This window comes from Vitis riparia, chromosome 10, assembly GCF_004353265.1.
Source record: "Vitis riparia cultivar Riparia Gloire de Montpellier isolate 1030 chromosome 10, EGFV_Vit.rip_1.0, whole genome shotgun sequence".
Lineage (NCBI taxonomy): Eukaryota > Viridiplantae > Streptophyta > Magnoliopsida > Vitales > Vitaceae > Vitis > Vitis riparia.
Window position 1 is genome coordinate 22,424,067 of NC_048440.1, and position 136,255 is coordinate 22,560,321.

The window sequence follows — 136,255 nt, forward strand, 5'->3', positions numbered from 1 at the left end:
AGTTAAGATTGATAATTTATCTTGCATTACTTCATCCTATCAATGTGTTTTATATATTGATAATTCTGTTTTTTCGTCTTTGGGAACATATTTTTTGGAGGATGATTTCAATACAGGGCTAAAAGTTAAGAACGAACCTGGAAAACCCCATAACCTTCCATTTTTCCCCAAATAACACGAGCTGAGTGAGGAAGAACTTGAAAATATGGTAGACGAACGTTACAAGGATGGTTCTAAATTTATTACCTACGCTGAAGATGATTATGAGACGAAAAGATCAGTTCAAAGAAACTCGCTTATCCCTTCTATTAAGGATCCAACGATCTGGAAAGTCAAGTGCATGGTACAATGTATAATAATTTGAGATCAGAATTTGGAATGCCTTCAGCAATCCCTCCTCTTTTGCGTTCCTTTCATTTGTTTGATGTAATGATGTATTTTTTTAGGGGAAATAAAGACAGGATGGATGACTAGATGGTGGAGCTGAAACTGGATGGTGATGTGAATAGAACAGGTATGATCACTGGAGAAGCAAGGCCAATTGCTAAGAAACCTGATGATAAGGTACACCTTTGTTGTTTTTCATATTTCTGATGTTCAAAGACAAACCATTCTTTTTTGTGATTTATAGGTTATTGGTGGGACTGTCAATGAGAATGGATGCATACTGGTTAAGGCTACTCATGTTGGATCAGAGACTGCGCTCTCCCAAATTGTTCAACTAGTGGAAGCGGCTCAGCTTGCCAGAGCACCTGTTCAGAAATTAGCTGACCAGATTTCAAGGTTTTTGTACCTACTGTGAGTTCATTAGTCTCCTTCATCCCAGATTCTGTTTGCTTGCTGTTTGAATCGTTTGCTCTTGCTTTAAGTTGGTAGTTTTTGCTTTTCTTTCATTTAATTTATTATAATAAGCTCAAAATTGGATTTTTTGCTGTCAATTTGGAGATGTAACTGTCATCTGCATGAGGATATCAACTTTAGATACTTCGGTCCCTGTTCTAGTCTTTCCAGAAGCTTGTTCCTGGGTTGAAGTATTATCAGAAGAGCTGATGCTTTCTATGATATATATATGTTTGTGTGTTCATATGCACCATATGTTTATATATGCATATTTCTCTACTCTTCTTTTTTCTTGTTCGTCAGGGTCTATTCATTTCAGTGCTCATGATGTATTAACGAGTGCATGCTTCTCTCGTGGATTGATGATAAACATACAATATAGCCATGACTGCATACCTAGCCGAATAAAACAAGGAAAAGCTGGCTCTGAATTACACTGCTTCATTCTGGAATAACAATACACTATACACACTCACATGTACACACATAAATGTGTATTTATATTCTAGTTTGTGAAGCTGATATAAATTGGAACAGTTAAGACAGATTTTGAAAACATGTACACTACTTCTCCAGAGCTTTGCCTTGTGAGAAATACCCCACAAAAAAGCCTAATGCTTTTTTCTTGTGCAAATTGCTGTCATTGTTATAGGCACTCTGAAAAGGGAAGTTATGCACATCTGCTTGTTGCAGAGTGTTTAACAAACCATAATATAGAAGGAAAAAGGGAAAATATAATCTGGGATTCAGAAAATTACAAGGATGAAATTACTTGATATTATACATGAAACTACTGCCAACTACGTGACAAATGTATAAAAATCATTCTGTGTTTTAATTATTCAAATGAATGCTGGAAAATATTTTCCGTTGGTTTTCAGAAATCTGCCATGGTATAAGTTGGAGGGTTGGTTTTCTTTCAATCTTGGCCCAATCTCGTTTAGTTAAAAATATTATTCATGAACTCAGTTGCTAATATTTGCATTTGATTTTATTTCCTATTGTTATACCTGTGTATCCTATCATTTTTCCATCGATTTAAGGAGCATAAAATTTGTGCATTATTATAGTTTAGTACAATTCTATTTTCCAGGATGGTTGCTTGTGTGGGAAATTGATTTTGTTCATTCACCATGTGCCAGGTTGTTATAGTAGCATTTATAACGTGGGTGACTTGGTTCACCTTAGGAGAACTTGGCAGCTACCCGAAACATTGGATGCCAAAAGGCATGGATGGATTTGAGCTTGCACTGCAGTTTGCAATTTCAGTGCTGGTGGTGGCTTGTCCATGTGCTCTGGGACTAGCAACCCCTACAGCGGTTATGGTGGCCACAGGGAAGGGTGCTTCGCTAGGTGTGCTCATCAAGGGTGGAAATGCACTTGAGAAGGCGCACAAGCTAACACCACTATTTTCTGCTAACTACTAGGGATGAACAATAGGGATTTGGATTTGATATTAATGTTCGGTGTTTAGTACTTTGTTGAACAAAAAAAAATTTGGAAAAAACCCACCAATAAGTCTGGTTTGGGGCTCAGGAAAATAGGAAAATGGGCATGTTTTCTCTTGGTATCAAGGAAACATAGATATGAGAAATGGACCTTGACTGCACAGAGTACTGGATGTTTGCAGCACAGAGATTGCTAATTTAATTTATTTATGCCATACTCCTTTTTTTAGGGACTGCTTTCCTGGATCTCAGCTGGTTGTCAATGGCCCATGTAACTCATATTAGTAAATGACTAAACAACATAGCATATAGGCACTGTGGTATTAAGAAGTACATGCTTCATCTAACCATGGCTCCTCCATTTTCATGATTTGTTGTTCCCTATTAAACAAATAGTCTTTGTTGAGAACATAATCTACATTTCTCTGAAATGAATTGAGTATGTTTTAAAATTCTCTGTGGGTTGCTTCTAAGATTATATTCCAATGGGAGAAAATGATCCTTTCTTGAAAAGGCTATTACCTTTGTCCAAAATAAAACAATTTGATTTATTTTTTTCTTTTCTAGTGGGATGCCTAGGCCAGTTTAAAATACTTTTTACTGGCTTTAACTTAAAGCTAAAGTCATGATTTCAAAGGAGCAATCATAGTATTACAAAGGTTCCATTAAAAATGAAACTTCTTTCTGCATAAGCTAAAAAAAATGCTTTCACAAGAAGTAACATTGTCATTGCTTCCATTTTATGCTCGTCTTTAAGCCAGAAGCTCTTTTAATTAAATTACCCAAAAACACACTCAGAAGCTTTTATTGTAGAAAAAAAGGGGGAAGAACAGGTGAGAACTGTAGGCGATGATGCAATTTGCGATAGAAGTTGTCCAATACTTTGGGCCATTGGGAGAAGAACAGGTGAGAATTGTGGAATAGCTAGGCTTGCCTCATGCAAAATTAGAAATATAAGATAAAACCGTGTTAATCTCAAAACACTTCCAATTGGAACAAAAGGTAAGAAAGATATAAACCAAATAACTGTTATTAGCTTAGGGCATACATTGCTTTCAAAACTGAAAAGGATGGATGTGTAGCCTTGAACCGGTCGACCGGTTATCCTCTACCGGTTGGCTACTTATCTCAACCGGTAGCCACTGGCCATTTGACAATGCAGCAACTAAAAGGGTCAGTGGCTACCGGTTGAGATAATTAGCCAACCGGTAGATGATAAACAGTCGACCGGTTGACATACTTCATTTTGTTTTCATTTAGGTATGTCATATGGCTACTGAATGCAAGGATTTTGAAGATTCAATTGTTCTTTGGGTTCAATTACCACATTTTAATGATGCAAAACACAACATTTTTTCTAATATATCTTGATTGGTTTTGTTGATAACGCCATCAAACTCAGCACTCTTCATGTTCATTATTTTAAAGAATATATGTGGATTGAATTTTAATCTTCTTAGCATCTTTCCTCGTTTAGTTTACTTGTAAATATCTTTCTTCTTACCAAATGAATTTCTCAGAATTCATAATCTGCCATCTCATAAATAAAAGAAGTCATGCCTGTCGATAAAATGTGATGACAGAATGAAATCCATCATAACAATCAAATAATTGTTTCCTTAAGGTTTTAATAACAGAAATAATGAGATAAATTTCCATATTAAGAACAGTTGCTAGTAAAGAAAGTAGGGAAAACCAGTCACAAGAACTCTTAAAATTAATAGAAAATATTTCTTACATTCATTACATAATTCTAACAGTCACAATAACTCTTTCGGACATTTTCTTCTAACTTAACCATGCCAATCAAATTTAAAAGAGTGACATCATTCTGGATTAGGCTTAGCACCAAATAGTTTGACACATGAGGCATATTAATAACATGATAGGTCCGCGAGATACAATGCATGCATCAACGATATTTAACTTAAAAGTGAATCAAAAAATATTAGAGAATCAAAAAATTTGGTAATTTATATTTATTGAATATACTACACTATTTATCAATGATATTTAACTTAAAAGTGGTTTAGTTCTTAACTTAAAAGTAGTTTTATATAGATACTTTAGAGGTTTAATGTAGACTCCTTGACGTATACAACCTCCTTTGCATGTAACATGGAAGAGCAAAGAAATACCAAGGCAACTAGTAAGGACTATTACAGGTTCATATTATCTTTAAGATTACAAGCAATGTAGACTTATTTGAATGTTAGGAGCCTCATATTTACAAGGAAACATCATCAGGAATATGTTCAATGCCGTACATTTTACATGGCTTTTCAATTAAAAGGAGGTGTCCCAATTTTATAAAGCAGGGTTCAATGGTTCAAAATGTTCACATTAGCCATAAAAAATTCTAAAGATTATGGTTTTTCTTTCATATAGTCCGTAGAAAAGTTTTTATGAATAAAGAGAAAATCATTTGATGATACAAGTAGGCTAAATAAAACAAATTACATATTGCATAACTATTGGAAAAATCGATATTAGACTGTTACTCACATTCATATTTTGTTTCAGTTTCTATTAGTTAAGTATTATAGTTTTAGAGTTATTTTATAGAAGATGAAATTGTCTTAAGGTTTTTATTATAAGAAGATAAGTCTTTATATTGATAGGATTTCTAATTGGATGAGACACTAAGTTTAGGATTTCTAGATATATTCTAGGTTTTGAAGAGAAAACTCATGACATGACAAATATGTAAGAAGGAAAACAAAGATAGAGCATGAAAACATGAGCTTCATTCATGCCTAATTAGGCATGGCTCATAGGAGTGAGGAAATATGTATATAAATCTTATTTAGCCTTCACCAGAAACACATGTTGCTTCTCACTACATCATATTGCAACTTACAAAACTGATGGTGAACCGGTCGACCGGTAATGTGCTACCGGTATAGCAATTATCTCTACCGGTAGACACTGCCAATGTGATTATGCAGCACACAAATGCTGTGCCAATCAAGACTAACTATGCATCATCACCAACAAAGCCCTTAACTTCCAATCAAACAAAACCAATATGATTCCCGGAAGATAGATTATCCTTATCAAGCCAAGTAACCAAAGCTAAAGTCACCAAAGTCATCCACACTCCTTTATATAAGGCAATGCAACTCATTAAATATTTTTTAGGTGTATAAAGCTAAAGTTTGTAAATTATTTATTCTATTCATAACACAAAACCAATAACTCATTCTTCACCAAATCATAACTCAATTGCCAAAAATTAAAAGAGAAACCATCCCTTCCAACAGCCTTCTTCCCATTAAACTCTAACAGTGAACTATACACCTCTAAAGCGGTTCCAGTTATATCCTTCCCTCAATCCTTAATTCAAGGATCCAGCTTCTACTCAATGATTTTGATAAATTCAATGTTCATAGTCCCCAAATCCAAATTACAATTTTCTACTCAATTGCCTTCCATCTTGACAAATTTAAGCAAGTATATATATTAAAAACATCAAAAGGAGGCAAACCCAATAAAACACGGGTTGGGGATTGGTGTGGGTATCGTAGGAAGCACAAAGGAACAAGAGAACCAAAGGAGAAGACAAAGAGCAATAAAAATCCCGAAGCACTAAGTCAATCTAATAACAGCCTATTCAAAACATTTTAAGAAACATAATACACCTCCTAAAAATCTATGAACAATTAAACCAAAGACCTGAGGAATATACTTTCAATAAGATCAACTAATAATTAATATAATGTCAATGCCAAATGGCTAAACCTATGTGGGGAAAGGAAGTGCTTGCACTTAGGAGGGTAAGGCTTAGAGTGTGTCTCCAATAGTATAACATAAGAATGGTTTTAATAAGGAAATTTTGTAGACAAATGTTCTTGAGGATTTAAGACTTCTACTAAGGATTTATTTTTCATTGTCAACCCAATATGACCCTCCTCATTTCTCCTACGCTGAGATCAGCTTTTAAAAAATTGACGTTCGAGACATGACACTTGTGGGAATGGAAGTGATGGGAAACGCTTAACTACTATACCTAGTGTTGGACATAACAATAGGCAAGTATGTAGTATATAATGCACATGACAAACAATAAGTTTCCATTGCTAGTAAAATTCCATCTGACCATTGACATGTGTTGAGCATGAAATTGTTAGTCAGAAGTAAACACTACAGCTGCAGTTGGATGTGTAATGGAAATTTAAAGGCTCACAACAATAGAAATTAATGGCTCACAAGTGAGGATTAAAAATTAAAAGTTAAAACAGTGGCCCTCTTGGGGAAGTGAAAATTGCTCCCATACCATCGGGCTGTTACCAGGAATCTCATTTTCATTGATAGGACCAATGTAGAATTGAGATTGGAACTTCAAATCTACGCAAAACACAATGGAGATATTTGTTTTCATAAGACATCCAAATGCACCTTAAATAAAATCTATTTAAAATAGTAAATCAAAAATGGTTTTAATAAGGACAAAAGAGGGCCAAAACTTAGTACGATAATGTATGCAAGCAGGCAAGCATATCGCAACCCATTATAGTAATGATGAACCGGTCGACCGGTTATATGCAGCCGGTTGACATGTTCACTCGACCGGTAGACACTGGTCATTTCTTGATGCACGTCCCAAAATGGCCAGTGGCTACCGGTTGCAAACCAAAGTTCGACCGGTTGAGGCTGTTTCTCGACCGGTTGACACTGCCATTTTTTTTTTTTTTTGCAAAACCAAAATGGCCACTTGCTACCGATTGATGCAGTGCCTCAACCGGTTGAAAGTGCCCAAGTTTTATTAAAAAAAAATATAGTAGATTAGACATTATAGTAGATTAGACCAAGGGAGGAGAATACATACGTTTTACGAGTAACCAATACTCAATATAACCTTCCTAACGCATGATTCTTCTATGCTTTTGATGGTAATAGTCATAATCTTCCTTTTGCCATCCGAAACCAGGGATTACATAATCAATATTTAAAACACAAAAATATCCATGCCACCCAAATGGGAACCTAAATTATGTGATGTCCACCAAGAATTTTAAATCTACAGAAGAAGGTTTAAAGAGATGAAAAGAACCTATATATCAAGAGCTATAAACAAAATAAGCTAGATAGAATATATACATGTAGACGAAAATACATCATCCATATACCATCATCAGAATTGAGCGAATACATTTACGCCATTTATGTGAATGGCCGATCACTACATCCATAAGTAATAGGAGAAGTCATAATTACAAAAGGTCATTTATATTAGCCAAATGTCCAAAAACATAATGAAACTTTAATAACTATAAAACTAGTACAAAATGTAGAAGGGGTCATATATGGTCTGGTCCATGAAGCGGGAAGTGGGATCGCAAGAAGACCATCATCTCATCATGCTGGCCTCGTATAACTTGCATACCCTCCTTGAATTCCTCGTGTAAACCATCAATGCGATTCTCCAGAGATGTCAAACGTCGGTCATTGGTTAATACAATCTCGTCCAAGCGGGTACCAAGGGAGCTAATCTGGGCATTGAGGTTATCTGATGCCTCTGAGTCGTCCAGTCCAATTTGTGAACGATGATTTGCATCCGCCCTAGCTCTTACACCACCTGTTGATGGTATTCGTGTGACATTTGCTTTTTCAGAAGTTATTCCCTCTACATCCTGATCTTCATATTCTTCATCCTCGGAGGACCCATTGTCTGAAGACACATCAACCTCTGAGGGGGGAACGGAAGACTTCCTTGCCCATGAACCATCTTTCTTCCGAACAAAATGCATGCGCCGAAGTGAAGCCCGATCATATGTATCAAATGATTTGAGTTTTTTCCCGTCTGTCTCATTGCGCAAATTGACATTGAAGTATTTGACAATCTTTGTGATAAACATGCCATAGGGGAGAACTGAATCTTCGCTTATTGAACATGCTTTCATATGTTGGAAAATTATGTGACCAATATTAACCTTTCTTTCTGTGAGAATGCTATCAACCAAAAAAGCCTCCAAGAAAGATACATCATCTCGGTGCCCTCCTTTAGGGATGAAAATGTACGAGATCATGTGATGTAGGATACGACTCAACACAGTCAACAAATGGGAAGTTGGTCTACTAGATCTCGGGTAACCACATAGCCTCTGTATAGCTTCTGCAGGTTTGAAACCTTCCACCCTTGGCCACTTCTTAGCTTCATACAAACAAACCCCTTCATTTGGAATCTCTAAAATCTTACATAGTTCAGCAACATCAAAAACGATCCGTACACCGTTAATCGTGGTAGTAATGGGTCCTTCATCTTCGAATGTCATATTGGAGTAGAAACATTTGACAACCTTGGGATAAAGGAACTCTTTGACGGAGACAATAGGAAGCCAACCCATTTTCGCGAAAAGCACATCGAAATGGAAATAACTGAGCTTTGCAAAATCAATGTTCCTACCCGGGATTACGGTCCGATTCGCAAAACGAAGATGAAATCGTTGGGCTAGGTCAGGGGTTGCGAACGTAGATCGATCAAAGGTGGCCTTCTTACGAACCTCCGGACTTGCTTCGACGCCCGGCCGTTTTCCTTTGTTGGTGGTGCGTTTTGCTCCATCGGAGGTGTGGTGGTTGCTGGCGCTGCCTTGTTGTCGGTCGGAGGTGTTTTTCTTGGTCCTGCGCATCCTTGACACCGCCGTTTTCTTCCCTTTGCAACCGGTGGAGGATGCTTCGACCGGTGCTCGTTTTGGAGCCATGAAGATTCCGAGTGGCCTTCAGGTATTGCGTGAGGATGAAGAAGACTGGAGTGGAAGACAGACGGGTTCAGATCTTGCGCGAGGATGAAGAAGAATGGAGTAGAAGACAAAGAGGCTGAGGGTTACAAGTGGTTTGAACGTCGGTCGACCTTCTTAGTATATGGAAAGACATCCAGTTTATGAACTTATAATTTCTATTTAATTAGCTTAATGTCTTACATTATATTTGCAACACTTTTAATATAATAGTTTCCATATGAGCTCATTTAACCTATAATGGATTAAAAGAATAAATATTTTGATGTACCTTAAATAAATTAATTGAAGTTAATTTCACAAAATTTATATTGAGGAAAATAAAATATGACAACCTTTCTGATATGTACAATATAGCAAAATGAACTCACTAAGATATAGTTACACCTGTTACATTAAAATTGTAATTAACTAACATATAGTACCATAGGGCCATTAAAATTAATTATGGTTGTATGACAAAGTGTTCGAATAGGTACGATATACCATGGTGAGTGAAATAAATTAATGAATCTGAATTTATTTAAAATCTACATAAGTAGAATATCATAACATATCTCATTTTACGTAATTAAGTCTAATTAACTAACATTTCTCATATCTAGGATATATTATGAAGCATTAATTAAAAATAAATTACGTTAATTCATGAAAAAATATAGTATAATGAACTCACTAAGATATAGTCACACCTATTAGATTAAAATTGTAATTAACTAACATATAGTACCATAGGACCATTAAAATTAATTATGGTTGTATGACAAATTGTTCGAATAAGTACGATATACCATGGTGAGTGAAATAAATTAATGAATCTGAATTTATTTAAAATTTCCATAAGTAGAATATCAAGCCATATCTCATTTTACGTAATTAAGTCTAATTAACTAACATTTCTCATATCTATGATATATTATGAAGCATTAATTAAAAATAAATTACGTTAATGCACGAAAAAATATAGTATAATGAACTCACTAAGATATAGTCACACCTATTAGATTAAAATTGTAATTAACTAACATATAGTACCATAGGGCCATTAAAATTAATCATGGTTGTATGACAAATTGTTCGAATAAGTACGATATACCATGGTGAGTTAAATAAATTAATGAATCTGAATTTATTTAAAATTTCCATTAGTAGAATATCATAACATATTTCATTTTACGTAAATAAGTCTAATTAACTAACCTTTCTCATATCTAGGATATATTAGGAAGCATTAATTAAAAATAAATCACGTTAATTGATGAAAAAATATAGTAAGTAGGAAACGGTATGAAAACATAGTTACAATAAATGTGCTAAACAACAGTAAGAAATGTCAATATTATCAATTAAGTCCATATCTCCCCTTTATATTTTGTTAAGTTATACATATATCCATTTCAAATGGGTCCAAAAAATATCAACATTAGGCTGACTTTCCCACCTGATATAAATGATATATTTAATGGCACATAAAAAACTGGTGCAACTATCCAAACTATCAACCACTAAGTGTACCATTGTGGTGGTTGGTTTCCAACATGTGGCAGCCTATTAAAATATGTAATAACTCCATCAACCAACCACATACATATGTTAGTATATATTTGGAAGGGAACATATTGTAAGGAGCTTGGAGACTGAACGAGGTCTGATATATGTTGGAGAACAGGTTACAAAAAGCATCCAGAAGACAAATCTTCAGGTGAAGCTGCATCACACTTGGACTTTCCATTTTAACGGTATGATCTTTAACTCAATAAAGAATAGGTAAACAAATCCATAATACATTTTTTAAGCTGAATGCCCTCATCTTTCAAATGTATGGGGAAATTTTCCCAAAACCTAGTACTGATTTTTAAATGGTATGTACTGATGTTAAAGAGTTTGGATTTTGATTGTCTATAGCACATTGTTAGTAATATGCATCACTGATCTGTTGAACAGTTGACATTAATTTATTTAATATAAGTGACTCATGTTGGCTGTAAAAATCACACAATCATCAAGATTATAGGGTAATACATATTCAACTGACTTAAAAGGAGAGAATCAATCTTAAGAAATGTGTATTATTGACTCCCAATATGGGTAAGTTTGGAATTAGTTTGGCAGTGTACCCAAAAGCTTCCATGCTTTTACATAGAATTTTTAAAAGTGATTTTCCATGTTTTTAAATAATGTGCATGAGAGGTAGTAATTATTGTGACTGACAAACTCCTTGAAGATGGCAACTAAGATTAATGATGGAATTTTTGTTAACATAGTATGCCTAAATAGGGCAACATTCTAACGTTCTGATAAGGAATGAAGGCCTTAATGAAATGAACAACGAAAAGAAACAATTAGCTACGCGGTTAACATGGTATAACAGTTAAAGATGTACCGGTCGACCGGTTATATAAGACCGGTTGAGAGATTTTCTCAACCGGTAGACACTGCCGAATTTTGTAAGCAGCATCAAAATGCATCCGGTGAAGTTGTAGGTCAACCACTTTCTTCCACATTATAATAGCTTAGAGCAAGGGAAGAGAATAGATTTGGTTTACGAGGAACCAAACAATTGTACCGATTGTTATTTTTTATGCTCATCAAGACCAACAACACCATCCCCTACCACAAAAAAGTTGGACAATCTGAAATATTGGTCTTGAACAAGGACCTCCAAAAGCACTACAACCTTAGCCTCAACAGCAGAACCATGTCTAGGAAGTTGAATTTAACTATTACTTCACTTGGTTGTCTAAGGTCAATATAAATTATGGTGCGTTTCTGTATAGATGTCAGACGTCGATCATTGTCTAACGCCATCTTTTTAGGGTATTGGTGTCGCATTTGCATTTTCACAAGTTATTTCCTCAACATAATGATTTTTAAGTGGTATTTAATGATTTTAAAAAGTATTGCTTATGACCTTTTAAATTGAAAATCATGGGGAAATTATCACGTGTGCAGTCTAAACCGGTTCTATAATTTCTCAAATTCTCAATTTGTATCAAAAAATGAGAATAGATGACGTTGTCGAATTCGGTTTATCTTCAAGTATGCAATCAATTGATACAAAAGTGATATGATAATTTGTTAAAGTATTATTGGGGCACTTTTTTACGTTATTTATGTAATGTAGATGATGCAATCGGTGAAGGAGAAAACAATCAAGCGGGAGTTTGAAGTGAAAGAGGAGGACGTCGTCAATGACGATGCATTTATCGGTGGCACTTACCACCTGGGTGGAAACGGTTTGAAAGAGAAGGTGTTGAAGGGTATTTCAGATGAAGAAGTCTACAAATTGCAATTCGATTGCATAGATGAGGCTGGAACATTTTACAACATGTTAGCAAAAGTAGCCGGATTTAGTATTCGAAAAGATGATTTGAAGCGAGACAAGAATGGAGATATAATATCTCGAAAGTGGGTGTGTTCTAGAGAAGGACAGCGAGCGACAAAGTTTATTGAAAATGACAAGCGACAGCGTGAGCCACGATCATTGAGTAGAGTTGGATGTGAAGCTGCATTTCGTGTAGGCTTGAATAGGAAAGATGGAAAGTGGATTGTAAAGGAATTTATAGGAGATCATAATCATAATTTGGTCGATGCTATCAACACACAATTCCTTCGGTCTCATCGAACAATAAGTAATCCAGATAAGGCACAAGTTGATGTTTTGCGTAAAGTAGGTGTTAAAACAACACAAATTATGGACTATATGGTCAAACAATCAGGGGGACATGAGCACGTCGGTTTCACACAAAAAGATATATACAATCACGTTGATGCAATGCGTAGAAGTGAAATTAAAGACGGTGATGCAGAAGCGGCATTGGCTTATTTGTGTGGAAAGGCAGAAATGGATTCTTCATTTTTTTATAAATTCAACATTGATGAAGAAAGTCGACTAGCAAATTTGTTTTGGGCTGATTCAACTGCTCGAATGGATTATGCGTGTTTTGGAGATGTCCTAGCATTTGACACAACCTATAGGACAAATGCCTATAAAAAGCCTCTAGTAGTGTTGGTCGGTGTTAATCATCACCACCAAACTGTTGTATTTGGTTGTGCATTATTGATAGATGAAAGTGTTGGGACATATGAATGGGTGTTGGAGACATTTCTTGAGGCAATGATGAATAAGAAACCCATATCTGTTGTAACCGATGGGGATAAAGCTATGCGTAAGGCAATCAAAAAACTATTACCCGATACGTGTCATCGATTGTGTTCATGGCATTTGCAACGAAATGCATTCACGAATGTGCATATTAAGGATTTCTCAAGCATATTTGCAAGGTGCATGTTCATGCGTGGGAATGAAGCAGAATTTGAAAAGGTTTGGCATGAAATGGTTGCAAATTTGGGACTTAATGAGAATCGTTGGGTGACCGAGATATATGGGAAACGTAAAAGATGGGCAGAGGCGTATTTACGTGGAAATTTCTTTGGAGGGATGAGAACCACACAAAGGTGTGAGAGTATGAATGCATATCTAAATAGATTCTTAAAAATTCGTTTGCGACTGTATGAGTTTGTACAACAATTTGATAGAGCCATAATGAGAATACGGCAAAACGAGGCAAAGGCAGAGTTCGAGTCGAACAATTCTTCACCAGTGCTTTCGACCAAACTATCCATAATTGAAAATCATGCTGCGACGGTATACACGAAAGAATCTTTCCTTAAATTTCGTGAGGAGATGAAGAATGCAGAGTTATTCTTTGTGGTAGGTCTTGTAAGTGATCATTCAATGCGGGCATACACATTATCTAAGTTCAGACACCCGAACTTAAATTGGGAAGTTCAATTTTGCCCGGATATTGTAACATTAAAATGCTCATGCATGATGTTTGAGTCAATTGGCATCCCATGTTGCCACATGGTGGTGGTTATGAAGGTGGAGCATTTGGAAGAGATTCCTCAGTCATGTATTATGAAGAGGTGGACAAAGTTAGCAAAGGTGTATACAAGATCAGTACAAGTGAATGAGACGGATAACGACATGGATCGGTTTGTACGATATGGTTCATTGAGTTCGATGTGCAACAAGCTCTCCTACTTTGCGTCAGATACGTCATCTTCATTTATAGAGGCCAAAAATGAAATACAAAATTTGACGGCGAGAATGGAGGAACTCTATAACTATAATTTGAAAGGGAAGAAAATAGCAGCAGATGGAGCGACAAGCAATAACCAAGTTCGTGATCCAAATATTGTGAAGACTAAAGGGAATCCAGGCAAATGGCAATGAATGTTCAAAAGGGAAGACGATGTAGTCGTTGTAAAAGAGTGGGTCACACAATTCGAAAGTGTCCAGAAGCTACAATCCCTCAAAATGCTCAGCCGGGTTATATGGTATGGCATATTCAATTAAAAATTGCCCCTAAGATTAATTTTGGTAGGTGTACTTAAATAAATGACTAACATAATTGTTTTGATGGCATTATGAGTACGTAGGAGGAAACTAATTTGTCTTCCCAATGTGACATTCAAATGGAAATGATGCCTTCAACAAATTCATCAGTTGACATTTTTGCAAGCATACATGTATGTACAATAGGCTTGTTATATAATTTCCAAACATTGATAACATCTAATTTAATAATAATTGACAACACTTAATTTTTGAAAAATGCAGGGAATGTTAGGGGAGCATTTGTCGAATGACCGATCTGACATGTACATAGATTGTGGTGAACTTAATAATGTAAGATCGGGAATAAAGAAACACTTTTGACATAAATTTGAGCTATGCATTATTTAATGATTAGGTTTAATTAATTGGAATGGAATTGGACAGCTGAAAATAACAATGGAATGTGCATGTGCAGATAGCAGGATTTCAGCAACATGAACAAAATATGACAACACCATGTCAAGGTGGGGATCCAAACAAATATCCAAATATGGTGGAAATGCAACCTTTTTTTTATTCCTTAACGGAGTAAGGGATGGTAGGTATTAAATCAGTATTTTTATTAGTTGACGTTATCGCTTCCAGTAATGTGTACTTTTAACTTGACTATTTAATGAAAAGTTTGAATTTTGATCAAGAGTCAAGTTGATTGATAGACTGCAATATCCTCTACATTTATAATTTAATTGATTACAAGTGATAAAATGATTGGTAAATGGAGAAAACGATTCATTTATATCATGTCGAATAAAACGGTTAATTATGCAGATTTAATTAAATTCAATTGTGGTTAAAGTTTGACAAATTAGGTGGTTATGAGTTAACTATAGGAAAGTAATCAATATGATGTGTAATTCATATGAAACAAAGGTGTCGGTTGAGGGAATTCCTCATCCGGTTGAGGAATTCACGTTGAGTTCTCCGGTTGAGGAATTCCTCAACCGGTTGAGGAAATTCATCAACCGGTTGAGGGATTTTTCCACCAGTGGCTACCGGTTGAGGAATTTTTCTCGACCTGTTGAGACAATTTCTCAACCGGTAGCCACTGGTGGGAAAAATCCTCAACCGGTCGAGAAAAATTCCTCAACCGTGAGACCTATCTCGGTTGAGGATTTTTTCCACCAGTGGCTACCGGTTGAGGAATTTTCTCAACCGGTTGAGACAATTTCTCAACCGGTAGCCACTGGTGGAAAAAACCCTCAACCGGTCGAGAAAAATTCCTCAACCGGTTGAGGAAATCCCTCAACCGGTCGAGAAAAATTCCTCAACCGGTTGAAGTTTGACAATTAGGTGGTTATCAGTTAACTATAGGAAAGTAATCAATATGATGTAATTCATATGAAATAGGTAAATTAAGTGATTTTACTCAAAATGGGTAAATCGTGGTTAGGTAATTTGTAATGCTAGTGTCCATCAATTTCAACCCTTTTAATTGAACTTAATGGTAATTTTCCGAATGTTTACGTAGTGAAATATTATTGGTACAACTCATACCTTTTTTGTGGACGGTAGTCGTACTCCTAAATTGCACAATAGCATTGCAAGTCTCGACCGGTCGATGAAACCGGTCGACCTACTCCATCAACCGGTCGAGACACTTTTAACCAGTGTCTACCGGTTGAGGAATTTTTATCAACCGGTTGAGGAATTTTCTCAGCCGGTAGCCACTGGTTAAAAAAATCGTCAACCGGTTGAGAAAATTCCTCAACCGGTTGAGAAAAATTCCTCAACCGGTAGCCACTGGTTAAAAGTGTCTCGACCGGTTGATGGAGTCGGTCGACCGGTTTCGTCGACCGGTTGTCGTTAGTAAAAAATATCCTCAATCGGTTGAGCAAATTCCTCAACCGGTTGATACCCATCTTCAACCGGTTGCCACTGGTTAAAAAACCATCAACCGATTGAGAAATTTCCTCAACCAATTTGCTATATTTGTGAACCGGTTCCCACTGGTCAAAGCATTCGTCAACCGGTTGAGACAATTTCTTCATTGATCAACCGCTTTGCACAACTTTAAAAATTGCTCACTCCCTTTAGAAAAATCTTCAATCACTCAATTGAACGCCGACACGGGGTCATTATGCATCCAAAATTGTTTGAGGTGGTTGGGACAAATCCTCAACGAGTTCACACTGCATTCATAGGGTCATTATCCATATGAGGAATGTTCTCAACCGGTAGGCATAATGCGTATGCCTATGAGAAGTGGACTTAGCTAAATCGTTGGACTGGTTCTTACGAGCTGAACGTCATTCGTCAACCGGTCTATTAATGTACTAACTATATATTGTTAGCATAGATAAATGAATATTTACAAATCTGATTAGGTTAAAGAGCGTACAAAAGCACACATGTCGAACATGAATGATACCAATATATTACAATTTCATTTTGCCTACCATATTGAAAGAAGAGTATTTGAATATTCAAATAAAAGGGCCTTAATCATTAATAATGTATGATCATCGAATCTCACAACTTCCCAATAAACATGACCATATGTGGAGATGGAAATGATAAATATTAGAAAAATAACAAATATCATAATAATAATTTTTTCATTGCTCGTGTCGACGTCTTTGTACAAACAATAGCCACAATGGTTTGTTTTTCTCTATTTCCCTCGTGTAAAACTAAATCACATGCTATTTCTCGACGTATTTTAGCAGAATTACAAAAATCGGATATCGTCATCGAATCACCATTTTTGAATCTCTGCATATGTCTAATGACATGCACTCCACAGTCCCACCTAAGAAAGAGAAAAGAAAAGCAAAACAACTTATTGAATGGTTGTCTAATTATACATCAGAAAAAAGAATATTAATGTGAGTTATGTATTCATACTAACCCATTATCTTGGGTCGGAATGGAAGGAGCCCAATCAATGGAGAATTGGAAGACATCTTTCCCTATGTCATACAGTTTGAAGAACGTCTGACAAAATTCAACCTAATTTATTTTGAAAGTGGTTAATAAATATAGAAGAGAAAAAAAAAACCAAATAAAAAGGAAAACAAAAAGGAGAAAGCATACCACTTTTTTCACACTCTTAAACCGGAACTCGTCCCGACTCTTCGATCGTAATGAATCCAAAATTTGGATATCAAAGTCTTTGAAGTCAATAATGCACAGATACCAATGACCAGGGCAATCGTCATGCATTGGAATAAATAGCTGTAAAGGTAGGAAAACAATATATATGAGTTGGGCCACAAAAAATATAGTATATTATAGGTGAAAATGATATCTACTCTAAATTTCATATATGCAATTAAACATTACAAATAATTACTAACCTTCTCGCAATCATCCAATTCGCTAATGTACTTACTCACGATGGATGTTTTTCTATCGAAAAAAGGTTGAGGACTCCCGTACAAAATCATTTGCTAATAAGAAAACATAATACGAACATTAGTATATTGTACTTAATATGTAAGTAAACAACAAGAGAAATATGAGCTTACTGAAAATGTCGTGGGAAGATAGCATCTTATACTTCGTATGCCTATGAATTGTCTTTCAAAATAATTTAGCTTTGAGGCTTCTAGATTTATTACCTGTTGTTGAACAATAACTTCAATAAATTTATTTAACTAATATAGCACGCATTTGATATAAATGGAGTAGGTACTTACAACATCCATCAAATTTTGTCTAGGACGTAAGCACTCAAAATCTCCACGAACTCCATGTTCATGACCAAAGTCAACAAGAAGCTCACTAAAATAATAATATGTTCAAACAAACTTGAATAAATTGGAAGCATATGAAGGCTAAAATTGTAACAACACATGTTGTGAATGTTCTAGACACGACAAACCTTTTTGACAATGCTCTATTGAAAACATAATCAGCGACAAGAGATTGAAGTACATTGAATGATTGAGTATCCACCACGTCTTCACGAATGGACATGGGGATTGACTAAATCGAAAACAAGACATAATTATTAACTATATATGTTAAGTATCAAAAATAAGAACAATGATATTAAACTATTTCTATTATACCTCTGATGCTTCACGTTTTACCATCTTCCTTAAATTGTGTACAAACGGGGAGACCTTGAATTTACTTGGTTTCCTCTCCCTTGATGTACGTGTTTTCATGACATGATTAGGATAACCACATAGTGCTCGTAATGGTTCCTAATATGGAAAATGTCATTAATATACATCTATTTACTATGTAATGGTTAAGTAGTTGTAAAGAAAATAATTTTTTCTTTTATATGATACATACCTTTCCATAATCTCTTCTACTCCTTTTGATTGGAAGTGGTAAAATATTTTGATTTTCGTCTGGAATGATATGCACTTCAATTGATGTAGCACATGCATCTTGATTCTTTTCATTCAAGTCCTCGGTGCATAACTTCTCATTTGACAAAGTGTGAAGATAATGTTCATTAACATTCATATTGTTCGTATCTTCCAAACTTCTCTCGCATGAGAGAATGTCATTCTTCGGTCCTTCCTCGTGCATTCTCAAAGTTTTTCCGCTTGATCTAAGGAAGAGACCTTTCACTGTAGTATAATTCTCCTCAAATTTAGCCAAAATTTGATCACAACTACTACTACTTGCACCATAAGCCATATCAATTAGTTGTGTCTTTAATTGTTGAAAGGTTTTATCCATCTCCATTAAGTTCCCACCATCAACCTAGTGATATATACGAACGTGATTAATAACATCATAATACAAAGGATCAATGCTAATATAGATAGTCACGATGAATATTGTAAAACACTTACTCGTTTAATAACATCTTTGTTTAGATTGATTACAAATTTCTCATCGTCCTCATTCTCACTCGCCATTGTCGTTGCATTTCCATCAACGCAATCCCTTATCTCATTTTCTATCACCCATATTTTGAGCTACAATATATTCATCAAAATATAATACATATCAGATTTTAAATCACTAAAAACTTAAATAAATAGTAAACGACTTTCAAAACTATAACTTACATTCTCATTTGCATATCCACCAAGTTTTTTCAATCTTCGTTTCCTGTCCAATACTTCATCATCTCCCCAAGCAGTAATCCGAGGAGAAGGTCGAGTATATAGCGGTAGAAATTTCTCTTCAAATGATATATGCTCGTGGTAGAATAACTACGAGTATATTTGACACAGATATATAGTTAATTCATAAATTATATTAAAACAAAATCGTAATTCACTATGATGTAAATTAATTACAAGGACATTACCATTAAAAACAATAAGCAACCGCAAACCCCACTTTGTTGTTTCTTCTTAAACTCTTCAATCCCGTGCACAAGATAGGACAACACAAATTCTGCCCAATTCATCTTCTTTATTGAATCGATGTCTTCCACAAGATGTAAGAAAGAACGATTCACAAAAAGCTTCATTGTTGGGCACAATAATGCACCCAACACAAATAATACAAAACGAACTTTAAAATCGTTTCCACCCTCTTTATCCTCCCTAATTTGATTTTCTAACATCACTAATGGCAATCGCCCTTTTTTATCACAATATTTTTTACATAAATCATTCTTATGGCCAACATCTTTGTTCATGCCAATCTTGAACCCTCTTGCCCTCAATCCCATAATAAATTCAACATCAATGGGGGATAATTTGATACAAGTATTATACAATTGTAACATATAAGTGTTCGGATTAAAACTATTTATCAACCAAAGACATAACCCATGATCAATTTTCCTACATCGAAGTTGCAAGAGGCTACCAAATCCTATTTCTTCTATGGCTGCCTTTTGCTTTGGTTCCAATTTTTCAATCACTCTAATGACTCGCTCAGGGGAGCATCGAGTCTGAAGATATAACTGAAAAGATACACAAACATCAAACATGTTTACATTAATATAATTTCCAACAAATACATAAGTAAAGAAATTAAATATTCATTACAAAAAAAAATTACCTTTGGAACAACACCCTTTTGAAGTGAATATTGTTTTGAACTTTCTTTGGACTTTGCTATGAAATTTTCTTTTTCTACTTTTGAAAGTGCATTCCACTTCTTGCCCAATTTTTTCCTCAACTACATTAATTGGTCACATAATTTAAATTCTAATTTTAAAATGTAATTATATTAGACATAGCAATATTATTCCTTACATCATCATTTATCTTCACTCCTTTATCCTTCTCTTTCATCATGGCTAATTGATCGTTACTACAAAACAATTTCAAACAAATTTAACAATAACAACCACAAAAAATACATTAAAAAACATATTATTTTACATATTTCTATTTTCCCTTACTAGTAATGTATCCAAGCGCCGATAGGCCTCTTTGGATTTTGAACAACTTCAAGACCATCGCGTTCGCTCCTAAAAATAAATCAAATCATTTAAGTCAATTTTTATAATATGATTTCGGATATAATAAATCAAACATACTTTCACCACCACATTATCTCAACATAAGTTTTTTTCACATTTCAATAAATTTTATTTTTATATCTTACTACAATCAATCAAATGCCAAATAAATACAAATACCATTACAACTACAACATCCTCCCTAAATATCTTTACATTTAAAATGATGACAAAATTAACATATAAATTTTTTTCAATGTTCAATAATCTAACCATCCTCTTTTTCTATAATGTAATCAATTCATAAATCTAACAAAAAACATGAAATATAATGGACACAATATTGTAAAACACATAATTACTACTCACATTTTTTTCCCTTTATATAGAACTCGCCAAATAATTAGGATACAAGCGCCGTTTGAGTAACAAACAATTGTGTCCTTCTCAGCTTTCTTTTCCTTAGTACTACACGCCCTCTTCTTCTTCTTCCAGCTACGTCTTCAATTCGGGTTTTTAAACCATTAAATTTAGAACCTGAAAACAACCCCTTACACCTCTTAAACAAAATATAAAATATGAAGAAAACACAACGGTTATGAAGATTCCACTAAAATTCTCCGTGTGAAAGAACCGAAATTATCCGTCTGACAAAATGCAGGGGTAGGGGGGAGAGAAAGCAAAAATTCAGAAAATTTACATAAAATCTTCGAGAAGAAGAATCTAGCAGAAAAATAGCTGACCTGGACATCGGGAGAAATGAAGTCTAAGACTCGGATCTTGGCACCGACCTCGCCCACAATCCTGAGCTCGCGGTCCTTGAGGGAGACTTCTTTGATGAGGTCAAGACGTCGGCTTGGAGGAGGTTGGCCCGGTTCACGACGATGGTGGTCTCCACCCACCTGTGAAGACGTCTTTGATCCTGGTTGACGGCGAAGGTGGTCTCCACCTAGCTGTGGAGACGTCTTTGATAAGGTCTGCGACGTCGCCCTCGAAGAGGTTGGCCCGGTTGAAGCCGACCGTGGTCTTCACCCAGCTGTGGAGAATCAGTGGAGAAAAACGGGAAAAGGGAAATGGGTGAGCTGAGGAAGTCGGCTATGGAGGATGCGTGAGACAGCCAGCTATGGACGGGAAGAAAGATGAGAGCGGGAAATGGGTGAGCTGAGGAACGGCTATGGAGGATGCGTGAGGAAGAGAGCAAATTTGGGGGGAAAAGGAGGAGAGATGGGGGAGAGAACGGGAGGGGGAGGTACCCGGTAGAAATTTTTTTTGAAATTTTTTTTTTTTCATTTTCATTTGGACGGCTGAGATTTAATCATTTTCATCCAATGGATGAAAAAAAATGGAGGCATGGTACCGAAGGAGGTATTGTAGAATTTCCCTTAAAACATATGTAAAAATATTAAAATTATTTTATAAATGTTCATATAAGTACGGTTATTTATCAAAATTTTATAAAAAATAAGTTTAAATTCCTTTAATATATTTATATTTAATTATTTTAAAAATTAAAAATATTTTTATTAAAACATGTTTTATTATATTTTAAATAAAAATTAAATTAATTTATATAAAATATTTTATTTGAGATTTTATTACAAACATGTGGTGATAAATTTTTCTATTAATATTAATTTATTTAAATAATTAAAAATGTTAATAATTTATCTTATCAAATTAATTTTAATTTATAAAATATTAGGACTTTATTATTATATTTTTATATTATGGCAATTTTTGAATAAAATTATTTTTTAATATTTTAAAAAATAAAAACATTTAAAATTATAAGAATAAAGAAAAATATTAAGAGTGAAGTGATAGTAAATTTTTAAAATAGGATTAATGAGATAAATATAAAAAATAGTTAATAACAAAATGATAATATAAATTTAATCTCTTACAAAAATATGGGTGAAATCTGAGCCATGAGATTGTCAAAAATTCAAATTAGATAAATTTTAATTTTTTTAAAAAAAAATTTCAAAAAATCTTCCAAAAAGTTCCACTACTTCACCCTCACACTCGATTGTTTTCACCAATATTTTGCCTCCAAACCGATATGTATGGATATTTTGCCAAACAATATTACTCTTTATTTTAAGAAAAATTTTAGCAGTTAGACTTCATAGGCCAATAATTTGAAATTTAGTTATAATAGTTTATTGGGTTTAGGATTAATTTAAGCGTCTAATAATTAGTATTAAGAAACTATTTTTTTATAAATTTTTTAATAATACCTCTATTTTGTGACATATCATTTAAAATGGATATATGATGTAACCAACATTTATTGTTATCATTATGTTGAAAACAACACGAGGTTTTTGAATTATTTATTCATATTCTGTTTAAGAATTTCCTTTTATTGAAATAATTCATATGTTCTTATTTTCAAAAAAATTAGTAAAAATCATTTTCAATCTTCCATTTAACAACTCAGTTAAATCTAGACAATTTAATATAAATATATATATAAAAAATTGAGCAAACAAAAAACATTATTGCTATAGGACTATTTGTGATTGAACAAGATTTTTCATTCCTTTTTAATACCATAAGTATGTTAAAAAGTATGATATACATATTGAATCAAAAGTATAAACTTTCAAGAAAATTAATTGTTAAATATAGTATGTTTGATTTGATGGAAGATCGTGAGTTCGAAACATCTCTTAGCATCTGTCTCTCCACATATGAGATATAAAACACTCAAATCAATATGATCAATTTTAATATCATAAATATGGTAAATAACATGATATACATATTGAACTAGTTTTAACTTTTAGGAAAATTAATTGTTCAATATGGTATGTTTGATTTAATGGAAAGTCGTGTGTTCCAATCACGTATGAGTAATTTTTTCTCCACATGTGGGATATAAAACGCACAAATCAATATGATCAATTTTCATGGTAACCAAACAAGTTGGTTAACATTTGTTGATCCTTTTAGCTTCTTCCCTTAGTTCCACTATTTATAACATGGGCTTGAACATATGGAATGGGTTAGGGTTTCCAATCATTTAAAGCTCTCTCCAATATTATTTTAATGGCTTTCACTTTATAAGATCTACTTTAATTAATAACAAACGTGTCCATATATTTTACATATACTAAAACCCCAACTAACCCTCAGACAATGAGTCTTGGGGTCAAGGGTTTTTATCTGCTTTTGGGCGGACCCCCACCAAACAAATATGGGAATTGTCGTTCAAATTTCAAAGGTCTTGGCTCAATGTCAATGGCTTATGAATTTGGAATCGACCCAATTGGGCTTCCCAAAGTAAATAGTGAGCAGCGAGTGATATAACCAAAGCACTTTGACAAAGCATATTCCAATGTTTTGATTCTTCATTGAAGTTGGATACCTCGAATGGATTCAATCCCAATTGGTTTGATGTGTTTTTCTATTTGGGTTGGGTTCAATTTTGTGTTTTTAGCCTTTTTGTTTTTGTCAATTTTTGTCTTTGATTTTGTCCCTCGGCGTCAAAATAATAATAATAATAAATTCATATTGGTTGATAATTTAAAACATCATTCGAGATTGAAAAGTTTAAAGGAAAGATAATAAAGAAAAAAATTAAAAGAATTTATAATTTTTTTATCTAATTGTAAAATTTAAAAATTGAGAGAGAATAAAAGAAAGATTAAATTCATGGATAATTTTCTCACTTTTATGTAAATTGAGAGAAAATCTTTCCATATTTTTTATTTTCATTTTCATTTTCTTAATTTTTTTTTTAGATTCAAAACAAAAAAAAAAAACTCATATTTCTTAATATTTGTATTTCATTTGTTTAGTGCTTTCAAATGACTAAATATGACCTAAAAAATTGAAGGAAGCAATTAATAAATTCTAAATGAACCACAAATTACATGACATGAAATTTATGTTGCAAAATTTTATTACTTAAAAATAATAAAGACTTATTTTATTTAATATTAGGGATTGATGCAACTTCTAAATAACATGTCGAATCTTAGAGTTGTTGATGAAATTGTCAACCCACAAAATCACTCGATTTATTAGTCATTTCTTGAAAATAACACTTATATTGGATTGGAAGTTAGAATGATTCATGAGAAGCCAAAAGTCAATTTTTTTATTATTAAAATGAGTTGTATTTGTTTAAATAATTTTACGAGATCATAAAAATATTGACTTAATATTAACTTCTTTTAGAAGTTTTTTTTTTCCTCTTATGTAATAAGTTATTTTAGATTTAATAAATTTTGATTCCACTTATATTACCCATTTTAAATTATAATTTTGACTTTGATTTCGACTTAAATTTTAACCTCTAATTTAGGAAAAACCAAATTGTTATCCAAACAAAACCTTATACTTTGTTATATATAGGCGATGGATTAGTTCAGGATTTTAAAATGCAAAATTAATAATATTAATTTTGTGTTTTATAGTGATTTTAGAAAATATTTTTAATATTTTTGATATTATAAATTTACCTTCAAAAAGCTCTAATTAAGGTAGAATAAATAATCGGAATAATCATTTATTAATTATTATTTAAATATAACTTCCCTCCCTCCAATTTTAATCCAAATTATTGATCATAAAAAAAAAATAAGAGGAAAGAAAGCAAAGGAAAAAAAATTATAATTAAATGGAAAATCAAACAAATATGAGAGTAAAGGGCGTGAAAGGCGGGAGAAGGCCTTTCAGGAGCTGAAAAGTTAGATAAAATGTGGTGGATGGGAGTAAATCGGGTGTAGCCCAAAGCCAAACAGCATCCCCATCATGGAGACCGTGGAAGCTTAGGTGGGAGGGCTTCCCATATCTCTTGGACTGGCTGGTGGAGTAGTACTCTCTCTCTCTCTCACTCTCTCGTATCTTCACATTCTCATCAGCTTTGCTCCCTGTCACGAATTTTGACTTTCCCGGCGTTTCTCGGGAAAAAGAAGAGAGAGAAAGAGGAAGCTCGGGGAAATTTGCAGAATGAGGGAAATGCCTCTGGGCTTAGATTCCTTGACGCGGTTTATTGCGCTCGCGTCCAGCTGGTGGGACAAGATCAATGATTCTGCTACCTGGCAGGACGGGATCTTCTACGCTCTCTGTGGTGCTTATGCCCTAGTTTCTTCAGTTGCTCTGGTACTCTTTCTGTTTCTTTGCCTGATTCTTGATTGTGTTGTGCATTGTGTTCCATCTGGTTGCTGAGAAAACGAATTTGTGAGTGCGAGGGGAAAGCGGAAGAGTTGAATGCGGCTGTTTGAGGTGGTTGCGAGTGAGGTTTTAGTTGATTGGATTGCGAACAGTACAATTCGAAAGTTTGTTTTGTTATTATTGTTGTTAGTTTTTGGTTTTGTAGCTTCTGTTAGTCTCTCGGTGATGAGGCGGAGGATCGGTGTTAGATTTGTTGTGCAGTTGATGAGCTTATTTGGATCGGGACTGCTGAGATTGTGTGTTGAAAGTGTTTGTTTAGGAGAGAGGACGATTGATGCAATGTATTGGATTTGTAGGAATAGTCAAGAATTGTTTTTCACTGCCGTGATTTGTGGAGTTGAGCTTGATTGTTGAGAAATCTTATGTTGTGCGGTTGACTAAGATTTGATTGATGTGCACTGCGCAGATTCAACTGATAAGGATTGAACTGAGAGTGCCAGAGTATGGTTGGACGACGCAGAAGGTTTTCCATCTTATGAACTTCATCGTCAATGGAGGTGAAATATAGTGTTGCTTGATATTTTGGTTATTTCTTTCTTGCGTGGATGTTTATTATTTGGTTTTTGGGCGAATTTGTGTATTGCAGTGCGGGCAATCGTGTTTGGGTTTCACAAGCAAGTCTTTGTTTTGCATCCCAAGGTAAGCTTACTGTTGTTTCAGGAAAGGATTGTTCCTGTTAAAGCATAACCTTCTTGTCCAAGTATTTTCTTGCTTTGGTTTTCTGTTTTTCTTTACTTGATATCATTGTATAATTAATATTTACAATTCTTTTTTCCATTCCAATTACTCATTTTGCTCGAGAGATCTGTAGGAGACCCTAAACTTTGAGGAATGCCATGATGTCACATGTCCTTTCAACTGTATGATGAAACACTACAGATCCATAAGAGAATAATTATCAACATATACCACAAAATTATTGTTTTAAAAAAGCTGGAGTAAAAGGAAATTTACAGTTATTCCCCTATCTTACAACTGAGACTGCAAGATAGTATTTTCAAACCTCAAAACCGGTCACATACTCTGGATAAGGGACTACTTTATTAGGAATGGCCAAATCATTTGATGGTCCACATGTTCTGATTTCCTGTTCCAAATAGTAAGGAGGGATTACTTTAACTCCAATTGCATACAGTTTCCTATTTATTTGGTGAAAATTATCCATGTTCTTATTTTCTTCATTAGAAATTTCTCATATGAAAACTCCAATATATGGGAATAATTTGGAACAAATTGACTACTGTTAGAAAAAACTTTCCTCTCAAGCACTAGGAGAATATGAGAAAACTAAATAGTTTGGGTCCAAAAGCAATTTTTATGTCATTAGTAAGTACAAGTCTTCTTCCTGAACCAGAACAACATCTATAGTACTGTAAAAAGGAAGATACTGTTTATTTTAGGATGTATTAAATGTATGAAAGAAATGGTGACAGAGGACAATCTCAGCAACAGGGTAAACGGGGCTCTTTAAAACTTCAGGAGTTTCTCTATTAACCACACATGTAACCCTGAAAATCCAGTTTTTGATAAAAGCATTCAAGATAACATGCAAGTACTCATGAATTTCAGCTTGATTATAACATGCTCAAGAGCCTAAAGATAAAGTTGAGGAATTTATGTTAAACTTACTCATCAATCGTCTGTTCGTTAATATCAAAGATGTCAAAGGTTTGTCCAAGAGCTTAAGTATGGATATCAGTCTGATATAAGTAATCCCTAGTGGTTGGTTTCCGTGGTTTGACAGAGTGTTGATTCATATGCAAAAATAGTGGACAGAAAATTCAAAAGAAATTGAGTAAAAAAAAAAAAAATCAGAAATAACTTAGGAAATGTAGTAGGCAGAGAGGAAAATGGTTGTGGAATTGTACATTGATTATGGATCAGCAAAGATGATCATGGAAATGTGCACTGATTGCTAAGATTTGGTTCAAATGGATGAGAAGAATGCCCATTTTTTAAGAAAAGGCGAGTCCTAACCAGTGAAAGCTATTTTTAATTTCAGTTTCTGTTTGGTTCTTTTCTACCATCTTTAAAGGTGGTCATCTCTACCTATGTGTCTGACACTGGAAGGTTGTGGCTGGTACCATTCTCCATTATTTTTCTTCCTACCAATTTGAAGCTCAATTTTGGTAGGTGGTTGTTTTGTGTTCCCGATCAATCAAGTAACTTTGTCTTCTCGAATGCCTTTCATTTATGAGGGTGCCATGCCACGGTTTTGGGAGCTCTTTTCAAAAGTCTGTGCACTGAAGTAATTTCTTTCATTGATCGCCATGGCATTTTGGTTGAAAACAACTCTAATGTTGTCTAGTGTTTCAAAGAGGGAAAAAGGCCATTCTTCAACATTTCTCATATTAGCCAAACTGTTTAATTCAAGAGAGTCAACCTTGTAAAAATGTCCAGATGCCTTCCAAAAGGCTTCTATGTAGCTTGTGATGAACTTGTGGCATCTGAATTTCTTCAAATTTTAGTTAGCCTGGCAAATAGTGTGGTTTGTAATAAGTGTTTCCCCTTTGGTACTCTGGCAATGTTCTGTTTAATCTCTAAGGGAATAAACTACTGCTCGGCACTGAGATTAATCCATTATAGTGGTTTACAAACTTTCACTGGAATAGATGGTACCACACTGTTTTCCTGCATCTTGTAGCATCTACAGTGCTCAAAGGCCTGTTTGCTGACAGCATGCATTTGCATCTTGAACCAGGTACTGATTTTGGTATTATTGGATCTTCCTGGACTTCTGTTTTTCTCTACATACACACTTCTTGTGCTATTTTGGGCAGAGATATATCACCAGGCAAGTAGAGTTCTTTTGATTATTTTTCTACTAAGGGTATTGGTATTTAAAATTTGTAAGGCTAATCCCTCACTTTGGTGAGCTACACATGCTTGTGAATGTGCTTTTATCCAGACTCAGGCAGAAATCCTGACACTTTCATCCATATTAATGGGCAGGCAAGAAGTTTACCAACAGACAAGCTCCGGATTTTTTATATTTCAATTAATGCGGCAATATACTTTATACAGGCATGCTTCATCTCTCATACTCTACCATACAGCAGGACCTTCATATAAAAAAAATATTAACTGGTCAATTCTAAGGATCTCTGGTATCATCTTTTAAACAGTTCTCTTTTGTTGGTACTCTCTCTCTCTCTCTCTCTCTCTCTCTCTATATATATATATATATATAGTGGAAAGAGGAATGGATATGAGATTTCTGGGAGACTTTCAAATAGAAGCTTTCATTGGTAGAGTTTGGACCAGAGAGAGGAGACACAACCATTTAGTTTTCTATCCAAATCCAGAACTCTTTTCCAATTAAATGTTTCCATAACTTGTTCAGTATAATAGACCAGCAAATCTCATTCATCAATCTAGACACTAAAGATTCTGCTTGAGTGGTGCACTATTTGGTTCTCCATTCCAGGAGGCATGCTGTGAATTCCTCTCCTGCCTGGTCTAGGCAGGAGGTAATGGAGGTGTGGTCTGAGGTTCCAACCTCCTAGCATATACAGCCTCCACTAATTTTGGACCTCTGGGAAAACAATATTTTATATTTTATGTTTGTGCTGGATTATTTTAAGTGAAACCTTACAAAAAAAGGTGCTGGAATCAGGTTTGTATCTGGATATACCTCTGGATAGATGACAACAGCGTTGTGGAATTCATTGGAAGTATATTTATGGCAGGTTAGGTGTTGTAACTTGCATCTATATATTCTATGCATTCATTTTCATTTCATTTTTGGAAATTGAGGCTGAAGTTGTCATCTCTCTTTGATTTATTATAATACTAACTTTCCTCATATTTTTCCAGTGATATCTTTTATAGCCGCGCTAGGTTTCTTGCTGTATGGAGGAAGGTGAGTCTTGTGAATCATTTTAATAGACTACTATTACTTAAGTAGTATCTCACGCAACCTAGATTATCTTAAGCCACTGGTATGTTATGCATGGTTGTAACTCTGTTTTTCTTGGGTATGTCATCTCCAATTCTTCCAGATTATTTTTCATGCTGAGACGCTTCCCAATTGAGTCCAAAGGAAGAAGAAAAAAGCTTCATGAGGTTTGTGCTTGTTTACTATAGTTTATCTGTTATATATTAACATAGCGGCTAGATTTATTGCTCATTGATGGATCTGCACATTACTTGAATTTTCTTCAATAGCATGAACCTGAATTTTCTACTATAAGTTCATTGAGTTTGGAATATTTTGATTTATCATAGAATAATACAATCCATTTACATAGATATATATGTATGTACATGTAGTATCTGCATGCATGCGCCTCTACAATATGTTTTTGTTTATTATAATATAGTGTTACACACCAGTATGAAAGTATGTGGATTTTGAAGCACATCTTGAATCAGAGTATGTGAGGTCTTCATTGGCCTTATATGATTAGCATCTGCCTTGGACTAAAAATTGGCATTTTTCTCAATGGATTAATCTCTGATATTCCTTGATCATTTACAATTTAAATAGGACACCACTTTGCAAGTTTTTCAATCGTGCACTGATTGTTTTCTTGATATTGATTGTTGCAGGTTGGATCTGTTACTGCCATATGTTTCACCTGCTTTCTTATAAGATGCTTTGTGGTAAGCTTCAAACTTAATTTTTTACTAGTTTTTTCAAGAAAAACCTTTCTCGTTCTTGCTACTGAGTTTTTCTAGAGTGCTGAAAGAAAGTAGTCTTTTGACTCTTTTCTATCAGTCCTATTTGATGGCATGAATCCTGATCGTCCCTAAAAACAAATTAATGATTTATTTTACTAGTATATCTTGAGGAAATACCCCCTCTCCCTACCCACTCTCCCTACCCAAAATACACATAAAAGAAAAAGAAACCACAGATGAGGAGTGGAGTTGAATCTTGTTTAGTTTTCAAGCAACAGTTTTGATGGGATCGCAAACAAATCCTGAAACTTGAGCTAGTCACTTCTATCTCAAAAATAATTACCAAAATTGAAAATTTCAAAATCGCCAATACCAAAATAGGGATTCTTTAGAGTACGTTTGAGAGTGATTTTAGAAAGCGTTTCTAACATTTCTAACACTTGAATAATAAAAATTTTCAAGTATTAGAAATATTAAAAGCGCTTCCTAGAATCACTGTCAAACGAGCTCTTAATGTATTTGATCAGTAGTTTGAATCACATAGAAATTAGAGTGAATTAGATATAAAGTCAAGACCAGAGGATATGTTGCAAGGTTGAGACAAATGAGGAATTTCTGATTTCACCACATATCAGTGTTCCAGTAGGAACTTTGATTTAAACAATTATCTACTTTAGACGTTCACATTAATTGGTACTGTGTGAAGAAGACTTGGGCCTCTTGCCGTCTTGCGTATAAGAGGATTGTGACATGGCTGAATCTTATTAGGTCTTGCTGCTGTCCTAAACATACGTGGAGTTTCTATACATGATTTTAACAAATTTTCAAAACTGCAGGTTGTTTTATCTGCATTTGATTCAGATGCATCACTTGATGTCTTGAGCCATCCGATCTTGAACTTGATCTACTACATGGTATTCTTCTAATCTCGTTGCTTGCAAACTTCCCTCTAGTCAGCATCTTGTACCTTTCTTTTAACTTTTGAATTACTATTTACTTAAAAAAAACAGCTGGTTGAGATCTTACCATCGGCTCTTGTGCTCTACATCCTGCGGAAGCTGCCTCCCAAGAGAATATCAGCCCAATATCACCCCATCCGTTAGAGCAGTGCATCTTCATCCCAACATTGTTATTCTTTTCCCCCTAGAAGTGTCGGTTTTTCATGGTCCCAGAGTTAGTTGCTACTGGAGTTGAGAAAGAGAACCAGAGCCAGAAAAAACAGTCCAGATGTATTATTCTGGTACGGCTCACAACGTCGGAAATTCTTTTTGGCATGTACATTATACATTGTTCTTTGCAGTTTGATCTGGGAGATGATTTGAATTGATTCCATCATGGGTGATTAATCCACCATGTAATCCTTGGCATGCGGTTTCATTTGGTCAAGAACACGTTAGAAAGGAAATTTTCCTGTAATTCAATTGTGGTAGGCGTCGGTTGATGTTTGTTTGTAGGGTTCAACATCATGTTGTGTGCTTAAGGTGGTCTCATATAAAAATGTATTTATTTTTTTATTTGCTGGTAACCGTGTTACATATTCAGTATAAATGGCAATCTTGGGATTACCCAGTTTTGTTTTCGGTATTATTTTTCTTCATCGAATTAGTAATTGGTCAGCGGCTACCAACTCAGAAACAAATTAGAAAAGGAACAAAAGAGACAAAGAAAATGAATTTCTGCGGTATGCTTGCCTAAGTTTCTTTTCATAACAATTGAATAGAAGCCATCCTATATACCAAACTAGAAACCTGCCAGTCAAAAGGGAATTGAATTACAAAACTCATCTCCAAACCCACACCTAGAATAGCATAATCACATATAAGTTAACCCGATATGTAGTCGACCACATAACGACTTCATAATGTGACCATGATTGCTATGCTGTTGAGAGTATATACTTTCATAAGAAGAAAAAAGGGTAAAGTCACGCAGAGTTTGGCCCTCCAGCTGTTTTCAGAGGTAGAGCAATATAGGGAAAAGCCCAAGCCCTTCCCCACCATGGTGGTGCTGATTAGTCTTGGTGAGCTCCCTCTGCAACTGGGGGCGCGAATCTCATGTTTGGATTCCGCGGAACGACGATGGCCTCATCTGCAAACATTGCTTTAATGAACTGTGGAGTTCTTAGGGGCCGACGACCTGTCATTCGCGGATACACATCTTCAAGAAAATAGTAGGCATGACCAGCAATCATACCCAACAAATGAACCACAAATAGGTCTTCAGTTCAACATGAGAATTTGGGCTATTAACAACAGCAAAACACAAGTTTCAGATTTAATTGAAATTGTTATGAAAAAAAACATACCAACAAATCAACCCAAGCACTGGCACCAACAAGGACAGAGAACCCCAAAAGAACCTGCAGGACAAACAAGAATGAAGTCAAACATCACATTGGTTGGAAGACCATTTGAGATAAACCCGAAGCCATAATATCAACTATGAAATTACAGTCATGGTTTGTAAGAGTATAAGGCAACCAAATAATACAAATAAAATTACTCCAGAATACAATCTAAAAAAATTTCTGCAAATTCAGATCTTTGCTCACAGAGACAGGAGCTGGCACTAATCAAATCCAATATAATCTATTAAGGCACACTCTTGTTCCTATACTCTTTGTTTATTTATTTATGTATCTTTGAGTTAAAGGCAATATGGTTTGGGTTCCCATGGAGAATCCTAAGGGCTTGGCCATGGAAGGTTCATTAATTATAAAAAAAAAATGGTTTGTGCATCCATGGTTTATTTTTTTGTAAGCATGTCAAGGGAATCACAGAGAAAAGAAGTAAAAACCCCCCACTTGTGGCAGGACCGATGCTTTATCTTATTAAGGACTCTCTTAGTGGAACAGCTAAGGGTTTGTTTGGAAAAGTTTTTTTTTTTTTTTTTTCATAAGAGAATGTATGGAAAGTGCAAAAACTCACAAGAACACACTGGAAGTATACAATGAGCTTGTTTGGAATTTTAGAAACAATTCTCAATTATTTTCAAGAACAAAATTTTGTATGGAAACTCAAATATGCAAAATAGTTTTCTCAATTTATTCTCTAGAAAGTTTTGTGCACTTCAATACAATATGAAATTTCTCAATTTATTTTCTATAAAGTTTTGTGCACTTCGATACAATAAGAAATTTCCCAAAGTACTCCCTATGACTATGTTTGGTTTCAAAAAAATTTGAGGGAAAATGCAAGGGAAAAAAAATAGAAAGGAAGAGAAGAAGGAAAGAAAAAAATAAAGAAAATTAAAAATAGATTTAAAGTCAATAAATTATTTTATATGTCATTTCAAACTCATTTCACTTATTTTAACTCTTCCATATAAAGATTAAATAATTTAAAAATGCATAACTTTTTAACTAATTTTAATTATATTTGAATTTCTTTGATATTTTTTATAATACAATCAAACACGAGAAAATCATTTTCTTTAACACTTTTTTCTCTACGTAGTATCTTTCGGGAACCAAACTTTAACTTATAATTTCAATTGTTTCTCATAACACTCTACAAAAACACTTGAAAACACCTCAAATCTATTTTAAAACACACCCTGTTTCGAGAATGAATTTTCAGATACTGTTTCCTCTAAATTTTTTTGCCAAATGTGTGTTTTAGAAAATGGTTTTTAAAAACAGTTTCCTAACAGTACTAAGAGTGTGTTTGGCAGCGATTTTAGGAAGTGTTTCTAGTATTTCTAACACTTGAAAACTTTTATCTTTCAAGTATTAAAGATGATAGAAACACTTCCTAAAATCATTGTCAAACATACTCTAAAAGTGCGTTTGGTAATCATTTTAGAAAACGTTTATAACATTTCTAATACTTGAATAATACAAATTTTTAGGTGTTAAAAAAGGTTAGAAACACCTTTTAAAATTACAGCCAAATGAGTGTTAAGAGTGCGTTTGGTAGTGATTATAGGAAGTGTTTTTAGGCTTTATAATGCTTGGAAATTTTTATCCTTCAAGTATTATAAAGTCCAGAAACACTTCCTATAAACACTACCAAATGCACTCTAAGCAAGAACTGTGCCCAATAAGTTATTACCATGAAGCTCAAAAGAACAACCTACCAATTGAAAATGGATGGCAAAACAAATTTGTTCTCAAGCTTTTTTGTATTCATTTATTTATTCCAGGGTAGGCAACCTTTCTTTCTTGCCCCTTTTCCAGCTTTTTCCAGATATTGAAGCTGGATAATTTCGTATAAGTAAAGATTCCTAGAATAAATTTATAACGTTACTCACTACACATAAATTCAGGATTTTGACAAAAGAGTGCATATTCAAGTAAATTTCTGAACAGTGAAAGAACACTAAAAATGGCAAGTATACAGTATATGGGAATAGAATAGTTTGAAAAGGTAGAATAATAAAAAATTGAAGCTCACTCACCCATGGAAGGTAGGCTGCTGTGAAGGTAAAGAGGCCCAAGAAACTCATATGGATAAAAGGATTTTGCTTGCTCCACACATAAACCTGTACAACAGGCAAAACAGAGTAACAAGACATCCAAAACAGTTGTTGCCCAATGACTGTAACCAATAAAACATCTTCTATGTGTGAGCAAAGAAAAATTAACTAACCATCATGAATGTCAATGAATTGCTCAGGAATATAATTTTTGCGAATGACTCTGATACATATGGTATCATCCCCCCAATGAGAACAATCCCCGTTAAAACAGTGGCACCAAATAAGAGCATGTAAAAGAAATCGGCGGTCCTTCCCCTGAAAGAGTTCTCTTCAAGAAGTTTGCAGTATCGAGCAAGAAAGAACATGTGGAACAGAAAGTCCAAATCTGGCATAATGAAAATGAAACCATATTAGATGTCAAGTGTTGAATGAACAAGAACTAAGTTAAGTCAGAATTCAATGGATCAATATAATTATAAATATGGAAATGGATATCTTGATGAAAAAAAAAAAACGAATGTGCCTCTTTTGAACTGGTATGCCAATACAGTTAAAGAAATCCTATTATCTTGGCAAGGAAGATTTGTGGGGAAAAAGAGAGAAAAGGTTTGGAGAACTGCCCATTATGCCTTTTTTGGACTAATTGGCAGGATAGTAACCACATAACCATTGAAGGGCTGGAGCATCATTTCAATCTCTTAAAGCCTCTCTTGTTTAAACCATGTTCCTTTGGTGCCATCCATTCATGGATGTCGGTCCCTTATCCGTGTTCAATTCCATAGGTGATGGGAAACTCCTTAGTGTTTGATGCCTTGTGGGTGTATTTTTCTCACTTCTTGGCATCCTTTGTCTATCCCATAGATAAGGGTTGTGCCCTTTTTTTTTCATAGGCATTTTTCCAATAAATTTCTCATTGCCTATAAAAAATTAAATAAAATTGAATATGTAAATGCATTCATGAAGAATAATGAAACCATAGAAGCTTAAGAGATCCATAACTAAGGACAAACATCCCATATCAAGAAAAAGAAAAAGAAAAAGGGACTATAACCACCTAACTTTTGACGGTGTGGAGCATTAGTTCAATCCCTTAAAGCCTTTCTTGTTTCAATCATGTTCCTTTGGTGTCATCCGTTCATAGACGTCAGCCCCTTATTGTTGTTCAATTTCGTACATTGGTGGGGAACTCCTTAGCATTTTGGTGCCTTATGGGTGTATTTTTCTTGCCTGTTTATGTCCTTTGTGTACCCCATGGACACGGGTCGTGCCCCTTTTTATCTTAGGCACTTTTCTAATAATTTTTTCTTTGCCTATCAAAAAATAAAATGAAATCGAATATGCAAATAAATTCAAGAGGCATAATGAAACCCTAGAAACTTAAGAGATCCATACCAAAGGAGGGACAGCCCATTTCAATAAAAATAAAGGCACAAAGGGATTGTTGGTTGCTTATAGCAGTTCTCTGAGAATGACATTACACTTTTTTTCAATAAGCAACTGAAGCAAAAATCAATATAAAGAAAGCACCAGAAAAAGGGCTGCAAGGTACAAATGATATATGCAAAGAAGGCCATTGTATTTAACCAACATAGCACAGAAATGGATAAAGATCCAAGGCAAACAAGTTACCCATTTTCCGGAAGTACAGGAAATTGGTGATAAGGCGCCATACTTCATACTGCTTAACCACAAGTTTAGGGTTCAAGTACAAATTATAAGGAGATATGATCTGCAAGAAAAGTATTTTACATCATCATTGATCCAAAATAACATAGGGACTCTCTTTCAAAACTTCCAATTCCACAAGTTTAGGGTTCAAATTGAAATTATAAGGAGAAATAACCTACAAAAAAAAAAAAAATTTAGAAACAATCATCATTAATCAAAACAACAAAGGAACTGTCTTTCAACATTCTCAAATTCTGCTTACCCTTCCAGACATTAATAATTGAATATTTTCTGCTTACAAATTTTAATTACAAACAAACACTAATTGCAGTGAAAATTTGAGATTTTCCCAGCGTCAGCTGAAGAAAGACAAAAAATTTCCCCAGGTTTCCCAGTAAAATACTCAGTGATAAATGGAATCTTGAAGAAAACTTTACTGGATCCTTTTCCAGGAACAATTTTCCATCGAAACAAACAGGGCCGAAAGTAGAAAAACATAGAACGACCCATAATCCGCAGAAAATTAAAACCCCAAAATTTATCAAAATTGAAACAGGCCCATTTGAAAATCATTCAAATTTAGCCAAACCCAATTTCCAAAAATCAAAACCACCAAGAATTGAACATCGAAAACAAAAACCCTATCAACCCTCCACACAAGGGAATAAACAAGAATAATGCACACCGATACATCGAAAAAGCGTGAAAGATACAGAGGCATACGTCGAGAGAGCAACCGATGGTGGTGACGATTGCGGCGGTGAGATAAGAGCGGGTGATGATTGGCATCTGCTTGTACCATTCTTCAACGACTTGAGCCATTGTCCCCTCCTATTATTTCTGATTTACAACAAAACCCTAATCCCAGAGAAGAAATCTAGGGCAAATTTTCGAAAAATTTTCAGCTTCAGCGGATCGATACAAGGGGTTTTACAGTTGCAAAGAAAGATTGTGGAAAATAGGAGCTGGGAATGGTATCGTTCGCGGCTGAACTTTTGTTCCAAATAACAATACCAAACCAATGACAAAGCGCGTGAAAACACACGCACCAATCACCTAGTTTTAAGTTTTTAACAGAGAATTTCTTTAGAAGTAGTTCTCAAAATAGTGGTTTTAGTCAAAGAGCAAATTTCCATGGAAGCCATTTTATAAAGAATTAATTATTAGATATAAATAAAAATTATTTTCATAATATTTTTAATAATAAATTGAATAAAAATGATTTTTCAAAGAATACTTATTAAGTATTTTTTATGATTTTAAAATTATTTTGTTCACACTAGCTTTAGCCATATTTCAAGATTTTTTTTTTAAAGTAATTAAACAAAATTTAGAAAAATTAAATATTGTGTACTAGATTATGGAAGAAACTACTAACAATGTATATACAATGAAACCATTTTATTATGAAGTCGTGTTTCAAAATGTGAGGGTTTGTGAATCAAAAGTGGATAATATTTCCACAAGAGGAAATTGATGTTTTTTTTTTCATGACTTATTATAAAAACAAACAATGTAATACTTAATACTAAGTGTTGTTTAGTTTTAACTTTTATTTAGAATTAAGTAAAAAAAAAAATACCATTAAAGTAAATTATTTCAAATAATATTAGAGTCGATTATCGATCTTGATATTAAAGTCTATTTGTTTGGTTCATCGTGAGGACATAAAAAATAAATTATATATTTAAGAAGTAATATATCATCACACTATCAATATTACTTATTTAGTTAATATTTTTTGAATTTTTTTTCTTTTTTGGCCCCATCATTTCTAGCATACATGATAATCAATTAAAATTTCAAACTTTCCCAAATTTCCTTCTTGTTTCTTTTCCTTTTCCTTTCTCTCAAACCAAATAGACTATGTAACCAAAGGAAAAAGGAAGAAACATATTTATTAGGAGAGTATTCACACTAAAGTTGATCATTGAATTTTTCAACTTCTCATGTTGATATCACTCCTTATCTTTAGACAAATGGTCCCAAGCTTGGCTAAAGGAGGAGGGCATATGCTTAGCCGGTTGGGACAAACACATTTGCCTTGGTGAATGTGCCCTCTTTGTCTTCACATTTGGTCCCAATTGTGTACTTTCCAACTCTTTGAATGTGAAATTTGTCATCTAATTCCTCTTAAATATTCTTCTTCCATAACCAATCTTTTTTTTTACTTGGAAAATGCTAAGCAACCTATTCAACAATAAACCGGATTAAATATATATGATGAAATTTAGATTATTGAATAAGCATATAAATAAATAAAAGTTAAATATAAGGATAAAAATATATGAAGTTAAGATATAAATAATAAAACTTAATAATATATACCTGATACCACTTGGTTAGTGGTATCTTTTTCGATAGGTATTGAAAAATTACACTTTTATATTGTAGTTAGACCCTTATGATTTTTCTCATCTTTTACTTGGGCCACTATAAGAATTTAGTAATTATATTGAAGTTAAGTTACCAATTAAACTAAAAACTTATGTTAATGTTAGACAATCGGTTAAGTATTATATATCGTACCAACTTATTTAGATTAAAACTCAAAACTTCGTCTTATGGATAACTTTATTTTGAGGTTTGCATTAAACTTTTAATTTATCCACGTTAGATTTTAGTAAAGTCTCAAAGAAAAGAAATCAAGTAAAATGATTTTCTTATATAATGAAAAATAGGAAAGAAATTAAATATAATTAAAAATTAGTTCTGAATTTATATATTTTCAAATATTTAATTTTAATATAAAAGAGGAACAATAGGTGAAATAATTTTTAAAAAGTATTTAAAAATAATTTATTAACTTTAATTTTTTTTATTTTTCTTCATTTTTTTAAAAATTTCTTATTATATACATCATATTAACTTTAAATTTAACATATCGCTTTAAGAATATCGTTTTTAAACAACTTTTTTAAAGTTACATGTGAGTTCAATTACTTTGATAAAATTATGACCATGACTTCTTAGTTATATAATAAGACTTCAATGTCAGAATAAATTAAAAACTTAATCTTATCAACTTTTTAATGTTGTGAAGAAGGCTAAATATTCTCTTAGTTTACATGTGACAAGTACTAGAACATGGAGGAGAATCCCAAGAAGGTAAATGTTTTCACTTTATTTTTAAAAACAAAATGGTGCGAAGATTACAACATTGCAATGACTAAAAACAATGTATATAGATCTTGAAATTACATCTATCTATGGTGCAATCTTTGGCTCAAGATAGACTAATAGTCCTTGTTGAGGCATTGGCATTGGATCCCTAGTGATAACATCCTCACTGTTGGGTAGTTTCCATCTAAATTGGGTGATTAAATAGTGAATTGAGATTAAGGATTCAATCCTCACAAACTCATTTCCTGGACAAATCCTCATTCCTCCTCCAAATGGAACAAAATTGTAAGGTGGGATTGATGTTTGGTTATCGAATCGAGCCGGGTTGAACTTCCATTGATCTATAAAGATTTGATCATCCATATGGGTTGGACTTGTAGCCCAGAACACCTAATCAATAAACATGAGAAGTAGATGATTAGTTGATATAACTTGTGTTAACACAACCACACATACAAGTGGAATATACCAACACTCAAGAATCTATTAATCAAATAAAGATAAAAGAATTTCACAACTTTTATTCTTCCATGAAACCTTAATTATAAGATAGTTAATTATGACATGGCTGATAGACTTGTTATTCAATAAATAACAAAAAAAAAAAAAAACTTCAAATCTTATGAGTTAATCGACTAGTTCAATTTGTGACATCCTCTATCTAATATAACAAGATCATAATCTAACAATTTGATAACTTGTATGTTTGATGAGCTCATAAAAATAATGGTAACTTTGACTTACTTGCCACCCTTTAGGAATCAAGTAGCCACCATACTCAAAATCTTTGAGGACTTTCCTGAAACCACCAAATACGGGAGGGATGATTCTCATAGTCTCCATTGCTGCTTTCCATGTGTGTTTCATCTTAGCAAGATCATCCCAATTGAGAAGCTCTCCAGAAACTTTGGTCTTTGCTATTTCTTCATGTTCTGCAGATGAGGAAACCAATTATCACAATACATCAATCCTTAATTAACATATGATCAAACACAATTGCATCTATGGCTATATATATATATATATGTATATGTACGTATGTATGTATGTATGTATGTATAGACTCATCGGATATCACAATGGCTTTACCATGGACAATAGCATCATAAGCGACCGGGTCTTTCGCTAGGAACCATAGCAGGAAAGTTAAAAGGCTTGTTGAAGTCTCATGTCCAGCAAACATGACAACAATAGCATTATCCAAAATCTCTTCTTCGGTCATTGTGCTCGTCTCATCTGGACTGCTTTGGTGCTGGATGTTGAGCATGCAAGTGATGAAATCATCCTGTGGGGAAGCTTGCCCTAGCTCCATTGCTGATCTCTTCTCGTGTATGAGCTCACTAACCACTCTTCTGATCCTTCTGCTTGCTTTTAGGCCATTACTGAACCGAGTGAATGGCAGATTTATTGGTACAGACCATAGGCCTTGTGTGAAGAGGTGAAAATCATGAATTAGCATCTCCCTATCCTTCCCTTGTTCTAGACCAAATAGAAGAGAGCATATGATATCAAACATGAGCTGCTTCATCATCGGATAAACCTGCAGGATCAAGAAAAGTAGCACTACTTCCCTCATTAGCATTAACACAAAATTAGCTAATTAATGGGTCGAATTAAGGCTTACCTTGACTGTTTGGTGGCCCTTCCAATTCATGTCAAGATGTTGCCTAACCACTCTATCAATCTTCCCAACATACTTCTTCAAGGATTCAGGCTTCAAGAACATCCCAATTGCACCCCTTACTCTTCTGTGATCTTCACCTCTCAACTCTGTCAAATTCTTATCCCCCAATATCCTTCTAATAGGCTGAGGTTGCTGGTTCGCCAGAATCACCCCATCATTAGTGAATATGAACTTGTTTGAAGCTGCCCCACTGAGAAGAACAGTAGGAGTCCCAAAGAGGCTGAGCTTGGACACTGCCCCATACTTCTGAATTCTACTTTGAAGCCATTTTTCACCTGTGTTTTTTCTCAGAGCATGTAAGAAGCTGAAGCTTTGGCCTATGATGGGGATGCCTAGAGAACCAGGAGGAAGCTTTTGAGATACCCCCCTTCTTTCTTTAAGAAAAAGTATGATGAAGATTGGAAGAAGGAAGATCAACAGAAGGTTGAAGATTGACATTGCAGTACTGTTGATGGAGGAAGGACATGAGAGACACAAAAAGTGGTGAAGCTTTTGCAGTCCAAAAATGTTTATTTATTATGATATCCTCTGTGCTTTCGATTTGAATCTGACCATTTTTTAATATGATGTATAATGTTTATGTTAGTGTCCTCTTTTTATTTATTTATTTTCTTGCTATTGTTTTTGCTGTCTATCACTTGTCTCTTTTGTTTGTTGCTATATATATATATATATATATATATATATATATATATATATATATATATATATATATATATGTGTGTGTGTGCGCATTTTTAATATGTTGTATAATGTTTATGTTATTGTTTTTGCTATCACTTGTCTATGTGTATATATATATATGTATATGTGCGGGGAGGGGGGGGGGGTTAAAAATGTTTTTTAAAATTTATTGAACTAACTAATTTTTTTTTAAAAAATACTTTTTATATTAAAAATGATTCCTAAAATCATTATCTAATAGATTATAAAAGAACTTTTAATAATGCTTCTACTTAAAATATTTTTAAAATAATTATTCGTCAAGTATTTCTTCAAGAACACCTTCGATTTTACTAATCCAACTGTTAATGAATTTCTTTAGAAGTAGTTCTCACAATAGTGGTTTTAGTCAAATAGCATATTTCTATGGAAGCCATTTTATAAAGAATTAATTATTAGATATAAATAAAAATTATTTTCATAATATTTTTAATAATAAATTGAATAAAAATGATTTTTCAAAGAAATATTTATTAAATGTTTTTTAGGATTTTAAAATTATTTTGTTCATACTAGCTTTAGCCATATTTCAAGAATTTTTTTTTATTTAAAAAAAGGTAATTTAAACAAAATTTAGAAAAATTAAATATTGTGTACCACTTATTGATTATGGAAGAAGCTACTAACAATATATATGCAATGAACCCATTTTATTATAGAGTCGTGTTTCGAAATGTGAGGGTTTATGAATCAAAAGTGGATAATATTTTCACAAGAGGAAGATGTTGTTTGTTTTTTTTTTTTTAGTTTTTTGCTAAAAGTAATTTACTTTCAAACTTTACATTATTTGTTTTTTTATGACTTATTATAAAAACAAATAATCTAATACTTAATATTATGAAGTACCGCTTAGTTTCAACTTTTATTTATAATTAAATAAAAAAACAAATACCATTAAAGTAAATTATTTCAAATGATATTAGAGTAAACCATCAAACTTGATATTAAAGTCTATTTGTTTGATCCATCGTGAGGACATAAAAATAAATTATATATTTAAGAAGTAATATATCATCATACTATCAATATTACTTGTTTAGTTATTATTATAGTTTAATTTTCATCTCAATGTCAACAAACAACTATTCACATTTAAATTAGTTATTTCAATGGAAAAATTAGAAATTAATATTTCTCAAAAAAAATTCTTTTTTTTTTTTTGGCCCTTTCATTTCTAGTATATATGATAATCAATTAAAATTTCAAACTTTCCCAAATTTCCTTCTTGTTTCTTTTCATTTCTCTCAAACCAAATAGACTATGTAACCAAAGAAAAAAAGAAGAAACATATTCATTAGGAGAGTGTTCACACTAAAGTTGATCATTGATTTTTTCAACATCTCATGTTGATATCATTCCTTATCTTTAGACAAATGGTCCAAAGCTTGGCTAAAGGAGGAGGGCCATATGCTTAGCAGGTTCGGACAAACACATTTGCCTTGGTGAATATGCCCTCTTTGTCTTCACATTTGGTCCCAATTGTGTCCTTTCCAACTCTTTGGATGTGAAATTTGTCATCTAATTCCTCTTACATATTCTTCTTCCATAAACATCTTTTTTTTACTTGGAAAATGCTAAGCGTTTCCGACAATAAATCGGATTAAATATATATGATGAAATTTAGATTATTGAACAAACATATAAATAAATAAAAGTTAAGTATAAAGGTAAAAATATATGAGATTAAGATATAAATAATGAAACTTAAAAATATATACGTGATACCACTTGATTAGTGATATTTTTTTCGATAGGTATTGAAAAATTACACTTTTATATTGTAGTTAGACCCTTATGATTTTTCTCATCTTTTACTAGGGCCGATTATAATGATCTTATTAGATACAAGAGCCACTATAATAATTTAGTAATTATATTGAAGTTAAGTTACCAATTAATCTAAAAGCTTATGTCAATGTTAGACAACCGGTTAAATATTATATATTGTACCGACTTGTTTAGATTAAAGCTCAAAACTTCGTCTTATGAATAACTTTCTTTTGAGGTTTGCATTAAACTTTTAATTTAATTATCTATGTTAGATTTTAGTAAAGTCTCAAAGAAAAGAAATCAAATGTGAAGTAAAATGATTTTCTTATATAATGAAAAATAGGAAAGAAATTAAATATAATTAAAAATTAGTTATGAATTTATATATTTTCAAATATTTAATTTTAATAACAGTAGGTGAAATGATTTTTAAAAAGTATGTAAAAATAATTTATTAACTTCAATTTTCTTTTATTTTTCTTCATTTTTTAAAAAATTTCTTATCATGTACATCATATTAACTTTAAATTTAACATCTCGCTTTAAGAACTTTGTTTTTAAACAACTTTTTTAAAGTTACATGTGAGTTCAATTACTTCGATAAAATTATGACCATGACTTCTTAGTTATATAATAAGACTTCAATGTAATAAATTAAAAACTTAATCTTATCAACTTTTTAATATTGTGAAGAAGGCTAAATATTCTCATAGTTTACATGTGACAAGTACTAGAACATGGAGGAGAATCCCAAGAAGGTAAATGTTTTCACTTTATAGCTAAAAACAACATGGTGTGAAGATTACAACATTGCAATGACTAAAAACAATATATATAGATCTTGAAATTACATCTATCTATGGTGCAATCTTTGGCTCAAGATAGACTAATAGTCCTTGTTGAGGTATTGGCATTGGATCCCTAATGATAACATCCTCACTGTCAAGTAGTTTCCATCTAAATTGGGTGATTAAATAGTGAATTGAGACTAAGGATTCAATCCTCACAAATTCATATCCTGGACAAATCCTCATTCCTCCTCCAAATGGAACAAAATTGTAAGGTGGGATTGATGTCTGGTTATCGAATCGAGCCGGGTTGAATTTCCATTGATCTATAAAGATTTGATCATCCATATGGGTTGGACTTGCAGCCCAGAACACCTAATCAATAAACATGAGAAGTAGATGATGAGTCGATATTACTTATGTTAACACAACCACACATATAAATGGAATATATCAACATTCAAGAATCTATTAATCAAATAAAGATAAAAGAATTTCACAATTTTTATTCTTTCGTGAAACCTTAATAATAAGATAGTTAATTATGACATGACCGACAGATTTGTTATTCAATAAATAACAAAAAAAAAAAAAAAAAACTTCAAATCTTATGAGTTGATCAACTAGTTCAATTCGTGACATGTAATGGAAATAATATTGGAAACTTGTATGTTTGATGAGCTCATAAAAATAATGGAAACTGTGACTTACTTGCCACCCTTTAGGAATCAAGTAGCCACCATACTCAAAATCTTTGAGGACTTTCCTGAAACCACCAAATATGGGAGGGATGATCCTCATAGTCTCCATTGCTGCTTTCCATGTGTATTTCATCTTAGCAAGATCATCCCAATTGAGAAGCTCTCCAGAAACTTTGGTCTTTGCTATTTCTTCATGCTCTGCAGATGAGAAAACCAATTATCACAATACATCAATCCTTAATTAACATATGATCAAACACAATTGCATCTATATATGTATGTATGTATGTATGTATGTATAGACTCGTCTTTATATGATACAGGATATCACAATGGCTTTACCATGGACAATAGCATCATAAGCGACCGGGTCTTTTGCTAGGAACCATAGCAGGAAAGTTAAAAGGCTTGTTGAAGTGTCATGTCCAGCAAACATGACAAGAATAGAATTATCCAAAATCTCTTCTTCGGTCATTGTGCTCGTCTCATCTGGACTGCTTTGGTGCTGGATGTTGAGCATGCAAGTGATGAAATCATCCTGTGGGGAAGCTTGCCCTAGCTCCATTGCTGATCTCTTCTCGTGTATGAGCTCACTAACCACTCTTCTGATCCTTCTGCTTGCTTTTAGGCCATTACTGAACCGAGTGAATGGCAGATTTATTGGTACAGAACATAGGCCTTGTGAGAAGAGGTGAAAATCATGAATAAGCATCTCCCTATCCTTCCCTTGTTCTAGACCAAATAGAAGAGAGCATATGATATCAAACATGAGCTGCTTCATCATCGGATAAACCTGCAGGATCAAGAAAAGTAGCACTACTTCCCTCATTAGCATTAACACAAAATTAGCTAATTAATGGGTCGAATTAAGGCTTACCTTGACTGTTTGGTGGCCCTTCCAATTCATGTCAAGATGTTGCCTAACCACTCTATCAATCTTCCCAACATACTTCTTCAAGGATTCAGGCTTCAAGAACATCCCAATTGCACCCCTTACTCTTCTGTGATCTTCACCTCTCAACTCTGTCAAATTCTTATCCCCCAATATCCTTCTAATAGGCTGAGGTTGCTGGTTCGCCAGAATCACCCCATCATTAGTGAATATGAACTTGTTTGCAGCTGCCCCACTGAGAAGAACAGTAGGAGTCCCAAAGAGCCTGAGCTTGGACACTGCCCCATACTTCCGAATTCTACTTTGAAGCCATTTTTCACCTGTGTTTTTTCTCATAGCATATAAGAAGCTGAAGCTTTGGCCTATGAAGGGGATGCCTAGAGAACCAGGAGGAAGCTTTTGAGATACCCCCCTTCTTTCTCTAAGAAAAAGTATGATGAAGATTGGAAGAAGGAAGATCAACAGAAGGTTGAAGATTGACATTGCAGTACTGTTGATGGAGGAAGGACATGAGAGACACAAAAAGTGGTGAAGCTTTTGCAGTCCAAAAATGTTTATTTATTTTGATATCCTCTATGCTTTCGATTTGAATCTGACCATTTTTTAATATGATGTATAATGCTAGTATTGTTTTTGCTGTCTATCACTTATCTCTTTTGTTTGTTGCTATATCCTATATATATGTACCATGTAAACTCGTATGTATCCAAAACGATAACATTCACTTTCCGACTTTTGATTCGGTTATATAGTTTGTTATTGATTTTAGAAACATTTTTTATTTCAAATATTTTGAAAATTTTTATCATCTAAACACTTCCTAAAATCATTACAAAAAATCATTATGAAACATATTTTAGGAGTGTGAATAATATTGTTTTAATATGAACTCTTTGAAAGTATTATTGCAAGTAATTTTTTAAAATTTTAAAAATATCTTCTAAATTTTATTAAACAAGTGTTTTATGTGTAAATATTTTTAAAATAATCATTTATCAAGTATTTCTTCAAGAACACTGTAAGTAAATTTTCATATTTAAAAAATGTTTCTTAAATTTTAATAAATGCCTTTTTTTTTTCAAAAATATTTTTTAGTTTAAAAATATTTTTTAAAATTATTATTTAGTATACTGTAATTAAACTTAGGTGACGTGTATTTTTTTTAATCTAATATTAAATATAATTTACTTTTAAATTTGAATGGTTTGTTTTAAAACCATTTTTTTTTAACTTTTAAATTTTAAATTTTTAATCAATATTTATAATTGAAAAATAAAACTAAAATACGGGAGTTTTTTCCATACCTCTTCGGCCTATCCCATTTAATTTTAATTTAATTTTAAATTTTATAATTTATTTGTATGAAAGCTAAATTTTCATTTTATATATGTTAAAAAAGATAAAATAAAAATTAATTTATTTTTTATTCAATATATATAATTTATTTTTCACAAGAATCATTTACTAATTAAAAATAAATAAATAAAGAAACCTATGATCCTAATGGTATTCATGGTCCTTTTATGTGTGCCGCCCGATGGGGATCAATCATGCGACGGACCATCAAACGTCGGTGGACCATCCTGCACCCGATTATTGAGGACACTTCTGTAATTTGAGGAAAGGGATCACGTGCCATGCAACGGTCTCAGCACTTTAGCGCGCTCCTCGTCCTCCGCATTCAAATTCAAAATCAAAATCCCTCCGCGGACAATTTTTCCTTTTCAGACACCTCCCAGAAATCCCAGGAAACAAACAGAAAATCGAAGTCTGAGAAAGAAAATTCATTGATTCCACAATGGATGAAGAAAGTCGACGGCCATGTCCTTCGCCGTCACCGAATGTTTGTTGTTCTTCTTCTTCCTCCTTTCTCAAAGACATATCAAATTTCAAAACCCCAAAACAGTCCTCCAAGAACCCTAGTTTCCACTCTCCTTTCCCCCAATTTTTCACCGCTTCCAAGCAAACTCCTCGCTCTTCGGCTTCTGCGTTCCGGCACCGCCCGTCACTGGCTCCATCCTCGTCAAAGTCGAAGGCGGCGCGGAGGCTCAAGGCATTCGAGATGGAGCAGTCTCAATCGTCTCGGAAGGCGCAGATTAAGAAAGAAAAGTCGCTGAAGTCTCTGGCGAAATCGCTCACTGTTTGGCTCAATTTTTTGTTTGAGAACCCCGAATCCTGCGGTTGTGATGTTTCGCGATTGGACGGAGTGGATCAGTCGCGTTCGGTGTTGGCCAACGGGAAGAGGGATAGCTGGCCAGGTGGCGGGGTCGGGATTAATGGGGCGTGGCGGAGCCCGAAGCGCCAGAGGGATTCTATGTGGCAAGGTGATGGTGGTGGTGATTCGGATGCGGGGATGTTTCCGAGTTTGATGTTCTCTTCCTTGCAGCTCTCTTTGAAGGAAGTTTGTAGTTTTGATGATTTGAAGCAGCGAATGAGGGTTTATTTGAGCTTGGGAACTTGCAAGGAGATTTTTAAAGTGATGACTCAAGTGGCGAAGGTAAGTCTCTGGATTTTGTTGTGCTTCCAAAGTGAAGAGAAGAAAAGAAGTGAATGTGTGAATTTTTACATTTTTGTTGTTTTAGGCTATGTTTGGTTCCCAGAAAATTTGAAGGAAAATGTAAGGGAAAGAAAATATAAAGAAAAAGCAGAAGGAAAGAAAAAGTGAAGAAAAATAAAAAAATAGATTAAAAGTTGATAAATTATTTTTTTTTGTTACTTCAAACTCATTTTATTTATTTTAACTCATCAATATAAAGATTAAATAATTTAAAAATATATAAGTTTTTAATTAGTTTTAATCATATTTGATTTTCTTTGATATTTTTCATAGGATAACCAAATATAAAAAAATCATTTTCCTTTGCATTTTTTTTCTTTCCTTAGTATTTTCCGGGAACCAAACATAACCTTAATTTCCCAAAAATGAGAAAAAAATCAGCTTATTAAGCTAAAATTTTGCATTAGGCTCTGTGGAGTGGAGGTTCATGTATTTAATTTTCCTTCCGTCTTTGATTGCAAGTAAATGGGGTTTGGCTTCTCTCTTTATTGATGCACAGAACATCTCCCATCATCTTCACTGGCGACATCACATAGTTGACATTCAAATCCACAGCCTTTGCCATGACTTGTGAATGAATTCTTCCACAAGCAAATTGAAATTCAGAAAAAGGAAAATTTAAAGTATATCTAGTTGAAAGGAGCAATGATAAGAAAGTCACAACTGGATGCAAGGGGCAATGTGATAACAAAAAAGGAGGGGAGTATTTTGTTGAATGAATGGGAGAGACAGTGGGAAGGATAAAATTGAGTTGGATCCGGGTTTGCCGGTAGCACTGGCCACATCCTCTTTCTCCCCATCTTCTTGCTAGCATTGCTTCTCACACCTAATTGTGACATTCCTTTTTACTCTCTTTTGCTTTAGATGTGTTAATGGGAGCATAAGTTTTTTATGTGGCTTGCTGAAATCTGTGGAATTGAATGCCAGTGACATGGTGTTTACATGTGAAGGGAGAGAAAGATGTCCGGTACAGCAATGCATAGGAGAGGAGCTTGCCATAGGAAATGGGGTTTATCAGTATTTTAACCAAATATATCATCTAGTGACTCATGAACTAGGTTTTCTCAGATATCTTGAGGAAATTTTTCCTGAAAGACCTGTGTGGCTTAGAAATGTTATCTACTATGCTGGGTTCAGATGTTTGAAGTGCAGAGAAAATCTTGTCCTTGTTAATGTTCTTAAACATGCATTTTCTAGCAAAATTCTGTGCTCTTCATTGGTTTATGATCTGCTAGAAAATGATTTTGGTTACCTTCCGTAAAATTTTTGATGAGAAATTCGTGATATCAAAAGTTGGAATCAAGTCAATACCTCTCAATGCAGCACTGTGTCATCAGTTACTAAATTTTTTTTAGTTTATACATGTAAAATGTTTGTTGTAATTGTTGAATCATGCTCTATGTCCTTATTCACAGAATATTGATGAAGGAAGACTAAAAATGAAGGCACATTGCCCCATTGTAACAGATGTTGGAATGAAAGAGAAGGCCATAAAGATTCTCATGTGTTATAACCCAATATGGCTCCGAATTGGCTTATACATTATTTTTGGAGGTGATTCCTTGTTGCCTAATGAAGACGTCAATTCTGATGAAGAAATCACATTATTGAAAATGATTATTGAGAAGCAGTTCTTCTCGCATGTCGGTCTAGCAAAAGCTTATGCTTATAACAAATTGGTTGAGGGCCTATATCGACCAGGTTACTTTGAAACTATGGGGAATGTAATATTGAAGAGATTTTTGTTGCTTGTTCTTATTCTTGATAGAGCTAAGTCTCAGAGCTGTCTTCCTATTAAATATGGTATTGATGGGGTGGATGGGGGTTCTCCACTATTGTTTTCTCAACGGTCAAACATTAAATCAAGTCGTCAAATAATCCATGGTAATTATCCAAACCATTATTCTTCATTTCCATTTTTAAGTTCATCAATATGTGATGTTACTTAATCCATTATTATTTGACTTTTGTTTTTGGTTAAAAACTAGATTTCTTATCATCGGATATTATGCATGGAGAGGGTAATCTTCTTGCACATCTAGTGATTGTGGGGTACAAAGTATCCTATGAACAGGTATGCTGCTCAATCTATGTTTTATACTCTTTTTTTTGTAGATGTGTATATGTGTCATTGTTGAAATGTTTAGGTGGGGTCATTAGTGTTTGCTTTTGAAGTTGTATCTCAACCTTTAGGTCCTTGTGCATCGATAACAAGGCATGAAATCAACTAACAAATGTTCATATAGTGTTTTAAATGGTTAATTTGCCAATAAAACCTCTGCCATGTATGTTGCAGTGTTGCCTCACTGAGTATGACTTCAGAGTAACAGATTTGTTTGACGACCTTCAAGATGGGGTGCGGCTCTGTAGAACCATTCAACTCTTGCTGCACGATTCCTCTATTCTCGTGGTTAGCCTCTTTTAAGTGAATTTCATGTGACCAACAATTATCTACTGTTATTGATTTACATTTATGATTTGGTGCTTTGTTGTATGGCAGAAAATGGTAGTTCCATCTGATACCCATAAGAAGAATTTGGCAAATTGTGGCATTGCGCTGCAATATCTTAAGCAGGCTGGTGTGTCATTATATGATGATGATGGAATGGTGATTGTAGGAGAAGATGTTGCTAATGGAGATAAGGAACTTACACTTTCATTGTTATGGAATATTTTTGTTCACTTGCAGGTATGTGATTTTTCTTTCTTTCAAACGTCCAAGATTGCTTAAACTAAGGAATCATTGAGGTTGCACTTGTTAACATCAATTGTTTCACCCTGTCATATAATCTGCAGTTACCACTTCTAATCAACAAAACGTTGTTATTTGAGGAAATTTCCAAAATCCGTGGTGCTGACGTGGTATGTTTTAATTTGGATCCTTTATTTTAGCATGTCATTTTAAAAAATGTAGACCAAAGAAGTGTTGATGTCAGATGCTTTATGTGTACACATCCTGAAGAACAACTTAGCCTCAAATTTGAAGAATTGATCGAACTACAATCTTTTCTCAATTTTTGTTCTTTTTCAACTCCTTTCCATATTTTCTGATTTCCGTTCCACAAATTATATTTGAGCTCTAATTATTGTTTACCATTTTGCAGGACATTTCTAAAAATGATATTTCCTCTCCTTTGGAAATGCTTTTGAAATGGATCCAGGTATTCCTTCTATGTAAATTGCATTGAGTTATTATTTTCCTATTTCTTCCACCATTGGGGATGATGATGGGGTAGGTTCAGGTGGTGCATCCCTTTCCTGACCTTTGCCAGGGGAATGGAACTTGTTCCCAACTCTCCTACTTGAGCAGGGTCAAGTGGGGCAGTATAGAAAATAATACTGTGCGGGAAGTCATTAGAAAGCTTAAGTACCAGCAAGGTTCTATATAATGTCAGCATGATGTATCATGTGCATACACTACTATGTTTTCATATTTCTAGGGAGGGATGTTGTTAGAAGTAGAGAAAGGTTCCTTTAGAGGGACACAATCCCTTTTTTCTTTTTTTTTACTATTGTACTTGTAGACTTAGTTTATGGTTGAATTAAGCTCAAAATAGTATTATTTTTCTATCAAAGTGATGCCATTTTCGTGTCAAATGACTCCATTTGATAAAATACTGCTACATGACAATTCAATACTAACTTTTTGAGTCTCAACTGGGAAGTTTATCAGCAATGGCTTCGCAATGTTTCCTTTCTACTAACAGATCACCAATATGAAGCCAAGCTTGTGTTTGATAATCCATTCAATTCCCTAAGACAATGTTTGTTGTCTATTTCTAAACTCTAGTGAGACACAGTTAACACCTGTTTGCTCTGTGCTATTCTATATGCTTATTTCAAGAATCATTTTCTTTTACTACACTTCTCATTTTGTTTGCAGGTGGTTTGTGAAAGTTACGATCTCAAGATTGAAAATTTTGCTTCCTTGGTTGATGGAAAAGCCATGTGGTGTTTGCTTGATTATTACTTCAGGAAGGAACTTCATTGTTCCCGTTCTTACAATGTATTGCCTTAATCATTTTCTTTTGTGTTGATCATGTTTTACAGATTTTCAATTATTTTGAGTTATTGTTGTGATCTGTTCACAGGATCCTAATGAAAGAAATGGTGAAAAATCAATTATATCAGCTACTGATTGCACAGATGCAGTACACAACTTTATCTTATCACAGAAGCTGACAACATTATTGGGAAATTTTCCAGAGGTAAATATTCAGCATATGTCTAGTTCAAATTCTCATCCATTATGATCTATAGTTATTTGGCATGTGTTTATACATTATTGAACTTTAACAGTACTCTGTGAACAATTAAAACATGTTCAAAACACATCAAAACAAATTCTATCAAAGCAAAACCTAAAAGATGATTACCTAAAAATCTGACTATTCATACTCTATTGGACATTTAGGGAATTCTGCTACTAGTTTGGAATGCATTTAAAGGCTATAAAGCAAAATAGGCCAGTGTAAATATGTCCGTACATTTGTGTGTTGATGAATGAATTGGGTTCATTAACAATTCGATGCAGAGAAAGCTATTTGAACAGTGTAATGGAGTACTATCAAATATGAAAGTGCCTTAAAATATAATATACTGGAACTCATGGAAACATCTGGTTGGTTGCATAACTTGCTTAAAACTGTTATATTGTATAATTATGCTTCAAGGTTGGTTACAAGTTGAGCCGTGGGTTTATGATGCTTGGTTTTGCCAAACTTGCAAGCTAGATAAATCCAAGTTATACTCCTGTATATTGGGATTAGATTTCTAGTCTAGTTATTAAATGTCTCAGTTGTTTCAACCTATATGTGCTGACTAATAAGGCAGTTGCATTAACTTGTTTTGCTGCTTCATGTGTACTTATAAAAGTTTAATTTGTCCTGTTGGAAAACTAAAAAATCCAGGTTTGACTCTCAGTAGGGGACAAAAAAAAGAGTTCTTAATTCTAAAAGAATCATCCACAGATTTGAAGGATCATTCTTAAGCTATTTGTCCATTCAGTATGGCTCCAACTTAAATATTTTTCATTTTGAAATATTTTTTTATCCTTTTATACGTCAGTATTCTTAATTTTATTTATAGAAATCTAACTAGCCCTATAATCTCTTCATTAACCATAGAGATATTTGTGCAAAATGCCTCACATAGAAAAGGTGTAGCCAAATGAAGGGTTTTAGACCTTTTCCTAAGAAATCAACAGTTTTAATGAAACTTAAAATATCTCACTGATATGACATTTGTGCTAAATTGCCTTATGATACAATCATTTTGAATGACATTGCAATTGAAACATAGCTAATATATTTAGAAATTATTAATTCCATACCCTCCTATAGACCCCTGAAGAGACTCTAGAAATTATCACGACCAATTGATCTTCGAACCCATGAAGTGGTCCTGGTCTTACATTGACAAAATAATAGGTAAGATATACATATTTTTTTCTTTTTTTTTGTTGATCCCCTCTAGGACTTGAACCTAGGATCTCCCACAATCCCCCCAAACCCTTTCCACTTGAGCCAGGCCTCAAGGACACCAAAAAATATGTAAGATATGCCCCAAAACCTTGTAATTTATATATTATTAAATTGTTTCTGACATGTTAAACATTATATTCTTTTCAAATCTGGTTTAGTTCTGTCACCATTGTGCTGCAATATTCCTTTACAGGTTCTACAAACCAGTGACATCCTTGAACATAATGGAGCCTGCAATGATAGGTCTGTGGTAATTTTGTTGGTGTTCCTCTCATCCCAGTTGGTTGTCAAAAGAAATACAGTAAGTGCTAAGTAAACTGTTCAAATATTAACTGGATCCAGTTAGTAGCTAGTACCATGATTGAGAAATTGCAACTATTTTTCTTCTCAACAGGATCAGCTGAATTTTCATAAACTCCTGGGATGTACTTGTCAAATTCCAGAGGGAAAACGCTCTAGTATGGGGCGCTTGTTTATGAGTTACAAAGCAGTACAGAACCAAGAAGAAACAGGTGGGCAAAATGCTGAAGGTTTTCATTGTTTATTTACTGGTAGTTTCCTTATAATAGATTGTGCATGCAGTTTAGGTTTATGTCCTGGCACCTCTTTTAGTTTGATGTGATTCATTGGCCAATACGGCTTAAACTAAAACTATTTGTTGCTGTTTTTCCTCCTTTTCCTCATATTGCTCTCTTCATACAGATACTGTGCAGAAATTTAAGGCCATTCAGTCTTGGTGGCAAAATATGGTTGAACAAAATCACAAATGTAATGTTAAACCAGTTGCTTCTACTTCAGAGTGCTTCTCTGCCGACAAATGCTGCACTGACATTCAAAGAGGTAATGATTCTGGGCTTTCTCTTGTTCTTTGGTGAAAGTTGTCATCTTGACAGTGCTGTTTTGGTCCATCAAAATTTTATTTAACCTACCTTCACCATGGTCTCTATGCTAAAGTTCAGATACTGGTGACTAGTATGAATATTTATTACGATGGCTTCTTCAAGTTAACTTCACTATAGCATTCCCTACAGCCTTCCATCTCAACCATTGCACCTGAAGTTTTTGTTAGTCATCAGTTAGATCAGTTTTGCTGATGCTCTATCCCTCTTTTTTAAAGATAATTGAGATGAGCATGGTAGCTTCCTGGAAGTCAGAACAAATAAAATTGACATTGCCTTTAGTTTTCTTACTAAATTTCTGCTCTTAGTATAATGAAGGTGTATCTGTACTCTTGGTGTCCCTATTTTGTTCTTTTGCTTTAAAAATTTTAGTGTCCCATGCAAAATTTTGGCAAATTTCTTCTTATTTCCTTTCTTCACCTGACAATTCAATCTCTATGCAATCTTTCAAGGAAATGCTGCAAAGCTTATACAGTGTTGTTTCAGACGGTCAATTGAACATCGCAAGTACCTCAAGATAAAACGAGCAGTTTCTTTTCTGCAAACTGTTATTCGAGCTTGGCTAACAGTGAAACAGAAATCAGTCGTATACAAATTCAGTCCCATCATAGTTCAGAAGTATTCATCTGGTATTTGCCTATCTTCAGAATTTTATTTATGCTTTCTCTTTAGATTAACCAAGTTTCTCATTTGAATGGTTTTTCAATTGCCCTACAGGAAGATTGAAACAGTTGGAAACATTTGGAAGATATATCATTTTCATGGTTGACAGGCATGGTTTTGTCAAATTAAAAAGTTCTACATTACTCATTCAGAAGGCAGTTAGGAGATGGATCTCTCGCAAACATCAGGGTAGAAATATGTCAACTCAGGATCCATCGTCTCCAGATCCTGTCAAAGCTGCTAGTTTTGATAGGAGATGTACTTATGAATGGACTTCCAGGCGTAAATACACTTGCACGCTTTCTCAGATAGAGAAAAGATCATTTATTTTTCAAGAAAAGGAAATGAATGATCTTCGGATAGAAGCAGCTGTTAAAATTCAGCTTGCTTGGAGGAATTTTTCTGTCTGCAACTCTCACCGCAATGAGTACACTGCTGCAACTCAAATTCAGTGTTGTTTCCGTGGTTGGCTGTTGAGAAGGAGTTTTGTACAGAAAAAGCGAGCAGTGATAAACATTCAAAGTCATTTCCGTGGTTGGTTGTTGAGAAAGAGTTTTGTAAAGAAGAAGCAAACAGTAAGAAAAATTCAAGGTGCTTTCCGTGGTTGGTTGCTGAGAAATTTGGTAAAGAAGCAGCAAGCAGCAATAAAACTTCAAAGTGCTTTCCGTGGCTGGTCATTGAGAAGGAGTTTTGTGAAGAAGCAACAAGCAGCAATAAAAATTCAAAGTGATTTTCGGGGTTTAAAATGTCAGAGGAATTTTCAGATTTACAAAATTGCCACCAAGTCAGCCATCATCATGCAGTCTCGTTTTCGTGGATGGATAGCTCGCAGAGCAGTTTGCAGACTTAGACATCAAATTGTTGTAATCCAAGTACGTTGTTCTCCACAATTTCTGCTATATATCTGTTGGGGTTTACTTATATGTAAGTGATTCTGAACTATCCCAGCTCATCATGGTGTTTTTCCCACTCTTTCCTCTTTACTATCTGTCTGTTTCTATGTCCCTCCCCCACTTCATGCTCCTGGCTCCTCCCATTTCTTTTTTAGGAAACGTCATCTCAATTAACAAATAGAAGAACAGAAGTTTTCATGTATCCAACCTTCATTTCCTGATTTCTCGAACTTTAATAACCTCCGGTCTCCCACAACCACCAAAACAAACAAAATGTGAATGCCTTAGCATCCATTAATCAAATAAATCCAGTGTTTATCCTATAATGGCTTGTAAGAACAAAAACAATGTACTTGGATACATGACAACTAACAATTTATCAGCAATTTCATCTATATCAAATTGTCAATTTTCAATGATTGCAAGATCTATCAGATGGGACATGCTTTCTAAGAACTTAATGTCTTAACTTTCTGTTCTATGGTTGACATTAAAGCAACTAACAATTTGACCAATGCCAACATAGAGCTGCACATATTTGGCTTTTCTGGATATACACTTTCTACCAATTGTCAATGATTGATGAATTATGAGGTCACAGACTATTTTTTTTGGCTGAATTCCTTTAGGATTATCTTTCTATCATTGGTAGAATCTTTATTTTGCTGTGATTATTACACGTAGCACTTATGGTCCTTGAATTGAATCCAGAGTCATTGCCGTGGTTGGTTGACAAGGAGGGACCTTTTGCTCCAAAGAAAAGCTGTGATAAAGATTCAAAATGCTTTTCAATGTGTAAAATGCTGGAAAGCATTTCAATGCTACAGGTATGCTGCTATTGATATTCAACGGTTTGTGAGAGGGCACATTACACGAAATAGACTCCTAGGTAATTGATCTATTCCATGAAAGCTCATTTTGTTTTTCATTTCTGTTCCTTTCCCCCACCCGCCTTTTTTTTTTTTTTTTTTTTTTTTTTTTTTTTTAAGATGTATTGATTAACTCCTTACGAATATTTGACACATTGCTTTTCAAAATATAACTACATCCAATATTGGGTTAATGCAGGGACTTCTAGCCTTCGTTCAGCCTCACCTAATGGTTGCACTTTACAGGCCTCAAGAGGTTGCTTCCCGAGTTTTCAATTAAAAATGCTACTGTCTTCAGTTTTGAAACTGCAAAGATGGTGGAGAGGTGTTTTGTTGCTTAAATCAAGAACAAAATCAGCAATTATTATTCAGTCTCATATTCGTGGGTGGATCGCAAGGCGAGAAGCCACTAGAGAGAGGCATCGGGTTGTTGTGATACAAGTGAGATATCTCTAATTTCTAATATGCTTTCTTATGTTGCACTCCAGTTTTCATAAGTGATACGGTCACCTAGATATGCTCCCACACATTTGAGTAGAATAATTTATGGTTCTTGGATTTGTGTGTTCTGTGGAAGCAATGCAAGTTTTACTAAAATGTGACTGGGTCCTTATTGAAGTTGTGAATTTCTCAAACTAAAAAAACACTATTGCCTCTCATGTTTTGGTGCCATTGAAACATGGCTAAGGGAAAAAAAAAAAGCCAAAAAAAAAAATATATATACAATAAAAGGACAGTTTTGTCACAAGTACTCAGGGTTGTAGCTTGGATCCCTCTCAATAATTCCCTTTATCATGGGCCATATCTTCTTTCAGATCATTGGCATCACTTTAATTAATAATTCTTGGTCACGTGTTGTTGAATTTATTAGGTTTTCTTGTTGTCCTCAGTGAACTTAGAGCATAGTCTTATCATTAGAAACAAATAACAAAAATGAGAACCAACATATGCAGTCACCCACCCCAATTCTTACAAGGGGCAACAGAAGGGAAGAAAGAGGGGAAACCACCTATACCCTGTTGTGGAGAACATTAATTTCTTGCAATATCACAGGACCTTCCAAATTTGGCAACCAAATCCCCTTATTGCCTAGTAAACTTATTGCATGGGCATTAGAACCAATGTGTGGAGCATAGTTTCTTCAAAATATACTGTAACCTGGATTTTGTTAACTAATAGATTTAAAAATAATCAAACTCAAAACGTGTACTCAAATGAGGACCTACTAAGGAGCAACATAAATGTGTTTGTTTTGGGAACTGGATTTGCTCCATTCAGTAATATCTATAATTCGTTATGATATTTATTTGAAATTTCTTTCCCCCAACTTCTGTAGTCCTACTGGAAAGGTTATCTTGCACGGAAAGAGTCAAGGGGGCAGCTAGTGGATTTGCGTTTGAGACTGCAAAAATCTGCTACAAGTGTAGATGATGGCATGCGTATTATAAATAGACTTCTAGCAGCACTTTCTGACCTCCTGAGCATGAAAAGTGTCAGTGGCATTCTGCATACGTGTGCAACTTTGGGTGAGTGTTCTATACTACTTGTTTAGTAGTTGAAGATAAAGGCATTCTTTCATACTGTTATCATTTATCTGGAACACAATGCAAGGGACTCACATCATTTAGCTTCAAATTTTACAAACTTGTCCAATCATTTCTTCTCAGCAGTTGACTGGGTAAACATCCGTTAAGAATGTTTGTGCAAGTATGAAAGGACATGTTCCTAGAATGACCTTGTGCAAATGGTGGGAGAAAAGACCACCATTAGTTTTTTAGTTTATTTTGTTTGTATGGTGCCTTGCCCAGTGCATTTTTTTACATTTGAAATACAGTTTAGTGATTTCTGTGTGAATTTGAAAATTTTCAAGCATCATTTATTTGGTTAGACATGGGTTAACAATGCATTGTGGCCTCAAAACAGTTATCCTGTATATATTTATATGTCAAAAAACAACCACCATTATGGATTTTGTACACGACAAATCACTCCATTACTTTTGTGGTATTCCCTGTGATCCTAGCTCTGATATATGAATATTTATCTCAGTATACTTCACATTATCTATATGGTTCATGGATTTCTTTCAATGGTAGTATTGGTATTGAGTCTGTCTTCATTCCCCCTTGTTAGGACTTCGCAGTTTATTCAGTGTTTTGTCTGAGTTTTTTGGCAGAAGAAATATCATCAAAATTTTCTAAGGGCAAGTGCCCTGGCTCCCTTGTGTTCTTAGATGCCCTTTTCTTTTGGCCGGGAATTATGAAGATGTTCTGGATCCTGCCACCCCATCCTCACCCTCCTCTCTTGGTCACTTGCCTTGCTTCAACTGTTTGTTGTATATTGGATAGATACTGATGACCTGGCTAGAATTGTGGTTCTCTCCCTTTTGTTTCATTTGTACTTACTGGTTCAGGGATTTTAATTATTTAATACTCTTCTATTGTTCTCTACACAGGAAAATGATTTGAATGTTTAATTAGTGATTTATTTGGCAAGAATATCATGACTAGTACTTTCGGCGACCACCTAGTGCCTAGGTTCTTGATGGGGAAACCAAAATGTTGCCAACACTCAAAAAAGTAATTTGACAATTCTAGAACAAAAGCTCTCTCTTTCTCTTTCTTTCTTTTTTAAATTATGAAGTACTGCACAAACCACAATTGTGCATTCTTAGTTTTTCCATTGATACTGAAGGTTTAATTCAGTTTTGTTAGAATTGTAAAAAATAAAAACCTGCTTGCTTTTAGAACTGGAACTTAATTGTGTTTTGTTGCTCATACAAACATTTTCCATTTCTGTTTATGATTCGGCTGCATTATTTTTTTTAATCTGGAGATAGTTCTTCATCATCATGTCAACTTTGTCTTAGATGAAACGTAAAACACTTGACCACAGCGCATTCATCATCATTAAACCATGGAACAGTGTCAACTATTGCATAACTCATCTGTGTAAGGATTTTAAAATCATATTTGCTGTTATCACTGGAAGGTGTATCAGATTCAATTACTTGGGATTCTGAGTTCATAATGTCAAACTGATGTTACAGATATGGCCACGGCACATTCACAGATATGTTGCGAGAAACTTGTGGCTGCAGGGGCAATTAACACTCTACTGAAGCTGATCCGCTCAGTTAGCCGTAGCATACCTGATCAGGAGGTTTTAAAACATGCACTCTCTACTCTCAGAAACCTTTCCCGCTATCCGCATTTGGCTGAAGTGCTGATTGATACTCGTGGATCTGTAGAAACAATTCTCTGGGAGTTCCTAAGGTGTGCTCATCATTTGGATCATGACCCCAAAAATTCTATGTTTTTTATTTCCTTTCTTAACATTTTTATCAATCTTCTCTTTCAGGAACAAGGAAGAGGGATATTTCCTTGCATCTGAGCTTCTGAAGAAGATATGTTCAAATCAGAAAGGTGTTGAAGCTTTAAGAAACTTGCCTGCTCTTTTGAAGAGGCTACACAACCTCACTGAGGATCTTAGCAGGAAGGCAAACAATGAGAAGAGGTTTGGCTTTGGCCATACCAGAGTTTTCTTCCATTATACTAACTAGGACTAGTAATTAAACTAATGCTCATTTGCTAACTTTATGCAGGAATATCCGGGGTCAAGCTGGAAGAGAAAACACAGAGAGGAGATTGAAAGAGGCCATGGAACTCCTGAAGCTGACCAAAAATGGCTAAGAAGAGCTCAGCATTGAAGGGTAACTCTCTCTAACCTCCCCTCTTTGAATGAAAATGTTCCACGATTCTAGTTGGAACTGGGTCTTTGTACATTTCAGTTCTACCATTGAAATGAAATCAACCTCTGAACACAATGTGAAAGTTGTGTGGTTTTATGGTGTGTAGGCTACAAGTGATCTGTGTGTGCATGAATGTGTACTGGTTGATTTGGAGTTGATACAAATTGTTACTCCCATATGTCTACTGGGTAATGAATGTATGCATTTCTGGTAGAAATCATATTCTATTCCCTCATCAATTTTTATTTTGTGGTTTCTAGCATTTATATTAGGTATTCTGAACATAAGATTAATAAATTTATATAAATTAAATGTGTTATCAATGGGTTCGGTTATCAATACGTCATTTTCATATTAATTAAACGAGTTAAAACAGATGAGATGGATTGAACGGTCAAACCTTAACGTTCTATTTTATTAAACGAATTATACAAATAGACATGATTATAATACACATAATTATTCTCGTTATTTCTTTCTTAAAACATTTATACCCATAGTCAAGAGACAAGATAATCTTCATATTTTAAAAAACAATATCTATCTTATTAAAAAAATTACAAATATAATTTTAGTCTGACATAATCACTTATACACTTTTTTTGGTTCAAGAAGCTCTTGGATGTAAAATTAGGATAAACAATTGATGGAAGATATTTTTTGCCAAAAAAGATTATATTTCATGTTTATAGGAGATTACTATTATGAATGTGTTCCTTTCTATCATTGTTTTTGTTCTCTCTTTTTTTCTTACTTTGGTACAGCAAATCCCAACTAGAAAATCAAACCAGCACCAAAAGGCCAAAGGGTGATGTGACACCAACTTGCCTCTAAAGTGATAAAACAGAAAATCCTCTGGTATGCAACTCAGAAGGACAAACTGCACCAAGTTGTTGCTCGAGCTTTGACCCAAAATGATACACTTTGAAAAAAAAATCCATAAAGTAAACCTAACGTGAAAATAATGCCCAATCTAGTGCGTTTATGCCACATAGGATGCCACATCATAAAACCGTAGTTGGTAACTACGGTTTTATTTTTTTAAAACATTCAACGGCTTTGACTCTTTTTAAAACAGTCAAAGCCGTAGTCACCAACTACGGCTTCAACTTTAAATTTATATATATAAATAATTATATTGCTTGATTTAAAATATTTAACTTTAATTTATTTAAATAAAAATATTATATTATTTTGATTTTAGATAGACTAAAAAAATGTGAGTGATTTAATAAAAATATTTAACTTTAATTGATCTCATTATTTAAAGAATAATAATATATCAAATTAAATAATTGATGTCTTTAATTTTATATAAAAATATTTAAATAAAAATATTATATTATTTTGATTTTAGATAGACTAAATATATGTGAGTGATTTAATAAAAATATTTAACTTTAATTTATTTAAATAAAAATATTATATTATTTTGATTTTAGATTGACTAAATATATGTGAGTGATTTAATAAAAATATTTAACTTTAATTTATTTAAATAAAAATATTATATTATTTTGATTTTAAATTTAAAGCTATGATCACCAACTACTATTTTGATTATTTAAAAAAAATTCAAAAATCATAATTACCAATTACAGTTTTATGACGTAAATACCCTCATGAATAAGACACACATCACATTGAAAATTATTTTGAGAATAAAATTAATTTATGAATTTTTTGTTTTAAAGAAATCATTTTTGTCCAAAACTCCCGTTAAAACCCAATAAGGAACATTTTTCTTATTCTCAATGAATTTACAAAAATGGTCTAAAAGCATTTTCATTTATTTTCCAAAACAATTAAACTAAACGGTGAATTGATTGGAAAAACATAGATATTTTCTTTCTACAATTCTATATTTTAAGAAGTGGAAAAACAAATTCTATTAGGTTGACATTTTAAGTTTAAAATTTTAAGCCTTTCCATTCCATTCCATTTTGATCCCATTTTGAAAGGAAAAAATTGGAGAAAATAAAATTATTTTTGTTGTATTTAAGTAATTTTCCAATTATTTACCCACTTGAAGTCATATTATGTTTTGTACAAATGCATAATTGACTTTAATTTTTGTTCAAAGTTACAAAATAATATAATATTCTTCATTCATTATGAGGGCATAAAATAGTATATTTTTAACTAATTATATTTATATTGAGTATAGTGTCAAATATTTTAATAAAACTAAACCAAAATATTTTTATATAAAATTAAAGACATCAATTATTTAATTCCATATATTATTATTCTTTAAATAATAAGATCAATTAAAGTTAAATATTTTTATTAAACCACTCACATATTTTTAGTCAATCTAAAATCAAAATAATATAATATTTTTATTTAAATAAATTAAAGTTAAATATTTTTATTAAATCACTCACATATATTTAGTCTATCTAAAATCAAAATAATATAATATTTTTATTTAAATATTTTTATATAAAATTAAAGACATCAATTATTTAATTCCATATATTATTATTCTTTAAATAATGAGATCAATTAAAGTTAAATATTTTTATTAAACCACTCACATATTTTTAGTCAATCTAAAATCAAAATAATATAATATTTTTATTTAAATAAATTAAAGTTAAATATTTTTATTAAATCACTCACATATATTTAGTCTATCTAAAATCAAAATAATATAATATTTTTATTTAAATATTTTTATATAAAATTAAAGACATCAATTAAAGTTAAATATTTTTATTAAACCACTCACATATTTTTAGTCAATCTAAAATCAAAATAATATAATATTTTTATTTAAATAAATTAAAGTTAAATATTTTTATTAAATCACTCACATTTTTTTAGTCTATCTAAAATCAAAATAATATAATATTTTTATTTAAATAAATTAAAGTTAAATATTTTAAATCAAGCAATATAATTATTTATATATATAAATTTAAAGTTGAAGCCGTAGTTGGTGACTACGGCTTTGACTGTTTTAAAAAGAGTCAAAGCCGTAGTCACCAACCACGGTTTTAACTTTTTTAAAGTTAAAACCGTGGTTGGTAACTACGGTTTTGAATATTTTAAAAAAATAAAATCGTAGTTACCAACTACGGTTTTATGATGTGGCATCCTATGTGGCATAAACGCACTAGATTGGACATTATTTTCACGTTAGGTTTACTTTATGGATTTTTTTTTCAAAGTGTATCATTTTGGGTCAAAGCTCTTGTTGCTCGTCCTTTCTACTTCATTATTAAACCAAGCCAGCAACTGCCTCAAGTTGTTCCATATATTATTCAAGGTCCCACCCATCAAAAATCTCTTTTTTACACCCACTCCATTTGAACTTTTTAGGACAAAAATGCCCTTGAAGACAACCTCCCATCACTTTCTCTTCCTAAATTTTAGGGTATTTTTGTCATTGCCTTTTAAAACTATTATTGGAAAAAGAAAAAAAAAAAACCTGTATTGGATAACTGTTCTTAATAATATTTTAGTAGAAAATTTTGTTTGAAAACTCAAATGTGAAATTTGAGCTTAACTATGTACAATGTGAAATTTTCATAATATTCTTTTTTTTTAAATAAAAAAAAATTGTATTTTTGGTCAAAAGCTTGTTAAACATGTCTAATAATAGTTACCAAACGTGCCATTATGCATTCTATTCATTTTTAAAGCAATAAAATTTAGGAAAACAAGCATTTTTTTTTTCTTTGTTAGGTAAGAAAAGAAGCACATTTTTGGAGGCACCAAAAGGCAAATCATGATTTATGATGATGATGAAGTGAAAAAAAAAGAAGGGCATTTCTACTGAATTTTTACAATTTTTTTTTTTTTTGAGAATTGGAAATATCGACCAAAAGTTCATTGGAAGGGGTTGAATGGGTCTGATCTACCAAGTTCGAATGCAGGCCATGGTGTTTAGGAGACGAGGTGTCAAGGTGTTCAGACCTGGTTTATGTTGGAATTTAACTATTTATACTTCGAAGAAAAGCCATGAATGAAAATGAAGAATGAAGATCTCTTGGAATCAAAATGGAGGATAAAATATCAATAAAAGAAAAGGTTTTTTGGGTTTAAGTTGAAGGTGATGAAAGTGCAGACTGCAGAAGATATTTTGGTGTACAGACTCAAATGGCTGAGCAAATTGCAATATATTTATTGCCACTGGATTAGATGTTAACACAGCTTGACCCAACTGTCTCCATGAAAAGTTAAAAGAGTCTGAGCCTTGTGGTCCCTGTGGCTGCTGAAAAAGACCAAAGATACTCGGATGAATCAGATCCTTCCTCCCTAAAGAAATATCTACCACCCACATGAAGGGGTTGCTTGGAAAGCCAAGGAAAATCATTCTGTTCATCTGTTCTGCTAAAATTGCAGGAACCCAGATTGTTTTTCCCTAGCCATGGAAGGAAAATTTCACTCATTTCTGGGAGAGACCGATGAAAATCGTCTCCTTGGAGAAGAAAAGACATTGAAATGAAAGGAAATATGGGATATAATCTTCATTCTATCCCACCCATTTGAACTTGCTGTCACATTGAACTTTAATTAGACCAGAAACCAAAGATTAATGGAGCAAAAACCGGTACAATCTGATACTTCATTGCCAGTTTTCATAAATTTTTATATACATGAGAATTCATAAAGCAATCTCCAAATCTAGCACACCCCCAATGCCTAGTATTTGTAATAACCAAATTTTTAGAAACTAGAGAACTAACTATCCAGGTGGTTATGAATTCATGCTGCCCTTGCAAGAAGGTCTAGCTGTTCTGGTAAGTCTCCAGGATCAATATAGAATCCCCTCCTCACAAAAGATCTTGGCACTGTAACTGTCAAGACTCCATCCTCATACCCAGCTGAGATGCCATCGACATCTATCATATCTGGAAGCCGGAATTTCCTCATGAAGCTCTTTGCAGGCTTTGTTGATTCATCAATGGCCTCTGTCCGGATTATGAGGTATCTTGAGTCCTCAAGCTCCACTCTTATCTCCTCTTTCCTCACACCTGCCATAACAACCAAACCATATTTCAATACCAACAGAACCTGCCACAGGGAGAAGCAATGAAAAGAAGAAGAAAAGGAAATAGGATTCAAAGATGGACAAATTCTTCTATCTTCTATGTTTTAAGGTTAGATCCTGGAAAGAACAAGGAGGCAGGAATCCATTGTTGAATAATTTTCTAAGCAGCTCCTTTCCTTTAAGGCTAAAAGATTACCAGGAAGGTTGGCCGAGTATATGTGAGACTCGGGTGTTTCGGTCCAATGAACGTAGTTATCTGGGGTGAAGTGGTAGGAAACAAGAAGAGGAGAGGTGAAGAGGAAATGCCAGGAAGAAGGCTGAAATGGTGAGAAGTCCATTGCTTTTCCGGGAGAGTTTTGGTGGCTACAAGAGCTGGGGATGGCCTATCAAATGGTGGAGAGAAGGTAGTTGTTTGACCTTGTTATAGATCAATCTGGGGTGTTGGGGGGCTTAGAATTGGAGGGTAATTGGCTATTTTCCTCATCCTTTATAGCATAATGCCATCTATCCTGGGGAAATGGTGAATGTGAGGTCCTAATTGAAAGAACTGAAAAATGACAAAAATGCCCATAAATGTTCTCTTTTAAGAGATGGCAAAAGCACTATACTGATTGTTGCCCTATATCCTAACAGTCCAAGCTTCTAAAGAAAATTGATAGTTTAACATATTATCAGAGTTATGTTTAACTAGAAGTCTCGAGTTTAAAGCTCTCCTACTACTTATTCCTCCATTTGTCCACCTCTCCATGTGTGAACATGGAGTTGGTTCAATTGGTGGATTATAACATGGATGGTCCTCAAACATTGTGGGATAACTTGCTCCATAATCTAATATGGGGTTGTGGAGGACATACTGTTCTAAAAACATACCAGATCCCTTGTTAGGGAGGAAATTATGGATGTTTTGAAGGACTTGACATTGATTTTAACTGGCGAATAATGATATTTGGTAGATTGATCTAACTGGGATCTTTGAGGGTCTGTCATAATGAAAGAAAGGATTGCAGGAACTGACTACATCCACTTGCCACAGCCTTCTTTTGAGCATACAAGCAAAGGTGTCACAATCATCTACACTGATAGGAAGTTTTGAGACTTTCTGAAAGCTCAACAAAATGAGTTTCCACCAATCATGTCAACTGAAATGGCAATAGTCCCGGGTTGCCTTGCTTCAGCAGTCAATCCCAAAAATAAGTCCACTAGAAACTAGAAAGCAGCAGCATTATTTCAGACTGGTATCCGTGTAAATAATACAAACAGATGCACCAATTTGCAGCACTTTTATCAGGGCCTATGGAAGAAATCTGCTTAGAGTTCTCTGCTTCAACTGCTTAGATCAAAATCTACTCCACACATTACAGCTGTAGGACCAATAATATGAAGTTTATGATAAACAAAACCCATGTTCAGATATTGAAAAAAAATAGCATAACAAGCTTCAACAATGACAATAATCATCTTGCTTCAATTACTGAAACATCCTCTACCATCTCTCAGGAGCAAACCAATAGTTATCTTCATACAACCAGAATTTAATAGGTGAGTAAACTCAACTAGTAATTCAGTTTTTATGGTTCCCAACTCATGTGTTCACTCCAAGCACAAAACCATTGCTATATGAAGGAAGATTGTTAGCCGGGCCATGATATCTCACTGGAGAGCGAAAAGGATTTGGTGTCACAGGATGAGTGATGTGCAGTCCAGCATTACGAAGAACCTGTTTAGCATTTGCACATGAAATTTCACACTGGTCTGTAAAGAAGGCTGGAATTCCCATGGATTTGATTAAATCAAGAGTTCCCATCCAACTGGCATAACACTCCAATCCACAGTTAAGTGCAACAACAACATGAGGAGGCGGCAGATAGGTCGCTTCCTCCTGGTAAAAACCCCTCACAAGATTCACCCTCACTCTGCTACTTATTCCCGAAGTCGTGCCCGACAAATTGGTTGGAACTTCAGGTCCCACCATCACTATCTGTATGTTGCCCAACCCATTGAGTAGATGACCAACCTCTGCAAAAGCTGTCATCCAATCCAACTCCCCTTCAGGTCCAAGGTAGTGAAGAATCACCTCTTTCCCTTTGAGTAAAAGGTTCTTTGAACTGGTACTGAGTGTGGTTAATATGTAATAAACTGTCAATGCATGTGAGAGAATGTCTGCAACAGGGCTTGACAATGACAGTGACCGGAGATTGTAGTACTCAGACCAACTGGAGAGAAGGATTGGACTTGACATCCCTTCTCTTAAAAAATGATTGTGAAAAGGTGAATCGCGAGGATATTCTTCATCATCCAGTCCACCCCATGAATCCCACAGCCCACCTTTAACAGGAAGGAGACCGAAAGGGCAGTGAGAATAGCAACTACACTTTCTCCTCCACATACCCTTTTGATGGATACCTAAGGATTCAAGCCATTTACATGGTAGATCTACAGCACATGGGAACATGAAGATTTTCATTGCCAACTCTTCTTCTCTTTCCATCATAGCTTTGTAGAGACCACACAAGCTTTTATGTGTCTCCTTCCAGTGTTGCTTCTGGCAGACAGGACTGCAGTAAATAACTGCTCGACATCGCCCACAACATAGGGATTGTTCTCCATGAACTTCTTTATCACACATTGCACACTGCCTCAAACCCACGGTTGAGGCCACTTTTGTATCAACAAAAACATCCTCCTTAGGCGGTTCTGCATATTTGGTAGGTGTTGAGCTAGCCGTTGAGCTGGTCTTTTCCTCATATGCCTGACCGGGTGGATGTGAGACTGTCACTGCAACAAGATCATAACCCTTGGCCATTTCAGGAGGCCACTGCACATCAACTGTTTCAATGAATGGCTCAAAACACATCAGCCTTGACCACTTTGGACCAGCTTCTTTATCTTGCTGAAGCAAGGGGTGTAACAAAGAAATGGCTTTCATGAAGGCATACACAAACCTAAGCTCTTCAAGAGTCGGATTCCTAAACTGAAGCCCACCTGATGACATGCACCGGGCAACATCAATAGCAGGAAACCGATCAGTCCCTGACGCTTCCAATGACAAAGACCTAATCATTCTCTGGTTTGATGGAAAAATTATAGACTCCAATTCATATGTGACCCTTAAAACCTCAACATTTGGAACCCGAATTGTCTCTCTAGAGCTGGTCATCCTCCGAGCATTATTTTCTGATCTGAACATAATAAATCCAAGATCCCCACCATCCCCTCCAATGAATTGGACACAAGGGAACGGCTGTTTCTTGCTGGACCAATCTGAATCTTTCCCAACTCGGATTCCAAACAAATGCCCAGGCCGCAACCTCTTCCATGGATCAGTTCTATAAAGAGCCGCTGCAGCTCTAAATATCGACTTAATGAAAGCAGGAGCAATGCCTTCTACTTTCATAAGACATGTTCCAGATCCAGGACCCAGTCCAGGACCAGAACCAAACTGCTCTTGGAATCTCCCAAACAAATTCTTCAAATGCAAATCCATTTTGAACCCAGTGACAGATCTAACTAACTTCTTTGAAACCCTTAAACCCTAAACGCCAATCACCCAACACAAAGCAATACTTTTTCAATCAAGCATAAAATTCACAATTCACAGTGGGCGTGATCTCAAATGATGAAAAGCACCCTAAAGCTCTACTGGGTAGTGAAATTATCCAACTATAAGAAATGGGTTTTCTTCTATCATCAATCACAACCCCAAAATTCTTGAAATTGCAATTACATGAATCAAAAGTTTAGCCTATGAGTGCAATGAGAAAAGCATGTAGAACATATGTAAATTTCAAACCTTCGAGGAAAATATCAAAACTTTGTACCAGTAAGGAAAGTGGGGGATGAAGGAGACCCTGGAATTGATCGGATCTGGAGAATGTGTAGCATGAGAATTAGTATGTAAATGGGACGAATAGGGAAGTAAAAGCCCAGAGGCAGACTGGGAATGACTGAAAGTAGTTTAAATATCTGACCCCAAAAATATATATATCTAAATAAATAAAATAAAATAATGGTTAAAAAAACCGAAAAACAAAAAAAAAAAACAAAATTACGGAGAAATAAGTTATTAAGAATCTTAAAAATATTTTTTGTAATTAGCGAGATTAATGAAATTCATAAATAAAATGGATAAAAAAAAAATTATTTTCACTATTTCATAGACACTTCTCCATTTTCTTCTTTATTTTTTCTATGACTCAATTCATTTTTACAATTTTTTTAATTACTATAATCATCTAAAAATCAATTAATGTTCGTGATATTCGACATCACACTCGGTAGGCTTATTTTAAGAGTTATCATTTGACTGATTCATCCTCAAACTTATCAATTCTTGGATCCGGCTTTAATCATCTCATCTGAAAATCAATTGACATCCAACGATGGTAGGTTAAACTTTTTATAACATTTAAAGTCACAACCTATTATTATAAGAACCATCATTTAGGTGACCCATCCCCGAGCTTAACAGTAATGACATTATTGCATCCTAACAAAATCCTCCATCAATTTCTTTTTAAATTATGTATTTCAATTTTAGTTATTGTATGTTAATATCTTATAACTCTTTTTGGTTATGTACCATTCCTTAACTATATAAATTAAAAGTTTTCAAAATACCAAACTCGCATTAAAATAAAAGAAAATATATTAGGAAGCATATTACATATCTAACTAAATATTATTTATCAATTTCATGAGTCTCTTTTAGTGACCAAAATGTTTAATAAGATCGTTTGTAAAAGCATAGTGTAGGATCAATGATTGAATTTTACGACGTTGAGCAATAAACTCATGTAATAGTGTTGGCTCTAGTCTAACTATGTCGTAAGTTCACCATACTTACTTTGAATGGTCATTGTGTGACATATGCATACCAGAAAAGACACGTCATATCTATATGATGCATCTAATGAATTGGACTTTAACCATCTCATACGAACACCAATTGGTGTTTAATGATGGTAGACTGAGAGGATGTTTGTTTTTTTGACTTTTTGTTGAAAGCAATTTATTTTCAGAATTTGGATGGTTTGTTTTTCTATTTTTCATGACTTATTATAAATTTTTATTGAATAAAAAAAACAAATATATTTAATTTTTTCTAAATAGGAAAAATAACATAGTGATTTTTCTTTACTTTTTAATACTTAATAGAAATAAAATACTACAAAAACAAATAACCTAATATTTAATACTATTAATCATTAAGATTATATTTAGAATTAAGTAAAAAAATAAACACCACCTAAGCCTTTTATAACATTAAATTGTGGCTTGAACTTATGAGCTTAGCTTTTATATTAATTCGTGGACTGAATTTTGACTATCTCATTGAAAATTAATTGATGTTCAATGAAGGTAGACAAAACCTTTTATAACATTCAACTAACATTATTTGGGTGACTCATTATCCGGTTTAAATGACATTATTAAACATCAATACAAAATATTTAATAAAATTTCAAATCAATTGAATTAGGTGTATTTCAGCTAAAATTTCAAGAAGGTAAATGAAATTAATTCTATTAATCTTCAAGTCTTCTTACCAAGATCCGTCTTAATTTTTAATTACATTTTGTCTTATTTTTTGGAGATAGGTGAAATATTTAAGTTTTGTTGCAAGTACGTTAAGGGATTGTTTTGAGCTTATGCACTTGGACAATAAAATTATTAGCATTTCTCAACTTCTATTTTGTTATCATCAAAATCGGAATTACCTATTCATTATATGAACAAAATCTCGTAATGTTAAATATTTTTATTTTAAATTTTTAATAAAAGATGATAGTTTATTTTAAATTTTAAAATTTTAACCAAAAAAAAATGTGTCCCATTTACAATTCAGTCTCATGTCATTGTCAGCTATTTATTGAGCGGTAAAAGTGGTGATATAATTATTATTATTTTTTTAATTAATTTATTTTAGAATTTTAATTTTTTTTTATATGTAGCACGTGGAACCAACCTAATTTTGTCTTGTTTTGAAAAAACAATTAAGGCTTTGGAGAAAAATTTAAAATTTTTACAAAAATTGATGAAATTAAAAAGAAAATAAATAAATAAAAACTTTATATATTTGTTGATCTAATTTTAATTAGGCAAAATGGATTATAAATTTAAATCCTACCGTCTGATCAAAATCCATTCTCAAGTGCTGGGTCAACAATCAGATGGCTTCATTGTGGCGTTCATGATAGTAATATAATCAAGCGTCACAGACAATCTCCCAGATAAGCCCATTTTCCTGCGGCCACGTGTACAATTTTTTTTGGGTATAACTCATCGGATCAGAATCCATTCATCTACTGTTACCCATTCTAGGGTTAGGGTTAGGGTCTCCGTTCACTGGACTTCTTTCGACGCTTGTAAACATGATGCAACCATCCAACGGCGTCGTTCCACCTCAGATGCCACCTCCGACAATGGACCAACAGCAGCAGCCGTGGATGATGATGCAGCAGCCACCACCCCAGATGTGGGCCCAACAGCCGCCGCCCCCGCATCAGGTGGCGCCACCGCCGCAGCACCCACCCCAGCAGCCTCAGCCCCATCCCCATCCCCAACAGCAGATGCCGCAGTACCAGCCTGCGCAGCCCGCAAGCGCCGACGAGGTTCGTACGCTTTGGATCGGAGATTTGCAGTACTGGATGGATGAGAACTACATCAATGGGTGCTTCGCGCATACTGGGGAGGTAATATCTTTCGTTTCGTTGCGGGTGTTATATATATATATATATATATATATATATATATAATGATTTGTGCTTGTGTGTTTTTTTGTTTGTTATGACGATGATGCTTTGAAAAGTCTGCTTTCTTTTAGGATCTTTTATTTTGATTTCTGTTTTTTTCTTTCAATATATGTGTTTTGATATTGTGTTGGTTATGGAAGGTTGTGGTTTCGATACCTGTTTCTTTGCTTTGTATGTGATGGGAGAAACTGCAAGTGATTAATGAAAATGGTTTTCTCAGAGTCAATTGCATATCTAAAAATGAAAACAAAAAACATATTTACCTTGGATTATTTTCAATTGTTAAATTACTTGAATTTTTTAGAATGCCAAGAACACCTAAACATTTTCTAAAATGACCCCCTTGCAGGAAATGCCTTGGAAAGCAGATTTTGAATATGTGTTATCAAGTTCTTGGTGTCTTATTTGTAAACCGAAAATATTACTTATTTATACTACCAGTCTACCGTGTAGGCGTTTGCTTAGCATTATTTGAGTAGTGTGTTTTATTTCTGCTATATCTTCCTTTTGTTATAATAATCGTGATGATTTCTATTCTTAGATGTAGAAGTTGCTTGAAGAATTTAATTATAGCTTGGGTGGGGAATACCCATGTTGTATTTTTCAGAATTTTCAGTAAGGGTAGAATGAATAGTACATACTGCACAAACACAATTTAGCAGTGTATATAAAATCTTTATGAATTCAATGTTTGTTGGGTTACCTTTGTTTAAAATGGGCTCTTTTTTTCCTCCTTCCATTTGGCATTAAAAGCGGATAGCTATTAGTGTGATTTCTTGCATATGTATGGTTTGAACTTATAGTAGGCTATGTGGGTGTGTCCCTAGCTATAATATGAACTAGTGATTTTGAGTGGAAATGGGGCTCTTACTATTACCGTTAGTAAATGTTGACTGATGTGGTGTTACTAATGTTTGTGTGTGAAAATATATTTAGTTCTTTACCTTTTTTATGGGTCGGATTTGTGTCGTGGTTTCTTCTAATGAAGGTGTCTGCTCTTGCAGGTTACTTCTGTGAAACTTATTCGTAACAAGCAAACTAATCAATTAGAGGGTTATGGTTTTATTGAATTTATTTCTCGTGCTGCTGCTGAAAGAATTTTGCAGACATATAATGGTAGCCTCATGCCAAATGTTGAGCAGAATTTTAGACTAAACTGGGCTTCTTTTGGAGTGGGTGAAAAACGTCCAGATAATACTCCTGATTTCACAATTTTTGTTGGAGACCTGGCTTCAGATGTTACAGATTACATGTTACAAGAGACATTCAGGGTTCACTATCCCTCAGTTAAGGGTGCTAAGGTTGTGACTGACAGGCTTACTAGCCGCACGAAGGGCTATGGGTTTGTTAGGTTTGGAGATGAAAGTGAACAATTGCGAGCCATGAACGAGATGAATGGAATGTTCTGTTCCACTAGACCCATGCGTATTGGACCAGCTACTACCAAGAAAACTGTTGGCAGTGAGCAATACCCAAAAGGTATGTTTCTCTTTTATGTGTTTTGCTAGCCTGCATTGGGTAGATTATACTATGTTGCATTTATAGGAATCTATTATTATTTGAATTGGATATTGATGGTCTAAGGTTTTGCTTTATGATCATGCACCTTGATATTTTAATTTGTCTTTTAGAAATGGCAAGGTGGATTATTTAATTTTCTAAAATATTGTTTCATGTGCAGCCTGCTAAATATTATGGTTAAGTGTGATTTCTTTCAGTTATGTGCTTGAAGATAAGCAGCAGTTTAAAAAGTCATTTCCTTCCAGTACTTACCTTTAAAAAATTTGGGTATGAGCAATGCTGTTTAAATATTCAAACATGCAAAAACTCATAGAACTCCTGTTCTCTCAAAGCAGGGTGTCAAGAGGCTCTATCGTTTAGGGGTCTGGAACTGATTTCAGCTGAAATGGTTACCCCTTTAGTTCGTGGCCTTGCTTAGGTCAGTTTTCCTGTTAATGTCATAATTTGTCCTTTATTTTAGTTTTCCTGTGGCATTTGTTATGCTACATTTCCGAATTGTTTTTCCAGTTCCTTTTATTGATTGAGCTGTCAGTCAAGTTACATTTGGTTATTTTTCCAGAATTTGTTGATAGAGCTGTCAGTCAAGTTATTTTCTTTACTGTTTCAGATGCTCTTTTTCTTTTTCTTTTTCTTTTTGTCCGTTAATCAGGCGGACAATCCACTGCTTTAGTTTCCTGTATACCAGTTCCTCATGCCATTTGCATTCTTGGTATATTTGATTTTTCCCTCTGTTGATCCCCCATGCTTAATGCTGATTTATTTTGCCAAATTTTATTTCCTGAAAGGGGCTCTCTCTGGAGTGCAGATGGCAATTTTTATGCAGTCACTTGAAACTGCATGTAGCAGGCATGGTGACTGGAAAATGTAGCCACGTGGTTCATTTATAGCATTCACCAGATTAGGATGTTTCTGCCTTCCTTTGCCTGTTCAGACATTTTTCCTTAATTTTTTTTCTTCTTTTCCAGTTACTGATAAATCCAGATTAACTTCTAGTATAGCTTGTCAACTTCTTTTATTCACAGAGGGATATGATAGGTTTTCTTAATTTTCATGGATTCCTGAAAGTATTAATATGGGTCAAAAATTTCCTCCCAAGAAGTCTTTTTCTAGCATTTCCAGTTTATCTCAACTTTGCTCTCCAGAATGCTGAACTTCAACTTCCTGTCTGGAGAAATGTTTGTCTGCTTTTCAGTTTAATGTTAGTTGTTTTTAATTAAATTTTTTCCATTGTTGAAGTAATGAAATCATTTAAATTGTTTAAGTGGTAAGGGGATTGGGGTGAATGTTTGGAAGATTCCAGATTCAATTCCTAACAAGGAAAAGAGATGTTTGTTACCTATCAAAAACTATAAATGAATAAGTTTTATTATGTTGCCAATCATATCATCAGTTATCACTCCTGGGATATCAAAGATCAGGCACATGATGTACATGTCATAGCATTTTTCTTCAACCATGGTATGGCTTAGTACATGGATTGTCCCCTGTTCTGAAAGACAAGTCATCTAGGAATATTGGCTTGTTAGACTGGCCATGCCCTGATTCTTGGTGTTGTTTTAAGTGATTCCTTGCTTCATAAGAGGCCTGGCCTAGTGTGCCCATTTCTATTAATAATATATTTGAAAGATCTAAGTTTGTCAAATTTATTGCAGACATATGATCAGAGCATTTGATATTCTTTACTTAAGGCTGAGAATTCAAACTTGGCAGTCTTGAATGTTTTGTGTAATTTAGCTAGGTGGTTTTGCATTCATTCTTTTTTTACTAAATTATTTTTACTGCTAGCTAGGATCTAGGATTTTATGGCAGAAAATAGTTGAGCATCTAAGACTATTATGAGTTTGTTTTTTTACTAGGGAAGTAGTAGTGGGTCGGTGGCACATGCAATTCATTTGCCTGTATAACACAATATAACCTCCAAAAATTAGTAGAAAAGATATAGAAAGTAAATTGATTGAGAAGTTATAGTTGAAGAGATTCAGAGATTGTGGATTGATTGTGGATGTAGAACTTGAAAAGATTGAGTTTGGATTGGGTGAGAAGTTAGAGACCAGGAAAAGGAGAGTTTTTGAAAGAGATTTCGGATAGTGATTTTTTTTACTGATTTAAACTTCTAAAATATCAAATTATAGTTAACCAAGTTTTAAATTCATGAGAAATGTGCGGGAGGAATAAAGATGTCTGCTTTCTATGTAACATGGATATTGATGCAGTTCTGTTATTTAATTTTGGTTGACTAGATTGTTATGGTTAACAAATAGAATATGCTTGCTCAACTGACTCAACTAATAGTCATTGACTCATTCTAAGGATATGTAATATAATGTTTTTTACTATTATATTATGTTGTGTGGAAATCAACCTAAGCCCTTTTTTTTCCTTGATAAATTAGAAAAATGAATTTATTAATAGCGCCAAAGAAACTGTATACCAAAGTACACAGGACAAACTAAACTTATTTCCTTTGTGGAAACCAAGCTTATGAATAATTAGGAGGTTCTCGAGTTGAAAGTTTTCTGAAGTTATATCGCTAGAACATATATGGAGGAGAAACACTCAAATCTGTCTTGCTTGCTATTCAATGTATGAAGTGAAGAAGGTTGATATATGTTGTCATTTTTTCATCTCTTAAACAGTTTCAGCTTCCATCCTTACAAACTTTATGTTAATGATTTTCTCATCTTGTTACTTCTCATGCATTAATTATAACTCAAGAGCTAACATTGGAGTAGATGAGGGAATGGTCTTCAGATGCTGACTCAATAAGTCAAAGTAGCTGTAGTGTGGTGGAAATTTCTTGGAGTGTAGGTGTTGGTTGAAGAATTTGCTAAGTGGTATAATTTCAACATTGGTTCACTGTGTTGAGAAAGAAAGGTGTGGTTAAACATGGTTTCAAGGTGGTAGGCATTCTTATCTAGTAATGTTTTGATAGACCAGTACCAGGTGCTCTGTAGTTAGCTCCTGATGCATAGGTTTAAGCAAGAAATGTATTGTTGCTATACATGCAATGATTTGACTACAAGATCATCAATGTCCTATTTCTGCCAGAATTTGTTTGTTTGTATATATTTATTTCTTATTTTTTAGTGAATTTGTGGATGTGAAGATAATTTTGTTTTACAATATTTGAGGGAGAAACAATTGTCTCAGCTGGAATAAGCTGAAAATAGCGCACGCGCATATGTGAAATTTTGGATGAGCAAGCATTCTGGTATTCTTCTTCGGGGTTTTTAATGATTTAGTAGTGCTCTGATGTCTTAGTAGTTCTAGCAGCAATCCTGACTGTGTATTCATTTTGTTCACTTTAACTCTGCATAGGAAGCATCGTATCTTCAACATTCATTTCCTTTTTGTCTTCACCCTTCTTGTTCATTTGCAGCTTCATATCAGAATTCTCAAGGAACTGAGAACGAGAGTGACCCAAATAATACAACTGTGGGTATCCTTTTGTTTTAAATCTGGAAGTTACATTTTACTTTTCAATTTTTTTGTGACTCAACATTTTGCATTTCAGATATTTGTTGGTGGTTTAGATTCCAGCGTCTCAGATGACCACTTGAGACAAGTTTTTAGCCAATATGGCGAGTTAGTTCATGTTAAAATACCGGTTGGCAAGCGATGTGGATTTGTCCAATTTGCTGACAGGTAAGCCATCCTGCCTTGAGGCATCTATTTAGTTGACATCATGATACATCTAACCTGTGCTCCTTTGTTCTGTTCCACACACATGATGGACCAGAGCTTGTGCAGAGGAGGCACTGCGGATGTTAAATGGAACTCCGTTGGGTGGACAAAATATTCGACTCTCATGGGGTCGGAGTCCTTCAAACAGACAGGTTATTTTTCTATACTTGAGTTCCTCGCCTTCAGAATTTAAGTATGGAATTTGACATGAATGTGACAATTCTACAGGATCCATCTGTTGGAGCTGTTCAGCCTCAGCCAGATCCAAACCAATATGGTGGATATTATGGATATCCACATGGATATGAAACATATGGATATGCCCCACCTGCGCAAGATCCTAACATGTACTATGGCTACTCTGGATATGGAAATTACCAACAGCCACAGCAGCAGCAGCCGCAGCAGGTGCAATATAGCTAAAAGCTTTTGGTTTATTTGATGCATTGTTATATTTTGTCGGTAAAGATATGAAGTAATATAAAGGTATTCTATATGGTTTTTTGGTCTTGTCATATATAAGCCTATGGAAAGGGGAAAAGATCAGGGAATTGAATTTTCTGTTCCATATGGTTGATGCGCTTTCTTTCAAATCGGATATCTGCTGCATGATCCTTTAATCCTTCATTGGAAGGCCAATTAGTTCCTTGGTTATTGTCGACAACAAAAAGGCTTTTTGGTCCATTATTAAGGGTGGATGTGGTATTTACTTGGTGAATAATTTTATGTTATGAATTTATATTTTTACTGGATACAAGGCTTTGTAACAATATTATGTTGCTGCATTGCAGTGATTTTGATCATAAGCCGGGCAGTGGAGTTAAGAGGTCACTTGAAGATGGAGGCAAATATCTTATTCATATCGGAGTATGCAGAGTTTAGTTTGTTCCAGATTGACACTGGTAGTAGGGATTGGCTGCTGCATCCAATTCTGTGTGTTAGTGTTGATAGGTCTTTCTTTAATGCTGTTCAATGGAGAGCGGGCCCTGCCTTTCCAGGCGCTTGCATGGTGTTTACTTTTTCCTTTCTTCCCCCTCTTCTACTCTCAAGTTGTTTGTTAGGCTCTGGGTTTAATTCACCTATCCTATACGTAGACCTAAGTATTGGCGTTTGATTGATACTGTTATTCTAATGACTTTCTCTGGAATTGGTCCTTTGTAATTTGGCGTTGGATGGCTTTGGTAAAGTAGGAACTTTCTACAATGTGGAACTCTTATTACTCAACTAGTCCTGTCAATTCTTCAAACAACGTTTGTGATTTTAAAAGTGTTTTCTAAGTTTTATCAGACTTAATTTTAAAAAAAAAACATTGTCAAACACGCTTTTTAACAAAAAAAAGTACGATTGGGCAATCAGGGGAAAACGTCAATGGACCCCCAGAAGCATGTTTAGGAAGTCTTTGCTGTGAATCCACTACAAAATGACGGACCATCATGGAGATGATCCTCCATATGTTTTACAAGAAAAGGGATTTAAGACCAACAAAAAATATACATATGAAGCACATCCCGTGCAGCCAATAAATGTTACTAATAAGAAAAAGACAAGGAATTGCCACCAATGGGTGCCGCTGCCCTTTCTTCAATCTGGCTTCTTCAAGTTCAGGCAATTATCCGCAGCTTGGCTGAACAACTCCTGGACTTGCTTCAACTCCTTCTCTGGCACCACCAATTATCACAGGCACAGTTAATTCAAGAGATATAACTTGAAAAAGATAAAAAGAAGTCATTATTGGCAACAGGGTTATTTTTAAGGTCCCCTTGTATATCAGAGTGTTCACCTGCAGCTTCTAGTTGCTTCTGTAGTTCTTGGCCCACAGCATCATTTTCAGCCTGGACAAAATGCATATGAACCGAAGAATTAGGAGAAAATACAACCACACTAGAGTGTGGCATTGTTGTATGGAGAAGGGAGAAACAGTCAAACCATATACCTGGAGTTCTGCAATCCTTTTCAGTTGAGCTTCTTCACCTCCCTCGGATAATGGAAGTGCTGCAACCAACACATCAAACTGAATACAAATGTGCTAATTAGATTTCCCAAGTGGGATAAATTAAAAAAAAAAGTTTAAACTGGCCCATTATGTTTTGAACTAATATACATAGATTTTACCATTTAATGGGGTCATTAAATCCTACTTATTCACTAAATGGTGCCAAGGGGCTGCAAACTATGTACAAGTAGCATTAGAATCATTAAAAACAGAAATCATGAGAAAATTTGAAATTGTGGAATTGCAAGAAAACCTATAACTCATCCTATTCATTAGTTATGTTTATAGATCTCGTTTTCTTTGATAACTTAATCAAGGATGATTCATAATTACTACCTTCAAATGTCATATAAGAAATTATTCCATTACTGGGGTCCAGGGAAAGTCCAAGCATGCCCTTAAAATGGCTCTAAATATTGATTAGAAAAGGACTCACAAACAGCAGCAAATTTGCTAACCTGCTTGGCAGCCTTAACGAGAGCAGCAGACATGAGCTTGGGTTGGTCAGAAATGTTAGGGGTATCCTCTGTAAGTGTAGGGATTGGAGGAGGTTCCGGGTAATTAGGGGAGAGTCGAACTGGAGGAGCATCCCTCTGTAGCGTCCCAAAGGTATTGAAAGCAAGAGCAGCAATTGTATTCACTTGTTCTTGTAGTTGAGATATTATGTCCATCCTGTTTTCAAACTTGCCCCCTGAAATTCAAAGTCTGATTACATACATGTATTAAGAACCTCAGTCAAAAGATCATGTAAAAAGAACCACAATTCTCAAGCTGAGATTCTAGAGTATGTGAATGCATTGCCAAGAGTTTCACATTTTTGGATTTGGATTTGTCTTCTCCTGCAGCCTCACATTAATGTACGTTTGCCTACAGTTCAGCTGTTAGTCATCCAACAATCCCAGTATCTATTCAAGCTCTGTTTGATACTTTTTCCTTTTCCATTTATAGGATCAGTATGTAAAAGAGAATAAGATCTCAGTGTTTTCACCATCTATGGATGGGAATGCTAGGATTTAGGGTTGCTGTTGGTTTCTTTGTATTAAAGTGGCTTGTTCACAAAATCCATACAGTTACCCCTCTAAAAATTAATATTTGATAAAATCCATAATTTCTTTTACATGAACTAGCATAGTTCCACGTGGTCCATATGTGTTCCCTAGGTACTTGGGTTGCACCCACGTTGGTGTTTTCCCCATAATTTTTTTTTTCAATAAGAAAAGGTTTTGCAATGGAGAGATAGTAATTCTATTACCAAAAAACTAATGATATTAATAAGAAAATCTTGCTATAATATTAATTATTAGAAGATAAGTACCCAAAGACACACTGCATAAATAAAAAAGAAATATTGCTAGCCCAAGGAAACAATAGTCTCATATATGAAATACTGTTCAGTGAAGAACACCAACTTTAGTTCATGAAAAGGGGCGATAACCAGAAGCCTGGAGTCTTATAAAGTATAAGAATGACCCTTGAACTAATGTAATTAACTATTGTACAAGGCCACATTTTATCAACCACCGCAATTCATGAGATTCAAGGGCTTTCCTTCCCTCCCTTCTTATCTCTTTCATCTTCTCCTTTTCCTTTTTGTATGCTCTCTTTCTCTCTCCATTCGCCATTAGAAGTTCATGCTATTGCGCAGAACCCGTAGTCTCCTTTTTTCTTTTTTTCTTTTTTGTTTGATAGGCAGGTTATAAAAAATCCCAAATATGCTTTAAAATATGTGCACCAGCCCTTCTGTTTATGTATGAATCTCCACACTGCAAATTTTTTTTCTTCTTTCACTTCCCCTGGTTATTAATTATGGACAATTATGTAATGAATCATCACAGCCAGAAAATTAATTTTTTTTTGATAGAAAAAAAAAATTCATATTAAAGGTGCCTGACAAAAGGTGGTGCACTCCATGTACAGTGGGGTATACAAGAGGCACCAAAAAAGAAGCCGCTCCAAATCCACAATGGAGACATAGTTGTCAAAGGCATGCTAAAAGCAGGTCTAGGCTCAAGGCACAACCACTCCATAGTTATAGCACCTCACCTACCAAAGTATGCCTTATCTATTTCTTTCTTCTTTTTTTAAATATTATTCTTGAAATTTCTGATAGTAAATTGGAATTTTATATAATTTCATAGTTTTTTGTTAGATGATTCTTTCAAATGTTTGGAATTTTGGATTTAATTGAATCTAAGTCATATTTTATAAAATTAACATGCATCCTAGGTTGTGCTTCACTTTGTTCAGGTGTGCGCTTGGGTGCTGCACTTTGTGCCTGAGCCTTAGACAACTTTTGCATCTTAAGTGCACCTTGTGCCTTTGGCAGCATCTCTCCTTTAGCTCTCACGCCCATATGTTCACCTTCTTGCTTTCCTGCCCCCATTATTATGTTAAAGGGGAAAGGGCTCTTCTCAGTTCTCAGTCTCCTTGTTTTACGAATGAGGAACTGGAAGGTGGCAGGCATTTTTCCCTGGGTTGGTCATCCACTATGAATGAGCAGGCATCTTTACTAGGTCATAATGAATGGTGTACTATTAGGCACTATGAATGAAAATTATCTACAAAGCCCAATGGTGTACAATTAGGCAACCCTGTAGGGACCCTAATGGCTATACCACTACAAAAGGGTCATAATGAAGTCTTCGATCTGATGTCTCTTCCCCATTAGAGGTTAGGTTGTTACATCCCTCCTAATGCACCAAAATAAACAAATCAGGGATCTGATGTCTCTTCCTCGATAAAGATTGGGTTGTTACACCCCTCCTAATGCACCACAATAAGCAAATTAGGGCTATTCCTCCAACCTCTATAAACAGAGAGCTATCACCATTTATAAACATAACACCAAGGACCTTTATTGATTTACAAAGGACTCCATCACATAAACAAATAACAGCAATTCACAATGCATTCCAATGCACCCCTAAAATCAAGTCAACAAAGACACAGCCCTAGCCCTAACCCTAACCCTTGATTTTGGTTCTTGAGAAGAATTGAGAGGACCGAAACGTAAAACAACCACCTCTTACAGTACTTGGAAGAAAGGAACTGAATCAATTGTGAAAAGGCACAACATACATATAATATGCGGTTAAGAAATGGGAAGAGGGATTTCCAGCAACAGATCCAAGAATTAAATACGATAACTCGAACAAAATTTATATAACAAAAGATTCAAAGAAATCGAATTCGAACAAAACCAAAAATAAATAAACAAAAATGTAAATTGTAAGACATACCTTTGAATTTAGAAGTGAGGAAGTTATAGCCAGTAGAGAGAGAAAGGAGCGGGAAGAAAGAGAAAGGAGTGAGATTCGTAAACGGAGAGCTTCTCAGACACTATTGAGACTTGAGAGACACTCTGAGATGTAGCAAATCAAATGAATTTATAGAGAAATTAAAAAAAAAAAAAAATCTCTTTAAAAATAATAAAAGTCAAAGAGGTGTAAAATTGTAGGCTTGATTTTGAAAAACCCTTTTCCGTATCATATTGAATATTTGGTAATGTTTTTAAAATAATTTATATTAAAAAAAACATTTTTAAAAAATAGGTATTTGATAAAACTTAAAAAATATTTTTAAAAATTAAAAAATCACTTATAGTATTTATTGAAGAAATATTTGATTCCAAAATATTTTTAATATTAAAGTTCTTTAAATGAAGCCTATATTATTTTTATAAAATATATTGTAAAACCAAGGTTTGGTTAATCTTGATTTTGATGATAATAAAACAAAGTTTAAAACTAATGATCATATTTCAAGTATGATTAGGCAAGACGACTTCCAAAGTGGCAATCCAAAGACAAATCAAGCCAAGGAGAAATCCTAAAGAAGAATACCACCTCAAAGAGAAGAGTTTTTCAAGACCAAAACTTCTTAAGATTTCTTTGTAACATTTCATTCTTTATTTATGCACCAAAATCATCAAAGAGTAATATTGTTTTAAATATTTTAAGAATTGGATAATTTCAAGTTTTCAACTAAAACCTTGTGTTAAATGATTTTCAAACTTGTGTTAAAACGTTTTAAGTTGAAAAAGGTTGAGTGTTGAGCAAAAAAAAAATGGCTTAACCGGTTCAACTAGTTGACCGGTTGTGCTCGTCCGGTCGAGGACCGGTTGAGGGAGGCCAAAAAGTTTCTCTCTCTCCCAGTGGCCTTCTCTTCCCGGTCAAGGTTGAACCTCAACCGGTTGAGGCCCAACGATCACTTTTCCTAACGGCTAGTCAACCGGTCGACCCCTACCTCGACCGGTCGAACCCCCAACGGCTAATTTGACTTTTTTCTTCTATAAAAAGGCTACAATCTTCATTTTTCATAAGCTTAACCTCCCCAAATCATTCTTGAATATATTTGAGCCTTGAAAGAGTGTTTTTGAGTGCACCATTGTTTCATAACTTGCATATCTTTAGTGCACCATTCAATTCTAGTTTTTTTTGTATCTTTGAGCCTAAAGTTCTATTACTAGGATTTTTGTGAGATCAATCTTTGTATGTCTTTGAAATGATTTTTCTCAAGTGAAAGATATCACTTGAGAGGTTATTCAAGAGTGGGATAACTCTTGAGAAGTGTAAAGGGTGCTTACAGCCAAAAGTCCAAGAGGGTGAATTGGAACCATAATCCAATTGTAAAGAGATTGAAAACTTGATTGAAGCTTCAAGATAGTGGCATCCTCACTCGATTAGGAGGTTGAGGACAGTGGACGTAGGCAAGAAAGTGTTGAACCACTATAAACTCTCGTGTTTGCACTCTCTCTTCCCTAACTCTTTTAAATTATATGCAATTGTGATTATTTTGTTTATTATATATTTGCATATAATTGTCTCTTATTTTTGCATAGTTTAAATTTGTGAAAAAGAGACCATCGACCATCACCCTCTTTACCACCACCCCCCCCCCCTTCTAAGGTGATTACCATAGTTTGGATTAGCCTCAAATTCCTAACATATATTATCTAAAAATTAGACTTTTTTGAAAAAAAAATTAAATATAATTTTCAAACATAAAATAAACAATCATCAAAAGTGATTATAAGTAAACAAGATCGTTGGATCAAAGTAAGAAATATTAATATTTCCTATTTGTTTGTCTTAACCCTAAATAAACTTCAATTATTTAATATCATATTCATATTAAGAAACAATTCTCAAAAATGATTTTTAGCAACAAAATTAAGTTTGAAAAACAATGTTATTCTCCTTATTCTAAGCAAGACAATGTGAAAAAGAAGTGATCAGCATGTCACATTGATTCTTAAAAAAAAAAACAAGTAAAAATACTAGAAATTATTCTAAAAAATAATATATTGAAAACAATTAAAATTATTAAAAATTGTTCTAAATAATTACCCTGTTTTGAAACAATTTTTCAAACAACTCCTTTCTTAAAAAGTGTCAAACTTATAAGCCAAAACAATACAAATTTTAGTAAAGGACAACAAATTGTTTAAAAACAATTATTGAACAAACTCTAAGAGATTAGAGAAAAAACATTGCTTGATATTTGAAAACAATTTTAGTAAAAAAAATTAGGCAAATGCTAAAAATCATTTTTAAAATATAAAAAATAACTAAAATTGAAAATAATGTTTGGACTAATGTTTTGATAATTGATGCTTATAAAAATCAAATGAAGTTTGTTAATAGATCGAAGGTTAATTGCGTCCATCAACTCCCCTTACATTCGAATGTCGTGAGCATTTGGATGAACACACTACAAGATTATAGTATATGTTTTTCTTGATAGCAATTGCTTTTAAAAAGGTTGATAGTGTTTGAGGTCTTACAAGTGATATTAGCGCTAAGGTCACGAGTTAGAACCCTAGGGGTGTTACAAATCGAAGGTTGACTACGTCCATCAACTCCCTTTGTGTCGAACCTCAAGGGATCCACTAAAATTAATGCTATATCGACAATCTGATTTTCATAAAAGTTTAGTACCGTAAAAATACTACAAACAAAAGCTATAAAAACATTTTACAAGCTTAAAAGCACTTTTACAAAAATCTCTCAGAAATGGGAACCAAGTTCCATTGGCGATGTAATATAGAGATAGCGACTATATCACCAAAGTAACATGAAATAAGGCTTCACAAGTGCTTTTATACGTATAAGTAGAATCATAATTCAACTCAACCCCATAAGATGTTGAAAGCTACCGTGTGGTTCAGCTCTGTCAATAGTTATATCCTTCCATAACTAGCCCTGCCATTGTTTAAAGCATTCTGTGAGCTGACTCAAAGGTGGTCTTGGGCAGTAGAAGCATACTAGAAAACATGGAAAATGCTTTTGAAAAACAGAGTGCAAGGTCCATATTACAAAACCATTCTAAGCTGTCAACAGAAATAAATACTAAATTTATATATATGTAGTCTTAGACTCTTAGCCAGTACTCATCAACCTTCCTCCCCCTTCTTTTGTATGCCAGTACTCAGTTTAACTATGTAGGCAGTGATAGATACATATCAATACCTGTTTACCCCTCAAGCCTCAGCTCTATGTGCATCATCTTCCATTTGAGAAACATCCTCAGAGGCAATGGTATTGCTTGTTGCCGCTACTGGATTGATCTCAAATTTTGAGGGTATAGAGGCATCCTTGAAACCAGAATCCAGGTCTTTGGCAGGATCAACAGGATGAGATATATGGGATTCAAACATGCTTGGGGGTTCAGACCCTTCAGCTGCAAGCTTCAGCTTAACTTGATCTGCATCTACCAGAAAGTTCATCATAGGTTGTTGACTGGTTTTTGGAGAAGATAGTGAGCCTTCACCTGTAACGTTCACGACATCACTGAAGGGACTTCTGTTTGACTGGAAAGCCGCATTGCCGCTCAAAAGATCCTTGACGGTGAACTCTGACTGCACATATTGGGGAAACTCATTCTTTGGTGAAGCCTGCTTTTCCATCAGAACATCAACAGGTTTACCGATCAGTTGGAAAGGCATATATTCAGGTTCAGCAACAACAGGAGCTGGGTGGAGTTCAAGATTTTGGCTCTTCAGTGCATCAGCAGGATTCACAGCTTGTTGAACTTGTGTCACCTGGATGACAGTTTCATTGCCTGGAAAAACATCAACATATGGTGTGGATTCTGCATCTAATTTCAATTCTTTAGTTGCCTCTACATCAGCCTCAGGTCCTTTGGCCAGAGTTGAAGCTTCCATTTCTTGAAACATTTCATCTTGTTTGATAATTTTATGAAAATTTTTCACCTCTGTTAGGGAGACAGGCCGATCCCCAATTCCAAGCTCTAATGTTTCCCGGGGCATGTCTTTTCCTTCCAAGGTAAAACCATCATCTTTCCTTGGCAATTTATCAGCTGAAAGAATTACAGGAGAGGTAGATTGGTTCTCAACTGCAAATGCAGCACCATGCTGAAGATCAGAGAGAAAAACTTGGCCTTCAGCTGTAGGCAGCTCTTTTTCAAGCTGGACTTTTTCTCCCTGGGGAAGAACTCTGACATCTTTTAGCAAGTCATGAGTTGGATGCACTGTAACAGAGGAAAGTTGATCCTTGAGTGTCAATGGAGCACCAAACTGAAGAATGGGTAAAACTTGGTCTGCAGATATCGGCACTCGGTTTTCTATTGGAACTTCTCCTTCCAATGGAAGATTTGTATCATTCTTCGGCAAGTAATCAGTCAGAGGTGCTGTAATAGAGGAATTTTCAAGTGCAAACAAGGCACCGATATGATGCTGGGAGGTTAAAACTTGGACCGGAACTACAGGCATCTGGTTTTCAAGCTGGACTTTTTCTCCCAAGGAAATACCTGCATCATTCTTTGGCTCGATAACAGATGGGCATTGGTCTTTGAGTGCAAATAAGGTGCCAGTCTCTTGCTGATTGGTCAACACTTTCTGTGGAACAACAGGTGTGGAGATTTGGCCCTGGACTCTTCCTCCAGAGGAAAGAACTGTTTCAATTTTTGGCAAGTTATCAGTCAGAGGTACCTTATCAGAAGCAGGTTGGTCCTGAGGCGCAAACAGGTTGCATGACTGAAGCTCATGGGAAATTTTTTCTGGAGCCATAGGTTTCTGTTTTACAAGCTGGACTTCTACTGAGGAAATGACTTTGTCGTTCTTTGGCACATTGTAAGTCAGAGGTACTTTGGTGGAAGCAGAATTTGTCTTTATTGAGGATGGGGTGCCACACTGAACATCAGAGGGTGGAGCTTGGTCCACAGCCATTGGTGCCGTCACTGCCGTGTTTTCAGGATGGACAGGTTGCTTATTTTTCCTTCTCAATCGTGGAGCAGAACTGGAGCCCTGAGATTGAGGGTTGAGAACTGGGATAGGAATTTCTTTCCTCTTGTACATTTTGGCATATGGAGCAACATCATTTGCTGCAGAGATAGGAGTAAAAAGACCTGGTACAAATACAGCACCCCTCAAAAGAGTGTCAGTGTTGCCAACCTTTACAGTGACAAAATATCCAGCATCAAATGAACCCTCGCAAACACCAGAAACGACTTGGCCCACCATTTCATCATGATCATCATCTTCATTACTTGGATTTGCTCCATGACGATGGGTTTCACTCACACTGTTAGATTTAGGTGTCCTCTCCCTTTTAACCTGGCTTTCATCCTTGCGTGGACGACCCCGTTTGCGCTTCATGGGGAGGTCTACTGGAGAAGAAGAATTTGTCCCTTGATTTTGTTGGTCCATCCTAAACAACTCGATGCAAATAGCTATTTTTCTTATTGGTATTCTAGAAATTTTCCCTGCAAACAATAAAATAATAGATTTTTCATTTTGATCAAAATCAAGCAACTATTAGTATAGGAGAAACAATAAAAGATTAACTAATGTCAATAGAGTTGGTAAATTATAAGCTAGATGGTAGATGGTAGATGGTAAACACTCTTGCAAGTACAATGATAGATGGTAAACACTCTTACTCTAATGATCAATGCTTACAAACTAAACAAGTATTTTGACAAAATCAATTTCTCAACAAGAGCCAACTAATTGCATTGCTAATATGCAGTATATACAACATCGAATTCTTTCTTTTCCTAGAGTAGGCTTCAGTTCATAGGCCCAAACCTCGGTTTCTCTACATGCTTAATATGATGAATTAATATAACAATCTGTAAACCATAAACAACCACAACTAATCTGAAGTCATGGTACTTAGCATTACTTTGAGTTCTGTAATTGGCTTATGTTTCATGGCTTTGGCGTGCACTTCTAGTATGATTGGTGACAGTTTCACAGATCCTAGAATCTTTTATTCAGGGAGACACGAATCAACAACTGAATTGTTAAATTTTCAAAATTTTCCCCATGAATCTCCAGAGAGTGGATTTCCCAAATAGATAGTGCATCCAACATGTCATATAGAACTTACGAACCCACTGTCACACTATGATAATTCCAGCAGTGGATAACAGGTCATTGCATGCATTCCATCATCAATTATAGACAAAAAGGATATGCTTTGAATTAATAAGATAAGCAAGATTAGTTGCATCAAAGCTCAGGGTTTGAAAAAAGATGTTACAAGATTGACGGCCATAAGGCACAGGGCCGAAAATTTTTGGTATCTCAATATTATAATTGACAAACAAGGAAATGATGACAATGTGGCCAATGAAATTGTAGAAAGCTCAGACCAGCCATGATTGATGGCTCCAGGGTTAGTCAGCCAAGACAACATGGTTATGAGATAAACATGGCTGAAATAAGGATGTCTAGATGATGCCTGAGACTAGATGAAATAATTAGAAATGAATGAATCTAAGCAATATATGAGGTGGAACATTAGGCGAAAAGATGAAGGAACATGGGGAAAAATAGGTTGGTATATCATACATGCAATGAACATGGGGATAAATGACTACACTGAGTATTGATGTAGTTTAGGTTTTGACATGGTAGTGATAATGAGATTAAGAATACAAACTACGGTTGAGGTACTGAATAAGACTATGAAACCAGTGATTTAAAGAAATCTGGCACTGGGGAAATCACATTAAATCCATGACAGCTGTTATACCTGTAGCCAACCCAAGTATACCACAATCATATCAAATCATACTAAATCCATGAGTTGAATTCACTAGCTAGAACAGTCTGCAAATGAGAATTATTTTTTGTTGCAAGTGTACCACTAGCATTGCAGAGATTGCAACAAAAGAAGAAATAAGGAAAACATGAGGGCAAAGTCCTCATTCTAGTTACCAAAATTCAGGTTTTCAACTTGTCATATGGTTATAGTGGTAAATTGATCAATACGGTCCTGACTCCTAAGCCATGATTACTTGCCCAAACTGCATCTTGAATTACGGGGAAAAATCCTTGCTTCTCTTTACAAGAAAATACAACCACCTTCATACAACCTTCCCAACATGACTCATATTTTACAAGATTCAGATCAAACTACGCAAATGATTCAAGATTTGAAAGCCTCTCGTCAAACAAATATGATTTCTTCTCTCCAATTCACCATATCAAGTACCTATTTGCCATTTCTTTGTTGTGCTCAGCAACAAAACAAACATGTAGTGGATGAGTTTTGAGTGTAACACCATACTCTTCTCTATATCGAGGTCACAATCACGTTATCCACAACTTAAATTAATCTATAAAAATAAAAACAACTCCGATGGAAAACACTGGGCATAAATGGGAAAACTTTTATACCAACATCTTATTAACTGAAGAAAATGTAGACTGACAAATTTTTGCCCCATAAAATCTGCAAAAGAAATCATAAATTACAACAATGAGGGATAAAAATGTTACGATGAATCAAAAAACAAGGAGGAGGAAGGACCAAAATGGTAGCAAATAGAGAATGGGAACAGACAAAAAGCAATCTAGAATACAAGTGGGAACAATCTACAGAAAATAAAAAGGCAGCATCTTGGCTCTACTAAAAGTTGAAGGAATTGTTGGGTTTAACCAAATCCCTGGAATACCCAACACAGCTCTGATGATTTCAGTCTGAAGACTACACAAGGAGGCCAAACAAGAAAATTCAACAGAGGGAGGGTGCCAACAATAGAGGTAAAAATGATAATAGGGATTCTCTGATGCTGGAACCCAACTCTACTGCCCATTTGTACAAGTGAAGCTGCTAACGTTGCAGCCACGATGGGATCGAGAAGGACAATTAGAATCAAGAGGAATCAAGTTGTGCATGCAAAAGGAAATAAGATATGATAAATATGATCCAAAACAGTGAAAGCAAATGCTAGTGACATCTTACATATCTAAGGCTCTACCAACCAGCAACGTCCTTCAACAGAATAAAACAGACAATTTCAATTTATTTTGTTATCGTCTATATTTTTTCCTTGAAATTCCATTCAAATATGACATAAAAAAACATGGGAATTGTGACAAAAATGGGTAAAACACCCATAAACCTATACACGGGCCATCTAGATGACACCTTAGACAATTGACCCTCCCTAGGTGAGGCATGTCCAGAGCATGCCTGGACAACAACAAGTAACCTCAGTATTCATTCCTATGGAACTTCACCCAGTCAGAGAAACTATTAGTACACTAGAATGTGGCAAACAAATAAAAATACACATATACACAGAATCTGGAAAGCCTAACTTTCCATTAATTGTAATGTACTAGAATACGACCTGGAAAAATCTGCATATAGATAGACTACATCCCATTATATTCATTCATTGGAGGCAAATTTCAATAGCAAGGACAATGCATCAAATAGGTCACATGGCCCACGAAAGCGTTAAGGACCCCATCAAATAGGTCAAATAGGCTAGGTGCCAATAATTCTGTTGTGAGTTCCAGAGCATCCCCTAGCCAAACCACCTACCTGGGGCCTGTTGCATGCGCTGGGTGCCAAGGTGGTCTCCCTAAGTGGTGCAAAAAACCACTTTCTCAAATCTCTCTCTCACCAAAACCCTAAAACAAACCAATCATGAAACTTTTCCATATTACTAGAACCCTGTTTTCCTCAGCATGAACCATCCCACATACCCTCCACTTGGTCTCCAAGAAAACAGAAGAAAACTAACAATAACAATACTTCAGATCTTACACTTTGTCGATTCGGCTTCCCACAATGAGAAACCCACCTCAGCTACGCCAAAACCTATATTACACTACCATGCTTAGTTGACCATGCGGTTTCCCGTTTTATCGGGTCCCAATAACGAAAAATCAATATCTCAATACCCGCAAGTTCCTTTCTTTTCCCTTTTCCCGCATTTTCCCGGCAACCAAACAGAGCATAAAACAAACACAACGAAAACGGAGTCATTGGAGGAGCTCTTTGCAATGCAAAAACCACTGCTTTTCATGCAATAGTGAAAAAGATTAAACAGAAAAACATAACCACAATTTGGAATAGCTCAACTACGTACGCTTTCCAAACAGTAAAGGAACAAAAATGGAAGGGTGTAAGAAATATAAATCAAAGAATCTGGAACCTGTTTCACTTTTTTCTGAGAAAAGCAACGAGAAAATGCCGGAAAAATCGAATCTTTCTCTTTCCTTCTTTTTCTTCCGTTTTCTCTCACATTTGTTTGTTTGCAAGGAAAATAACCGTAACGCAAGGAAAATAAATTAATATTGGCTCTGTTTGTTTTACGGTGTTGCATTATCCGCATCGCGGTTAACGATGCCCCTATAATATTTGTTGGGCAAAGGAAACGTATCCTTGATGAATTAAACTACTCAAGTTTGAGAATTTCTCATAACGTTTCACTATTTTCTTTTCTTTTTTTTTTTTCAATTGTAAGTAACATGTATTGTTTCATTAAATTTGCAAGATTGAATCCAACTCACCATAGAAAATAGGCTAAGATAATACACATTTTACATTATGTTTTTCAAAATAATAACCAACAAATATAAACTCAATGCTCTAAAGGAAGATTAAATATTTAATGAATCAATTTATACCTTTTAATAATTGAGATTGAGGTTCTGCTTGTTAGATGGAAGAATCGAATCCAGTTGTCCTAAGTCACCATGAGAATTGTAGTACTCAAGTACTCTGCAAAAAAAAAACAGTTGTGATGAGCATCAAAAGACATTAATATAAGCTTTCGATAATCAAAATTTTGATTGGATTTGGTCAATCAAATAAATTAAATACCCTATTGTAGGGCATTCAAGTATTTTTGATAGTTTTGCGAAAGAAATTTATGTGGAATCAATGAAATCTTAGACGGGTAAGGTATAAGAAAGAAGACGGATAAAACGAAGAAGAAGAAGAAGAAGAAGACTGCTATATTAATTAGCAGGTAGGGTTTTTGGATCTATTCATTTAGGTGATTACATGCTCTTTTGTACCATTCTTTAACCATAGGCTTGAGTTAATTTAACCAAAATAGGTTAATGAAAACATCAACAAAGACATTGAATTGAAATTTAGGGTTTTTTTTTTCCAATAAAAATACTAAATAACTTACTTTGAATTATCACTATATGAAAATTTAAAACATACTTCGAATCATCATATGAAAATTTAAATGTAAGTCATTAGAAGCATTGTAATTGATTCATAGTAGGTAAAATAGACGAGGAAAGTAGAGAAAATGAGGAAAAAGATAGTTATTATAATAATTAATGGTATTGTTTTAACATTCTTTACCGTAATGTATAGTTAACTTACCCAAAGCACTTAATTTAATTTATTTTATTTTATCATAACACCAATTTGGGCCTTTTAATAATAAAAATGCAAATTAAATTTATATAATGTTCAAACAACTGAACTACTTGTTCTAGATCACCCTCCACTAAAAATGGATTAATTATTCGAGTTAGAAGAAAAAATCAAATTAGAAAGAAAAGTACCAATTAAGTAGTTGTTTATGAATTTATAATTTTTTTATATGACTCTTTAACCATAGGGTTAAGATACACATAAAATCACTGTTGAAGGCATTGATGTGGGTTTTTTGGTAATATATTTTTACAATCAAAGAATTGAATCACTTGTTTCCCATCCACTCGAGGAGTATTATGTTAGTTGATGACGAGACACTTGCAAAATAATGATTGATTTAAAAAGTATTGATACCATAATTTTATATTTTTGATGTGTCGCTTCGTCAAATAGTCACAACTTACTTTAACTTATATAAAAGGGAGAAGAAAACTTTTAAAACTATATGGACCTTCTACAAACTTCTACTTATCCAAGATGGTAGAAGATTTTAGATAAGCTTAAAAGAAACAATATTATAATATATGAAAGTGTAAGTATTTTTTAAATTTATGAAAATAAATTTAATTTTAAAAAGGTAAAGTTCTAATTTTAATAATTAAATCAATTCCCACATAATATTTGTGGAGATAAATGAGTCGAGAAAAGTTAATATGTTCTAGATGAAACTATACAAAAATTCATTTTTTTTTTATAAATAAGCCTTTTTTCATTTTTCATTTTTTTTTTGAGGAGGGCACGTGTTAAACACACGACAAACAATAAATCTATGGTTAGGAAAAATAGATACAAATTTGTTTTTCTTATTTTAGAAAACAGAAAAAAACGTTTTGGAGATTCAGAAAGTGTCTCCTTGAACCTCATCCATGGCTTCTCTACTGGCCAACGGCCTTCCACGCTTCTCTCCTTCCGAAACCCCGAAATTCCCAAAAGGGTTTTGCCCTAAGCTCGAATCCCTAAAATCCCTTAACCCCAAAACCCCCAAAAATCCTACCTCCAGTGTCTTCAAGGTTCGGGCTGATGTCGGGTTCGAATCCAAAACCATCGATTCCGATTCTCCAACTGCTTCCCCAGGTAAGCCCGCCACTTCTAGCACCGATGATAAGCTTCAGAAAATCCTTAACCGCGATTACAAGTGGGGTTGGTTTGAAAACATCGACTCGGATGCGATTCCGAAAGGGCTTTCCGAGAAAACGATTCGGATGATTTCCGAGAGGAAAAATGAGCCCGACTGGATGCTTGAATTCAGATTGAAGTCTTATGAAAAATTCCTCAAAATGAAAGAGCCCAAGTGGTCGGACAATAGGTACCCTCCAATTGATTTTCAGGATATGTGCTATTACTCGGAACCCAAGAAGAAGCCGAGTCTGAATAGTCTCGATGAGGCTGATCCAGAGCTTCTTAGGTACTTTGATAAATTGGGGGTTCCTTTGAATGAGCAGAATCGATTGGCTAATGTTGCCGTTGATGCGGTTCTTGATAGTGTATCGATAGCCACCACGCATAGAAAGACCTTAGAGAAGGCTGGGGTGATATTCTGTTCAATATCTGAGGCAATTCGGGAGTACCCGGATTTGGTTAGGAAGTATTTAGGAAGGGTTGTGCCCTCTGACGATAACTACTATGCAGCTCTGAACTCTGCGGTGTTCAGTGATGGGTCATTTTGTTATGTACCAAAGGATACAAAGTGTCCTATGCAGATCTCTACATATTTTCGGATAAATGCATTGGAGACAGGCCAATTCGAGAGGACTTTGATAGTTGCAGATGACAGGAGCTTTGTGGAGTATTTGGAAGGGTGTACAGCCCCTTCTTATGACAGGAACCAACTTCATGCAGCAGTGGTTGAGCTGTATTGTGCAGAGGGTGCGGAGATTAAGTACTCCACAGTGCAGAATTGGTATGCTGGAGACGAGGAAGGGAGGGGAGGGATCTATAATTTTGTAACGAAACGGGGTCTATGCAGTGGGGCTAGATCAAAGATATCATGGACCCAGGTGGAAACAGGGTCTGCCATAACTTGGAAGTACCCAAGTGTTGTGTTGGAGGGTGATGATACGGTTGGTGAGTTTTATTCTGTTGCTTTGACTAATAATTATCAGCAGGCGGATACTGGGACAAAGATGATACACAAGGGAAAGAACACAAGAAGTAGGATTATCTCAAAGGGTATTTCGGCAGGGAATTCGAGGAACTGTTATAGGGGACTTGTTCAGGTTCAGTCGAAGGCCAAGAATGCTCGAAACTCCTCACAATGTGATTCGATGCTTATTGGTGATAATGCGGCTGCCAACACCTATCCATACATTCAGGTAAGTCCCTTGAACTTGGTGGCATGTTTCACCGTTGTTACTTATTTCTTTGAAGTTAATGTTTTCTTTGACTGGTGTTGCTTGTGCTAATTTTTGGGAACTATTATCATTTTTTATTAAGGATATACCCGGGGGTTTTCTGATTATGTCCATAGGATAACTATTGCTTTAATTTTGTTGAATATTACGACTTTCAACAAGCCTGGATTGATGTCTGTTGTAGCATATCACTTGTTTCGACCTACACATTGAAAATCACCGTTGACCTGCAAGGTGCAAATTGAAAATGTTGCTGTGTGAGTGAAAACCTAGCTAAGAAGGTTCTAAATTGTGTGAAAACTGCAGTTAGCAACTGTTAGAGATGGGTTTTTATAAAAAAATGGAAATTTTAATGTCCAAGTGAAAACTGAGCTAAGAAGATCCTAATCACATGAAAGTTGCAGTTAACAACTGCAAGACACAGGGTTTGATTGGCAAGTTCTCTTTCATGCTTTTAGCAATATGTCTGTAGTTTCCTTATGGAACCAAAAACCACTTATTTAATCTGATTTAACCTTGAAAAAGTACTCTTTAAACCAAAAAAATGAACTCATTAAGGGGAGAAAAGAGCTGTGTTTTCCATTATGAAATTTGAATATACAGAAAGGGATGGTTATTTTGGCATCAATAAAAAATTTCTAAAAATAATAGCAAAATATTATGTCAATTTCCCCCCTTTTCTTCAGTCTCCGGAGATGTTAAACACTAGGTTGACTATCTCCAAGCTTGCCTTGTTAGCCCAAGGGTTGGGTAATCCTGATTTTGATGATAATGGCTTAAGTCCACTTCCTCTAGCCTCTTCCCAAGCTTGGAATTATTTCCACTATCTCAAGAGCTTTCTCAACCAAAGTTCTTAAATCTCTTGTACCCTTAGATTCCTAGGTTCCAATGGACCTTTATATTTTTTTTTGATAGGTGCAATGGACCTTTACATCAACCAAGGAGTATCTTTCAACTACTTACACACTGGTCCTCTCTAGTACAAAAGGGAATAAATGAAGAGAACTCTTTCACAGAGTAGATATGCAAAGATGAAGAAACTCAAGTGCAAGTGCTCTTTAATGAGGATGGGTAAGTTTGGATATAAAGCACTTGTTTGGATTTAAGAAAGTTGAATGAGCAATAAATATAACTTTCAGGTTCTTGTTACCCTTTAAATGCACTAAAGGTCGGGTTTAAATAGGTTTTGGAGTCAAGCTAGCCATTAGAAATAAAACTTCCAGAACCGGACATCCACATGGCCATATACATACTAATCATTGGATCATTTAATGAGATACAGAGAGCCATTGGAGGCCAAAAGGCAAATGGGGATGTTAAGGTGGTTGTCCACATTGCTAAGTGGTTGTCTGCATTGCCAAGTGGTCATCCAGGTGGATGCCCACATCACTTTTAGTAGCCATTTTGTCCCAAAATAGAGCAAGTAGACGTCCACATGTGCTCTTGCTTGAAGTAAGTGCTAGTTTGAGTGAGATTTGGGCTATAACCAATTTCCAACAAATTTATTTAAAGCTTAACCAATATTTTGAAAATATTTTCAAAGTTGAGAGCACCTTGGTTACGTCAAGAATTGTTTTTAAAGAGACTTAAGGATTTTCATTAAGAACTTGAGGTTCGATGGAGTGCCCTATACTAGGTAGCTTAAATCATCCTCACATAGAGCACAAATACTTGAAATACAAGCAAGGGAAATCAAATAAGTAGCTTTACTAAGATCTTTGTGAAAAGTCATGAAATCTTCTTGTGCCTTCCTCTTGAATCTTGCATTTTGCTTCTTAAATGAGACTTTTTTTTTTTTTGATAAGTAAATAAGATTTCATATATAAAAAAGACGCTAAAAAAATGACTCAAGGTATACAATACCTATACACCCGCTTCCAACAAGGCCAAAAAACAAAGATAGCCCAACAACCCAATCCTACTTAGAGCCCAACCAATTAATAAAATTAACTATAGTTAGAGGGCAATCATCTATGAACAACTTAGTCTTGGACCAAAAAGAAAGGATAAAAAAGTGTTTCAGTCGTTGAATTGACAACATATCATCCTTGGATGCCAATGTATTCCTCGCCTTCCAAACTGTCCAGAAAATGTGAAGAGGAGCAGCTCTCCACGCCTTCTTGGGTTTTTTGCCCAAGAAAAAACCATTCTAGCTTAGAAGGCTCTCTCTAACTGAAGAAGGCAATACCCAAGACACCCCAAATAAAGTAAAAAGTAGATCTCATAGCTCTCTTGTTCTTGAACAATGAAGGAGAAGATGATTTATGATCTCCTCTTTCTTAAGACACATAAAGCATCTATTTGCCAATGCCCGTCCTCTTTTCTAGACCATATCCAAGGTTAAGGCTTTGCCTCACATAGCCTCCCATGCAAAAAAACTAATCTTGGGCTGCACATTCACATTCCAAATATAGCTTGAAGGAAACAGAGATGAACAACCCGCTTCAAGGGCAACATAGAGAGACTTAACCGAGAATTTACCACTCTTAGTTTCAGTCCAGGACACCATATCCTCCACATCCTCAATAACTCTCTTACCATGTAGCCTCTCCAAAAATCTTTCCGCCTCTTCTACCTCCCAATCATTGAAAGCTCTTAAAAAAACAGGGGTTCCAACCCCCCCAACCCCCCTCAGCCAAAGGGTCCCAAAAATCTGCCACCCACGCTTCCTTCTCAACAGTCAAAGCAAAAAGAGAAGGAAAAGACATACACAAAGGAGAATCCTCGCACCATCTATCCCTCCAAAATCTCACCCTTCTCCTGTTACCAACAATGAAAACCATCCTATCGCTCACCAACTCCCAATTCATCCTTATTCCTTTCCACAACCCCATACCATGAGCCTCTCTCACTTCCCGAGAGCACCAACCCCCTCTATCTTCTCCATACTTCCTTCTAATCACTTGATTCCATAAAGCCTCTCTCTCATTTGCGAAACGCCAATTCTATTTAGTAAGAAGAGCCTTGTTGAGAATGGAAAGGCATTTGACCCCCAAACCTCCATTCTTCTTACTTAAACACACCAACTCCCATCTTACTAAATGAGGCTTTCGCTCCAAATTGCCCCCACCCCAAAGGAAGTCTTTTTGGATTTTGGATTTTCTCTAATCTCCGTCTGACTGAGCTTGGTAAGCACAACAATGACATGAGATAGATGGGTAAATTCGATAACGTGCTTCGAATAAGAGTCGCCCTCTCTCCCTTGGATAAATATTGTCTCTTCCACATGGCTAACCTTCTTCGAAAGCGCTCTTCCACACCATCCCAAACTGTAACTGACTTAAAAGGAACACCCAAGGGTATCCCCAAATAGGTGGTTGGAAGGCTACCCATTCTACAACCAAATTCCCAAGCAAGATCATCCATATTCTCTACCCTCCCTATTGGAATGAGTTCACTTTTTTCCAAATTTATTCTCAATCCCAAAACGACCTCAAACCACATAAGTAACCAATTGAGATAAGTCAATTGATCTTGTGAAGGTTTACAGAACACCAGTGTATCATCAGCAAACAACAAGTGGGAAATTATGGCCCTTTCTTCACTCCTACCCTTCACCCTATAACCCGATAAGAAACCTCCCTCTACAACCCTTTTGAGAAAAGCACTAAAGACCTCCATAGCTATCACAAAGAGATAAGGGGAAAGGGGATCGCCCTGTCTCAAACCCTTGGAGCTTTGGAAGAAGCCCGTAGGGGTTCCATTGACCAACACGGAGAAACTTGCAGTGGATATGCACCATTTAATCCACCTGATCCATTTTTCCCCAAAACCCATTTTCTGCATAACTGTGAGAATAAAAGTCCAGTCCACGTTATCATACGCCTTCTCTATATCCAGTTTGCACAAAATGCCACTCTCATTATTCTTGAGGATCTAATCAATGACTTCATTAGCTATCAACATTGCATCTAGGATTTGTCTACCTTCCACAAACGCCCCTTGAGCCTTGGAGACCACCTTTCCAACCACCTTTTTTAGCCTATTGGCTAAGACCTTGGCCAGCCACTTGTACAAGCTTCCTACCAAGCTTATAGGCCTAAAATCCCCTAAGACTTCAACCCCTGCTTTTTTTGGAATTAGGACATAAAAGTTGCATTTAGGCTTTTGACAAATTTGCCATTTTCATAGAATTCCTTGAAGAAACACATCACATCAGCCTTCACGAAATCCCAAGCAAATTGCCAAAATGCCATAAAAAATCCATTTGGCCCCGGGGTTTTATCCCCATTACAGCCCAATAGTGACTCGAAGACCTCTTCTTCCGTAAAAGGAATCTCCAGGGCACTAGCGTCCAAAGGCTCCAAAGTCTTAAACTGTAGCCCGGAAACAGAAGGGCGCCATTCCCCCAGATTGGACAACAACAGCTTAAAAGCATTGACAATCCCTTCTCTAATTCCATCCTTCTCCGTAAGCCAGACTCCATTAATCTGAATTCTTTCCACATTATTCCTCCTCCTGTGAGCATTGGCCATCTTGTGGAAAAAACCGGTATTTCTATCCCCCTCTTTCAGCCACACTTCCCTGGATTTTTGCCTCCACGTGATTTCTTCAAGTAAGACCCATTTTTTATAATCTTCCCTCGCTTTTTTTCTAGCTTCCAGCTCTTGCAACGACAGTTTGCTAATTTTCTCCTTGGCATCCTAATACTCCACCTGCTCCAAAGCCAAATTCTTTCTATATCCAACCCTACCAAAGGTGTTTCTGTTCCACTCCTTCAGCTTAGCCTTCATAAATTTTAGTTTTTCGGCCAAGATAAAACTTGGGGATCCACTGAAGCTGCCTCCCTCCCACCAATGCTTCAAAAGGTCCTTAACACCTTCCACTTTCAACCACATATTCTCAAATCTAAACGGGGAAGGGCCTCTTCTTAGGCCCCCTCCGTCTAGAAGAAGCGGAAAGTGATCAGACACAGGTCTTGGCAGAACAAACTGCCTCGCATCACCAAAATGACTGTCCCACCCCTCATTAACCAAAAAACGATTTAGCCTTGAAAAAGACTGGTTATTCACCCCTCCAATCCAAGTAAAAGGACCCCCAACCATAGGCAAATCCTTTAACTCTAGATCTTCTATAACTTCTGAGAACCTTCTCATGTTTGAATTCAAGCTCCCTCCTCTGTTGCGCTCTTCCGGACTTAGAATGACATTAAAATCCCCTGCAACACACCACGGCCCATTCTAAAGCCCCTTAATGGCCCCCAACTCCTCCCAAAAACTCTCCCTGTTCCTCCTCAATGTTGGGCCATAAACCCCTATAAACGTCCATCTGAAACCATCCTCGCAGCTCTTAAAAATGCAAGAAATAGAGAACAATCCTTTTTGAAGGTCAACCAAATCCAACACCCTGTTATCCCAAAACACGACTATACCTCCAGCTGCGCCCCTTGAATCTACAACTCCCCATTCAAGGAATCTTCCCACTCCTAAACTACGGATAATGCCCATTGACATTTCCTGAATCTTGGTTTCCTGTAGGCAAACCAGATCCACCCTATTCTTCTTTATCAAAGCTTTGATCACCTTCCTCTTATCGCAATTATTGGCCCCTCTTACATTCCAAGTAAGCAGTCGGAGCTTCATTTAAACCTGCTTGTACTTCCCCCCCCTTCTCCTCCTCCTCCAAGATAGTTCACTGTTCATTCCAACTTTCTCAATTCTCTTTCGAATTTTGACGATTCCAATTTTTTCCTTTTTATGCCATTCAACTTTCCTTTTTGAAGTTTCCTCTCTTTCATTCTTTTAAGCAAAAACAAAATTTCCCCTTCGAAGCCCTCCGTCGGCATTCCAAGATAGTGGCTAAACTTAGCCAAACTACTAGAATGCCAACAAAGTTCCTCCTCTTCGTCCCTCTCCTCCTCATCCTCTTGGGAGACCCTTTCCGAAACCCTCTCTGACGCCTCCTCGAAAGTCCTAGACTCCCTACCCGCCAAATCCAAGACCTCGACCTCCCTCCCATCTGCCAATATCATCCTTAATGGGCCCATAATAGCTCCCTCTACGGCTTCTGAACCACTACCCCGATCGAAAACCCTGGCAATGGCAACACCTTCCCCATCCCGCCTAGAAGGAGTAGAAGAAAGAGACATTTCCCGCTTCCCCAAAGAAAACAAAGAACAAGAGAATTTATCAGAGTACCTGGAAGCCTTCTCCATCAACGCTTCGTCGGTGTTCACTGTGAGATTAAATGCCGGATGAAGCGACCCCAGCTGGGAACCAAACATTTCCCCCTCTTGCTCTCCATAGACGCACTGACTCCCATTGCAAGCCCTAACCCCTTTTAATTTCTCCAAGTTGGGTCGTCCCACCACCACAGGGCCTTTAGAAGGCTCCGTCATGGGCCGGCCCATCTCCACTAAGTCTTTAAAGACTTCAAACACTTGGCCCTCCTCAACGGGCCCTCTCCCCAACCCCGACTCCCTTTGCCGGCCCAATGGAAGTTTTTTTCCAGGCTCGAAACAAGAGGATAAAGTTCGTCTTGCTTCTTAAATGAGACTTGTGACATATAAAATGATAAAGTTCTTTCCAACCCATGCACTTGAACAATAAACACATTAGTGTCTTGTAACCTTTGCTTTGACATCATCAAAATCTGAATTACTCAACCCTTGGGCTAACAATCTCCCCTTTTTGATGATGACAAAACTAAGGTTGCCAATAAACTCTCCCTCAATATATGCTCCTAGATAAAATTAAATAGAATGCATTTTAAGCAAGAGGAGAATATTGAGAATGACTCATATGATATGGGATAAATTTGAAGTACTGAGCAAGATGATAAAGTTACATCTATGCATAGAAATACATATATGACCAAAGTAGCATGGTTTGCATGGAATCATTTATCATAGCATCCAAGGAGATACATAGATAAAATTAAATAGAATGCATTTTAAGGAATAGGAGAATATTGAGAATGACTCATATGATATGGGATAAGTTTGAAGTACTGAGCAAGATGATAAAGTTACATCTATGCATATATGACCAAAGTAGCATGGTTTGCATGGAATCATTTATCATAGCATCCAAGGAGATAGATAGCAAGGAGGTGCTATGTATATCTACTCTTTGAGAGATTTCTCTTCATTTATTCCCTTTTGTAATAGAAAGTATTAGTATGTAAGGAGTTGAGGGATACTCCTTGGTTGATGTAAAGGTCCATTGGAACCTAGAAATTCAAGTGCACAAGACATTTAAGAGCTTTAGTTGAGAAAGCTCTTAAGATAGTGGAAGTACCTCCAAGTTTGGAAAAGGCTAGAGGAAGTGGATGTCGGCCGTTGTCAAAACACAATAAATCATTGTTTGCAATCTCCCTTGATTTCTATCTTCTCTTTATTTTGTTTCATTTTGCAAACATTCATTGATATTCTCTTTATTGCCAGTATAAGTGTCAAAAGGGTGTTATTTTATCATCACCCAATTCACCCCCCCATATTGGGTGTACTTTTAGGTTGGATTAGTAAGACTTTTCATGCCTCACTACCGATGTGTGGAAATATTTGCTTATCTTGGTGTTAGTCTGCTGTTCAGTTAAAATCTACGTACCTTCTATAAAGGGTTGTTTGGTTAGCCATTATAATTTATTAGCAAGGTGGTTATGTAAATCTTGGTTATTATCCAATGCATAGAAGTGAGATTTGAATGGAAAAACCAAGGAGAGCTGGAGAGGATAGTTTGATTTAGCATGGGTCAGAAAGTGCAATTGCTTCTTGGTTGTATCATTTTGTTTATTGATGCTCATAGTTGTGATACACAATGCATACATGGGGAAGAACCCAACTAAGTTCACAAGAACCCATTTAAATCTTCCATGTTCTCACTAGATCAGAGCAGGTATGGTTCTATGTTTAGGATCAAATAAAGATGCATGACTAGGTGTTTTTGAACATTGGTTGTTGATGCTTAAGTACAAATTCTGAGCTGTTTGCCTTTAAAGAGGCTCCTAGAGTGTTCATTTCCCACTTTCTCTGATTTCTTTAGTCTCTATTAATTTTTGCTGCTTTTGCGAAGAGGAATTTCCTTCAGCCTCCTATTGCCTCCCTCCTAGGTGAAGGACCCTATTCTCTGTTTCTGGAATGAAAGTTATTATATCATCTATACATCTTCAGCAATGTGGTTAGTCCCTTTGAATTTCTCTGGAACATTTGAAGACAGGGGTGAGGTTGCACACATCCTATAAGAAAATGGGTGAACATGGCTATCTCACTACCTGCAAAATGGTGCTCCTTTGACTTGATCCAAATCCTGCCAGAAACTTAGATTAGAAGAAACCTTCAAAGTTGACTGGTTTTGCCTGATTAGATCCTTTTGTTTCAGAGTGTACATGCCCCTAATTTCTTGAGACGGGTCTTGGTTGCAAGGAGGGGTTGTTCTGTTTGATTTCCTTATCATTTGAGGGACAGGTCCATTCTTGAGAAAGCAACAGAGAGCAGAAACAGTCATTTGAAAAAAAAATGAAGCCACCATAGAAAAGGAAATGGATTTTGTATGGAAAGCAACACAGTCCATTCTGTTTGATTTCCTGCCCATGTGTGGTGATGATCTATAGCGATCTTTGGAAAATTATTGTATTGGTGCATTTATCATAGATCCTCTGGTTACCTTGCTCTGCTATGCTTTGGAATGTCTATGAGAATATGTTCATGGGGAAACGTTCCCTCACTTTGTTGATTAAATCTCATTTGCTGAACAGGTGAAGAACCCTACGGCCCGCATTGAGCATGAAGCCAGCACCTCTAAAATTGGTGAAGACCAGCTCTTCTACTTTCAGCAGAGGGGAATCGACTACGAGAAAGCAATGGCAGCGATGATTTCTGGGTTTTGCAAGGATGTCTTCAACGAACTTCCTGACGAATTTGGCGCAGAGGTAAACCAGCTAATGAGCTTGAAGCTTGAAGGATCAGTCGGTTAGGCTACAACAATGTTTTGATGTATAAAAAGCTCATGCTTGGGTTAGGAAATTCATATAACAGTGTCTAATATATTTCCAAACGAAAATGAACGTCATAAACTGGCATGAGAAGGTCTAATGTTTGTATATGCACCACACTAATAATGCTCATCTACTTTTGAATGGAATTTTTAGTTGCTTCAACTTCAACCTTGCTTTTTTACTTCATTTCTTTGATTTTATTTTTATTTTTATAACATTGATATCGATTTATGATGTGTATATAAATTAAAAACTTGGACCATAACCACCCACCAGGAGGCAGAGGGCACCATGAATTGTTGGCAAAAGGAGTGGTGGCCTTTGTGTTTCCCTTCACCCAAGTCTGTAGGAGAAAGTCTGAACTTGAGATGGGCTGATTCAAATGTATTAAATATTAGGATGGTACCTTCAATTTGGTCATGCCCACCTCAAACTTGGGGTCATCTAAAGACCAAAAAAAAAAAAAAAAAAAAGAAGAAGAAAGAAGAAAAGAAAAGGGGAAAAAAAAGAGGCCAAAAGGGCAGTTTGTTTTTTTTTTTTTCTCTCCTAAGTTTAAGACAGAATTTCACAACCTTTAGTTCTAATTGAAAAAAAAATTTCAAGATAAGGGAATGGAAGGATAACGAGGATTAATTAGAATTACAAATTCCATCTAAGTGTTTACAAGAATATTAAAAAGTGAAAAAATTGGATTACCATAATACCCTTGCACAAAGAGATAAGAAATATTAATATTATTATTATTTTTTAAAATTGTACTCATGTCAATGATATATTTTAGGATGATAAATTCTTCGTCTTACAAAAATTAAGTGAGATTTAGAATAAGCCATAAAAATGTTAGATATAAAAAATTAAAATAAATTCGATTAAAAAATATTTATATTTTACTAATTAAGAATAATTATGAAGAAGATATTCATAAATGGTTATTAATATTTATATAAATAAAATCAAATAAATATAAAAATAATGTTTTTTAATTTATTTTAATTTGCTAGAGCCTCACACATTTGATATTATTTAATATATAAATATCCATAATTTATTAAAAAAATTTAATATTGAACCAAATAAATCAAAACACATGTAAGATGCATTAACCTACAGAATAATATCTTTTTTATTTAAAATTTTGATGATTTAATAGGGTATTACTTCAATTAATAATAATTAAAGTAATTCATTATATTTAATAATCATCCCATTATTTTAATTTTTTAGAAAATATGTTATTATTTTTAATATAATATGTATAAGTTTATCAAAATTAAATGTCATTATGATCTTAATTTCTTCATGACATTTTTTGTATAATGTGATAAAAAAATTCAAATAATAATCACATTTGTATTTACTTGAGTTTCTATACTATATGTTTGAGTCTATTGAATTTATCTCCATCCTTATCATATTAGTTTTTCCTTCTAGTTCTTATAGAAAATCTTAACAAAATGACCTTTTATACGTGTGCATGTTATAGGGTTAATATTGCTTAAAAAAAGTTTAGGCACAAAAGAAAATATAAGGATGATTTTTTATAATTTATCCACATATTTATAAATTTAAAACAATACCCAATATATTTATTATTTTAATTATATTATTCATAATAAGTTTATTATTTTTATTTACTTATTAAATTATTTTTAAATGTTAGAAACTTGAATTTAAAGTTGTTATCATGTTAAATTTGTAACCTTTTTATTCTATAACATGATTTACCTTTTATAACTTTAAAATAATTATTTTATTTTAAATTTGTTATTTGATAACCCGTAGTAAAACTTTCGTGTTGTTCATGTGATTGGTGCAAATTAAAAATCCTCAATATTTCTATTTTAAATTGGATTTTAAAGTAAATTACATTTAGTTCTAAAATCAACACCAAACGTACTTAGATTGACACGATATTAAATAATCTAACTTATGTAATAATTTAAACTTTTAGTTCAAATTAATAAATTGAGACTAATATCAACACATAAAAAGGCCAACCTTTGTTATCTAAATTAAAGTCTTTTGCCTAAGCCGAAGACCAAGCCCCCTTCTTAAGAATCAATGGTTGAGAACTTGAGATTATTCAATCCTTTGTTGACTTTTTGGATGAGTCCCATGTATAAAATATTAGGATGATACCTTCAATTTGGTCATGCCAACCTCAAACTTGGATCACTGGAAAAAACCCAAGAATCTAATTGCATCTTCCCTAAAAAGATACTTGTTTTTATTGTTTTCTATCTCCAAATTAGGCCAGCTTGGGGAGTTCAAAAGAACCTCCCCTTCCCAAACCTTATCAAAGGAAACTTTAGGACAGTGATATAAGGTAGTTGGGCTTCATTTATTTTTTTATTTAATTTAATTTATTTTTTGGCTTTGTATTGAGTTTAGAGTTACTATTATTGGCTAACCCTAGTTTTAAAATGAGGAGATGTTCTATACAATATAGATAAAGTTGTGAAAGGCCTAAACAAACTACTCAATAAGTCAACCCCATTAACAATATTTCTCATGTACTATGAGGTCATTTTCTCATTTTTATTATTTTTATGTTTAAGATAAATATATAGATAACATTGTATACAATTTTTTTCTAGGTAACACTCTTTCGTATATAAATATTATCTTTTGTAGACCTAAGATTTGAATAGTTATATGGTAATCGAGAGGAATTTATTATATATAAAGTGTGAAAAACTTCTCTTTTTAGTCAATTTGAAACTTCACGATCACTCTTGTGAAAATAAAATATTATCATTATGTCCCACGGTAGGTAAAATACTCTTATATCTTACTAAAGATTGGTGTACTAATATCACATGTAAGGACTACTTTTTTGATAGGTAGTTATTTTTTTTTTTTGCTTTGGACCCCTCTTTTTCATTATTTGAAAATCAAATTTTAACCTCAAATCTCTATTTTCATTTGATTCCTACTTGAAAAAAGGGAAAAAAAAAACCGTAATTACCTCATAAAAGACAGACTATACACTGCACCATACTTAAGATTTGATAGATTAAAAACATAATTACATAATTAAAAAGAGGCTATTATATACTAAATATCAAAAACTTCTTCTCGTTAATTTTAAACTTTTCAATCACTCTTATACGTAACGAGAGATAATTTCTTAAATCCGATTATGGATTGGTGTTCGTTTCCTTATACCGACTATTTTATGCTTTAGACACGTGTTTTTTTTTTTCGCTTTTTGAAAGAAAATCTGAACCCACTTCTCCATTTTCATTCAATTCCCACTTGAGAGAAGTCAAAGAAATACCACAACCACCTCACAAGAGACAGAGAGGCCACTGTACATTGTAAGAAAGTGGACACTTCTCAAAGGCATTGTGTGGGCATGCCTGCCTTTGTCTCCTCTACTAAAATTTCCACCAGTCTTGGCTTTATTAATATTTTTTCAAACATGGCCCTTCTCAGCCTGGAAACTTTGATTTATTTTATACACATTGGCAAGCTCCATGTTTCCTCTTTTGACTTTGGAGCTCAAATAGGCCAGCCCCAAACATTAAACAAGTGGGCACATTGCCTTCTAATGTATGTTACTTCACCATCGCCGGTGTGTTTATTAATTGACCGAACATTATATTATACCTCAATAATGTTCATTGTCCCTCAATCTAGGTCTATATTTTAATCATGGTCCCACCCTCTTCCTTAACCCTAGATTGGAAAATGGACCCGGCTTAGAGTGTTATCTCAGGAGTGTTAGACCCTAGTTTAATGATTCAATAATTAAATAACGATTCTATTTACAAGGGTTCAATGAATGTCATGCTCTATGGGATGTTGAGGTAGCGTCCCATCTCGTTACTCTCGGTTGGTTATAGTTTGGTATCTAGTGAAGTACTGAGGACAAGTAAATCAAACTTTTTATGACATTCAAGATTATATAAGAGATTTCCGTATTTAACAACAACATGTATTATATCTTATATTGAAATTTCGTGAATCAAATTGATAATTCTCAACTCTAATAAAAATTCTTAAATTGGACTTTAATCATATCATTATTTAATTATGACATTCAATATCATACTTTTGAATATTTAAAAGACAAATTATCGCACTCCAACGATAGTATACTAAGAGTATATCATTCACCTCGACTCCAATGTCCAACATGAAAGTAACCCATTAATCTTATCTTAATTTAAGGTGAAATTAATCTCATACATTTATGATTCATATATGTTCTTGATCTTTCTCCAGACTTTTTGGTTGATTCACATGTAGTATTGGAATATTCCATCAAGATGGGTTCATGCAAACCTTCCAACTCAGGTGATCTTTAGAAAACCCTAATCATTACTTAATCTAAATGCATAAAATATACTCCCCCAAAGGGAAGGTAGCTTTTAATGATTTCAATATTTTAATGAATTAATTAAATTAGGGTCATCCTCCTTCTCACCACATGATGTTAGGCCAGCTCAGAGTCTGTTTCTTCCACATTATTTTTCTACCAAACATTAGTGCACATGCACTGCTTCATCACCCATATGACCTCTCCCCAGTACCCTACACTTACAGCCATATCACCTGCTCTCCAAAGCTCTATAAATTCACTTCCATTTCCATAGTCATTTCAGATTTCATTAACTACCCAATTCTTCCATACCTGTCTCCTCCATTTTCTTCAGCTCATTCTCACAGTTGGGTTAGCTAGCTGTCTCTGATTAAGAAAATGACTCTTGTGAGGAAGCCCTATGGCTACTCAAAGATGGAGAAGGAGGACCCAGAAGAGGTAATCCACCGGAGAGCTCAGTTCTTGATCTACAAAGTGATGGAGAAGGCTGATTCTAGGAGAAAATCATCCTTTCTGAGAGTGAGAATATGCAGGCTGAGAGTGAAGATAGGGAGGAGATTGAAGAGGTTCAGGAAGAGCATGATGTTGAGCGTAACTGCTGCAAAGGTTGGTGTTTACAGACAGGTTTTGAGCCAGCTGAAGGCCTGGAAAAGATTGCTCGGGGGTGGAGAGACTGTGGTCAGTCTTCCACATTTGTTCACTTAATGTTAATGCTTTTTCCTTTTTCTGTTTGGTTGCCAAGAAAACTGGGATATATGTTGTTCCCACTTCTGTTCCTATGATCAGGGTCTGCTTCCCAATGAATCTCTGGATTCTTGACCCTTTTTGTTCAATCAGATTTTGATGCAATGATATCAATATGGTTTGTTTTGCTTTGTTATCTTCCCCTTTTCTTTCTCTGTAATATTTTCTCAACAAGAATTGAGAAATTTAGGGCTACTCAATGGATGAGAGAATTAAAGAGAGTGATTTGCATGTTTTATTTATTTATTATTTATTTTGTTATTTTGTTATTTTAATTAAATAATTTATTCATTTTTTGCATTGCCAGCTTTGGATGCTTCAAGGCAAAACAAAGTGGCAGCCCATATTTTTGACCAAATAGTAGTCGATTTAATCAATTCAAATCTTGAATATAAACTTTATGTTTTTTATTTTTATTTTTTTATTTAAGATATTTGTATTGATTTAAATAGATTGAATATGTAAGTACTTTTGGACCATGTTTACTTCTCAAAAAATTCACAGAAAAATAGAAAGAAATAAAAAAACATAAAAAATAGATTTAAAATTAATAAATCATTTTTATATATTACTTCAAATTTATTTCATTTATTTTAATTTTTTAATATAAAAAAATAATTTAAAAATTTATAAGTTTATTAGTAATTTTAATTATATTTAATTTTCTTTGTTATTTTTTATAGTATAATTAAACTTGAAAAAATTAATTTTTTGTATTTATTTATTTCTTTAATATTTTATGAGAATCGAACATAACCTTAAGCTTATAATATGTATTTTAATAATACAAAAACAACCTTATTATGAATTATTATGATGATTGTTTCTTTAAAAAAAAAGTAAAAAAAAAATATTATTATTATTATTTTGAAGTATTTATTTTTAAAAAATTATTTGATACATTAAAATATAAAAGTTTATGGAGAATGATTATTATTTAAAAAATAAAATAAAATTATTTGGTCATATCATTGCAAAAAGTTGCTGAAAATGCAAGCTTAGCACAGGGGGAATGACCTATACCTAATTCAAAACTTGAAAGAAAGAAGAAGAACCCCACATGAGAATAAAAACAACCCAAAAGAAGGAAGGTAATGGTACCCACTCTCACAATCTCCAAGCTTTGTGCCCTTCTATGGCCATCAACTCTCCCTTGTGAGGACATATATTCTCACTCAAAAGCAATGGTCAATAGAAAAACAGTTTTCAAAAAATAATTTTTGGAAGTAGTGAGGAGATTTTCGGTTTATAAATTTAAATATGAAAGTATATATATATATTTGTTCTTTAGAGAGTCGGTATGCACTTATATGCAATATAAAAGTTTTCAAAATATTTTTTCGAAAGCACCTCAAATTCATTTCAAAAAATAAATAATTTACCCAACTTATTTTTTAAGTTAGATTTTTTTTTTTCTAATTGACTTTATATCGGAGATTGTATTATTTTAAATAAAAAAATTTCTTCTCCCTATCATGCGTAAAACTTATAATGTTTTATATACACGTCAAATCAATTATCTTATACTCTTTTTTCTAGTTCGGTTGCTATAAAACCTCCCCTTTTTTAAACATTCAAAATTATTCAAAAATTGAAAAATTTAGAAGTAAATTAATAATATATCGATTTGACTCAGACTCATAATCAAATGACACATCATGTTTTATTTGGATGAACATGTTGTGATTTATGAACTGAATTTTTTTTAGTTTTTTATTTTATATATATAATTTTAATGCCACGTAAGGAAATATTTTTATAAAATATGAGATATTTACATGGGGTGTTAATAATTATTTGGGCTGAGCCTGGGGTGCTCAAGGGTCAAGGATAGGCCCTAATGGTGGAGCCCATGAAGCCCACCTTACATGTTCCCACGTCATCTGGTCTCCTCTGCCACATAGACAATGACGTGGAAAGCCCGAAATGCAAAGAGTTACATGTAAGGTTCTGTTTGTCATGACCTTACAATGGGATATAGAAAAAAGTAAAAGAAAACGTTTTTTTCATCTTCCGGCAAACAGGGTACGCAGTCGAAATACTCTGCAATTCCTAGTGTCTATCTTCCAATCCTTCTCTCCATGGCGGGTCAGGAGCCCTTTCGCTCCGTTTGGTTGCTGAGAAAATAAAGGAAATGGAAAAAGAAAATGTAAAAAATTATTAGGTAATCCGAGTATTTTCATTTATTTGGACTTGAGAAAAAAGCATAAAAATCTCAATTTGATTGATCTTGAATGCTTAAACCCAATTTAATGAAACGCAGGTTTATACCCTAAACCCTAAACCCTATCTCTTTAGTGTTTGTTTTGTGCCGAATTTCTAATGATTAAGAGTTTTTTTTTTTTTAATGCTTTGATATTGTATGTTGATGCTGATAATTTAAACTTTGACTGATCTTGAGTTTCAAAAATTTGCAACCAATTGTTTTAAGTGTAGTTTGTGTGGAATTTGATTGAGATTACTACCGAGAACAGGATCAACTCTAGGGTTTTTTTTTTGTAGCCAATCAGCATTGAAATTTTTTGTTAAATGCATGGGATTTTGTCTCTGATTTAATTGAAATGAGTGTGGTGGGATTGGATAACAGTTGTGAAGCAATGTGTGATTGATGTTTTGTTGAATGACGAATCAAATCATGAAATCCCGATTTGGTTTATCTGGTGCTGTTGTATGCTTTGTTACAGGCTCTGCTATTTCTTTTCTTCAAATTAGGGTTATAGTTTTTGAATCTATACTGTGCCATTGGTGTTTTGTCTACTTCCGCTGCAGCTTTTTCAATCGTTATGCTGTGTTTATTGTGTGCTGTTCTTATTTTCCTGGAAGAACTTGGTGGGATTTTTTATAAGCTGTATTTCAGGATGGAATTTAACAATAGAATGATTAATGGGTTTATACTTAACACCCAGTTGGAACTTAAAGCCAAGAAGACAACCCAGTGGAATTTGAACTATGCAATAACTAATAACATCCAACATCAACATATGTAACAAGATTGCCAAGGTAGCCAGCCATGATTCGATTTGAGAACCACATAGAACAGACCATGTAAATTATAACAGCAGGCCTAGCAATGTGGTAGAGGAACTTCAATTCAATCAACACAACTGGCTGAAGACACTGGAAGTATGGCAGCTGTGCATCTGATAGTACCTTTTCAAGTTGAGAGCTTGATGAAGGAGGTTACGTGGATTCTAAACTGGCTTGATGGAGTTCATCGCTAGACTTCATGATTCACTCGTGATAATGCTCTATTTACTGTGAGTGGTGCTGGGTGGGTGTTGCCCTAATGTTGCTGAGGAGGTTCCAAAGTCTTGGAGGAATGGGGAAATATGATCTCATTCCTTTGTAACCAACCATTTTCCAATAACTGTTGTATGTAAAGTTTGCTAGGTAGCTACTACATTCTGATTGATATAATGTGTATATGACATTCAATGAGAAGTGCTTTAATGATGTCATTGAACTTTTAGAAGTACTTTAATTTAGAAAATGAATTAAACATGATAATTCTTTTTAAAATGGATGAAAAAGATGAGACCTTTACATTATGAATCTCATGTGTGATCACCAACACCAATTTTATTGTCAAATTTTGTATTTTGACAACTGTAGAATCTCAATCTAAAATCTTCATTTGCAATGGGCCTTCTCTATGATGCCTGTGTAGTGACAATACCCATGCCATCTTGATCCTCATCTGGTTCTTGCTTTTGCTCAGCTTAATTTGTTGCTTTGTTCTGTATTCTAGGTTTACATGTCATATCGTGGCTTACCGTTCCATATAGAGGATATGAAAGAGAATTCTATGATTTTGTCAGCATGCTGTTCAAGTACCTTGCTTTTGCTCAGCTTAATCACAATCAAGTGCATATGTATACTGAGGAGGCAAAACAGGCCACACTGTAAAGATCGGTCCCTTCAGTGCTAACTCCATAGATGGTGGCCATTGTCGAATTTTCTTGAGCAATCATTCCTTCAAAAGGTGCTCCTTCTTGTTTTCCTATTTGTCCAAATGCTTCTGGGCTTTCTAGACCTAAAAATACTATGTTTCAAAATGCTTCTCTTACTGTCTGCTGTGGAGCTGTTCCGAGGTAATCTTTTCCTGCATTGTTTTCCCTTACTAGGAGAAAAGATGCTTGGGTAGCTGGTGTTTGCTTGTTTTGGACCATTTACCATTTAGAAAGAGCAGAAACATACAACCTTTTGAGGGGATGTAGCCTTTGGTGCAAGCTTTGAAAGATGGTTTTATCTGTCCCTGCTTATGTGGTGTAGGGATTGATTAGAAGCCGATTGTTCTCCTTTCTCTGACTTCATTGATTGTATAAGCTCCTGCTAACTTTCTGTTTCCTTTCTAGCCATTTGGCACACTTTGTATACTTCCACCAACATATTAGGGTGTGCCCCCTCTTTTCTGATTGGCACTGGTCCACATATGCTCATTGTTTGCCTATATATATGACCTGTAGAGTTATATGCTGGTACATAAGTCACAGAGTGAAAATAAATCTATTTACTTAATTTGCAGCTTTCCTCTTGAACTGATTCGAATAAAAGTTGCCTAATCTGATATTTATAAGAACTTGAGACTAGCCATCCAATTTAGTTTTAGCCAAATTTGAACTCAAATTTGGAAAAGGAGCATTGTCCTTCAGCTCTGGTGCTGCACAAAATGAGATTAGGCTGGATCACAATTAAACACAACTCCAGCCTTTTGTGGTATAAGAAAGATGGGTCAGATCATTAATGGTCACCGGCCGAGCAGAGTTAGGTTAGGTTAGATTCATGGGGTTATTTAAAGCTAGGCGTGAAAGGTGGGTGGTTGGAGGAGATGCGCATCCACAAAAACCTGTGCACCTACTACCATTATTGCAGAAGTTCCTTCAGAAATGAGTCCTCTGAAAAGGCCTGTTCGTCTTGGCATCTGTCCAAGGTATTGAATTTTGAATTTTGCCTTAGTATTGGTATTTGAATTTTGAAGTTAAATATTACAGCTGGAGTCTTGCACAAAATCTGCAACATCCAAATATTTTCTTGTTTTTATTTGGTCAAGATTTGGTTTCTATTTTATAGGAAGTAGTTGTTCATCATCTAGTAGCTTGATTTTTTGCTATTCTAATGTCATTTCAGTTACAAGCTCATGTATAAATTCAACACTCTTCATCAATAAAATGTGTGTTCCAACAGCTCAAAATATATATTCTGCATAAGTGTTTAATCTCAGATCAACATTGAGGTATCAGAGCATAAGTTATCTTGAGGGGCCAGCGAGTTGAGTGAGCCTGAATACCTTGAGAGTGCCTAAACACCTTAAGACCCATGAGGTGAGTGAACCCAAACACCTTCTAAAATCATCTAGCAATGGAGGAGTCAAGTCTCATAGTTGCACCATCAATTCTTGATGGAGACAATTATGAAACTTGGGATGTTAGAATGACAGTTCATCTACAAGCACTTGATGTTTGGGAAGCAGTGGAAGAAAATTATGAAGTTCCTCCCCTGGGAGCCAATCCAACTGTGGCTCAAATGAAGTTGCATAAAGAAAGAAAGACAAGAAAGGCTAAAGTGAAGGTTTGCTTGTTTGTTGTAGTTTCACCATCAATTCTCATCAAAATCATGAAAATTGGTTCAACTGCAAAAATTTAGGAGTATCTCAAGGAGGAATACAAAGGAGATGAAAGAATCAAGAACATGCAGGTGATGAAATTGATTTGAGAATTTGAAATGAAGAAAATGAAGGAGTCTGATGCTATTAAAAACTATGCTGCACAACTTCTTTCAATAGCAGACAAAGTTAGGTTGCTTGGAAAAGAATTTTCCAATGAGAAGATTGTTCAAAAGATATTGGTTACACTTCCTAAGAAATATGAAGCTACAATTTCCTTTTTGGAGAATTCAAAGGATTTATCAACTATTAGCTTGACATAATTATTACATTCCTTGGAGGTTGTGGAACAAAGAAGACTCATGAGACAAGGAGATATTGTAAAAGGAGCATTTCAAGCAAGAATGCAGAAAAATGCAGGCCATAAAAATGGAAAGAAGAACAAGAAGAAGACCAACAAGCCAAGTAGCAACAACTAGAAAAATGGATTTTTTCCACCTTGTCCTCATTGCAAGAAGACAAATCATTCTCCACAAAAATGTTGGTGGAGGCCAGATGTGAAATGCAACTAGTGTGGTAAACAAGGACATGTGGAAAGGATTTGCAAAAATCAACAGCAGGAAGAAACTAGTGCAACAGTTGACCAATGCCAGGAGGAGCAATTGTTTGCAGCAACGTGTTTTGCTAATAAAATCACATCTGAAGATAGTGGTTGTACAAACCACATGACAAATGATCAAGATCTTTTTAGAGAACTTGATAGAACAACTATTTCCAAAGTCAGAATTGGAAATGGTGAGTATATTCCAGTGAAGGGAAAATGAACAGTTGCTATCGAAAGCCAAATAGGTTTGAAACTCATTTATGATGTTTTTGTTTGTGCTTAACATTGACCAAAACTTACTCAGTGTTGGACAGCTCGTTGAGAAATGATTTAAAGTTTATTTTGAAGATGGGAACTGCATTATCAAGAATGCAGAAGGCAAAGAGGTGTTTAACATAAAAATGAAGGGCAATAGTTTTGCCTTGAATTTACTGGAAGATGAGCATGTTGCTGTTTTACAACAAGATAGCACAACAATGCTTTGGCACAGAAGACTCGAGCACTTTCATCATGATGTTGTGCTCTACATGAAGAAAAATGAAATAGCCAAAAGACTTTTTGACTTAGAAAAAGATCTTCCTACATGTGCTACTTGTCAATATGGGAAGCAAACTAAACTTCCCTTTCCAAAGAAAACATCCTAGAGAGTAACCCAAAAACTGTAACTGGTGCATATTGATGTTGGTGGACCTCAAAAGACGCCATCCTTGAAAGAGAGTAAGTACTATATTGCACTTATTGATGACTTCACTAGATTTTGTTGGATTTATTTTCTAACCACCAAGTCTGAAGTAGCTGATGTATTTTGGAGATATAAGGCTATGGTTGAAAAACAAAGCAAATGCAAAATCAAGGTTATAAGGTCAGATAATGGTGCAGAATACACATCAAAGAAATTCAACAAATTTTGTGAAGATGCAGACATTGTTCACCAGCTCATTGTACCATATAATCAATAACAAAATGGAGTTGTAGAGAGGAAAAATAGAATGATTTTGGAGATGGTAAGATGCCTTCTGCATGAAAAAAATCTGCCTACAAAATTTTGGGCTGAAGCTGCAAGTACAATAGTATATTTGCTGAATAGTTTGCCAACAAAAGTGTCAAAGAAGCAGACCCCTTTCAAAGCTTGGTTTGGTTATCAACCTAAAGTAATGAATTTGAAAACATTCGGTTGCTTATGTTTCTCTTTCGTTCCTAAGGTGAAAAGTGACAAGCTGGATAAACAATCAAAGATGAGAATTTTCGTCGAATACAATGACACTTTAAAGGCTTATAGAATTTACTTACCACAAACTAATAAAATTGTGGTGAGTAGAGATGTCAAGTTTTTGGAAACAGAGAAATGGAGTTGGGATGAAAAGATGCAACGGTATAATGATGAAAATGTTGATGAACTTCCAGTTAGAGGTACTCGAAAACTCTCTGATATTTACTGTAATGTTGCTGTCCTTGAACCAACAGGGTTTGAAAAAGCAATCGAAGATGAAAAATGGCGGGCTACAATGCAGGACGAGCTAAATATAATTGAGAAAAACAACACGTGGGAGCTGGTGGACAAACCTTCACACAAAAAACCTATCGGAGTTAAATGAGTTTATAGAACCAAACTCAATCCTAATGGTTTCATAAACAAGTATAAAGCAAGGTTTGAGTTTCTACATGGAAGACTTGGAGTTTGCATCAACTAAGTCAAGGATGAGTGTTGAATTTTGAATTTTGTCTTAGTATATGCTCGAATTTGAATTTCGAAGTTAAATATTGCAGTTGGAGTCTTGCACAAAATCTACAATATCAAAATATTTTCTTGTTTTTATTTGGTCGAGATTTGGTTTCTATTTTATAGGAAGTAGTTGTTCATCATCTAGTAGCTTGATTTTCTGTTATTCTAATGTCATTTCAGTTACAAGCTCATGTATAAATTCAACACTCTTGATCAATAAAATGTGCGTTCCAGCTCAACATATATATTCTGCATAAGTGTTTAATCTCATATCAACGTACAAGGGCTTCTGGGCCTGACCTCGTTGCTTCGTTGCTTTTGTAAGGGAATCGATCCTTGGATGTGTGGGTGACTTGAGCCTTTAATGCTTAATGTGACGGGACATGGACATAGAGGAGATCTAGCACATATCTTCTGAGTAACCTTCACCACATCTTCTGTGTACTAACTGCAGAAAGATGGCCCCCACGAACCCATCACCTTCCTCCTAGCATCCTAGACCATGTTCCATAGTTAAATTATTGATATATTTCATAGATCATGGTATCATATATGTGAATGATAGCTCTAGCTATCCCTTAAAGCCGAAGGAACTTAAAGACAACCAGAAGGAATTCCCACTATCTACCTAGTAACAGAGAACTTCCATTTATATATGTGTTTGCAGCAAATGCTTGCTATCAGTACTGGACAGGACTAGTTGAATTCATTTAAGAATAGGAGTAGATGAAGGCGAAAACAGGCAGAGCTCGGAAACTGCATCACCCACCGGCTGGTCAATGCATATGACTGCCTGTTTTTTTCTCTTTCTGCCTGACCAGCCTGAAGGCTTGGGCTTTTGTTGAAGCTGTGCCCTGTGAATCTCCAAAATTAGTCACCTGGTATGACTGCAGGTTGCTAAAATTTAATGTTGATTTAAAGTGAATGTCTCTACTGAGGATCAATTGAAGCTTATTATGTCATTCATGGAAGAAACAAAACTGAATCAAACCTCCATGAACTGTCATATGTATAGTTCTAGAAAACGATGGTGCATAGTAAGGTTGAAATACTAGGATGAATCACATTCAAGCACACCATGGTTCTCAGTCTTTTGTTGTCCGAGAAAGACGGGTGAGATCGATCAATGCCGATTGGTCAGGAGAGCTGAACTTGGTGGAATGAAAGGGTCTAAAGTTGGGTGAGCAGAGTTTTCAATTTTACCAAATTTGATATCCCCACCAACCCATCTACTTAATCACAGCTGCATTCAATGCTAGCCATTCTAAAAATTCTTTGGGTGTTAGTCCTTTAAAAGGGGCTGATCCTCCTTGTCTTCCCATTTGTCCAAACGCTGCTTGGCTTTCTCCACCTGAAAATCCCAATGGTGCAAATTAAAGGCTTCTTTATCATATCTGAATACTTCTCTTCTCACCCAAGATATATAATTCGGAAGTGATAAACATTTGGGAAAAAATAAAAAACGATTCGAATAATCGGAGAAATTCACCTCTTTACTCCAGTCTGTTCTATATGTTACCCACACTAAAATGAGGGTCTGCATCACTGTTCCTCCTATCATCCCAGACCATATTCCCTGCAAAAATAGAGAAAAACACCCCAATTAATTCATCTCCTTCAAATTTTATTTTTTCCTGTGTGTCATCTTATTTATGAGTAACGTGAACAAACGAATGATTAGTATAGAGGTGGATATATACCTTAGCACCTAAGTCGAACTTAAAGCCAAGAACACAACCCAGAGGAATTCCAACCACGTAATAACATCCAACATTGACGTATGCGACAAACGCTTGCCATCCACACCCAACAGCCACCCCTTCAAATAAAAAATTAAGCAGAATTTTATAGAATGATAAGACAAAGATATGTGAGTTTAAGGGAAAAGATGCCTTAAACAATATGCAGTATGTAGTACTGTTAGTTGAGGATTGAATGGTAGTAGAAATATTTTTTCCTCAACTACCATAATAGGAGTGTTTTCTCAACTACCACAAGAAAAAAAAAGCCCTGGAAGATTAAATGTAGTCCATCCAACTTTTGGCACTTACTACCTGTGCAGCCAAGAAATCTGTCAGTTGATGAAAGGATGAGATTAACTAGGAAGATGGTTTTGGCCCTAGGATACATTTTTATCATAACATTCATCTGTCAAAATATTAAAAAGGAAGTGTTCTACAAATAGGACTCTTACAGTACTGAAGATCTGTACAGAATCACATGGCTGTCTGTTGCTTTGAACATTTACATTGATTTCGAAATGATCAATATTGCTATGACCAGGACTTCATCTTAAGTTTAGGAATCTAAGGACAGCATTGGCCTGTGTGAGATGTGAAACTTCTGCAACTATGCATGTTATCAAGTATCATAAATTCCGGAGCATTCAACCGGTGAATCATATATTTTAGCTAGTGATGGACCATTAATTTTCACAAGGTTAGAAGAGAGACAATTAAAGTTTGAGGACTAGGAACAAAATCCTTCCGTTTTCCTCCTTTCCAAACAAGTTGTGTGGTTGTTGTTACAAAATCTTTTCGTGTATAGATAGTAACTTATTTCATGACTTTTCAGTAGCTGGCTATGTAGTAAGAAAGTTGCATTGGATTGATTCTCTTTTGTTTAGTGATACAGGACAAGGTTGTGGGCAGAAAACAAAAATGGCTTTCTTTTTTCATGATCAGAGAAGCCAAGAGGAGGTCCACAGAAGATGCATGTGTATGAAAATTTTATGTGGGCATTGGAGACTGAACAGCATGTGATGAGAAAAAGCTTGCTCGGGCTGAGTACCTAACCATGTAAAGACAAATTATCCAAGACAGCCCGAACATAAAGTGAAAGAGAGGCAAAGATAAAGCCTTCCACCTGCTCTACGATAAAAAAATTCCAAAAGGGCTGCCAAGGACCAAGGTTGTTTTACATGGTTGTATATGATAAGATTAGATCGTTATGCATGTCTGCTTCGTTTCTTAGTCCCTACTGTTAATTTTTTTCTAACATTGCTGATGCACTCATGTGCTTTTTCTATGACTCTGTAGAATAAGAACAATCAAATATTTGTTGCTATTTGTGATGCGATTTAGTTGAAAGAGCTCTTACCAGACAATACTGGTTGGACCCCATTGAGGATAAGAGTGACGGCCAAGAATGGACAGAGGTCTGAGACCTCTTTGGCCACGGTTGCACCACCAGTGAAGGCATAGCTGATGACATGGCGCAGTGATAGCACAACAATAGCTTCTATCACAGCAATTATAAACGAAACCAAATTCACCAGAACAACAGAAAATGCTGCCGATTTGGGATTCCCTGCACCTAGCTCATTGCTGACCCTCACACTGGTTCAGAAGAAAATTGTAAGTACATCCAAAGATATTAATTAGTGCAGTACTACTATACATTAATTTTTGAGCACTACAAAAAGAACTTTTTGTAACATTTTCTCTGTGATACAATCCAACAATAACAATGATAACCACGACAGATCAAGGGAAAGAACTGGTTGGAAAATGACTGACCTTGCAGCTGCATTGAACCCAACTGATACCATGAACAACAATCCACTTATTGCCATGCTGCATTCAATTTGAATAGGGAATGAAGTTACCATGCAGGTTCATTGGAGATTAGTGGTTTTTTTTTAATTTGAAGTAATTAATTCCAAGTAGATAATATATGCAGTGATCAGTGTAAATTACTAAATTCTAAGATCTACCTAACTTGTCTGCCATGCCCACTTGGGTAATGGTTTTGTGACTTTGACGGGAAAGGCATCTACCAAATCTTGGTCTGGCATCAGGTATGGAATAATTCCCCATACCCTTGGAGGAAATTAAGTACTCGAGTTTGATTCTTATTGTGACTCACGTAAGCGTTTTGCTTGAAAATTTGTGGCTAGTTCTTAACGAAGAAGAGGGGAATATTATCAGAAAATGGTCACAAAAAGGGGTTATTCTTATTCTTGATTAGCTTTGTATGAAAATGAATTGGAGAGAGTGAACAGTCTTTATAAGATATGCATGAAAGTTGTTCTAAGAAATTGAAACTATGATGATCAGCAGCTACTTTTCAAGTGTGACTATCCTCCATAGACTAAATAAGATGCCCTCCTTTGGAAAAAGCAATTAAATCATAGACAAAAGAAATTACTCGTATCTAGGTTAATGTCATTTACCTCTTTTGAGTTTTTAGTTAAATATACCTAATTTCTATTAGTTTGAAATTTGATCAAAAGCCTCCTTTATTTTGAAAAAGAAGGAAGATGAGTATAAATAACGAATGAAAATAATAAAAGAGGTATAGGGGTTAGATGTATTAAATCAGAATCCCAGGAGAAGAGAATGAAACGAATCTCGGGATCGGATTCAGAGGTCTTCTTCTGGAAGTGCCCCACCTTGGAAGAGATTGAATGCTATGGTTTTTATGACGTGGTCCTCCTATGGCTTTTATGATTTCTGTTCAACAGTTTAAATAGCTGTAAACCCTGAAGAGATTTAAGACCATCCCTTCACTTAGTGTGTATATATATACAAAAGTTGGTTGAGAATGGTTCAGAAGGCTGAGACGGGACAAATCCAGAAGCCATATACAAAAGTTGGTTAATGTAGCTATGTCCAAATCATAGGCCCCGTGTACAATAATGGTAAAATGCTCTAGCCAAGACTCCCAATAATCCCATCTAGTAACTCAAATCTCTATCAAACAACCCTATCTTTTAATTTTCAGTCTCTGCAAAAAGGAATTATATATGTTTAAGCAGGAAACAGATTCTTACCAGATGGAGAGAGAATCCAAGGCGAGTTCAGGGTTCTTGAGCAGCCCAGCAATCAAAACCAGCATCTGAAAGTACCAAGTCTCCAGGCAGAGCATCACGGCGGAGGCTGCCGACAGTTTCAAGAACTCCCACAGCCCCGAAAATGCCTGAAGGCTGAACCCGGTCCAAGTATATTTGCACCGGTCGCTTATTAAAATGTACACAAACTGGGCCCCTACTATGATCCACCATGACAAACTCAACACCAGTGAAGCACCTATCAACCCCATTCCCAATTTATACACAGCCACCCAACTCAACAGAAGGTGAACAGCAAGTGTGGCTGCTGATATGATGGCACTTGGGGCCACGATGCTTTGTGCTTGAAGGAATTTTTGGATTGGGAAGTTCACTGCGTATGCGAAGATTTGTGGGATGAGACCGTAGACGAAGACTGCCGCCGCCGATGCCACCGCGGATGATTCCCCCAGTAAGAGCAAGATGGGCTTTGCAAAGACGTAGATCACTGTGAGAGGGAACCCAGTTGCTGTGAGCACCACCGTTGCTCTTTGGAGGTATATTCCCAACATCTCAGACCTGTTAGCTCCATATGCTTGCCCACATAGCGTCTCCACTGCGCTTCCCATGCCAAGCTACAAACACCGAGGAAGAAAATCATTAAACACCCATTATTTCAAATTCAACAACTCCCCAAAATCAAAGCCCTGCTGGAGAATAAGATTCGATTAGGTATGGGGAACTTTCTGATAAGGAGTGGGTTACCATGAGGCCATATGCGAAGAGTTGGATGCCGCTGTTGCCAAGGGAGGCGGCGGCGAGCTCAAGGTTGCCGAGGTGGCCGGCGAAGACTCGGGTGGAGAGCGACATGGCGTTGTTGATCAAGTACACAAGGACCGCCGGGGCGGCGAGGCGGAAGAGGAGCTTCAGTTCAATCCAGGTAGCCTTGCGGAGCCGCCGGAGCCAGGGCAACTGCAAGTCTGACAGCACCTTCTCAAGCTCGGAGCTCGACTCAAAAGTACTTCCTGTAGATGAACTCCGTTGCATGGACTCCAGAATTGGCGTGTGCAGTTGATCATCTTGTGAACCCATTACTCACTTCTTCCGCCAACGCCGCCGTCTGGGATGGTGGTGGACAAGTGTTTCAGAGGTGGTGAGTGGTGGCGATCACAGAAATATAAAGAACTCAATTGGTGAGGTTCATCTGCAAGTCTTATTGAGCTTATTACCATTTTCCAACTCCTTGTTTGTAAGTTTTCCTCTGTGCGTTAAACCCCTGTATCTAACTTTTGTCAGGTGGCAAAAATTTTTTTTCCCACCCAACGGATTGTTCTGTGGTAAGTTTCATGCTGACGGGGCAATGAATACAAAACCCTAAATTTTAGCCAGCGTGTATGATAGAACCCACGGTTATGTGCTAGCAACCAATTTTAGACTATTGTGACAAGAAGTTTAGAAAAAAATATTTTTATAATAGAAAATATATTTACTAAAATCTTGACAAAAATTAGTTTTTGATAATTTATTTTGGTAACACGCAATTTCTAGAATAAATTTGAGGTGTTTATATAGGGTGGTTTGAATCCTAATTGAATAAATGAAGAATACTTTGCAAATTTTTGTATAGTACTGACTATATAATACGTTTGTGAACAAAAAGTTAAAAAAAATAATTTAGGAATGTTTTTGGAAATAAAGTTATTAAAAAAATAGTTTTTAATTGCAAATACTATATATTTATATATAATACAAAAGTTTTTAAAATATCATTCATATTTTTAATTGTTACTTAAAATACTCGATAAAAAAAAAGTGAAAACACTTAAATATTTTTTTTTCAAAGATAACCAATTTTCATATTATATCATTAATAAACTATTTTATCAAATTTTATGCTATTTAAACAAATCTTTGTACATCTTTTATGACTTTTTTGTTTATTAGGCGAGGAGATGAATACGATGATTATAAAATTCATATCAATGTCTTTTAAATTTATTCTCTCTCAAATATGATGGTAATTTAGAAAATGTGTATCACAGTAGCATCTTTCAAATAAAGTATTTATAGCATCGAATATGTATAAGGAGATTTAATTTAATGAATGATGGTATAAGTAAATGAGATAAAAAAAAAAAAAAAATATGAATAAGATTAAGGTATAAATAATAAGACTTCAAAATGTATACATGTAACATTTTCCATTTGGATAGTAATTATAAGGTTTAACTTTAAATATGAACACGATGGATCATTCTTCGGTTTACTTTGAAAAGAATGGAACTTTCGGTACACCACAGAGGAGAGAAGTTAGAAGACAAAAACTTAATTTTTTGTGATCTAATATTTTTATATAATAATTCATTTCGAAATAGTTGATGTGATGGTACATATAACGACACTTATAGTCAGGACCAAAATACACATGCAGTTCATCTTGTGAACCCATCATTTCCTCCTTCCGCTGGCTGCGCCGCCTGGGGTGGTGATGGTGGTGGTGGACAGGTGTTTCAGAGGTGGTGATGGGTTTTAAGGGTATGAAAATAAAAAATTAGTCCAAAAATCACAAACAAAAAATAAAATAATTAAGAAGAAAAATTTATCGGCTAAGGCGTGATAAATACTGTTTTTAAAATAGATCCACCCTCCTCAAAGACGAACTCGGTGTATTAGGAAATCAATGGTCTACCTCCAAAATTCAATAGTCAAATCTCGTTTTGGGTGCATTCTAAAAGTGAGATGTATACAGCTCGGGTTTTGAATAAATTTCTTGAAATAGATGTATGAAAATATTCCTTGAAAACTCTTTGCAAAATTCTCTTAAAAAAATTGGGATTATTGAAGAGAGAGGGGTGACCTGTTTTATAGGTCACTAATACAATCCCAAAAGGAATGTACTTGTAATTAAAAGATGATACAAAGTGAAAGGTGATTCTACTTATAAAATGAATGAAACTCCACTTGCACAATCTCAATAGGACTCTTTCAAAAAATATAACACTAATAGAATAAAATAAAAAATAATTCTCAATAAGACACTTCTAAAAAATATAAGACTTATAGAATGAAATAAAATAAATTAAAAATAATTCCCAAAAATAAAAATAAACATTATTTACACTTTTCCTACACTGGTGACAATCTTTATTTGGAATACAACAAATTCATTTGGTGAGGTTCCTGCAAGTCCTCTTCATCTTATTGCCATTTTCCAACTCGCTCATGTATGTAAGTTTCCCACTGAATGAATTCCTATATCAATTTTTTTTTTTTGCCAAGTGGCAAAAAAGTGTTTCCCACCAAACAGACTGTTTTGGCAACTTTCATGTTGACGTGGTAATTGAATGTTAATATAAAATCTCTTTACTATTAGATGGATTTTGCACTTTTAATATAATATCCTATATTAGATAATTGAGAAAGTTAATATTATATAAGTATAAATTCCTTTTAGTCTTAAAGACACATTTTAAATCTGTGAGGAATCATTTTGAACTCAGAGCAGATAATATCTACACGATTGAATGTCAGTTGTTACAAATGATATCAAAATAGATTTTCAATCCCTTTATGAGGGTATATTTGGCTCTTTATGAGGTATTTGTCTATTTAGTCCCGTAATAAAGTGAAACTAAATGAGGATGTAGTGTTTAAATGGAAAGGTGTTTATGATATCTCATATTGGATAATGAAGAAAGTTTATGATGTTATATTGAACTTCTCTTAATCATGCAAACACGTTTTAAAGTCGTAAAAGCTGTTTGGATCAAAGTAAACAATATCTACATGATTGAGTCCGAATTGTTATATTTAGAGTTTGTTGAAGTGATATTAATTAATTTTTTTTTAAATCTAGCATTTGGAATGATTTCATTAAAAATGTTTCATCAAAATAAGATTAATATCTTATTACTTTATATTGAATTTGATGCAATTCTTTTCTTTTATATCTCGGCCTAATTATTTATATCATCATTCAACAATCTAAATTTTATTATAGGATGAAAATTGAAAAAAATATATCGCACTATCTTCAATTTTTTCTATACCTTTCATATGTTGAGACAAAGAGACCAAATCATTCAACAAGATTATATGATGGGAAATAAAGAGACCAAATCATTCAACAATCAAATTAATTGATTCAATCTTAATTTGATGGGAAATAAGACAAAGAAAATAAATGATGTTTTTCTCCATTAATTATTTGTCTTCTCTCACCTCATCTCTTCTTTGTATGCTTTCATGTCAAATCTATTGTCATTTATGATATTGTAATTGAAGTCATACTTTTGACCGTCTTTTTTGTATATTATTTCATGTGAAATGGTATATTATATGTTTATAAGATTAGATCTTTATAGGCTTTTATCCCTTTGAATTATCCTTATTGATTTTGAAGTTTTTTTGGGTCAAAAGTTAGTTATGGTATTGTTAAAGTATTATTCAAAGTAATTAATCCTTTTTTTTTTCTAAATTAGTTTCAAACTATATTCTGAAAATGTCGCTTTTTTAGAAATTAAAAATCATAGTTTCAAAAAAAAAATTATTAATTTTTGTAATTTACTAAAGGTTCATTTGACAATAATTTTATAAAGTACTTTTAATTTTAAATATGTTTTTAAAAAAAAATGTTTAGCAAAATTTAAGAAATATTTTAAAGTTTTTGAAAAATTACTTATAGTGTTGAAAAATCACTTATAATATTATTTCAAGAAATAAATTTTAAAATAAATATCAACAAAGATATATTTAGTGTCATCTATAGTCATGACAAGTATACACCCATTGGGAGAGTGAAACAAGAAAAAGAAACTTGCCTTATTAATTTTTGTCATCCATTTAAATTTTTTTATACATTTAAACCCAAAAAAAAAAAAAAAAAAAAAACCATCATAAATATATATAACATAGTAGTGGTAGTCAACATGAACTTAAAACTCTATTTGATTTTCTTTATGACTTAATAGATTTTTTATGTTCTAAATCTATTTGTTTTTTTTTAAGTCTTATCAATTTTTAAGTGGTATTTGTTCTTCCCTTTTTTTTAAAAAAAAAAGGAAAAAGAAAAAACTTAATGTTAAAGGCAATTTGCTAGACTTTAAGGTGGTATTTAGTAAAATTTAATATTTATTACTTAATTATTTAAGTTAAATTATATTTAGGTTGTTAACTTAAAACTTACTATTGAATTTTTACTTTAAGTATTAAGGTTGTTTAATAAAATTAATTTCAAATTTATTATAAATTATCAAATTGATATATTTGTCCTCATAATTATAATTAGGGTAAAAGAAGTTCAATAATATTAGAGGTCGTAGAGTAACAAAAGAGATTTGGAGGTAATTAGGATAAATGAAAATAAAAAGATAAAATAAATATGTGAACTTAAAAATAAGTTAATTATTTTTACTTATTATTTAAAGTTATTTTTTACTTTAAGTTATACCATTAAATCATTTTATTAAATATATTTAATTTATTTAATGATTTAAATTAAGTTATTAAATCACTTTAAGTTTTTAAGTTGGTTTACATATAAATATTTTCCTATATAAACTTTTAACTATTCAAACTTACTATAATTCTTTATTAATGACGACATAAAAAAAGAAAAAAAAAAAAAGAAGTTTAGTAAGTTACATTTGATGGAAAACGGATTTTTTTTTTTTTAAAAAAAAAAAATTGTTCTGAAAATAAGTTGTTTTTATAATAAATTTTAGGGTTTTTTAGTTATTTCATTTAAGATTATTCAAAACAATAACTAAAAACATGAAGAATATTTTAGAAAATTTTATATTATGTATAACTGCATGGTAGTTATTTTATTTAGAGTATTCAAAACAAGAATTAAAAACATGAAGAATAATTAAAAAAATTTTGTATTATGTATAAGTACATAGTATCTTACTAAGATTCAAATTTAGAAAATTATTTTTTATATTTGGGTTATCTATAAGAATTTTAATTTTCAAAATAATTATGAAATGTTTTTAATAATTGTATAATATATATATATATAAGAGCATTGTATCTTCACAAATAATAAATTGACAAAACTGGTTTTTATATTTAACTTATCAAATTTATCAAAATAATAGAAAAATATTTTTAAAAATTTTGAAAATTGTTTTTTGAAAATATTCTTAAACTAGCCTAGACTTTTAGGTATCACCAACAACTCATAGTATGTATATGATCTTCATTCTTGAAAGTGATATCACATAAATGTGTGTGTATATATATATATATATATATATATATATATATAATATATATATATATATATATATATATATATATATATATATATATAAGGGACCAGTTAAGACCCAAAGATAGTAAATGATTAGTCATGATCTTTATTTTTTAAGGCGATATCACATAAGAAAAATGATAAGAGATTGGTTAAGAATCAAAGATAGTAAAAGTCTAAAAAAAAGGTACCCCAAATAAAATTACTATTAATTAAAGACTTATGTACTTCAAAATTATTTAATTTTATAAAAATAATAGGTAAAATAAGTTTTAAAAACCATATAAATAATTATATTTTTTAATTTTAAAATATTGTTATTTTCCTTTACATTTTTTCTATTATTTTTCTTATTAATTTTCTTTTTGTCACATTTTTTCTCAAAATTTTGATAACCAAACATAGCATAAAAATTCAAAGTTCTTTTGTTTTCCATTCTTGAATGATTGTCAAGATCAATTATATAGTAAACTATGAAACTTACCTCTATGTTCCAGTTTATTCTACAAGTCAACTACATGCGTTCATCAATGAAAGGGAGATGTTTAACAAATTTTTTTTACAAAACTTTAATAATTGTTTTTGAAAATAGTTTTATTATCTAGAATAAATAAAAAAAAAAACTTTTGATGATTAAAAAACAGTTTTTTGTTTTTTGTTATTAAAAATAGAGAATATATATTTGTAGACCCTTTTGTGGGGGACCGGGAGAGAGTTTTTTTTTTTTTTTACTTCTTTGCATTTCTTTTTAAAATAAGGGGAGGGGGCCCCTTTTCTGCTAGGGGAAAACAGCATTGGACGGGTAGCAAATGAGGGATGGCAGCCATGCTGTGGTTGAAAAACGTCATACTTGCTAATGGCATGAATGGGGGAGCAAGTAGAGGCTTGAGGGAAAAGACATAAATAGGGATATTGGGGATAAACGGGAGAGGGGGCTGGTGCGAGAACGTGGGGGGCAGCAGATTACGAGAGAGAGAGAGTTACCAGAGGAGCAAGGGGAGAAAGCAGAGGAGCTTTTTAAAATCTGGCTGGTAGAGGAGGCAGAGAGGGCGGTAAGATAAGTGAGCTTCATTGGAGAGGAGTTTCACAGTTATGGAGTATCGTTTTTTTTTTTTAGGGTCTTCCTCATTATCATTGTTCCTCATCATCTTTTCTTACTACTTAAGCATTGTTAGTTTGTCTGGTTATAGATTGAGTTTTGCTAAATTTGAGTTTGTTTTTATGCTTGCTCTGTTTTGGTTCTTTTATGCCCTCTTTGATTTCTCCTATCAATAACTGATGCATGGATTGTTTTTGAGCTTGATGTTTAATTAATTATGCCACTGCTCTCTACTTGTCTCATCTGTTTAGACCCATTAAGTGTAGCATGAGGTGGAGTCTTGATTAATGGACTTTGAGTGTGCTCTATTTCTTGAGCCTTCCCCTTTTGCTTTTGAAAAATACCAACCATTATTATGTAAACTACCTGGAAGTCCCAGGACTATGGTAGTATAGGATGGAAGTTTGAGGCATCATTTAGGTTGCGGAGCCTTCTAGATTTTCGCCAACACCAGTCAGCATGTTCATTGCTGACACACAAGTTGATAAGCTTCATGGAAATAATGTCCTCGAGAGGGAGGTCCAGCGAGGAGGATGAGAGGCAGGCTTCACTTTTATTCTTCCATAAGTGGCAGCCCACTGTGACATGTAAAAGATTAAAAAAAAAAAGTGAAAAGTGGCAATTCTAAGGTGACCTGGGAATCACCATAAGTGGCATAAACATGTGACCAAATTTGATTCCTACAAATTCTTTTTTTTTTTTTTTTTAAAAAAAGGTTTTTTTTAGATAATTTCATGTCAAGTCCAAATTTCAAATGACTACTAAAAATTCGCATTTCCGAAACTCCGTTTTTTTAAAAAAAAAAAAGAAAAGAAAAAAATTATTTCTTCAGGATTCAATTCTCAAAATTATTTTCTAAAATCATAATTTTAAATTTAACTTTCCAAGGTTCAAACTTTTAAATTCAAATTTTCAAAATCTCGACTTCCGAATTTAATTTCTCATTTAAAAAAATTCTCATATTCACGTCCATTTCTTTAATTATTTATTTTCATTATCATTATTCTATTAATTTATTCACTTATTTATTTTAAAATTCCATCCTTAGACAATTTATCAAAATCCCAACTCCCGAATTTAATTTCCCGTTTAAGAATTTCTAATGTTCACTAATCATTTATTTTCGTTATTATCATTCCGTTTATTTATTCATTTTAAAATTCTATCTTTATACAATTTTTCGAAACTCTTATCTCCAAACTTAATTTCCTATTTTCAAAATTCTAATTTTCACATTTATTTATTTAACCATCATTTCATTACTATTATTATTATTATTATTTATTTATTTATCTATTTCTAAAATTCCATCCTTAAATAAATTTTTCAAAATTCCGATTTCGGATATTAAGTTTCAGGCTTCAAAAATTCCACCATTCACTTTCATTCGCTTAAATATTATTTTGATCATTATTATTATAATTCCATTTATTTATTCATTCATTTAAAAAAAAAAATCCAATCATTAAAGTTCAATTATTCAAAAATCTAACTTTCGAATTTAATTTACAATCTAAAAAAAATTCAACTATTCACGTTCATTCGTTCAAACATTATTTTGGTTATTATTATTATTATTTCACATTTATTTATTTATTTCTTTTAAAAATTCAAATCATTAAAGTTCAATTATTCAAAAACCTGACTTCCAAATTTAATTTTCAATCTCGAAATTTATACTATTCAATTTCACCTGTTTAAATATTATGGTTATTAATTATTATTATTATTTCGTATGTATCTATTTATCATCTTTTAAAAATCTCATTCATTAAAATCCAACTCTTAAAAAAAAAAAATTCAATGTCCTAATTTAATTTTCAAACCCCTAAAATTCCACTATTTTTTTTATTCCGTTTTAAATAATTATTTTCGTTAATTAGTATTATCATCCTATGTTAGTTTATTTATCCAAAATCCAATCTTTTTAAAAGATCCAACGTCATAATTTAATTTTTCAATCCTAAAAATCCTACAATTCGTCTAAATTTTATCCTCATCAATTAGAATCATTATTCCATATCTATTCAAAGTCCAATCTTCCGAAAACCCCGTGTCTTAATTCAATTTTCAATCCCAAAAATTCCAGTATTCGTCTAAATGTCATTTTTGTTAATTAGGATTCTTGTTCCATACCTATTTATTTATATAAGGTCCAATTCTTCAAAAATCCAATTTCTGAATTAAAACTTCAATCCCAAAAATTCTACTATCCATCTTTATTCGTCTAAATATTATTCTCATTAATTAATATTATAATCTCATACCTACCTACTTATTCAAAGTCATATCCTTTAAAAATCCGACGCCCTAATTCAAATTCTTAATTAGAAAAATTCCACTCTTCTTTTTTTATTCGTTTAAACATTATTTTTGCTAATTAGTATCATTATTCCATATTTATTTATTTATTTCAATCATTAAAATTCAATTCTTCAAAACCGGATTTCCAAATTTAACCTTGAGACTCAAAAATTCCACCATTCACTTTTATTCATTCAAATATCATCTTTGTTATCATTGTTATAAATTTCACGTTTACTTATTTATTTCTTCTAAAAATTCCAATAATTAGAGTCCAATTATTCAAAGATCCAACTTTCAAACTTAATTTTCAAAATCCCATTATTCACTTTCATCTATTCAAATTTCACTTTTGTCAAAATCCAATTTTCCAATTTAATTTTTAATCTCACAAACCCCACTATTAACTATTCATCCGTCCAAATATCGTTTCGATTAATTAATAACATTGTTCCATATTTACCCATTTATTTCTCTTAAAAATCTCAATCATTAAAGTCTAATTCTTCAAAATTCCGATTTCTAAATTTAGCTATCTAAAATTCCAAGTGTCCTATCTCCGAACTTAATTTTCAATTCCTAATGTTCCGATTACCGTATTTACCCGGTCACTCATTTGTTATCATCATTATTTTTATTACCATTTTATTTGTTCATTTCTAAAAAGTCCGCCTTCAAATGATTTTCGAGATTTCCAATTTTCATAAATCAACTTTCATAATTCTTACTTCTCAATTAACTTACAATTCTGATCTCTTTCAAAATTCAACTCCCAAAATCTCAATTTTCGCAACTTAATCTTTCTTTAAAATCCTAAACCCTTAAATCGTTTTCAAAATTCCAACCTCTTTCAAATTCAGTTTCTAAAAATTCTCATTCTCACATTCAATCTCTAAAAGTCTAATCTCCAAACAAACTCTAAAACTCCAATTTTCTAGTGATCTTCGAGATTTCAAATTTTCAATTAAATTTCAAAAATCTAATTTTCTTCTGAATAGTTTTAATTCCGCTTTGGCTTTCAAACAATCTTTTGCTCCTCTTGACTTTAATAAGCAGGAACGAATTTTTCGTAATTCTGAATAATGGAATTTATGGGATTAATTCATGCAATATAAATTGGGCTTTGGTGGGGGCCCAACATCTGTGATTTCCTTATGATTGATTGATTGTTTGTTTGATTTAATTGTCATGCATGATCGATTTTATTCTACTCTATGACATGCTCGAAATTATTCCTTAATTGTGCGCTAACTTCACTTCTTGATAGCGCTTTATGGATCACTGCCCAGGTACGCATCCACACCCGCTCGGGTCATTTTCTGTATGCATGTTTAGATTCTCACATGTGCATGATCACTCTGAGTATTCATTGATTCCCTCATCAATTGTCATGATTGCTTCATTTTATTAATAGAAACCCGACTTTAAGGACTTAGAAGGGTGCTATGGTCCTTACCGTACCTTCCCAATAAGTAACCTGACCCCCGAATCCGATCTGATTTTTCGTAAACCACCTTTTCTAAATAAGGAGTCACACTTAGGGTTTTCTTTCTTATTTTGTTTACCCTTTTAAAAATAAAACAAAAATAAGTGGCGACTCTAAGTCATTTTTCTAAACAATAAATAAAATCAATTTTTCCAATAAAAATCGAGCTCGCCGTCGAGTGGGAAACGCATGAGCCGAAATGCGGTTCAATTTTAATAAAAGGGTTTGGGACGGGTTTGAGATTTTTTTTAAAAACTTGGGACGGATTCGGGTATTGTCTCGCTCCGATTATATATAAAATTAATTTTAAATTTTAATTTAATTTAAAATTTAAAATTAATTTAATTTTTATTTTACCATTTTTAATATATAGATTATAATAAAATATAATAATTTAATTAATTATAAAATATAAGTATTTTAATGTAATTAAAAATTTTAAAAGTAATTCAAAAAAAAGTTAAAACGAAAGGGACGGGGGTAGGTATGAGAATTTATGATTCTCGCAACTTATAGTTTTTTAAATGGGACGGAGACGAGAATTGTGTGAATAAAAGGAGGGGGTAGGTATGGGAATTTATGATTTTCGGAACATATAATTTTTTAAATGTGACGAAGACGAGAATTGAGTGAATAAAAGGAGGGGGTTGGGATGGGGTGCCATTCCTACGTGACGTGTAGAAATGTGAACCATGGAGGGAATTTTGCAAGAAGTCAAAGGAATAGTAAATTGTTTTCTCTGTCCTGTTGATTTTTGCAATCGGATCTGTCAATTTAATGATAGACCTCATTCCTTTGTAACCACCCATTTTCCAATATCTGTTGTCTGTAAAGTTTGCTAGCAAGCTACTACATTCTGACGTATATTCATGATGTGTATATGATAGCAGTTCCTGCACAAAACTACAATCTATACAAATTTTGTATTTTGACATCTGTAGAATCTCAATCTTCGGGGCAAGATAGAGAGCCCATGGCATCTTACGCGGAGCTAGCAAGCACCAATGTTTCTTGTTCTCTTGCCAAGCTCTGTGTTCATATGCAATGGGCCTCCACTATGATGCCTTTGTAGTGACAATGCCTATGCCATCTTGATCCTCATCTGGTTCTTGCTTTTGCTCATGTTTGCTTGTTTTGGACCATTTAGAAAGAGCAGAAACGTACGACCTTTCGAGGGGATGCAGCCTACGGTGCAAGCTTTGAAAGATGGTTTTATCTGCCCCTGCTTATGTGGTGTGGGGGTTGATTAGAAGTCGATTGTTCCTCTTTCTCTGACTTCATTGATTCTATAAGCTCCCGCTAACTTTCTGTTTTCTTTCTATTCTTATGGCACCCTTTGTATATTTCCAACATATTAAGACGTGCCCCCTCTTTTTTGATTGGCACTGGCCAATATATGCTCATTGTTTACCCATATATATATGGCTTGTAGAGTTATATGCAGTTATATGTGTAAGTCAGAGTGAAAATCAGTCTATTTACTTAATTCGCAGCTCTCCTCTTGAACCGACTTGAATAAAAGTTGCCTAATCTGATATTTATAAGAAGTTGAAATTAACCATCTAATGTTGTTTTAGCCAAATTTGAACCCAAATTTGGAAAAAGAGCATTGTCTTTCAGCTCTGGTGCTGCACCCAATGAGATTAGGCTGGATCACAATCAAACACGACTCCAGTCTTTTGTGGTATAAGAAAGATGGGTCAGATCAATGGTCACTGGCCCAGCAGAGTCGGGTTGGTTTAGATTCATGGGTTATTTAAAGCTAGGCCTGCAAGGTGGGTGGTTGGAGACTTGGAGGAGCTATGCATTCACAAGGACCACAACCTCTGCACCTACTGCCATTATTGTAGAAGTTTCTTCAGAAATGAATCCTCTGAAAGGGCCTGTTTGTCTTCGCATCTGTCCAAGGGCTTTTGGGCCTGACCATTCGTTGCTTCAATGCATTTGTAAGAGAGTGAATTCTTGGATGTGTGGGAGACTTG

The 136,255-nt window shown here is 34.3% G+C and overlaps 15 protein-coding genes and 1 long non-coding RNA gene across 20 annotated transcripts; 6 read left to right on the plus strand and 10 right to left on the minus strand.

Moving 5' to 3' along the window:
• Positions 1–12,034: 12,034 nt before the first annotated feature.
• LOC117923244 (protein FAR1-RELATED SEQUENCE 5-like) lies at positions 12,035–14,867 on the plus strand. Its single transcript, XM_034841465.1, has 4 exons — positions 12,035–12,064; positions 12,150–13,748; positions 14,652–14,720; positions 14,814–14,867. The coding sequence occupies exons 1-4, from the start codon at positions 12,035–12,037 to the stop codon at positions 14,865–14,867; spliced, it is 1,752 nt and encodes a 583-aa protein (XP_034697356.1).
• A 2,080-nt stretch (positions 14,868–16,947) lies between these two features.
• Positions 16,948–19,957, minus strand: LOC117924158. Its single transcript, XM_034842738.1, has 8 exons — positions 19,651–19,957; positions 19,406–19,552; positions 19,187–19,312; positions 18,675–19,094; positions 17,726–17,818; positions 17,463–17,603; positions 17,278–17,378; positions 16,948–17,178 (listed from the first exon to the last, which is right to left on the minus strand). The coding sequence occupies exons 1-8, from the start codon at positions 19,909–19,911 to the stop codon at positions 16,968–16,970; spliced, it is 1,500 nt and encodes a 499-aa protein (XP_034698629.1). The 5' UTR covers positions 19,912–19,957; the 3' UTR covers positions 16,948–16,967.
• Positions 19,958–20,627: 670 nt separating this feature from the next.
• LOC117924347 lies at positions 20,628–22,003 on the minus strand. Its single transcript, XR_004652757.1, has 3 exons — positions 21,504–22,003; positions 21,130–21,297; positions 20,628–20,769 (listed from the first exon to the last, which is right to left on the minus strand). It is a non-coding gene; the product is annotated as an uncharacterized LOC117924347 (long non-coding RNA).
• A 3,512-nt stretch (positions 22,004–25,515) lies between these two features.
• On the plus strand, positions 25,516–32,154 carry LOC117923669 (tobamovirus multiplication protein 1). Its single transcript, XM_034842076.1, has 11 exons — positions 25,516–25,875; positions 26,354–26,444; positions 26,534–26,586; positions 28,649–28,741; positions 28,900–28,971; positions 29,564–29,636; positions 29,764–29,809; positions 29,949–30,012; positions 30,499–30,552; positions 31,407–31,484; positions 31,581–32,154. The coding sequence occupies exons 1-11, from the start codon at positions 25,723–25,725 to the stop codon at positions 31,671–31,673; spliced, it is 870 nt and encodes a 289-aa protein (XP_034697967.1). The 5' UTR covers positions 25,516–25,722; the 3' UTR covers positions 31,674–32,154.
• A 74-nt stretch (positions 32,155–32,228) lies between these two features.
• Positions 32,229–37,645, minus strand: LOC117923670 (derlin-2.2). The gene is made up of 6 exons (XM_034842078.1): positions 37,381–37,645; positions 36,619–36,718; positions 35,160–35,374; positions 34,969–35,052; positions 32,876–32,929; positions 32,229–32,764 (listed from the first exon to the last, which is right to left on the minus strand). The coding sequence occupies exons 1-6, from the start codon at positions 37,477–37,479 to the stop codon at positions 32,582–32,584; spliced, it is 735 nt and encodes a 244-aa protein (XP_034697969.1). The 5' UTR covers positions 37,480–37,645; the 3' UTR covers positions 32,229–32,581.
• Positions 37,646–39,761: 2,116 nt separating this feature from the next.
• Positions 39,762–41,939, minus strand: LOC117924159 (cytochrome P450 716B1-like). Its single transcript, XM_034842739.1, has 4 exons — positions 41,405–41,939; positions 40,870–41,320; positions 40,525–40,712; positions 39,762–40,170 (listed from the first exon to the last, which is right to left on the minus strand). The coding sequence occupies exons 1-4, from the start codon at positions 41,900–41,902 to the stop codon at positions 39,865–39,867; spliced, it is 1,443 nt and encodes a 480-aa protein (XP_034698630.1). The 5' UTR covers positions 41,903–41,939; the 3' UTR covers positions 39,762–39,864.
• A 2,843-nt stretch (positions 41,940–44,782) lies between these two features.
• Positions 44,783–46,674, minus strand: LOC117923245 (cytochrome P450 716B1-like). Its single transcript, XM_034841466.1, has 4 exons — positions 46,324–46,674; positions 45,789–46,239; positions 45,457–45,644; positions 44,783–45,120 (listed from the first exon to the last, which is right to left on the minus strand). The coding sequence occupies exons 1-4, from the start codon at positions 46,672–46,674 to the stop codon at positions 44,815–44,817; spliced, it is 1,296 nt and encodes a 431-aa protein (XP_034697357.1). The 3' UTR covers positions 44,783–44,814.
• Positions 46,675–48,049: 1,375 nt separating this feature from the next.
• LOC117924346 (abnormal spindle-like microcephaly-associated protein homolog) lies at positions 48,050–61,698 on the plus strand. Of its 2 annotated transcripts, XM_034842960.1 has the most exons (21): positions 48,050–48,835; positions 50,311–50,779; positions 50,884–50,969; positions 51,192–51,305; positions 51,396–51,584; positions 51,692–51,757; positions 52,000–52,056; positions 52,779–52,901; positions 52,987–53,103; positions 54,572–54,679; positions 54,773–54,890; positions 55,081–55,218; positions 55,730–55,906; positions 55,995–56,474; positions 56,544–56,812; positions 57,545–57,722; positions 57,902–58,143; positions 59,039–59,228; positions 60,752–60,977; positions 61,063–61,218; positions 61,307–61,698. In XM_034842960.1, exons 1-21 carry the CDS (start codon positions 48,137–48,139, stop codon positions 61,392–61,394), a joined length of 4,290 nt encoding a protein of 1,429 aa, XP_034698851.1. In that variant the 5' UTR covers positions 48,050–48,136; the 3' UTR covers positions 61,395–61,698. The 2 variants fall into 2 exon arrangements, with proteins under 2 accessions (XP_034698851.1, XP_034698850.1); XM_034842959.1 differs by having other exon boundaries at positions 55,995–56,812.
• A 4,279-nt stretch (positions 61,699–65,977) lies between these two features.
• On the minus strand, positions 65,978–67,447 carry LOC117924081 (15.4 kDa class V heat shock protein). The gene is made up of 2 exons (XM_034842635.1): positions 66,652–67,447; positions 65,978–66,438 (listed from the first exon to the last, which is right to left on the minus strand). Exons 1-2 carry the CDS (start codon positions 66,791–66,793, stop codon positions 66,170–66,172), a joined length of 411 nt encoding a protein of 136 aa, XP_034698526.1. The 5' UTR covers positions 66,794–67,447; the 3' UTR covers positions 65,978–66,169.
• A 370-nt stretch (positions 67,448–67,817) lies between these two features.
• Positions 67,818–70,389, minus strand: LOC117924080 (zinc finger MYND domain-containing protein 15). The gene has a single exon (XM_034842634.1). The coding sequence runs from the start codon at positions 69,937–69,939 to the stop codon at positions 68,038–68,040; it is 1,902 nt and encodes a 633-aa protein (XP_034698525.1). The 5' UTR covers positions 69,940–70,389; the 3' UTR covers positions 67,818–68,037.
• A 2,364-nt stretch (positions 70,390–72,753) lies between these two features.
• On the plus strand, positions 72,754–79,636 carry LOC117923437 (polyadenylate-binding protein RBP45-like). Of its 3 annotated transcripts, XM_034841719.1 has the most exons (7): positions 72,757–73,147; positions 74,212–74,686; positions 78,108–78,163; positions 78,243–78,373; positions 78,468–78,564; positions 78,641–78,820; positions 79,204–79,636. In XM_034841719.1, exons 1-7 carry the CDS (start codon positions 72,827–72,829, stop codon positions 79,204–79,206), a joined length of 1,263 nt encoding a protein of 420 aa, XP_034697610.1. In that variant the 5' UTR covers positions 72,757–72,826; the 3' UTR covers positions 79,207–79,636. The 3 variants fall into 3 exon arrangements, 2 of the variants coding, with proteins under 2 accessions (XP_034697611.1, XP_034697610.1); XR_004652621.1 differs by lacking the exons at positions 78,468–78,564; positions 78,641–78,820; positions 79,204–79,636 and adding an exon at positions 75,064–75,146 and having other exon boundaries at positions 72,754–73,147; positions 78,243–78,263; XM_034841720.1 differs by lacking the exons at positions 78,468–78,564; positions 78,641–78,820; positions 79,204–79,636 and having other exon boundaries at positions 72,755–73,147; positions 78,243–78,377.
• Positions 79,637–79,756: 120 nt separating this feature from the next.
• Positions 79,757–83,758, minus strand: LOC117923439 (mediator of RNA polymerase II transcription subunit 21). Of its 2 annotated transcripts, none has more exons than XM_034841722.1 (5): positions 83,645–83,758; positions 80,864–81,110; positions 80,346–80,423; positions 80,193–80,244; positions 79,757–80,070 (listed from the first exon to the last, which is right to left on the minus strand). In XM_034841722.1, the coding sequence occupies exons 2-5, from the start codon at positions 81,074–81,076 to the stop codon at positions 79,994–79,996; spliced, it is 420 nt and encodes a 139-aa protein (XP_034697613.1). In that variant the 5' UTR covers positions 81,077–81,110; positions 83,645–83,758; the 3' UTR covers positions 79,757–79,993. The 2 variants fall into 2 exon arrangements, with proteins under 2 accessions (XP_034697613.1, XP_034697612.1); XM_034841721.1 differs by having other exon boundaries at positions 80,864–81,096; positions 83,645–83,757.
• A 2,910-nt stretch (positions 83,759–86,668) lies between these two features.
• Positions 86,669–92,914, minus strand: LOC117922906. The gene is made up of 2 exons (XM_034841116.1): positions 92,826–92,914; positions 86,669–89,129 (listed from the first exon to the last, which is right to left on the minus strand). The coding sequence occupies exon 2, from the start codon at positions 89,071–89,073 to the stop codon at positions 86,887–86,889; it is 2,187 nt and encodes a 728-aa protein (XP_034697007.1). The 5' UTR covers positions 89,074–89,129; positions 92,826–92,914; the 3' UTR covers positions 86,669–86,886.
• Positions 92,915–94,895: 1,981 nt separating this feature from the next.
• On the plus strand, positions 94,896–105,525 carry LOC117923619 (UPF0051 protein ABCI8, chloroplastic). Its single transcript, XM_034842006.1, has 2 exons — positions 94,896–96,384; positions 105,118–105,525. Exons 1-2 carry the CDS (start codon positions 94,939–94,941, stop codon positions 105,334–105,336), a joined length of 1,665 nt encoding a protein of 554 aa, XP_034697897.1. The 5' UTR covers positions 94,896–94,938; the 3' UTR covers positions 105,337–105,525.
• Positions 105,526–109,927: 4,402 nt separating this feature from the next.
• On the plus strand, positions 109,928–110,647 carry LOC117924139. The gene has a single exon (XM_034842711.1). The coding sequence runs from the start codon at positions 110,063–110,065 to the stop codon at positions 110,387–110,389; it is 327 nt and encodes a 108-aa protein (XP_034698602.1). The 5' UTR covers positions 109,928–110,062; the 3' UTR covers positions 110,390–110,647.
• An 8,644-nt stretch (positions 110,648–119,291) lies between these two features.
• LOC117924377 (protein DETOXIFICATION 40-like) lies at positions 119,292–124,308 on the minus strand. Its single transcript, XM_034842998.1, has 7 exons — positions 123,894–124,308; positions 123,132–123,763; positions 121,876–121,932; positions 121,457–121,695; positions 120,058–120,176; positions 119,847–119,933; positions 119,292–119,708 (listed from the first exon to the last, which is right to left on the minus strand). The coding sequence occupies exons 1-7, from the start codon at positions 124,218–124,220 to the stop codon at positions 119,640–119,642; spliced, it is 1,530 nt and encodes a 509-aa protein (XP_034698889.1). The 5' UTR covers positions 124,221–124,308; the 3' UTR covers positions 119,292–119,639.
• Positions 124,309–136,255: the final 11,947 nt, after the last annotated feature.

Coding starts and splice junctions, on each gene's coding strand:
- LOC117922906 (XM_034841116.1), bottom strand. CDS start 89,073: ATGGACCAACAAAATCAAGGGACAAATTCTTCTTCTCCAGTAGACCTC.
- LOC117923619 (XM_034842006.1), top strand. CDS start 94,939: ATGGCTTCTCTACTGGCCAACGGCCTTCCACGCTTCTCTCCTTCCGAA. Junction 96,385..105,117: donor ACACCTATCCATACATTCAG/GTAAGTCCCTTG, acceptor TTTGCTGAACAG/GTGAAGAACCCTACGGCCCG.
- LOC117924346 (XM_034842959.1), top strand. CDS start 48,137: ATGGATGAAGAAAGTCGACGGCCATGTCCTTCGCCGTCACCGAATGTT. Junction 50,780..50,883: donor AAGTCGTCAAATAATCCATG/GTAATTATCCAA, acceptor GTTAAAAACTAG/ATTTCTTATCATCGGATATT. Junction 52,902..52,986: donor ATTGTTCCCGTTCTTACAAT/GTATTGCCTTAA, acceptor ATCTGTTCACAG/GATCCTAATGAAAGAAATGG.
- LOC117924377 (XM_034842998.1), bottom strand. CDS start 124,220: ATGGGTTCACAAGATGATCAACTGCACACGCCAATTCTGGAGTCCATG. Junction 121,696..121,875: donor GGGTTCAATGCAGCTGCAAG/GTCAGTCATTTT, acceptor CTTCTGAACCAG/TGTGAGGGTCAGCAATGAGC. Junction 119,934..120,057: donor AGTTCGACTTAGGTGCTAAG/GTATATATCCAC, acceptor CTATTTTTGCAG/GGAATATGGTCTGGGATGAT.
- LOC117924158 (XM_034842738.1), bottom strand. CDS start 19,911: ATGTTAGAAAATCAAATTAGGGAGGATAAAGAGGGTGGAAACGATTTT. Junction 19,553..19,650: donor GTTGCTTATTGTTTTTAATG/GTAATGTCCTTG, acceptor ATATACTCGTAG/TTATTCTACCACGAGCATAT. Junction 17,379..17,462: donor TTAAGAGTGTGAAAAAAGTG/GTATGCTTTCTC, acceptor AAAATAAATTAG/GTTGAATTTTGTCAGACGTT.
- LOC117923439 (XM_034841722.1), bottom strand. CDS start 81,076: ATGGACATAATATCTCAACTACAAGAACAAGTGAATACAATTGCTGCT. Junction 80,424..80,863: donor TCGTTAAGGCTGCCAAGCAG/GTTAGCAAATTT, acceptor ATTTGTATTCAG/TTTGATGTGTTGGTTGCAGC. Junction 80,071..80,192: donor GAAGCAACTAGAAGCTGCAG/GTGAACACTCTG, acceptor TGGTGGTGCCAG/AGAAGGAGTTGAAGCAAGTC.
- LOC117923437 (XM_034841719.1), top strand. CDS start 72,827: ATGATGCAACCATCCAACGGCGTCGTTCCACCTCAGATGCCACCTCCG. Junction 78,374..78,467: donor TTTGTCCAATTTGCTGACAG/GTAAGCCATCCT, acceptor ATGATGGACCAG/AGCTTGTGCAGAGGAGGCAC. Junction 78,565..78,640: donor GGAGTCCTTCAAACAGACAG/GTTATTTTTCTA, acceptor ACAATTCTACAG/GATCCATCTGTTGGAGCTGT.
- LOC117924159 (XM_034842739.1), bottom strand. CDS start 41,902: ATGTCAATCTTCAACCTTCTGTTGATCTTCCTTCTTCCAATCTTCATC. Junction 41,321..41,404: donor AGGGCCACCAAACAGTCAAG/GTAAGCCTTAAT, acceptor TTGATCCTGCAG/GTTTATCCGATGATGAAGCA. Junction 40,713..40,869: donor TTATGATGCTATTGTCCATG/GTAAAGCCATTG, acceptor CCTCATCTGCAG/AACATGAAGAAATAGCAAAG.
- LOC117923670 (XM_034842078.1), bottom strand. CDS start 37,479: ATGGCTCAAGTCGTTGAAGAATGGTACAAGCAGATGCCAATCATCACC. Junction 36,719..37,380: donor CCATCGGTTGCTCTCTCGAC/GTATGCCTCTGT, acceptor CTTTTCTTGCAG/ATCATATCTCCTTATAATTT. Junction 35,375..36,618: donor CCTGTACTTCCGGAAAATGG/GTAACTTGTTTG, acceptor TCATTATGCCAG/ATTTGGACTTTCTGTTCCAC.
- LOC117924080 (XM_034842634.1), bottom strand. CDS start 69,939: ATGGATTTGCATTTGAAGAATTTGTTTGGGAGATTCCAAGAGCAGTTT.
- LOC117923244 (XM_034841465.1), top strand. CDS start 12,035: ATGACGTTGTCGAATTCGGTTTATCTTCAA. Junction 12,065..12,149: donor CGAATTCGGTTTATCTTCAA/GTATGCAATCAA, acceptor TATGTAATGTAG/ATGATGCAATCGGTGAAGGA. Junction 13,749..14,651: donor TATTCTTTGTGGTAGGTCTT/GTAAGTGATCAT, acceptor TGAAAAATGCAG/GGAATGTTAGGGGAGCATTT.
- LOC117923669 (XM_034842076.1), top strand. CDS start 25,723: ATGAGGGAAATGCCTCTGGGCTTAGATTCCTTGACGCGGTTTATTGCG. Junction 26,445..26,533: donor GAACTTCATCGTCAATGGAG/GTGAAATATAGT, acceptor TGTGTATTGCAG/TGCGGGCAATCGTGTTTGGG. Junction 28,972..29,563: donor CGGCAATATACTTTATACAG/GCATGCTTCATC, acceptor TGCTGGAATCAG/GTTTGTATCTGGATATACCT.
- LOC117923245 (XM_034841466.1), bottom strand. CDS start 46,674: ATGAGAAAAAACACAGGTGAAAAATGGCTTCAAAGTAGAATTCGGAAG. Junction 46,240..46,323: donor AGGGCCACCAAACAGTCAAG/GTAAGCCTTAAT, acceptor TTGATCCTGCAG/GTTTATCCGATGATGAAGCA. Junction 45,645..45,788: donor TTATGATGCTATTGTCCATG/GTAAAGCCATTG, acceptor TCTCATCTGCAG/AGCATGAAGAAATAGCAAAG.
- LOC117924139 (XM_034842711.1), top strand. CDS start 110,063: ATGACTCTTGTGAGGAAGCCCTATGGCTACTCAAAGATGGAGAAGGAG.
- LOC117924081 (XM_034842635.1), bottom strand. CDS start 66,793: ATGGACTTCTCACCATTTCAGCCTTCTTCCTGGCATTTCCTCTTCACC. Junction 66,439..66,651: donor ATACTCGGCCAACCTTCCTG/GTAATCTTTTAG, acceptor TTGTTATGGCAG/GTGTGAGGAAAGAGGAGATA.